Genomic DNA, 142846 nt, shown 5'->3' on the forward strand with positions numbered 1-142846 from the left:
TAAGCCTCGCAACAAAATTTTTCTTTTAGCCACTGAGGTCACCCACTGCAAGCAAACCTCACAGCCCTGGGGACCCAGGCTAGCTGAGACCAGGATGCCCCCAAATTGGAGATAACCCCAGAGATCACTGTTCTGGGATCCAACATCAAATTCCTTGTTTTACATAAGAGGAAGCTGAGCATAAACTGGAGGGGAGGCTTGCCAGGGACACAGTCAGCGGTGGGCAGTGTTGACATTAGAGCCCCGGCCAACCCATGTCCTGTCCCGCAGTTCTCCCTCTACACAGCAACTCGCCCTCCTGCCTCTACACAGCAACTCGCCCTCCTGGGCCCTGGCTCTCTGGAGCCATCAATTTGCTGACTCAAGCAAGGTTCTTGTAGCTTCCTTCTAAGGGGGATCACTTCAAGTCCAGTGATACTTACTGCATGAACATCCCCCCAACGAGACCTATAAAAGCAGAGGCCCTGCCAGCTCTGCGGGTCCCAGAAGATCCCACAATGCCTCTTTATAAGAGCTGACTTTACCTTGACACGGCCTCAGGCTCAGAAGTCCTTCACCTTTCTCTTCAGACTGCATTGATTCACTGATTCTTTCCTTCCCTTCCTGCCCCCCCACCTCGTTCCTGTCACCTTCTTTGCAGGCTATTCCTTGGTGGTGTGCTGAGACAGATGATGCCCCCCACTGCACAACTGTTCTACCACTGGAGAATGTAGGTCCTGCCCAACCAGACCACCACAGTTAACTTACTATTCCACTCTGCCAAGTTGTAAAAGACAGGTATCTGGATGTCTGGGGGTGTATGTAAGGCATCCAGAAGCCAGTTGATTTCCACAGAGGTACGTGAAGTTAGAGTTTCCTGTAAGGTACAGAGAGAAGGGACCATGAAAATCATACAGTCCTACCCTTCTGTTTAAAAAAGGCAGACAACATAATGAAGTTGGTTAAGAGCTCACACTCTGAAGTTAAGTGGTCAGAGTTCAAGTCCTGATTCTACCACTTTCTCCTCAGAGAAACTGATCAAGCAGATTATGTAATTTCCACAGCTTGGTGTTTCTCAACTATAAGAGAATGATAATGACATTCACGTCATTAGTTTTGTGAGGATTAAATAAAATGCTATAAATATATATTTGAGGAAGAACACATAGAACCTATCACTTAGGAAACACTTGGACAAATATGCGATTTTTTAAAACTATAGATTACTAAGTTAAGGCCAGGGAGGTTATGTGACTTGCCCCGTATGACAACATAAAACGAACTGGGATTCCTAGATTCGCTGCTGCACACCTAGCGTTCACCCTGCTCTGCCATTCGCCTTCTTACAAATGTTTTCATCTAGTAAACTTAGCTCTATAAACATTGCTTAGCATTAAGGCAACACTGAGGTGAATGCTACAGTCAAAAAGAGCAAAAGACCCCCACACATACAGACACAACTTGCACCGCATTTTTTAATTGAAGGCACTATTGTAATACTACCCACATTTTCACAGACACTTATGGTGACCGGACGGTCATTGGTGGTGAACTTCCATTGGTGGTTGCTCTCCTTGCCCTGTGAGAACAGTGATCCGTGCTGTCCCTGCTCACAAAAATGGAAATTGGGGAATGGCTCAATCACAGAAACCCATCTCTCTACAAACCTGTAGTTTAATAACCTTCCACAAAGATTTAGCTAGGTATCAACTTCTAGGCAATGTGAATGTTTAGATTCTTATTCTTCCATTTATATGACTAAATGTAAGAAATAAGTTCACTTTTTATGTCATGAAAGACTAAATGAGACCAAACAGATCTTCTAGAATAAATTTGAAACAGAAAGTAATTCCATTATCATCATTTGGTATAGCATGCCCTGGTTTAATAATGTCTTTTTTAATCTTGAGCCTGAAGAACTACAAGTAAGATATATTTGGTTTTAATTTGCGGATGGAAGGAAAAAGGAAGACAAGCTTACCTACACACAGCTTAAAAAAAGGATACTTAAAACCCTTCCTTGACAAGTGCCCAAGGTATTCATTACAGTTGTTTGTACTGTATGAGGTAGAAAGTGGATAGCAACTTAAATACCCAATATATTAATGAGAAAAAGCAGTTATAATAGTAATTTGTCATTATCCCATTTTGATAAAAATCTAAGTGAAAATCATATTTCACATACATGGGAATAGATAGAAATGCAGGTTGGAAGAATATACATCAAAATAATATGGGTTATTTCTGGATAGTAGGATTATAGGGGTTTTTTTTCTTTTCTGTATTTTTGAGATGTTTATCCTAATTTGTCTCACTTCCTAAAAGACGTAATAAATTTTGTAGTGCATCAAAAAGAACTTTATCCAAAAAGGATAATATTAAGAGATTGTTTTCAATTCTGTGGTACATTACTTTCTTCAGCACACTTCATACCAGATAAGTGAGAAATTGCTTTATTTTCCTTCAATCCCTAGATAAACTGAGTTACCAGCTAAAATCAGAGGCAGAACTCAGACTAAAACACAAAGGTTCAGGACTTTAATCTCCATTACTAATGTTCACTTACCCTTTTAGTCCATAAATAGTTGTCACGCAGCTAAGATGTCAGGAACATAAAAATAAATTGTGAATAGAGCTTACTCTCAAAGATTGTAGTTATTGTTGAAAAAAAGGAATCTACTTAAAGTTAAGTCATATGTATGAAAGAAAGGTTTCTTTTTCCTCAGGAAATTCAGGAAGTGCTATGAAATAATAAAAAGAACACAACTGAGACCTGACACTGAAAAGCTGAATTTGTGTGGTTAGATGACGTGCATTTCCTTCGAAAAATGAACTCTGTGTTTACATACACATTTTACATACACAGGCATACACTTCAGAAATCTGTACACTAAAATGTTAATAATACTAACCTCTAGATAGGGGAGTTACAAGTGCTTTTGAGGTTTTGTGACTTTCATCACTTTGCTATCTATCCTGTCCTGTTTTACTATGATGAACCTGAACGGAGTACAGCAAAGGGGCATAAAAGTTGCTCATGGTGACCAAACAGAAGCTTGCACCACGCCATGATCAGTGCCAGACTATGAAGGAGTTAATGTTGCCATGTGATAAACTGTGACCAGCATGCAGGACTCGCCCACTTTTGTGACAGTGCTGGCTCTGATTTTTTTCATCTGAAACCCTGAACAAGAGGCACAAAATTGTTGTCTCTACTTTGGTACAACACTCAGAGAGCAGAGTAGATGCCTAAAGACTGAAAAAGGCACCAAAATAACCAGAACTCTTGAGGGCGTTTGCAATTATATAGTCATGAATAACCAAGGTGACTTCACAAGGAACTTGTCCTGTCTTGGTAATATACAGTCAGCCTCTTACATAGCAAAGTGGCAGGCCTGGTAGGTCACAGAAAATAAATTGATGAAACCTAGCTTGACTTTAGGAAGGCTTTTGATCCTGTCCTATAAGACATGCTGGTAAAATATGACCAGGAGCAGACAACTGTTCATTAGCTAACGACAGCCTGGCTGGGGAGCAATAACTAAAGCATTCAAATTCAGGAGGTCACAAAAGGTGTTCTGTAACATCAAACCAAACAACAGACAGAGATGCCCAAAAATGGGCCACTTAGAAGGTAAAATGACAATTTAAGATGAAATGGTGTAAACCGGAAACAAAATTCAGAATTATACTTAGTATGAAAGTGTGTTCCAAGTATACCTGGATTGTGCGGAACAGTTTGAAATTATTTAGATAGAAGTTTGCCTACCAGTGTGCGTTGCAATAGCAGTTTAAAATACAGTTCTGACCATGGGTCCGGAGTTAAGACTACAGCACACAGGTCACATTCTGCACTACCACACTAGCACTCACCACATTGTATTGCCATTGTTTGCTGGCAAGTCTTGCTCTCCCTCAAGTTTTCGTTTTGTTTTGTTTTGTTTTCTTACTGTAGTTCCAGGACCTAGCAGTCTAGCAAGAGAGGCTTTCCATAAATCCTTGAGAATGAATGAGATCCCCTGGCTGGTGTGACTCAGTTGGTTGGGTGTCATCCAGAAGCCAAAAGGTCTCCAGTTCAATTCCCGGTCAGAGTACACGCCTGGTTATGGGTTTGGTCCCCAGTCAGGGTGCATTCAAGAGGCAGCTGATCAATATTTCTCTCTCGCATCAGTTTTTCTTTCCCTCTCTTTCTCCCTCCCACCCTCTCTGTCTAAAATTAATCAGCATGTCACTGGGAGAGGATTTTTTAAAAAACAAAAAAAGAATGAATGAGATCACCCTCCCGTCTTCCTCAGGACACCCCATTAGAGCACAAAACTCTCCCTTGCAGCTTTGTATTCAAAGGTGGGTGTGAATAATTTGCTGCCCATTCAGGGGAGAATTTAGAAGCTGGGGAGTTGATAAATGAGAATTGGATTATTCGGTTTATACAACTGGATTATTCAATTTACAGAAAAGAAAGCTGGGGTTATATTAGTTACAATACTCAACTTCTAAAGTTATCTTACACAAGTATGTATAGTCTTCCATTAGAAATGTCCCCCAATGGCTGGGTCTGCAGCCTAGATTAGGGAAACAGATCATTAAATATTGTAATGGGTAATAACAACACAGCAACAACAAAACTAAACTACATTTTACTGAATGCCTTCATGAAAGAGCCAGCAACTCAGATCCAGCCATGAAGGTTATAGATAAGCCCCTGTAAATTAAGGAGCTGGCCTCTCAGGGAGCCCCTTCCAGAGCCAAGACCCCATGATTTCATTAAAAAAAATATGAGTAATCAGCCATCATCAGAAGTTTTGCACAATTAAGGTAAAAATGCAAAACTCAATTTTATTTTTATGGTATTTAAAGGTCTATATCAATAGACTACAAAATATACTGTGGATGGATAGGAAGTAAATTTCTTGGAAGTCCTATACTTATTTCTTCATGTATATTTGCAATTAGCTAGTTATTTATTAATTTAGAATGCTTTAGATAAAACCTGATATTAAATACAATATAATTATTTCAGTTTGAAATGCATGACCTTTATACCTAATGTTTAGTATACACAATAATATATAGTATGTAGTAAAAAAAATAGTAAGAAAACACCCCAACTCTTATTGATTCTTCTGATCTAGTTATTGAATATTATATTGTTCTATTCTTTGGCCATTGTTTTTATTTGCAATACATAACCATTCTAATAACCCATTTATCACCATAATGAGCCTTTGGGTTTCTGAGGGTTTTTTTCTTTCCAAATAGCAGTGGAAAGATCCCCAAATTTACTGATTTAGCATTGAATTTAAATAACCCCAGGATCCTCTCACTTTTTACATTGACTAGGACAATGTCAGCGTGGGCACCTTCCAAATGTAAAGGCTTAATTGGACCCATTCTTTCATGACAATAATGTATATTTAAGATAGCCACTAAAAATTGTCAATGCTAATTTAGGAGATCAATTCCATTAAATGCTTTGAACTTTTCACCACTTACTAATCTCATCTATTAAATTGGCTGTTTTTGTTGAAAATCTGAAGCGGTAGCTTAATATCATATTACAACAAGTCTAGCCAGACCTAAGAAAAACTTCCTTATACATAAAATATAACCTTAAAGGGTAAGTTGTGTTAAACTATAAGATCCTAGCCATAAAATTTCCAGCAGCCAAAATATGACAAGTTCTTATCAGTCTACTGGCAATTGATACTATGCTAAGAAGCTGGCAGGTTTTTTTAAAATTTCAGAAATACATGTTTTTTTGTTTCTGAAGCAAAGCTTTAATATTTGTGATTACTGATTATAGACTAAAGTTTGTGTTTCAAATTTTAATATCAAACATTATGTAACTTAGCTAATACATAGTTCAATGCAGATCAATAAATACGTCAAGTTTTTGCTCAACATTTTAAGCAATACAACTCATTAATGTAAAAACAATATATTTATTAATTAGCTAATGAAAAATTTGGGTAGAGGAGACTCCACACCCCTGACAAATATCCACCATGTCTTATTTGTTTGGAACGAGAAGGCTATTTTTGTTCCCTGTGATTTACCACCGGTATCCTCTGGGTGATAGTTGAGGAAACAGATGCTGGGAATCTCTCTGCGCTCAGTTCCTGAGAGGAGGTTTCTGGCTCCCGGGCCTGCCAGCTCCTGGCTTTGTACTCGCACACGCCGAGGGGAGTGGAGGAGAACGCAAATGCCTGCCCAATTTCCAGTCTCTCGTTGCCAGTTTCCTCAAAGTTTCCACTTACGCACTTGACTCCCTTACCAACTTCGTTTGAAGTTCCCATTCCGAAATCCTGAACAGCATGTTCCCAGGATACATTCATTTTTTTTTTAAATAACTCATTCAGTGGGGATTTTCCAGCTGGAATTAAAAAAATAAATTGAAAACTGGGGAGGGGGCATTTTTTTTCTGGGTTTTTCCTTCACTGCGGATTGGCAGCACTGATATCTAAAGAGGGAAGATGCAGAAAAAAATTGTAAAATGTTCCCTTCCACGCTCGAAGCCACACTCTTTTGTGGGGAACCATAAACCTCTCTAGAGTTTCCTGGACTCTGTTATTTCTTGGGAAAGGATTTGGACTAAAAGAGATCTATATCTATTTGGAGATTATAATTAAACTGTTAATAAAAACCAATGTTTGTTCAATGTGCACAAAGTATAGAGCAATATTCTTTCCTAGCGTGTCTAGGCTAACAAGAATGGGCTGGCGGTGGGGGCATCCACGCAGCTTAAATACCTCTTATAATGGAGAAACGCAAGCACCTTATAGATTGAGAATTCCGTTTCACAAGGCAACAGTTTCTATTAAACCTATTATTTTACGGAGAAATTAAGTTCACTAGCTAATCTATACTTTCACAAAGCTTTTTTAAAAACCTACTTTATTTTAAACACTAGAACCTAACGAGGTACTTTTTACAATTTATTTTTACGTAAACCAATGGGATTTCCTGAGCACCACTGAATTGTCTAAATGTTTATTTATTAACTTGTTATTTAATGTGGTTTAATGATAGCCCAGAATAATTAATTTAGGCTATTTTTTAAATTAGGAAAACTTAGTAATTGTTATTATACTTCAAATCAAATGAGTTTAAATCGATAAATTAGGTGCCACAACACAACTGCAACCCCTTCTGTTGGTACATCTACGGGAGAATGAGGAACCAAGTCAGTTTACTAATTTAATGAAAATCTGCCTGCTCTTGGGAGGGGGAAGACAGGTTTGGGTTTATTAGCATGTAGACCGAGCAACCAAGTCACGACTTTCCATCACAGACGCCTGTCCACACTGCGGTTCACCTCTGTGTGTTTCTCTGTGGGAGACCTCACTGGGAGACCGGGCCCAGTGCCTCCTCCCTACCACCAAACAAATATTTTTACCGGCCACAGAAATACATCCATGGACATGTCAAAGTCAGTAACATTGTAACGGAAAATGGGGCACTTTGGGAAAAATTACTCTAGTGAAAAAACTTGGTGAAATGCCCACAGTGAGCAAAGAGCCTGGAAATGCAAGAGACGCTCCAGAGGAAAACCCTTACAGCAGCTACACAACAGGCAAAAAATCAACATAAAAAATGACATTTTAAAAACCCATTTTTCAATAGTATTGTACGAATATTATAAAAACTGTAAGAAAACCAACCAACCACACACACACACACACAGAAGAGAGTATAAATGGTAACGAACTACTTTTGCGACTGTACCGGATAACGGATATCTAACAGTTACACTCTTGGGCTCTCTGTACAAAAACACCAAAGTAATCAAATGATCCCATCAGACATTTGTGCAAAAAATGTCAGTCAGTGGTGCTGTGTGACCTACAGAACTATTTGGCCACCCAGGCAAAAAGGTAAATTCACCGTCACTTACATATAAGTGAAAAAAGACAGGGTTGGCAATGTGCTTATGGTGACACAGGCTGGAGCAGGGGGGAAATTTTAAAGCACACTTCAAGTCTGGCATATAAATCACAAGACTAAAATCCCCCCAATGTACACACTCGAAATTGCCCGATTTAAAGTCCCAGGCAGCACCGTTAGGGGTGTGACATATTTTCATTTTACTGTGTCCCTGATGCCATTGACTGACTTAATTAAGTCAATCCTGTAGCATCTCAAGGGTTAAAGTTCTGTGTTGTGAGTAATTTTTTAAAAGTCTCCCAGTAAGAATCAGGCTTAAGCTAGCTCCGTGAGAGGAACTGTTCTATAATGAGGCTTGGCCTGGACCAGTCCCAGTAGAATTAATTTTGTGCTGTAGGACACCTAGATAAATTAGTTTGGCTTTAAATATTGAGTCCTAAAAGAGTTAAAAGAGGGAGAATATCAATCAATAATTTTTAGATTAACTACTTTGTATATGACAAAACAAAATTAACTTTGGCATTATAACCCATTCTTCTGGCATTTCAGGTGAACCCCAAGTTTAAAATAAATAATTGGAGATTTAAAACCAAGCAAATATGTGCATTTGCTTCTTGGTACAGAATATCAATTCACAGATTGTAAAAAAAGAGTATATATTTTATAAAATTACAAATATGGTCGTTATTTTTACTTATTAAAATAATAACACCTGAGAACTAAGAATGCTGAAAATATATGGAAAGATTTCTGTAGGGTTTTTAATGGAAATATTGAAGTACTTAAGCTTTGAAATTAAGTGAAAAACAATATCTCAGTTAATGTTAGATTCTTAAATTCTATTTTAATTAATTCCCCCAATGTTTACACATTATTTTCCTCTTGTAAAACTGATTTCTACCAAAATATTTGTGCAGAATTAAAATTATGTCTACAAATGACAACAAATTTAAACTAAAACTCGCGTGTGTTTTATCAGCTTTCCCTGGCTAAATGCACACCAAAAAAGGCAAGTACCAGATTCATTTCCACAGGAGATGGACTCAGGCTTTTAACCTGGCCAATCTCCCATATAAACAATCTTCAACATTATTTGGTCATCATTTGGTAATTAAAATGGCAAACCACAACCATACTGAATTTACATTCATGTGCCAAAAAGTTATTTAGCAGATGACTACAGATAGAGGAAATGTCTCTTTAACAGATTCTTTCAAGAATACATCTACAGGAAGCATGGGGCTTTTAAACAGTCGTAAAAAACAAGAAGCAGTTGAACAGTGGCACCCAGAGGTGGAAAGTGTGTTACTGCTGGAGATTTATGTGGTTAGCCAATATCTGCTTTTCAGCTCTTTCTGTCATTTCTGGGTTTTTCCTTCATTATGCACCAGAAATCTTTTTTTTCTTAGTGTGTTTTGAAATACTATATTTCAATAAATACAATAAGTGTTTTATTTTAGAAAAAGCACTACTTCACTTGTGGATTAAATTGTATGCCAATTTTCTTCCTTGAAAACAATAAACAAACCAGCTGAACACCAGAGAAAATTCTGCTCCAGAACTGAATGATGCTCACTCATCTGCTTTGAGGCTATCAAAATTATTAACTGAAACATTTTTAAGAAATGGAATGGTGACTACTACACAGTTTCCATACCCCCCAAATTATGGTTTTTTTTTTTCTCAAAATGTTTAGGTCAAAATACTGTGTAGCTCTGAACTAAATCATAACCTTGGGGAGATTTTCAGAATTTCCTTATTCTGTTATGACAACAGCCGAGGATAGGAATGGGAATAAGAGTACTGTGCAAAGATGAGAAAAGGAAATAAGAATACTGTTTTATTACAGAGACAGTTCAAATAAAATCTGTTTTGACCAAAATGAAAATGAGCCTGATTTTTAATTCAAGGGGCTCCATACCTTTGAACCAGCCAACTAGCAACGGCATTTAGCATTTGGCTGGTGCTGAGTTTCTAAACTAACCTGCAGAAAATCGCCTCCTCCTGGGTCTAATCACCTTCGGGGAGCCTCAAATAAACCTGAGCTTGTGGGGCCAGCATAGGTCAGGTTTTTTAAGAGCCTCAGAAGAACAGTCTTATTTTGCTCCGGAGCCGAAATGCTCACGAGTACTAGGTAGAGTTTTCCGGGCCAGTTATGTCTAATACCTCACTGCCTTTCGTCCCTCACTGAGTTTTCATTACCTTCTGTCAGACGTTTTCTCCGAGATTCCGCTGCTTCTTTTTAATCACCTAAGAAGCAACACTGAGATGACAAGCTCCAGAATACAGCTCATCCTTTTTTCTGCATCTTCAGCCTAACGATGAGAAATGAGCTTCCATAAACTTGAAAAAGGCAGGGAGACGCTGCCAAAGTCATTACCTGCTACTTGGAATTCGAGAGAAAAGATGCCTCTTTTTAGAAGAATATTAACAAAGTTTAAAATAATTTTACAAAGCCATCAGCATTTTATATGCAATATAAAGGAAATGGCCCAATGCTATTCAAAAGAAAAGCAAAACACCTCACTTCCTACTATCTGAATCTACATCAGAATATACTCCTGATTTTGCATATCAATTGTGTGACAGAAATGATAGAGGCTTACGTCTGCGTAAAAGCTAGTGGTAAAATAATCTCTCCTTTTGGGTAGCTTCTTGCCTTTCTTTCCCTTTCCCGTAAGTAGCAGCGTTTTAATCAATCTGTGGCCATGAAAGAGCAGCTTCTAGGTGGCTTCCACGTGGCAAGTCGCTGTTTGCCTGTGAACGTGTGGATGCTTGTGGCTAACTCTCAGAGAGCACAGATGCAGGCTTTCTCGTACTCAAAACCACACCGACGTTGCCCATACGTGGTGATCCCATTACAGTAACAGTTGGAAGGAGCACCAGACTTAACAGCGTGTTGGAGCAGGATCCTAGGGCTGCGGTCCCACACAGACCATATTGAACTCTCCGTCCATTCTTAGAAACCCCACGGCCGTTCCCAGACCTGCACCCAGCGGAGGCGACTCGCAGCTGTGGCTCCGGGCGCCATCTAGTGGATTCTCCCGATGTGGGGGAGTCGGCCGGAGAATGAAGGGGTTATAGGAAGGTTCTGGGAACAATTCCTGAAACCAACCTGCAAAATAAAATTTTCTTCAACCTACAAGCAAAGCAGTAGGGAAGGAGGCTTATATAAAGACAAAGGAAAAGATATATATATATATATATATATATATATATATATATATATACTCAAATGGCTCTTACAGGCATTTCAGAACTGGATTTCCAATATGAATTTGAAGTCTTTGAGACGTCAACGTGCCTCTTTGTTTATATATTTACTATGAAAAATATGAAAAGTTTATTTTACCAAAATATTGCCACTTGTCTATGATCTCCTGGTCGTTTATCTTCACAAATACTACTTCTGTATGATCCAAGCCTCTGCTGCAGCAGCGAAGACTATTAAATATTGAATAAAGAGCTATGACGTAAATAGATGACTATCTCTCTGTTAATAAACGCCCCAGTTATTCTGTGCTTTCGGCGGGCTAAATATATCAACAATAATTAACATTTATTGAGCTTTACTAAAACAGGCCCTGTGCTTTAAGTCCGTACACATTTTCTTATTGGACGCTCCGGGCAGCTCTATGAAATCAGGACTTTCCTAGCTTTGTTGTGTGGCTCAGCAAAGCAGAGCTGAGAGGCTCACCCAGCCGACACAGGCAGCGCCAGAGACAGAGCTAGAACCCGATCTCAGCGCGTCTCAGGGCCTAGGCTGCAAACCACCACAAGACATGGTCCATTCTGTGCTGTTATTAAATGTGTGGTGTTCTTACTGCGGGCTGCGTCAGAGTTCAATGAGTCACTTGACAAAAATTAAATAGTTCTCATTTTATCCCACGCAAAATCAGTTATTTAAGAGAGTTGCTAAAATTATTCAAGTTGTTCGCATTTTTTACCATGTTTGTTCTTCAAAGAATGAGCTTACTCTAATCAAAAGATTTGTACAGAGGAAGGAAAAGAAATTAGCTTGCTGATCAAAGGACTGATGTGTGAAAATATGAGAGCCGACTGCAACAATGCGGTGCAAGAGCTGGGGAAACGGGAGACCCGGTAAGAACTGCTCCTTTGTTTTTTCAGATCACCTGACCTCTTCAGACATTTTAATTTAGAGATGCTCCGCCCACCCGGGCCTCAGGGTGGGCACCACCAGTGAGCAAATCAGGAACCTCGCAGGAACCACCGGTGGGGGCTCATTTCGAGGGAATCGGAGAGTGCCCCAAACTGAAATATTTCAAGATGTTTAAAATTGCCTTCTTAGAGCTTCTTGCCTTTGACTTCATCAGAAGAGGAACACCATTGGTCACAATTGTTCAAAACTGGAACAAATCTGCATATTCCTAAACAGCAAAATAGACAAACAGCATGGTTTATTTGTACAATGAATTTACTATTCAGCATTGAAATACTATTCAGCATTGAAAATAAATGCACTAATGCCACAGACAAAACAAATTATACTTTTGAGCACAAGAAACAAGACACAGAATACACATAATTCCACTTACATAAAATGCCAAGGCAGACAAAAGTAAACTCTGTTGCTTTGGGATGTGTGATTCAGATGGGAAAACTAGAGAGAAATGCAAGGAAATGATGCCACAAAAGTTGGACTCCTGGTTGCCTCTGAGAGGCAAAGAATGGGAGCAGAAAGGAGACAAGGGCCATTCCTGGAGGTTCAGTGATGCTTCATCCAATTGTACCATCCACCTTGTGTTCCCTTTTCTGTATATTTTATTTCACAATAAAAACATCAAATAAGCATATCCAATGATCATTCAAAATGAGTCAGAAAAAAGAACATGTTAAGCTTTATCCATTATTTATGTTTTGGTGAAAACAAGTTTATGAGCTCTATGATTATAAGCAGACCTAGGGGGTGAGGAGAACAGAGAAAGCATGAAGATTAAATTTGAGAAGAGGGTAATGAATGGATTGTAAGCTCTGAAATCAGACAAACTTGGACTTGAACTAGAGGACTGCTACTTGCGAACTGTGGACCGTGGACTGGTGTATGGACCTCCTACCCCCTCCACTCTCTACCTGTAACATGAAGATTAGAGTAGGACCTGCATCGTGGGGCCATTATGAGACTCAGGAAATGTACTGGTCCTCATGAATTGCCCAATAAATGTCTTTTTTCTTCCCTGAGATTGAAAGTCAGGGAGAAAATCACCACCGGCAGTAGTAGAAAAGGTGAAAGCTCAAAGTTTACTCTCACTGCATTTCTTTTCCCCTTATCCCGTGTTACTTGCAGCCCAGCTGGCTTCCTCACGACCCACTCACCTGAGGTGGCTCCAGTGAAGGTCACCAGGGACCTTCTTGTTACTCCACCCAAGGAACATCTTTTCTCTACATCATTCAACACTGTTAACTGTCTTTCCTTTTTAAAAATATTTTACTTATTTATATTTAGATAGATGGGAAGGGAGGGAGGAAGAGAGGGACAGAAACATCAATCAGTTGTCTCTCACATGGGTCCCAGACCAGAGACCAAACACGCAACTCAGGCAAGTTCCCTGACTGGAAATTGAACTGGGGACATTTTGCTTTGCGGGACAACACCCATCCAACCGAGTAACACAATCAGGGCTATCTTTCCTTCTTGAAACTTGTCTTCCCTTGGTTTCTCCAATGCTCTGAGCTGTTCCTTTCTTGCTGAACCCCTAGCACTGTCCATGGTCAAGCCCTTGTCATGTCCCTTCTGTCCTCCAACAGCCTCCCACTGGTCCTCTCCAGTGTGGCTACTCTCCACACTCTAGCCAGAGGGTTTGTCCTAACACGTGAATTTTATCATGCTTCTTCTCCAGAGCCTTCCCGTGAACCTCTGTGATCCTTAGCCTGTCAGTCTTCAGTCTCATCCATTGCCATGCTAACATACCCAAACTCATTCCGGCCTTCCTGCCTTCATATCACCTGCTCCCAAGGGCCCGGAAGGCTCCACCCTCCGCTCACCCTTCACCATGTGGCTTGCCCCACTAACAAATCTTCAAAACTCAGGAAAAATCTGTCTTCTGCCTACCACTCACCCCTCTCCTAAATTATGTGCCCTCCCTTGTAAGCAGTACAATTTTCATCATTCTCAAGCCACTGTATTATTTGTGCAATGTCCTCATAAGACAGTAAACTCCTTAAAGACAGGTGCTGTTTCCTACTCACCTTTGTATACCACCACCCAACACAGTGACCACAAAACATCTAGTTAAGTGACTTAATGAATCAGGCCAATAATCGATGTTCTTTCCACAGTTTTACAGGACTACCATTGCCATCTTTCCTTCTGTAACTCTGCATACACTCCCTCTTCTGAAGGGAAAAAGGGTTACTTATCATATTCTTGTCCTTTAAACCTGCCTTCTAACATTTCTTGGTCTTGTCATAATTACTATATGTTCCACATGACATTTAATCAAGAACTTTACAGAACACTCTGCGTGTGTGGTCGCACCTCCGTGAGTTTAAATCCTAGCTCCACCACTAACTAGCATGTGGCAGATAAGTCACCCCACGCCAACTTTGTTTTCTCACCCGTAAAAGAAGGGTGAAGCACCTAACCCATGGCTTTCTCGTGAGACTCAATGAACTAATGTATGTTAAGCACTTAACACATTGCCTAAGTCAAATAAGTATGCAATAAATATTATCTATTATTAATGCATGATTAAGATAGTTACATTGTAGAAAATAATTTGTTAACCATTCATTACAGGGCTCTCTACTTTTCAAAACTAAGGGTCACCTTTGTTTTAAGATGAAGGCCTCAAGAACTCTCTCACTCTATCTCTATCTCCGTCCAGACAAGTATTTTATAGACAGAGAGATGGATAGGTGGATAGACGGATAGAGACATGGATATATCAAAGAGGGGGAAACCTGAAGTATATGCTTGTATTATATATATTTTAACAGTATAACTATGTTGCTTAGTTTATAACTGAAAAATATCTGAACTAGAATAAATTAAATGAAAATACAGATTCTGCTCAGTAAATGCTGGCATTTTCAAGGTTCAATCAACATATTTTATTAAAAACATACTAAGCATATATGTTCTTCCCTGGAGAAACATGTTTTAAGCACATAACATGAAAATGTAATGCCACAAAACTTAACCTTTGCTCTTCTTATTTTCTCTGCTTAATATTGCAGTTCAAATAATGTTAAATTTAAAATTATTATTGTAAAAGCTGAAATAACAACAAAAAAACAGAATTGGAAAAAACAGAACTGATGAGAAAGAACTATAAGAGGACACTTGTATGGCCTTTGTAAATATGAGGGCAAGACCTGTGGAAGATGTTCCCAATCTTTAATTTGTATTATAGGTATATTATTTATTTGACCCTTTAAAAATCTAAAAGTGAAGGGTCTGTTTATTTCATCTACCAAACTTACTTTCCCTCTCCCATTTGTTCTCCCCACCAAAAAAAAAAAAAAAAACAAATGTGAACCACTTTATTCCAAAAGGAGAGTCTCGTGACAATATTATTATGACGAGCATTTTCCACACTTCATCCTTCATGCCCAGAATGACATTGGTAAGATAAGGCATTTTAAAAGTCCGTAACACTTGTTTTTAAGCTTATACTATCATGTTTTTTTTAAAAAGTCATTTCCTTAAACAGGAAATGTATTAATAATGGCACAAAAGACAGTACAAGTCATACTATAGAATACAGTGTTTCCCTTCAAAAAGAAAATAATACCCTTATCCTCAAAGCGTAGTCATTCTTTACCTTAGTTGTTTAAAGAATAAACACAGGAGAGGGGAAATCTTGGCATCTTTCATGTCATATTTGCATATGTTTTGCAGAGTTATGATTATGTGATTTAACTAAAGATTTAAGTTGAAACTATCTGAAATGTAAAGTTGCAACAAACTTTCTAATTCTCTCCAATCAAGTAAGTTCTCTTTACACATATGACTTTATACCTACATTTTTTATACCCACATCTACAAAACTATATTTTTACAATTCATCCATTCTGTTAAGTATCGTACCTCAAATATCTCTGCAAAGAATGACTTATTGAAATAAGTTTTATAGACTCACAAAGTTTTTAGATTTACTTACAGAACAGGAATTTAAAATTGAAATATTTTTGGCATTGTTTAATTTCTATTTCATTTGTAATTACTTGGGATTGAATAATATGGTCACAGGAGGGGAGTTCTGAGCAATGCAGTTGTGCATGTGTGCAAATTCCTGCAGTGTTATGAGAGTGTGTGTTCATTTCCTATTAGCTAAAACCGTATAACCTTATACCCTGTTCCAAGTCACTGCCTCACCCTATTCACCAATTGGTCTGATTTTCTCATTCTTATCTCATTCTTACATAAATAAAATGCCCTCATTTGATTACAATGCAAAACTTTAGTTTTGGTTTAGCCTAATGGCTGAGGGATATGTGTGTGTGTGTGTGTGTGTGTGTGTGTGAACTATTTCTGTATATTAACAAGCTGATGGTCAGTCAAAGGCATTGTCAAATCCATCCTGACCACACTGTGTCTGCTTACTTGGTAAAATTTATCAAAACACATCAGAAGTAATGAGCTTGGGTAAAATGTTCCAAACTCTTTCCCCAAAGTAGTTAATGAGCAGATTCGCTGGAGCCGGCGCTGCTGGTACAGGGACTCTCTCCGGTGGGTCGAGTCGGTTCCACACGCCAGCAAGCTCGTCGGGAAATGGCTACCTGAAGATTCTGAACCCAGTGGAAGCCCCTTATTTTTCAGGCTTGGGATATAAATTGATCTCTGGAAACAAATGGTTCTTTACTCACTAAAAGTAACTTTCTAAAATGGGACATTTTCAAGTCTCCAAAACTGCTGCTTTACTTTTGAATTAACTCCTTAGGATCCAGGATGCAGATCACTCTCTTGAAAATAACTTTGACTAAAAACTGTTCTGAGGAGTGATTTAGAAATGCTTATTCTTTGCTCATTTTTTAAGACTTTATTTTATTTTTTAGAGAGAATGGAAGAGACGGAGAGAAACAGTGACTGGTTGTTTTTAAGCCAAGGACCTGGCCTACAACCTGGGTATGTGCCCTGACCAGGAATCGAACTCACAACCCTTCAGTTTGCAGGCTGGCGTTCAACCCACTGAGGCGCACCACCAGCCAGGGCTCTTTGCTTAGCAAAGAGGGTCAGTTCTGGCTTTGTGACAGGAACAGCAAAGACGGCATTTTATTTTTCCATAAAGCTACAGGTTGCATAAATACATTAACATGAAAAGGCACATCTTTTAATTACGTGAATTACTCACAAATATTTTAACCAAAACCAAGCAAGAGAAAACATGATGACATCGGATCTACCTTTCTAATAGACTGGGAGCCATCAGAGTGGCACGGAGGGAAGAGCATCACTCCATGAAGTGGATTCCGTGAAAACCAAGAAATACGTCCCTGAGCCCAGCATGGGAGTAGCACGACTCACTGATTCTTGAACTGTTCTGTGGGCAAAGATGCCCGTTACTTTATCAGGTGTGATTTGAAGGGGATTTAAGGAATCCAGAAGTTCCTCGTCTATTCAAAAAGCCAACAAAAAAAGAATTTCTTTTCCATCCCAAAATATCTTCCTGACAAGTGCGTGTGATTTCACCATTGTATGAAAGTAAATAAAAGGACAAGTCCATATTCTGAGGGGACAGAGGCAGTAACTGTCTCACAGTCCTGTCCCCGGGGCAAGATGGGTGCTCCTAGCACAGAGGCCGGTCAATAAATAACTGTGGAATGAACACATTGACTGACATTCTCATGCAAAGGAGGACTGTTCAATGTTGTTTGTTGCTTTTTTTCTCATCAAATCTCTGTCCAATCTATAAATGCTAGAACTTAAAGTATTGAAAAGATAAGAAAGGGGGCATGTCGGGGTGAATAAAGTGTATTTGTGCATTCAGAATAATGGAAATGGGAGCACATCTCTGACTTGTAACAACTTTTGGGGCCAACCTGGCTAAAAGGTAATGAAATGAAGAGAAGCCACTAAGTGTTTGTTTCCAATACAACAATTTGGTTACTTAACAATAGAGTACCTTGTTTTTTATTTTTATTTTTTGTTTTCCTTTTTAGATTTATTTTTATTGTATGTTTTCCCGTTTTATTTTTATTCTTCAAATGAAAGTTTACTTTCAATATTATTTTTGCACTGGTGTCAGGTGTTGAGCGCAGTGGTTAGACAATCACATAGTTTACAGGGTGTTCCCTCGACGTCTCTAGTACCCACCTGGCATCACACACACTTATTACACTGCCATCGCCTGCATTCCCTGCGCTGTACTTTCCATCCCCGTGACTATTTTGTAACTACCCATTTGTACTTCTCAGTCCCTTCACTGGAGTACATCCTTTATCATCAAGATTTTGTGATCCGAAAATCAGTGGGGTGGTAGTGTGTCCTTGTCTTTATACGTTCCTGTAAATCTTAATTCTAATCTTACTTAATTGAGCAGTTGGGATGGGAGTGGCAGGTTGACTGGCAAAAAAAAACAATTTCAGCATGTAAATTTTTACTAGCCCCACCCTATTATTAGATTTCACAGTACCAATTATTGTTGGGATGGGGGATTAATACACAAAAGAGGGACAAATAGCTGATGCTGGAGACGTTTTCATCTTTTTTGGAGAATCCTCCAAAAATAAAGTTTTTACACCCAGCAGCCTATGGTCCTGTGTCAACTCGCACAGTTTGTAACCTAACGTTTGAGAAAGGCATTGAAATAAGTCAAATGAAGAGCTGCGTACTGTGGCATTATGCTATTAGATTACCTTTCAGAGAGGGAGAAAATATATGACAGGTTTCATTCAACACTTGGAAGAAAAAGGCAGTAGGGTTATATTAAATTCAGGAAGGGAAATTGTTTAAGTTGCATCTTTGTTAACAATTTGGAAGCATCCATTGTATTACTTCTGGAATGTTACTGAGCTAGTTTTATTAAGGCAAATTTATAGCAATGTTAGAAATTAATATCATTCTTATTTCCTCCACTGCCTGACTTTATTGAATGCCATGGGGCATATTAATCAGTAAAGCCAAGTAGTGCATGAAATAAAAGAATAAATTAACCTGTAACATGAACGTAAAAGGAGCTTAATAAAATAGAAATAAATAACACTTTAATGATAATCAACCTGCCCTGTCTGAGCCAAGCAAAAATTGTGATAATGCCAAACACAGGGTCTAAAGAGCGCTATATATTTATGTACAGTGAGACAGAAGCAGGCATTGACAGGAAGTCAAAGACGACAATTACGGCCACATAAGCCAGAGATGATGTGTGGCTTGAATGGCGGGCTCTCAGGCCAACAGACAAACACAGGTGCTGCACTGAGAGACTGTGGACATTGAGCAGCTAAATAAATATTCTAAGTGTCCAATTCTTGTCAGGTGGTTTAGAAGAAAATGAGTGTCTTATTGGGCTCCCTCCCCTGGGCACAGTGTATTCTGGTGCTTTCAAAAGGACAGTATATGCCTTGCAAATTTTTTGATATACGATCTATTTTGTTCTAAAACTTTTTTTTAATTGTATTTTATGAAAAATTTCAAAATCTCTCACTATCTGTAGTTAGGACTCTTTTTCACATTACTATACCTCTTTCTTTCTGGGTCAAGTACAATACAGTATTAATATCACTAATAATAGAGTAGGTCTGTCAATCATAACTTTTTTAGAAAAAAGAAAGAACATCACTGAACAACATTTGCTTGTAACTGGAGGACACTCGAACTTATTTCCCTCCAAAGAGTGTTTCCTATGAGTGTATGATCGAACCAATTATGGCACCACAGGGTAAGACCCCTACAAAAGGAAAGTCAAAGCTTATTTAAAACAAGTAACCTTAGAACAGTATTCTCAGCTCTTCACACAAAAACTGACACAGCCACAGACTTCAGTCTAATCTATGAATCTATACTTACATACAAAATCAAAAGATCAGGGCGAAAGGAGAGATGTGTAATACCTGTTACTTTTGTGAAGCATCTGTTAATCTCACTAGGTTGGTGGCAGAACAAAGCAAAATAACATGTTAGCCTTTGTAATAATAAAACACGCTCCTCGAGAACAAGATGTTATTATTAATATTCATGCAAAGAAAATACACACAACTCTCCTTGGACTTTTTATCCTGGATTTTACTAACTGTAAAATCTAACTGTATTTCTGAATACTGTATTTCTAACTGAATACTAACTGTATTCATCAAGGAAGATGATATAAAAACACTTTAAATCATATTCTAAAATTCTATGAACAGTGACTTTAAATTATAATTTTATTTTGCTTTCTAACGCTGATGCTGTCAATTTGATTAAATCTTCAAGGATCCTGTTCCCTGTCACCAAATCAATCTCCTTGCAATATTATTCCCATTACACTCCCTCTATAATCCTCCCTGGCTCCCTCTGCTCCCAGGATAAAGGCCTGCCTGCTCAGCTGCACGTCCAGAATTGACACAGTCCCCACCCTCCTGTAAGCACCCTAAGTTCCTGGTCTATCTAGGCCCCTTCCAACCCCACCCCTTTGTGATCTTCTTTCTGCCTGAAGAATCTTTCCCTCCCACCACAGCTGCAGACTCCAGCCCCGCAGCAGCAGCACCGCCACCACCTCCGCAGAGCCCTTCCCAACCCCCAGGGCTCTGCTCACAGGCTCCTCCTCCTGACGGTGTTCTGATCACAGATGGCACTTCCTTTATTTCAACATGAAGGGAACCATAACTGTAGACTCACAGGACTGTTGATCCAACAAGGAATTTTAAGTCTTCTACTGTTTTGACAAAGGAATAATAATAATAAATTTTTAATTTAAAATAAAATTATATGTGTTATATATGCAATGTCTTTGGCAATGTGAAGTTGATACTTAGCTTTAAGCTATTTCTTTCTTTTTCATTTTTTAAAATTTTATTGTTGTTCAAATACAGCAAGCTATTTCTTTTGAAATTCAAAAATTACTCAATAGAAATAGTTTAATTTTACAAAACCCTTTCTAACATGATTATGAAATTTCACTCACATTGGGAGGTGACTTTTCTGATATTATGGCCAAAATCACCAATGAAGGTGTGTGAATATCACTCTAGAATTCCTTCCCCTCCAACAGAGCAGAATAACATAGGATGAGCTGTAATAAATAAAATGTATGCCCAGAGACATTACAATGGCTTATTTGAAGAGCAAAAAGTCATTCAGATGTTCTGAATTGTCTTACAGGAGTGAACACCTACTGACCCAAAGACCTCATCAAGCGTAAGAAAACAATATCAAAGGCCAAATGTAAACAATATTTACATTTTATTAACTTCAAAACTGAAATTAAGTCTGGGTCACATTACAACACCAAGTGGCTGTGGTGGAACCTCCCCTCACCACCACAGTCTCAAACATACGTCAGGTGGTATATTTTTATTTCTACGCTTTATTTCGGGGGGGGGGGGTGCGGAATTGCCAGAGTACAGCCGCAGAGATTACATAGAGATTTTAGCTGATTTCACCTTTTGTAAAATAACAAAATAAGGAATAGGTTTTTGCCTGTATTTAAACACAGAAGAAAACTCTTACTGCCAAGTTCTTGCCTATCAGTTTTTCTTAGTGGTATCCTAATAATTTCATATAAATTAAAGAATAAAAGTGGACTCTCTCTGACTTAAAATTGTAATAGTCTAGCACATGGTGACTATCTGTATTCTAAATATCTATGTTATAAATATACGCAGATTGTAAACATTTTATTATAAATGTAAAACAATTATAATAATTATTATAATAATAATCCGGCCAGAGAAACTGCACAGCATAAAACAGTATGGGCTCCCCCTGCTGTTCTACTGCTAAACTTGACTAACACTTCCGGTTGCCAGGGCTTGGTGCTCTGATTTTTAAGGCTGATTCATAAACAAAGGGTAAAGAAAACAAAATTAAATGCCATGATGTCAATAAATCAGTGGTCGAGGAAAAGAGGAGAAACGAGACTGTCGGTGCACTTGGTGTAATAAGTGAGCGTGTACACGAAGGTGACCATTGTATGGGATTCCAAAAGCTGCGCTAGTGAGCTTCTGGGAGCATCAGAAGGTTGTTCTGCCACCGCATTCACATGAAGTTTTCCAAGGCAGCCCTGGCTCTCCTGATTGAAGCATCAGTTTTAAGTTTGATTCCCAGTCAGGGCACATACAGTGGTTGAGGGTTTGATCCCCAGTAGGGTCGTGTACAGGAGGCAATCGATTCATGTGCCTCTCTCACATCGATGTTTCTCTCCCTCTCTACTTCCTATATCTCTAAAATCAATAAACATATCCTCAAATGAGATTTTAAAAAGAAGAAGAAGTTTTCCAAGTCATACTTGCTGTGGAACTCTCTGAAATCTGAAAGTTACATAATGCCTATTGGCAAATTGGACACAGTGCCACCATCTCGAATCTGCAAGTGTGACGTGTAGACCAGCCCATGCCCAACAGGGCACACTGAGGGGATTATTTTGGAGAAACCGTAATGACATTGAACAGGAGGCCAGCCTAACATCGTGTCCAAGCGAGCTCCCAGGCCTCCTCCGCCATGGCTGCCGGGTTCTGCGGGCTAATGAAGGGAACCATCTGCGGCACTTGGCCGGCAGATGCGTCCCCCTCACCCTGTGCCAACATCTCCCATCAGGGAAGTGTGTGCAGGGCTCCAGCGTCACTCTGTGAGGGGAGACTGTGCCATTTAGCAACTGTGTAATCTGGAGGCCAGGCACATATTTAATTATTCGTATATATGCATTTTAGTGTGCCTTCTCTTTTCAAATGTGAATGTCAGAAAGATGTGTGAATGTATTTATTTGAAAGTTTGTTTATACATTGTCACTTTCAGAGACATCCACAGTAAAAATGATTCCCTACGTTTATTTCCTTTGTAAAAATTCTATAGACTGTTTAAAATGAAAGTAGGATCTAAATAGAGTAAACTAGTTACTTGCCGATAATACTATTTCAAAGTCATCAGAAAATTTTCTAAAAATATATATACACACTCAGGTGTGTTTCCCTTCCTTCAAATGTGTTCATTTTGCAATATACTGTTAATTTCTAATTTTATAATATCAAAATGTAATAAGAAATTAAACCTAAATGATAAATCTTAAAATCTTTATGAGTAAATTTCAAATTATGATGGAAGGACATTTCAAAGCGTTTACTTGGCAGCATATGGGAAATTGCATAAGGATTATAGTAGGCATCAAAATATTTTAAGGCAACCATTAAACAGTTTTAAAGACAGACCTAATCACAAACTCAGCATTTAAAATAAGTACTTACACACTACAAAGCTATTTTAAAAGAGTATAAATTATTTTATCTTGCTGCAATTCTCAAAATTTTATGGCAATTCAACTCTATCATTCAATCTACTTTCAACTAATCTACCATCACTGAAGGAGCCTTGTTAAAATTAATTTTCTTTTTCCAAAAAAATAATAATATTCCTCTTTAGGTCTTGATTTCAAACTCGTATTCAATTATATAGGCTTGCCTTTCAACTCAGAAAAGAAATAAAAGAGACATGGCAAAGAGCCGATAGCCAATAAACTGAAGATGTTAAGATATTTAACCAGAGCCTTATTATACCCCAAAAGTTGCAAGACACTTAAAACCAAAAAGAAAATGTCTACACCTTAAAATGGTGGGTATCAGATAAATAAATGAATAAAACACACACACACACCAAAAAACAAACAAATAAAAAGAAAATAAAATGGTAGGTAACGAGGTTAGGTGAAATTTTTTTAATGAAATAGGCAGCTTTTAGCAAAAGTTTAAAATAGTAGTTTGAGCAAATTTCACACAGCAGCACCATGACCAGCTGCTTCACCATTCAAAGTTTCACACAGAGATTTGAAACGTATTTACAGTGTAACTCTGTTACAGAGGAGTAACATGATTCAGGATGCCAGGTAAGACTGTGACAATTCTTTCTGCCCTAGACCTCCTCTTAAATTAGATCTGCCTTCTAAAAATATTATTATAAGACATTTCAGCTCAGATTATCTTTTTTCTCTTTAACAGAGATATAGATGCATGAATGACATTTAAAAAGAAACGTTATTTACAAGCTTCAACTTCTTTTCATAATAGATTCTGCCTTGAATATTAATACTAATAATTGATTTTAATGACTAGCAATAGAGTTATAAACAGCTTCCACTATTTAATGAAAGAAATGCCTCAGCTTCTGATTTTATTTATTAGCATTTGAAGTCCCTCCATAACCCTAGTAAGATCAGTTATGACTTAATTAAATGTGAAAAATGGCCTGCCAAAGATTCTTTGTTCTTAAAATAAATACTGTATGTTTTCAGTCTTCCTGCAAATCATCGTAACCAATTTCAATTTGAGGACAGACTGGGCTCTAAGCCTAAATTCACTTCATACATCCCAAATAAAGTGGGCGGGGGAGGTGCCTGAAATTTTAATATATTTTTCATTGTGTACCAGAGGTTTCTTCTGCTTTATTAACCATTTGAGAGTTGTTCATCTTAGGGTTGTACCAGCGACAAGGTACCACAGCCTGTTCGTGGTAGAAATATTTGCTACTTAAAAATGAACACAAATTTAGACTTACAACATGTCTGTCCTCCGTGCTGTGTTTGTGGAGAAGTCCCATAATTATTACATGTCCTAAGTATATGTTCAAATATATCTAAAATGAAAAACGAAAAACTAAACACTCTCTGACAAAAGATTGAGCTGCTCCATCAACATGGCAGGAATATTTCAAGTAAACGATCTCTTCTCAAATCCTTTAGGAAAACGAGCGCATTTGTCTGGCCTTTTCTTTTGTCTCTAATCCCGCCCGCCCCTCTCTAGACACCCTGCAATGATCCCCCCACTACACTGACGCGGGTGGTCGGTGCAGAAGGACCAGGGCTAAATGGAGGCAAGATGCCTGAACCGGTCTGGCTTGAGAGCGACAGTGCGGCTCCCCTGTCCTGCCACTAGCCGGCGCCAGAGCTCTAAAGATGCAGTGACACGTAGGGTCTCGGCGGGCTAATTAACAAAGCTGTTTTCCGACTGACCGTGTCTGTCAGAGGAAAACAGGAAATAATTTTAACTGTGAAGATGCAGTCAAACAGCAGCGCAGACTTTGCCATTCCAGATAAAATTACCTCCATTGTATGCCTCCAAGCTTCTGTCTGAGAGGGAGGGAGGGAGAGGGAGGGAGGGAGGCAGAAACGCAACATGAAAACCTCAAAGAATTCGTGAAGGCTCTTTTTCTCATCCAAATAATAAACCGAGGGGAAATCCTATTTTTCCTCCACGAGGTATTCACCATACATATAAAACTTTAAAATTTCCCAGTTATATAGTGCTCTGTTAACCGAAAGTGCCTTTTTTTATTGTGCCCTTAGAGTAAGACAATCATCTGACACTTCAGGGTCACACACAAAAACCAGCTTTAGCTCCTAATTCACTCTCAGACCCTCCTTCCTTGTAACTAGCTTCAGCTTTTCCCTCTTGGCGTATAGGCTCCAAGACAGCAGCTTCTCTCATCCTGCCCCTGCCTCTTCTTGCGCCAGCAGAACACTGACCTTCCAGACACTTCCACAGCTGCAGATCTGGGGGAGTGGCTGGCCAGCCGTTCTAAGTGCACGTGATTGCTCACTTTAGGGAAAGATGGCCTCTGGGCGAAAGAACAGGTTTGGTTTATGACATCAGTTATCAGTATGCAAGCAAGATATGCTGAGGGTTAGGCCTGGATAGAACAGAACTGTTTGTGGAAAATTCATAGAATATGCTGCCGTAGATAATATTCTTATACACTTGGGAAATGTGCATGTATACAGTACATTTCTTACAATTAGAAAAATGACTGACACTGATTACGTTGGCAAGAGGAGGTGAGTTCAGACAAAACTACAGTGAAATAGCATAATTTTATAAAGAAATGCTTTATAGTTTGACTTGTGATGTTTTTAAATGGCTGCTAATACTCATTCAAATCACGTGGCTTGTTATCCAACCCTCCTCATCCCCAACCCCCCCCTCACAGCCCACACTTCCTCTGGGAAGTGGAGGTGGGGTGCTTGGGAGAAGAGTGGAAGGGGAGGAACTGGTCCCTATGAGCTTTCCTCTGGCTTTCAAGGACAAAAAAAGGTCAAGTGTTCCCTCCCTCGCCCTTACCCTAATGTTTCAAAGGAAAAAGCCAAGCTTTGTCATGGCAACGTTCTTTACCCTATGGTACAAAGGAGATAAACATGTTTTCTGTACTCAAAGCCAGTCTCTCTATGAGCTAAATATAGACATGCGGTACCTCCCAGGGCTGTAGTTCTAAATCCTTCTCTGAGCTGAGTTGGCCCTTACGACAAGGAATCATTGTCCTTAAGTCTCAGATAAAGTCCCAGAAGTGAACCAGGAGACAGTGTGGTCTGTAATACCAATTGATGTTTGTTTGGATGGCTCTATGGTTTTCCAGTTGAAATCTCCAGTAACCTGTGGCAGGCAGTTAGACAGTCAGGAGCAGAGCAAGGACAGCGGGCCAGGTACAGATCTCCGAGGCAGAAAGCAAAACTGGGAAAACAAAGACCTCACCCCCAGGAGAACCTTTCCTCCCCTAGCATATGGCTGACCGTACAGCTCAGACGCTCCTCTAAGCTTTCCTCTCCTTGCATGTTGCTAATTATGCAGGTTAAACCTCCTTAGAGGAGAACGGGAACAGGGAAGAATGGCCCTTAATCATTAAGCACTCAGAACAGCAAGGTTCTGACACATATCAAATGTATCTAGGCCTCAGTTGTGTTTCAGCTACCGGCCCAGAAAAGCAGCAACATCAGACAAGCGAGGTCATGGCTGATGTCAAGACCAGTTGCATTGACGGATGACCACGTGCCCTGGCACTGACCTTATTAGTGGAGACCATGATCCTAAAAGGGCGCACCTGAAAACTGATGCGTACTCTGTTGGGGTCCCTCCCTGCAACCTCCGTATAAATACGAGAGAGAGAGAGAGAGAGAGAGAGAGAGAGAGAGAGAGAGGACCCGGGGCGACTGTCCTTACGCAGCACGGCACCACCTTTCCCCACCAGGCACGTTGTCCTTGTAGCTCTTTCTCCTAAGGTCCGAGGGCCCCTCGTTCTGCCTCTGTAACTTGTTTCCTGAGCCCTTTCTCCTTTTAATCATTTCTTCTACTTCTGCGACTTTCTAAACCACAGATGGCAAACACGAGGCCCTCGGCCAGAATCCAGCCTCCACCTTGTTTCATCCGGCACCTTGTTCCTACCCAGTGGCAGCACCGAGCTCCTCGCCCCTAGTTAAGGAGCAGTTACATTTGTACAGTCCTAAAATTACATTCAGCCCTTTGAAGGCAACCTTGAGGCTGATACGGCCCCACGGGTGAAAATGAGTTTGACATCCCTGTTCTAAATAAACTTTCTCTTGTAGTTCGAGTCTGGACTCTGAATTCTTTCTAAGCCAGGACTCAAGTGCTGAGGTTGTGGAACCAAGTTCCAGTCTGACTCTACCAGTCTAAGCCCTGGTACTGTTTTTGCCACCACCAATAAACTCTTATCTAACGTCACCTGCATGACTTTGACGTAGGTGGGAACATTCAGAAGGTGAAAATGAAATTTGATGAATGTGTCAAAATTTGTGCACAGCAAACAAAACGAGGAGTTCGGAGTGCCTGCAATGTAAGGGAGGGGCAGATTTTATCCTTTGCTCTCAGTCGTAATTTTGCTGGGCCTCTCCTGGAGACATGACAGGGGAACTACATTAACCACAATTTGGAATGCTCGGATCTTCACGCTCACTACAGTTATCCTTTGTTACTTACTGGCCTTGACCTATAGATGGACTGCATCAGCTGCTACCGAAGCCAGCAAGTCCCTCTCCAAAGCCTAGGGCAGGCCTGAGTCCTATACAGAGTTTAATTCATATTCCACTCAACATGCCTGTTTTATTTCCAGCTGAAATTGCTCATTTAATTGCACTGTAAGTTTTATGGGGTATGCCCCAGGCTGTGTTCTTTATGCTAGGCATTTCGGTATTTATGGGCAGAGCTATACCCAAAACTTCAAACATAAAGTAAAACCAGCAAAATATGCTCTCCTCCAGTTCCATAAATACTTTTCACCAATTTCATTATTTTTTCCAATGAAATTAAATGAGTGTGTTAAAGCTATAACATAGACTATTGCTTGGTGTCTCCAGAGTGCTTTTGTCCTTCATATTCATATATGATACAGCTCTGCTTTCCTGCTTGAGAACGAGACTGCGCAAAGGCAAGCGTGGCCCATTCTGTGTGCAGGCCACCTCTCCAGCAACAGAAAGGACTTCCTCTGTCAATAATCTATAGAATTTTATCCATGAGACTAATCCGATTTCCTAATTTTTTTTTAATGAATTGTGTCTGCTTTTAAGTGACACCTACACACAGTAAATAAACACCCTGGCCCTGGCTGGCGTGGCTCAGTGGACTGAGTGCTGGCCTGGGAACCAAATGGTGGCTGGTTCAATTCTCAGTCAGGGCGTGTACCTGGGCTGTGGGCCAGGTCCCCAGTTGGGGGCGCATGAGAGGTTAACAGAAAGATGTTTCGCTTCCTCTCTTTTTCTCTCCCTTTCCCTCTTTCTAAAAATAAATAAATAAAATTTTAAAAAAATAAATAAATACTCCAGATTACAGATCTAACACATGTATTACAGAATAGGGCTGATTTAAAGAAATAAATATCAGGCCCTGGCTGGGTAGCTCAGCTGGTTAGAGCATCTACCCCTACACCAAGATTTGGGGTTTTATCTCCAATCAGGCCACACATACAAGAAGCAATCGATAAATACATCAATAAGTAGAGCAACAAATCAGTGTTTCTCTCTCTCTCACTGTCTCCCTTACTCTCTCTGAAGTCAATAAATAGCCCTGGCTGGCGTGGCTCAGTGAATTGAGTGCTGGCCTGTGAACCAAAGGGTCACCAGTTCTATTCCCAGTCAGGGCACATGCCTGGGTTGCGGGCCAGGTCCCCACTGGGGGCCATGTGAGAGGCAACCACAGATTGACGTTTCTCTCCCTCTTTTTCTCCTTCCCTCCCCTTCTCTCTAAAAATAAATAAATAAAATCTTTTTTTTTTAATTAAGAAAAATAAAGTCAATAAATAAAAATGTTTTAAAAAGAAAAAAATAAGTATCAATGTGAGGCATCCGCCAAAGATGTGTTTGGGGGCAGAGGCAGACAGACATATAAGTTTCCCTACAGCAGATCAGAACACCTTCCTAAACTGCCCAGATGCTAATGAGGTTCCATTGTGTTTCACTAAATCATTTATTGCTTCTATTTGCTACTGTTATCCCACCATGAAATATGTACATAAAAGCATGTTTCCTGGGAATTCTAGAGCTTTAGACAATTGTCTCCGATACAGTAGAGCTTCATGATTCCAGGATGGCTGCAAATGACACAGTGGATGGGGGAGAAAAAGACTGGGAATCTGAAGAAAGATGCGGCTTCTTCCTTTCCGAAGTAACGCCCTGGCAGAAAACGTCCCCTGCAAATCAATCCTGCAGAGTATGAGGGAGCTACTCAGCAGCAACCTGCCTCGTGGGACTTGGTTTAAACCTACTGATCACACAGCACTGATGGGACCATTCCTGTACTGGCTGGGATTCAGTGAAGCAGCAAGTGGCTGAAAACCCAAACTAATTACAATCGCCAAGATCTGGAAGCAGCCCAAGTGTCCATCAGTATATGAGTGAATAAAGAAACTGGCACATTTACACAGTGGAATACAACTCGGCCATAAAGAAGGAGAAGGTTTTTTGGGTTTTTGTTTTGTTTACTCTTTGCAACAGCCTAGATGGACCTGGAGAACAGCACAAATGGACCTGGAAAACACTACGTTAAGTGAAACAAGCCAGTCAGAGAAAGACAAACAGCACGTGATTTCACACAAATGTGGAATCTAATGAACAAACTGAACTAACAAGGAAAATAGAAACAGACTCACAGACAGCAGGCCGACAGCTGTTGTGTGGAGTTGTTGGGGGCTGAGTAGTGGGGAGAGGAATTAAGCAAAAAAGAAAAAGAGTGAGAGAACACTCACGGACATGGACAGCAGTGTGGTAACTGCCTGGGGGAGGTGGGGTGGGGAGGTGGGGGGGATGGAGGGATAAATGGTGGTGAACAGAACTTGACTCGGGAGTGAACGCACAATACAGTGCACAGATGATAGGTTGTGGAACTGTGCGCCTGAAACCTGTATGATTGTGTTAACCAGTGTCACCCCAATAAATCCAGTAAAAAGAGAAAAAACAAAACAAGAGTGGCTTAAACAAGATAGAAATGACAGTCGTTATCGGGACGGTGCACGCATTCTGGTTCTCTTCCCTTCGGAGCACACGGTGGAACTGAACTTCCCCGCCCTCTTTGAGGTTAGGCCTGGTGACTTGCATTAAGCAACAAAGAGACACGTGTCACTTTTATTGGACCTTTAAAGAGCACACAATTCCCTCTATTCCCGTTGCCTGTCTCCTCGATAGTGGAGGCATTGGTTGAGATGGGACACTTCAGCCTGGGTCTCTGAGGACCAGTGATGGACAGAGTGCCCCTACTGACCAGCACAGGACGAACAGTGTGGTCAACAAATAAACTTTTGATTTGTTAATCCATAGATTAAATTTATTTCTTACATAAATTGGGAGGCCTGGCAGAACAGATAGTGATCCGTGGTGTTAGGAACCCATGGTGCTCGGTCTTGCTGTTCAGGTGTACATGACCATGGACTCGTGTTCTAGGATCTTTAGCAGAAGGAAGCAGGAAGCTCCCAGAAGCTGTCGCCCTTCCACATAGACAACCCCCTCCCACCGCGGCCAGGACACAGTCACATGACTAACCCAGAGCTGCAAGGGAAGGGGAATGAATGAAGAGAATGAGGCTCAGCGGAAAACTGTGAACAGTTTCACTACATAAGGGAAGACAGGGTACGGCCACTCTGTTCTTAACTCTCAAAAATTCCTTTTATAAATAGATGAATAGACGCTGATAATATGACTACACTTCCCCCGCACCGCCACCATGACCACTGTTCTTCATGCAAATGCAGAAGTAATTAGAATATTGATTGATGTGGATGATAAGAGATTGAGGCTACCTGAATGTATTTTATTGTGGGGGTGGTAGTTTTTCTTCCCCAGCATCTCTGTTGCTGAGAGCCTAAGACAACAGTCCTCATTATAACCTGCAACAAGATTTGACATGACCCTGTTTGTACTCATTCCATTCACTTGCTCATCTGGCTCCTTTTAAAGAAACACCACACAGATTTATAATATCTGCTGTGATATTCCATTAACAGTCCCAGAAATACAAGATACAAGGATAGTGAGTTTGGCTGCACATTCATAGTTCCTTACAAAGACCAGACTAAAGGAAAGTGGATGGATGTGATCAGTTCTAACTTTAGAAAGTTGTTTTCCCATTGTGTCTGCACTGAAGCTGGCAGCAGGAATTAGTGTAGCCATCCTTAAAGACACACACCACAACTGGTCCCGTCGTCCTTGAACGGACTTGGTGAAACCGGTCGCAGCCGAACTCTGTCACTGCAGAAAGAGCCTTGTTCTTTCAACAATGTACTCAGTTCAAAGCAAAGTTAAAAGCTTTTATGTTTATTTTAGTTTCACATCTAAGTTCATTTTTGATCACCCCTTCTTGGGTAGAAGAGATTTTTTTTTTGTCAAAAGTGTTTTTAAGTATTTTTGATGAGCACTGTACCTAGGCCAGGAAGGAACCTGAGCCACAAAGTATTTATGGTCCAAGATATGGAGAGAAGAAAGACAGACCAGTGGGTGGATGGCGATTTTTGCACCAAATGAACCACCAAATTGCAAATCAAAAATGGACCCAAGGAAGGCCTGTGTTGTAAGTGGGTGTCACTCCCTTCTTTCATTCTCCTTTCTTCGACTTTGCTCTCTTCCTGTTCCCTTACTTTATTTACATAGTAGAAAATCTATTGTCCATTGGTGAAGTTCAAGCACGCCTGGCTATATTTGTCAAACTGGTGGGGCAGGCCTAGCAGGAGGCCAAGGGGCCCCTGCCAACGGACTCACACTGGGGAAGTACTGAAATTCAAACGTATCCAGACAGGTCTAGCAAATTAGGAGAGAGCAGGAAGGAGAACGAGGAATGTGCGAGATGCGCAAGTCTCCCAACAAAAGAACTCATTCTCAGGGAAGACAGAGAGACTGATCGGTGCCACGTGAGGACCGCTTTGTTTTCCCCTCTCAAAATAATTTTCTTTTTAAACTGAGGTTTAATCAACATTTATTATATTAGTTTCAGGTGTACAACGTAATGATTCAATATTTGTATATATTGTGAAATAATCACCATAATAAGTCTAGTTCACAGCCATCACCATGCATTAGTTATACCTGAAGCTAATGTAATATTGTATTTCAACTGTAACTGAAAATTTTTAAACACAAAAAAAGATTCACTCTCTTAGCAACTTTCAATCATATGACACAGTACTGTCAATTACAGTTGCCATGTTGTGCCTCATGCCCCCCTGACATTTATTTTATAACTGGAACTTTCTCTCTTTTTACCCCTTTTATCTACTTTGCCCACCCCCACCGCCCTAGCTGTGGTAAGCACCAATTATGCTAATCTTTTCTTTAAAGGTCCAATTTTAGTATATGAATTGCTGCAGTGAACACTAAAAATAGTTCTTTTGTTTTTTTAGAGAGAGAGAGAGAGAAACATCAATTCCTTGTACCACTTATTTACCCATTCATCGGTTGCCTCTCTTATGTGCCCTGACTGGAGAGGGAATGTGTGACCTTGGCACATCAGGACAATGCTCCAACCAACTGAGCTACCCAGCCAAGGCTCAAAATAATTCTTTTTCTTGAGATTTTATTTATTTATTTATAGAAAGGGGAAGAGAAGGAGAGAAAGATCCGTGTGTGGGAGAAATATCTGTTGCCTCTCACATGGCCCCAACTGGGGACCCGGCCGGCAACCCAGGCATGTGCTCTGACTGGGAATTGAACCTGTGACATTCTGGATTGCAGGCCAGCACTCAGTACACCGAGCCACACCAGCCAGTGCTCAAAATAATTCTTATGATTGTTTTTCAGCCTAATAAATTGGGACACAGGGTCAGAATTTGTGTACCTAACAGAATCATCTCTGTTAGAGGCTTAAGCAGAATTTGCTATCAAATTAAAAAAACGAGCCCGAGGGGTGTCTTTCTATACATTAGAGGAAGATGCCCTCCATCAGAGTCTGGCCAAGGTGGAGGCTGGGGCAGGTGACCTGACTGTAGATAGCCACACATGGCAGCCTCGATGGGAAGGAAGTTCATGCTGTTAAACCGAAGGACCCCAAAGTACCCAACTCCTGTAACTCCTGCGTGGGAGTCGCCTCTCTGCCCCATAGTTCCTGGGAAAGACACTTAAAGGCAATGAGAAACAGAAACTCCAGGAACCAGACGCCTCAAATCCCAGAACAGAGCTCTGTGGTTAACAGGCCAAGAGCATGGTTTAGACTTCACTCGAAATGAGTTCCTTTCCTCCTCCTGAGCCCAGTGCGTGTCTTGGCATCTCCCATGCCTTAAGCCGGCTAGCCTCATGGGATAAGAGACCAAAGTAAAAAATAGCCCAGAGGGCGACCTGAAATCTGACCTAATAAAGCCTGAGGGAGGAACAGGAAGGGGAGTAACAGCAGAGACAGAGTGATCTAATGCTTAAACTGCCAACATTTTATGATACTGGGATTGACCCTAATAGTCTCCAAGTACAATTTTAAGGAGCCTCTACAGCAAGCCAGTGAGGAAAAAAACTGGAGCACCAAAATGTGGAACAAATCAATACAGTTCCCCAACACCACCACCCAAAAGGAACAAAAATGTTAACAAGAACTTAAAGAAGCGTTAACTCTGTTCCCCGGCACATAAAACATACATGAGTGGCATTTTTCCAGAACACATCCATTCCTGTAATTACTTAACTCATTAATGCAGTGAGGGCTGAATTTCCAAAACTCTAAGCTCACAACCAAGGTTTTCGTTTTTTTCTTTTGATACATCTTAAAACATTTTAAGTGCTTTAAACTGACATTTTATGTAGATTTATAAGAAAGATAATGGTATGTCATATAACTGCTATCGTTTTAGTAAATAAAATTGATGTTGTCTCTTAAAACAAATAGTGATGTAAAATAACAAAATGATTCATAGTTCTTCAAATTATAATATTCACTGTGTATTTTACTCAGAAAGAAAGAAAATGTCCGACGGAGGCATGGTTTCCCAAGTACTCCGTGGCCCAGAAAACGTTTTTCAAACGCTGTATTTTGCATAGACATTCTCAGTAAATACGGGTGAAATCAGATGTGCTCCAGGGACATGATGGTAAGTAAATGTTTAACAAGCTCTCCCAGAAAACCTGATCTGGAGGTCTGCTGCTCTCTGTGGTGTAAATGCTCCCACCGCGGCCCTCACTGAACATGGACTTGGGAAGGGATGTGTGTGATCCGCTGTGGTGATCGGCCCACCTGGGGAACCTCGGTGCGCTCCCAGTACTCCTTCCCTTCTCTGCCTTAATGCCTCAGGGGACACAAGTTGAAATTCATAGTAAAATAACCCTGTATAGTGAAATTTGGGGCGATTGTCTCTAAGATTGCAAATTGCTGCTCACCAACACTCAGCAACCTTATTTTTGTAGGCTTATGATTCAGCAATATAACTTTAAAAATACAGAGAAGGAATTTAGTAGCTACTAAATAAACTTCCCTCCACTCATTCAAATAACCTTTTGAGCTTCATCCTATGACAGTCTCAATATATAATTTAATACATTTAGATTCAAATTCAATGTGATATGGAATTTTGTTTAAACAACACTTGATTTCTTTTATTCCACACTTTGGAATTTTTATTCCAAATTTCCCTTCAGCCCTCCCAAATAGTGCTGACCAACTCTCCACGTGACAGGTGTTTGTGCGCGAGCCCCTGGGTCGAGGGGGCGCAGCAAAACATGGGCACTGGCGGGGGTGGGGTCGGGGAAGGGCCGAGGCGCGCTGGCGCTCCAGCAAAGCCAAATCCCATTTCCTCTGGCCACCGGCATCTTTTCCTTGGTACATATTGTGCCACAGGAGTATCCAAAGCTGTTCCCTCACTCACTCCTCAACCCTGGCTTGTCAGCCTTGGAGAAGGTCACCCTATCCATGAAAAAAATGCCTCTTTGAGTTTCTTTTTAAAAATATAGTTGTAGCACCATAGTGATCTGTACTCAAAGGGAAAAAACATCTGGTGTACACTGCCGATCACCAAAACATTAGAGGCACTCGCACATACACACCCCCACCGAACGGGAGTTTTCTCTGCTTTCGTACTTGCTCCGTGCCAGCGGCCCGGCACCCACCTCCTCGGAACCTGTGCCTCTTCAACGGAGCCCGGGTTTCGCTGTCAAGTATGCTTCAGGAAGGTCATCTTACAAAATAAAATAAGATAAAAATTTTAAGAAAAGCAAACAATGTCTTGCCCCTTTAAAGCCTGTTCGTTTACAAACTCCTAGAGAAAATGGTGTAATATTACATGTATTCCTAATACCTCCCCTCTGGATTGACGTGACGTCAGGCCCTGCATGATTACCTGGCCGTCCTGAGTGAGAAGGCATAAACACTGAACGGGAGAGTCAAACCCTTACGGGCCCCTCCATCACTGGCCGCAACTGCAACTCCTCTTGTCCACGTACCGGTCCAGTGAACAATTAGAGGAGAATGCGCAGGAGCTGATGGCCATTCAGATCACCTGAAAAATTTGGCATTTTAATCTGGAGTCCATTTAGTTTAGAAAGGGTAAGAAAAGTAAAGGGCGAGGGCTGGGGGTAGGGTGGGGTTGTTACCAGAATACGAACCACGCAGAGTAGGTCTGCCGAGGGCTGGTCGGCCATGTGTGGGTTCTTCACTTCATGTAGGAAAGATTTTGCAATATGAGTCCAGGTGATTTTGAGAGGGTGTTTATTAAAGCTGGGGACAGTGAAAACAGCGAAGGGCCTTGGGCAGGAGAAGCAGCAGGAGAGACACTAGGCGGGGCTGCTTTCGCTCCCTGAGAAGTCAGAGAAAAGAGGCCTTGGAGAGAGGTTCAGGGGGTTAGCCCAGGACGAGCTGCCTCTGCCCATTGCTCCCTGGTTGCAAGTTTCATAAGGTGCTTTAGGGTTCAGGAGAAGCACACCTGTGGGGGAAGAAGAGGGCAAGGGAAAGGTGTGGGCACACTCCAGGGAGGGAGACCGGGTGCTGCATCCTTCATCAGGAGCAGGGGTGTCCCACCGTGGCCTCTGGGCCACACGCGGCCCAGGATGGCTATGACACAAAATTGTAAATTTACTTAGAACGTTATGAGATTTTTGTGTGTGTGACTACGTGTCACAATGTGACATTTACCGTGTGGCCCAAGACAACTCTACTTCCAGTGTGGCCCGGAGACTCCAAACAGTCGGACTCCCCTGCAAGAGGGTTTTTAAAGGCTGGGAGTTGAGGGAAGGTCTTAGGGGGGGATCTCAATAGAACATTTATCAGCTTTTCCAGAGGTGTCCTTTCAGGGTTGTGGTCTCCACGGATTGGTCAGCACCAGGGCAGGGGGTCCTTCGTTACTGCAGCTGGTCCTGGCATCGCCCACCTGGTTGTGTTGCTTTTCTGGGCCTGGGGCTGAAATACAACTGAGGCCTAATCGTTATCCCTAGGGAGGTGAGCTTCTGTATCTGGCAGTAACTTACTTCACCATCGTGTTCGGCTATCGGTCTCAGTTTCCCCATTCTACTTGACAAGGAACTTTCCTAGCTTCTCACTATCCTTCTTCGGGGTAAAGGAGCAGCAACTATTTCAGCCCCTGAACTGCCCCAAGTTGTTGCTTAGAATTCAGGCTGAAAGAAAAAAAAATCTGACATCTGCCAAAAAAAGTCCCTTCTTCGGATGAGCAGTTAGGTGGATCTCTGTCTGGCATTCCAAGACCTTCATGTTTTCTGTGACGGCTGATGGGGGGTGGGGGGAGCCATAATGTCAAAGGCATCTCCGTGTCAACGCAAGAAACATCCAAACCTATAAGAATTTGTATATGTTTATTTGAGCCAAGCTGACGACAATTGCCAGGGTGCAAAACCTCAACAGACTGAGAAATGGTCTGGAAAATGGCAGTTTGGCACCTTATTTTATACATTACAGTCAAAGGAGGAGGCACAAGAGGGTCATGTGAAATCCACTGGTAATAGATAAGGGAGGCCGGAGAACGCAAAGGTGCGGGGCAGACTTTGGAATTGGATAACAAGGTAAAATGACAGGCACGTACTTCTTTTATGTAGGCGGGTACAGGACAGTTAACAGTCAACAATGAACATGATAACAGTAACAATGGGTGGTTTGTGGTCTCCGCTGTCTTCTGGTGCTTGTGCCCACAGGGTCTGGAAAAAAGGAAGGCCGCTGGGTGGGTGGCCTGGCCAAGGGCACAGCTCCCAGGTAACATACCTGACATTCCAGAGGTAGGTTGTCATAGAAGAAAAAAAGACAATAGGCTCCAGTAAAGCAAAGATTCCCTTTTTATCCCTGAAAATTTTAGCCTAAGGCAATGACTGGCCACTGTGATGTGCTTTTAGACAGTAGGAGTTAACATCAGACCATCTCCGAGTCTGTAAGACTGTCACGCAGGCCTCCCCGTGTCCAGTTTTAGGTGGGCCCTTGTCCTCCCCATCCGGGAGGAACAGCAGGATTGTCAAAGGCAGCAGGGTGTCCTCGGTGTCCCTGCCCAAGTTCGCACCCAGGGATGGCTCGGCCGACTCCTGTACAGCGCCATCTGCCAGTTCTAATGAATTTTCCACTTTGTCGTTGATATCAAGAACACGATCGTGAACACCTATAGTTTTTATACAGGTATTTTGGCTTCATAAAGACTTTGAGCTTTAGACAGGACCTTCTTCCATCATCTGGGATTGCAGAAGAGATGTAGAAATATTTTGAATTCAAATCCTAGGTAAGAGGGCATGAAGCGTTGGAATTTTTCAGAGAGCTTAGTGTTCCATTTGGAGAGTGAGGCCGGTCACATTTCCAGCCTTGAACCCTTTGGAAGCATGGTTGCAGGCACCACGTAGAAGACATAAGGCTCGGTCTTATCCTTCCTGACCGAGTCATCATAATGAAAGCATAAAACGTCCAGGCAGTCCTGAACAGAGACGTCATGTGGTCGCGACCCCTCTGAAATCTAGGGCTGCTGCTGTTCCGGTAGACTGTGCAGCGGTCGGGGACGGCCTCGGAGCCAGGTCCTGGCTCAGCACACAGCCAAAGCACCGGAAACAGCAGCGTCAACATCTTCACAGGCGACATCGTGCCTGGACCGGGGACACACCCCTCCAAGGAGAAAGCAGGGATCTGGAGAGAGAGTGGGAAGGAGAGAGCAGGAATTTATTCGTGTTTGTTTTATTCAAATAAGTATGAAGAGGAATGAGAAAAGAAAGAGGCACACACAAGCAGGGGTGGGGAGGAGAGGCAGTGGAGTGCAGGGGCTAAATACAATCTCGCGCCCCCCGCTGGAGGGTGTAGAAGCAAAAACAGAATACAAGACGGAGAGAAGCACGGGAGTGTGTGGTGGCGGCGGGGCGGGCCGGTAGGGGAGTCCAGCTGCGTCTAGGGTGGCGGCGGCCGCAGGCCTGTCACCGGGGAGAAGGGGGTGCGCCTTCGGCCGCGCCCCCTGCAGTCACCCGCTCGCCGCTCACCACGGCCACGCGGAGGCCTGCACCGGCCAGTCTGCGTTGCTGGCTGCACAGGTCTCCACCGCCCAGGCCTCGCACCGGCCCCACTTCGCACCACGTTGCTTTGACAGCGGGTGGGAAATCTCAGGAGGGCTCGTGTGGATGCGGCACTTGGGGCCCGCGTGGGACGTGGCGCTGCGAGGGGTGGGAGCCCAGAGCCACAGACCCAGCCCCGCCGGCGCGCCCCGGAACCGGCTAAGGTGCTAAGCTGGCGAGGAGCACTCTTGCCTCGCCAACCTCAAAAAAAAAAACAACCAAAGTCTGGCTCCCCGTGTTCTGCAGCAGGTCCCAGGCTGAGTCGGACGGCCGCGCGGAGACCACACCGCCGGCGCTTTTCTGGGCCGGGTGTGGGTGCGCAGAGTGACTGAAGCGCAGGGCCCCAGCCTGCCGGCCAGGCGGACCTGGGACGCCCACACTCGCAGGACGACGCCACACCAACAGCCGGGCAAGAGAGCGGGAGGAGAAACAACCATTTTCGAATGAATCCCTCCACCGCCTGGATGGGCTGAAGTCAGTCTTCTATCGCCTTCCGGGAGCGAGAAGGAGCCCGGAGACGCAACGGGGCCAAGAACCTCCTGCGAGCTCTGAGAAGCGTCCCTGCCGCCCCGCGACTCCGACGGGTTCGGCCCCAAGCCCAGCAACTTGTAGAGATGCATCAATCCATGATACGGAATTCTAAAAAAGGCGCACAAATTCTTTAAAATTTGATCTTAAAATTATAGAAGCCAGAGCACACAGACATTTTCTAACCCCCACTTTCCCTCTCTCTCCTTTTCCTCATCTCTGTCAAATTCTCTTTCATCTTCCCTCCGCCACTCCCTCTCCTTGACTCTCTCTCCAAAAAGTACAGTAAGTTTGGAAACAAGCGGCCTGGTTGAATGAGGAATTTGTACAGAAATGGAGCACACTTTAATCCTCCACCCTCTCAGCCTCAGAACCGAAGGATGTGAGCCTTTCGATTTCGAGGAGTCTAGGCAGAAGGCCAGAAGCAAATTACCTTCTTTCTCATGTTCCTGCATCAGAAAGCCCAGGGAGTCTGCCCAGTCTGAGCGGGCCATGTGACAGACAAGTGCCCGGTTAGAGAGTGCCTCGGGGCGTCTCCCAGCAATAAAAGGACAAAAAAGTGAGAACCAATGAGGAATCCCAGCTTTTGCAACTTCCTAGCGACACCCATGTTTTCTCCCCTCTTTTTATGTGTTTGCTTTCTTGTTCACAAATAATTACTCCATTTAAAAAAAATATTTCTGGATTATGTTGTCAGGGAACAAGAAATAAACATTTCCTCACACATGCTAGGAATCCACAGTGCAAACTCGCAGCTCTCTTCTCCGCAGATCTGGTTAACCAAATGGAAGAAGCAGGTAGGCGCAGGTACGCAGAATTAAGTACAAAGGCAGGGGCCCTAGAAGCTGTTCCTTCCAAGATTGCAGCCTGGCTGAGCCAGTTCGCAAATTCCATACACATTTGTAAAGCAATGACTATGTGCTAAGGGCTTGCTAGGTGTGGAAGCTCTGGAAATCTGTTCTGCTGTCTAAGCGCTCCTGTTTGCCCTCATTTTTGTTGTTTGTTCTGCTAAAGATTTTATTTACTTATTTTTAGAGACAGTGATACAGGGTACAGCCAAGAAGGGGGCCCCAAAAAGGGATTTGGAATGATGTCCAGAACTCGAAGTGTATAGGAATTACTGGAGAGACATATAAGATGTCCTCACCCTTTCCCTCACAGATGTGAGTTGGGGGAAGGGACACATGGAGCAGGAACATGCAGGGCTGTTTTATACAGCCACAGCCTTGCAGCTAATTCATGGCATGGTCATTTAACATATCTATAGCCTTTGGCAGGTCACTTGGATATGTTAAATGGTTGTGGCCAGGCTTGGAAACAGGGGGATGAAGTCACTTCCCCCCAAAATGTAACGGTGGGGCGGTGGGGCGAGGCAGGTCCCCTGAGTTACAGCACCTGCGTGGGAGCTTGGAGAAGATTGGCTCCAGAACATGGGGCCATACCTGCGTAGACTCATGATGGCAGCCCAGTAAACTTGAAATAGTACAGGAACACTGGCAGGAGTAACTGACTGTGGGAGGAGTCAGAAATGGGGGCACAGAGGAAGACTGGCGTGGGGATTTAAACCCAGACCCAGAAGCCATTGAGAGAGAGCCACGCGGTTTTTGGCAGAGTGAGGACCCCTGCAGCTTTGGTAGAGGAGGCCCCCGTGGCTTTGGAGTGCTCCCATGGGCCACATGGCCTAGGAAGCAGGAGAGACTTTGCCTGGGAAAATGGGCGCAAAGAACTCTTGCCAGTGGACCATAAGAAGGTGCCACATGACTTTGGATTAATTGGAGATCCTGCCTGAACAGCGACATAGCTGATGGTACCAGCAGCCTGAAACACAGGCGTGTGCTCTTTTCCTGAGTAACAGTACCCCGAACTAGGGCGGGGGAGGAGGAAGCACTGTGTGTGTGTAGGTGCATATCCTAAAGGACTTTGATATTTTAATGAAGATGTTAGGTTACTACATTAGGTCTATATAGCATTAAATAAACATTTCCGTTCCTTTTCACAAATCTCTGGCATTGAGAGATGTCTTTCCAATTGGTGACGGACAATGGAGCCCAGCAGGTGGTCCGGACCCTATTACTATTCCATCCTCCGGAGTCCAGGCCTCAGTGTGTCTGTTCTTTAACAAGAGGGGAAGGGATGGAGCAAGACAGGCAGATGCGCTGATGTGAGAAACATCAACTGGTTGCTTCTCGCACATGTCGTGACCATTAACGTAGGCATGTGCCCTGACCAGAAGCAAACCACAACCTTTCACACAACCAAATGAGCCATGCCAGTCAGGGCTATTGTTTGTTTTTGTTTTTTGTTTTTTGTTTTTTTGTGGGGGGTAGAAAGATGGGCAGGGGCTTTTTTTCATTTTTTTCAGGCAATGTTTACTTACTTTGCATACACCCGGCAGGGACTTATCTGAGACTCTAAGCAAATGTCCACCGGAATGACTGTGCCATCTGCCTAGAAGGAAGTGCGGAGTGGTGACTTGGGAAAGGAAGCGAGGCAGATGTGTCCTCTAGACAAGGCTAGGCACACTGAGGACCTGGGAGAGGGGCTTCCAGGGTTTCTCCTGAAACCGGAGAAGATCTAGACTGTACTAACTTAGTACAGAGCTTCTGCTCTTTTCCCCTTAGAAGCAAGGGTAGGAGAAGACAGAAAGAGAACCCTTGCTAATGGGAAACCCACTCCAGGGAAACTGATTAGAGCATGAACTTTCATAACAAGGAAATGCCAGGGAGCAATTCCAACGTAGGCGTTGCAACATTCTTTTATGTTTTCATTGAGCACCCATCGTTTCTGCAATTGAAAAAATTCATAAAGGACATATCTTGCTCTGTAGGTATCTGTGTAAATATTTTATTTGGTATTTTGAGGCCTCCAAACATAGAAGTGATTCAAAACACAAATTCTAAATTAACCAAAGCAAATTCTGACTTATCTCAGAAGCTTACTAAACGGGAGGAAACTTTTAAGTGTTCTTTGGTTGTCTCATTACCTGCACCTTCTGCTCCTTTGCTGTCTGCCTGTCCTCCTGTCTTTACCCTTCACCCCCTAATTTCCCTTTTTATAATGATGAGCCTGAGGCTCCATTAGTCACCGCCCGCCACCCCAACGGCTTTATTGCCCCATCTGAGGTTGAACTGTTGCCTGTGCCTAGCCCTAGATGACAGCCCCTTAATCTCTTACAGTCCATGGACTAAGGTTGAGCTCTGTGCCATTGCTAAAGCTTTCTCTAGTCCAGGAGGACTCTGCTGGGTTTGCTGGAGAATTTCTGCTCACTCTCCAAACGCATGAGCTAAGATTCTCTGACCTCTGTTAGCTTGTCCACATGCTTGCAGGACAAAAGGCTAAACAATGTGGGGTGGCAAAACCTAGTGAGAGATTCTTCCCATCGAAGAGGGGAAGCCGTGCACAAAACCTCACAGCTGGCTCAGTGGCTTCATGAGAAGGTACCCCAGACTTTTCAAGTTCTGCATTAGAAGAAAATTCAAAAATGAGTTCAAAAACCTGACGAAAACATTTTTTATTATTATGATAGATTTTTTAAAGTTTTTAAGCAGTATTTCAGCATAGATGAAGTCAATGATGACTTCTCAACACTTTTTAAAAAGATTTTATTTATTTACTTTGGGGAGGGAAGGAGGGAGAAAGAAAGGGAGAGAAATATCAGCACGTGGTTGGTTCTTACGCACCCCCTACTGAGGACCTGGCCCACAACCCAGGCGTGTGCTCTGACCAGGAATTGAACCAGAGACCCTTTGGTTTAGAGGCTGGCACTCAGTCCTCTGAGCTATACCAGCCAACACTTTTTCTTTTACGTTTTTTTAAAAACATTTTATCTATTTTTAGAGAGAGGGGAGGGGAAGGAGAAAGAGAGGGAGAGAAACATCAATGTGTGGTTGCCTTTCACACACCTTTAAAGGGGGACCTGGCCTGCAACCCAGGCATGTGCTCTGACTGGGAATTGAACTGGCAACCCTTTGGTTCATAGCCCACATTCAATCCACTGAGCTACATTAGGGTGATGAACACTTTTTAATTCAGGCTTTGTTGAGGGGCTACAAGACATACTTGAACAACAGGTAAAAAAAAAAATTACAACTTCACTGAGCCACCATGTAAATCCACAATGTAGTAAACTATGCTGAGCCGCTCTCCCAAGCTAGCCCAAAGATACCAAAAAAGAAAGCTACACATGTTGTAAATGCCCAAAGTCAGGCAACCTGAGTGTAATAAGCCCACAATTACAATTGTTGTCTAAATCTGCCTTTCAAGGTCCATAAGCAAACCACCAACCAATGAGGTTTGTATTTATTGCAAAGGCGTTGGAAGAAAGATTGTTTAAAGATCAAAGGGGAATTACAACAGCCCATTAAACTTGCAACTCCTCCTCAAGGAGTCTAACCTCTGTCTTCTCAGCAATAGTGTTGTTCCGAGGATTAGAAGGGGATTTTTCCCGATGCTCCTAATATTTAGGAGAAATAGATCTAGCTATTAGGAAAGAGGTAACCAAAGCCCTGGCAGATACCAGAGCCAACTTAGCGGTCCTTAACCCCACCGGCCTCTGCATTCCCCCTCCTAGGAGTACCGAAACCACGGCAGGAGTTCCCAGGACTGTCCCCAAATCCCCTCATGGTAAGGGATGTAGATTTGTTCAAAATCTAAGAGCCGTAAATAACAGGGTCATACCTCAGCGCCCAGTTGTGCCTAGCCCTCATTCCTAACTCTCAACCATACCGCCAAGAAGTAAATTTGTTTCTGTTTTAGATCTTTGAAGTGTTTTCTTTAGCAGCCCTGTGGATCTTGAAAGCCAATTATTGGCTTTCACATGAAAAGTACTGTGTATTGTCCAAGTAACCCTTGAAGAATAGTGCCTCGGGCTGCACTGAAAGGGCGACTTGCTCTTCCCAAATTTTTAAGATAATTATTGCCCATGCAGAATTCCCTTACCAGTCCACCCTTTTACAGAACGTGGATTACCAACCTCCTCCTCTGCTCAGCCTCTGAGAAGATTCCCTGGAAGATAGCCTCCACTTCCTTGGAGAACTAGCAAAAAAAAAGGATGGAGGTATCTATTTACAGAGAAACTTCAGCTCTGTAAACCTCAAGTTAAATATCTGAGACATTTACTCATAAAGGTCTCCTCTTGGTTTCTAGTAAGATCCGGGGCATTTTAAACTTTTCCATTCCCCAAGACTTAAAAGTCAACCCAGGGGAGTCCTAGGTTTGGCTAGATATTATAGCAATTGGATTCCTCATTTTTCGCTCAGGCCTCAACTTTTCTACCCTCTTCTCAAGGCTGACCAGATAGAGCCACTGAGATGGCCAGAGAAATCCCAGAAGGCCTTCAGTGAAATTAAATGCAGTCTTTGTGATCTGCCTGCTTCAGGGCCTCCTAACTATCAATTGCCCTTGTTCTTTTTGTCCATGAAAGAGAGGAAAATGCCTTAGGTATCTTGGCCCAATAACATGGAAGCCAGCACAGATCCATTGGCTATTATAGTCAACAGTTACACTGGGTGGCCAAAGATCTCCCTACCTCTATGAGAGCTATTGCGGCCCCCACCAATTTACTACAACATTCGAAAGAGATAATAATGAGCTCTCCACTGACTCTCTGTGTGCCTCCTTCAGCAGAAGACTTACTTGACTTTAATCGCTCTCAGCAGCTCTCTGCTGCCAGACTGACCTCCTACAAAGTTCTCTCACTGCATTCATCTGCTGCGGCTATTGCTCATTGTAACACCCTCCCTCTGCCCTCTGCCCTCTGATAAAATCCCTCATGACTGCCTGTCATTAACAGACCAACTACTAACTTCTCAAACTGAGATACAGGAAATACCTCTTGAAAATGCTGAATTAGTTTTGATTACTGATGGTTCTTACCTAAAAGACGAAACAGGCCACTATCAAGGAGGATATGCAATTGCCTCACTAAATGAAATCTTTGAGGTCAGTCCAATGCCTCAGGTAACTTCTGTTGAAAAAGCAGAGCTCTCCGCTGAGGCCTAGGCTAAATGTACCGAGAAAGTTGGAATCGTTGATAAATACGACACCCATCATGGCACCTCCCTCAGGAAAATGGTGAAGAAAATTGAGATCAGCCAGCATGCCAAGTACACTTGCTCCTTTTGTGACGAAACCGAGATGAAGAAGTGAGCTGTGGGGACCTGGGCTGCAGGAAAACAGTCGCTGGTTTTGCCTGGACCTTCAGCATCACTTCTGCTGTCACAGTGAAGTCCGCCATCAGAAGGCTGAAGGGATTAAAAGACCAGCAGAAGCTCCACAGTTTGAAACATTGCTATCCAATAATAAATGGGTTCATCTATGTAACAACAACAGAAAAAGAACAGAGTTCTGCCCTGGCCAGCATGTCTCGGTTGGGCATCGTCCTGCAAAGTGAAACGTCGCTGGTTCAATTCCCGGTCAGGGCATATGCCCTGGGTTGCTAGCCAGGCCCACAGTTGGGGACATTCAAAAGGCAACTGATTGATGCATCTCTCCCTCTCCTTCTCCCACCCTACCCCTCTCTCAAAAAATAAATAAATAAAATCTTTCTAAAAAAATATTTTAAAAAGAAAAGCAGCTGTATGCATTAATTTGACCTGGCAATTTAGCCAAAGATAAAATGGCTAACATTTATACTGATAGCAGGTAAGCCTTTGTTGCTGCCTAGGACTTCGATATGCTCTGGAAACAGAGAGGATTGTTGACTTCTTTCTGACAGTACAAAAAAACAAAAACAAAAACAAAACAGTTCTTACCTTTCAGAACTCTTGGAGGTTATCCAATTACCTAAATCTTCAGCAATCATCAAAATTTCTGGGTATTCAATGGCTAAGGCAGAGGAGAGTAGAGTTAATCATTTGCCTGGTGCTGCTGCTAAATTAGCAGCATTAAAACAATCTCAGCCTCTAATGGAAGCACCTATGGTGCTAGCTGAAGCAATTGGGTATTTAAAAAATTACATGATAGAAGCACAGTATTTAGCTGTTGGGCAAAATAGAAAGAAATGGTTAGAACAAGGCTGTTAATTTGACCCCAAAACAAACTTATGAGTAGTTCCAAATGGCCAACCACTTCTCCCTGATTGCACACAAAATCACATATTACAATTCGTATAAGATTTAACTCAGTGGAACACTGACAAAATGGTTTCATTGGAAAATAATACTACTAGAAACCACCTCCAAAAATAGCTTCACAGGTATACCAAAAAAGCCTAAAGCACAAGCCTAGAGAGCTCATTCATACCTCTGCGGGGCACTTCCCCTTGCCTTTAGGACTCTGAGGTCTGGCGAATGGACTTTATTCAGTTGCCCCTTCTCAAGGGTACAAATATGTGTTCATGATGATTTATGTTTTGTCTTTAGCGGAAGCATTCCCATGCCTCACAGCCACAGTCTCGGTGGTAAATAAAATACTCCTGGAAAAGACCTTTCCACTGGAGGAAGTCATTTCATTGGACAAGTCCTGCAATCTGTAAGATCTGGCAGTTTTGCAACATTTCCATTGTTCTTATCCTCTCCAGCTCTCCAGTCCTGTGGAACCTGACTGCCAGAGTAGTCAAAACTTAATAGGCAAAACGTATGTATTTTTTTCAGATTCAAAGATTTATTGTCATACAAACAAAACATACTACTAATTACATTAGCAAAAGATCAATGATATATATAATCTTTTTGTTTGTCTTTTTAATCCTCACCCAAGGACATGCTAATTGATTTTTTAAATTTTATTTACTTATTTTTAGAGAGAGGGGAAGGGAGAGAGAAAGAAAGGAGAGAGATATTAATGTGTGGTTCCCTCTCACTCAGCCCCCACTAGGAACCTGGCCCGAAACCCAGGCATGTGCCCTGACTGGGAATCAAACCAGCATAAGTGTTGTTCAACCTAAGATCTACTCCCTTTGGCAAACACAGACTGTCTCCATTTGAAATTATTACTGGCAGACCCATGAGATTAGATCAAGGAATGCATGGATAAAATGCACTGATAAAAAGGAAACCTCCCGATTTACTGTAAAGAACTTACAAGGGCCTGTCAAACTAACTCATAACTTGTAGAGCAAACTTTCCACAGCATTGCACCTGGAGACAAAGATCTGCAGCATCACAGTCTTCACCATGGTTACACCCATTGGAGATGCCTCTCCTTGAAGACACCCTTCATAGGGAGCATAGTCAATAATATTGACATAACTCTGTATGGCACGGATGGGTACTAGACTTATTGGGGTGATACTTCACAAGTTATATAAGTTCTAATCACTGTGTTGTATACCTGAAACTAATAAAATATTGTATGTCAACTGTAATTTTAAAATTAGAAAAGATATGCCCTTGGGCCCCAGTGGAAAGGGCCATGCCAGGTGTTTCACTTCTTCAGGCTTCTCTGTGATGCGCAGGCATCCGCCACATCACCCTGCTTGTTGTTCCAATTTCGACCCCGATGCTGCCAGCATCATTTATAGGCTTTCACCCTCCCTGCAACCTGACTGTGTTCTGTTTTCTTAGGTTTAGAAAATTTCAGGTTTCTTCTCCTTTCACCTATTTCCTTTCTCACTTTTGCCCAAACTGTCCCCAAAGGAAATGTTTTTGATTATTGATCTGAGCCTGAGACGTCGCAGCAGGCCAAGTTCACCACTGAGCAGTTTCACTGTGAGTTTACAGGTCACACTCCCTCTCTTTCCCAAGACACGAGGCCCATTAGCAGCCTCATTCAGATTCCCAATGACCTCTTTCTCTTTATATTCTTTCCCATGGTCAGTTAGATGATAGAATCTTAAGGCAAGTTTGAGAACAGAATTGTCCACAACCTCCACAGAATCCAATCTTCCTTAATTTGATCGGACTCTTAACCAGCAGTGTCAGAAGGACACACCTAATGCAAAAGAAATGCAAAAGTTAAAAAAACAAAAAAGAGCCATCTTTATATCAGGAGTGATGCAGTTAGGTCAGAAGTGAAGTTGTGGAAAACTGGATAAATAGTGAAAGAAGAAATTAATCTAAAAGATAATCATGTTTTATATTGTACCTAATAACAACAAGACAAATATTCATGAACATTTTTCTATGTAAAGAAGGCAGAAAAGGTGCCTGGTTAGTGCTGAAGATTTGTCCTGAGATGGAGTGAAGAGGAAGCCACTATGCATATATACATGTATAAAAATACTGTACTGAAATTTCTTTGTTTAGCCTGGAAGACAGGGGCTAATGAACTGTAGGGAATTAACAGGTGGAGAGGACATCCTGTTGCTAGGAGAGCTGGGTGAAGGCTCAAGAGGAAGGGGAGGGCGCTCCAGTTCTGCTCTCTGTCACGTGGGGCACAGCTCGGAAACACTACCTACAGAAATAGGCTATGTTTCTTTCGTGAATAGGTTTTTTATTATTTTACAACTTCTGTGGATTTTGGGGGGGGGCAGGATGCTTTATTCAGATGCTGGCAATGGGTCTTTGGATTTTTTTTTAAATAAAGCAAAAGAGACAAGGAATAAAATGGAAAGCAATAAAAATAAGGAAAACAGGTATTATTTGCAGGGCCTATGGCAAGAGTGCAAATGAAGGCCAGTGCCTGCAGGCTGCCTCCACCTCCTCTTTCTGCCTCCTGCTCGGAGCCACACTAGGAGGAGCCTCTGCCGGATTCTCGTGGACACTGCAGCCCATTCATCTGAGGAGCCCACAGAATGGTGCAACTTAGGAAGGAGAGATCTAGAGGGGGGCTCTGAGGGCTCTGCCGTGTGCTCTGGGCATGTGGGCAAGGGATTCAGGGGCTCCAGGAAGCCAGAGCATGATCTAGAGGGGGTTTATCATAAGAAAATCACAGAAGTGCCTATTTGGTGAAGGTAGTTGAGGGCAGAGAACTGGCTCTGCTCTGTTTAGGCCTTCCCAGGAGTCTCTAAGGGCGGCAGCAGTACTGCCTGTTATCTGCAGATGACATACTGGCATTCGGGGTGAGTGGCTGTGTGTATTTCTTATGGATCAAAGGCTTCGTTTCTTGTACAGCAATTTTTTGGTTTGTTATTCTAGTATGTAATCTAGCCACGGAATTGATTTTGACAGTCAATAGTTTCTATTGCTGAGCTTGTTTTGAGCAGAAAATTGTCGAAACAGAATGGTGTGAAGACGTTAGAAATTATATGGTAAGAGATTACTAGGCGATAATTATAACTTCATTCTAAACTGTGTATTGCAAAACGCTTTGTTTCCCTCCTGGATAAAAGCACAAAGAGGATTTAACCAGTCCCCCAACCTCATTTCCCAGGGAGAGGCCTTGGGAACAATTCATTCTTCTGGCATGAACAGATATCCTGTATTATTTTGATTACAATTTATGCCATTTTGTCCTCGATCTGAGAGATTTATTGTGAGAAAGTAGCTAGTGGCTTATTTTATACCCCTTAACTCACACAACTAATTAGATGAGCAAAACACAATTAGCATCTACCTTTCGCACCCCTTTGGAAAGAAAAATAATCTTTACTAAAAGCCAGTTCTGAGTCTTAAGAAACAGATTGGCAATTAATTGAGAGAATCAAATGGGAAAAAGGTCTGAATGGGCAAAAATGAGCCTGTAGCCACCAGAAGAGGAAGCAACTCTGGTACAGGTGCCCCACGTCACCTTGCATGATGTGCTATACTGACTCTGTATGGCGCATTTTTACTACAAAACTGCTAATAAAAGAAGGAATTCGATATTATATCTTAAGTTTTTTGGCAGGTCGTGGGCTGTAGTTCAGATAATTAAAGCTTCTGTGGAATGGTCCTCGCCTCATCCTGCACAGAGGCCCTGGGCTGCCTGAGCTATTGCTGCTGCCACTGTCAGCCTGCGGGGCCAAGCCCAGGGACACGGTGGCTGCTGTCACAGTGACACACTTAGCTTGCACTGTCTCTGCCTCCTGCCAGGCCTGTCATTTTCTTCCAGTCTTCCTCTTATTAGCTGAACAACTTTAGGCAAAGTACTTAGCTTCTCTGACACATGATGTTCTGTTGTGGACCGCTCTGCATGGTTCCAGGAATTGTAACTCTACCCCCTGTGGCTAAGGATGAGTCAGTGACCTCTGGAATGCGAGCTACAGGAAACAAAGCTTATCTCTGGTAGCAAATGATGCCTCAGTTTCCTCCCTGCCCCCAAAGCATGGTCGGAAATCTTTGACGGGAAAGTCCCCTCAGAGGAGGGGCAACCTAGGCCAGACTCAATCACTTGGGAGGCCATCATAGAAGGACTCGGGCCGTGGGGTGGGGCTGCAACAAAGAGCAATGAACTAATGCCCCTCCCCTCCACCACCCCCATCCCCGGCTTTGACAGAGCCTGAGTCCCCAGGTCCTCTGGGACAAGCGCTTCCTGGCTCTAATCCCCTTAACCCTGAATACCTGATGGGAAGGGTGCAGCTCCTTGCCTTGCTAGAGCGTGCCCTGGGGAAAAATCTGGCACCACAAAGACTTCCTGATAAACCTGTGAAATCTGCTCTGCTAAGAGTGCTTTCATTCATATGGTAAGGGTTCGAGCAGGAAACCCTAAAACTCTTTCTGACATACTCTGACTCGGACTAAGCCCTCAGATTTCTTTGAAATGTTATCTACTGTTTGATCCTTGCTGCCCTGTATTCCTGTGTATTACAACCCAATAAAAGCCCTTGGAGGAAGGGGCTCAACTTGGAGGAAGGGGCTCAACGCCTTTTTCCCCTGAGAAACTGGCCACTGCTCAAGGCCTTTTTCCTCTGGGAAACTGGCCACCTCTCCTCCCCAAGCAGATCATGTCTCAGTCATGTTTACTCTCATCCATGGCACACGGGGCGACTAGCGAGGAAAGTTGCCCCCCACAATGCTCTAATCTCTATACGGCATAATAAACCTACCTATGGCCAATCAAAGGATTAACTGAAACCATGTTTGCAGACACTTTTGGCAACTAGCAGGCCCTTAAACTATGTACATTTCCAGCCACCTTCTACCTTTTAAATATAGGTGAAAAGGAGAAGCCATGCTGTTTCTTCCTTGTTATCTTTATTGCCTGGAAATCCAAGCTCCCAGCCCAGGACCTAACTTTGAAATTGACCGAGAGCCAGGAATGCAGGAGATGGCTGCAGAGTTCTTATCTGAGAGTTATTCAACTCAAGTGAAGCAGAGTCTCACAGGAATGAGCAAGATTTTTTTTTAAATTTAAATATAGATTTTCACAGTGTTTTACTATTCAGAAACTTTACTTTATGAGCACTTTTTAAAAACAATCTTTGCTCCACATATTAAGGAATACTTTAATGACATCTTGGACGTGCCTCATGGCACCATGTAAAAAAAATGTATTGGCCAGAATGTGATATTCTTGGCAACAAAAAATAGCCTGTGTCTCTCCTTGCCATTGCTACGCTGAAAGACTTCTTTCAGTCCTCCAAGGTGTGTGGTCACTAAACCTGAACAAAACTTAAGTGTTTAACCCAGAACTTTAGCTTCAGGACTTCAGAACACATTTTCCTTATAGCTGAGATGGTGCCTTGTTCATTAGAGCCCTGTAAATATTAAGGAATGTATTATAGAAATGAGCTTTCATTATCAAATTGCAAAAGGGTATTCAAAATTTATTGTAAAACTTAAGTAAGCTTCTTTCAATTCATCTACAAAGAAAAATCTCAACATCAATGATATATTTATAGTCTATGTATATTTGAGGCTTTTAGAATATAGGAGAATTCCTATGAGTTGGTTTTATTTCCTACAATAGAAACCATAAACATGGCCATCTTATTTTGTATCTGTAAATACTATGATTCAGGTAATACAAAAACCAAAAATCTATCTTATATAAATATTCAACTAATAACTATGGTGTAAGTGAATAATGTTTCACTGATAAAGATAAAGCCTCGTTTGAGTTTTGTTTTTTCTCCAAAAGTGCTTCATTTTATGTAGCTCCAGATTTTTCATATTCCTTTATAGAACCTCACCAGTATATTACACCAATAATTACAAGAATAAAATATGGCATAAATTAATGAGGAAGTTGGATGGAGTGCATAATTTCTACTATTTCCTCTAGGTCTAATAGCCTAAAGTCTATTCTAATCCAATTCCAGGTCTCCCTCTTGGGAGACTCCCCCTCCCCCACCCCTTCCCCCAGGCATCTTACCTTTGCCTCTCCCTCCCCAAGCTCCAAGGGTCCTTATGCTGTTTCTGTAACTTGTTTCCTTACCTCATTTCTTCTACAGCTCACTTTTACTAACTCTGTAACTTCCTAAATAGACTTTCTCTTACAGTATGAAAAAAATAAAATATCGTAAATAATATAGAGTGAGAGCAGAATAACATCATAGAAACGATGACCTAATTGAAACGCCTGAGGCACAGGCTTCTTTCTGTAATCCAACCAGGCAATTCATTTCTGATGCGCGCAAATACACATAGAACTTCATTATTATAAAGAGAATTATAATAACTCAAAAGAACTGTCCCTGCAGAGTAACCAACACACTCATGGTCACCTGTCGACCTAATGCGAATTTGTTGAAATTATCAAATATGGAGAGAAAAATCTGTAAATAACCTTATTCGATTTTATCTGTCTCTCTTGGTCACTTTGGGCTGCTATAAATAACCAATACCATAGAATGAGTGTCTTAAACAACAAACACTAATTTGTTATAATCCTGGAAACTGGAAAGTGCAAGATCACAGATTCGGTGGCTGGTAAGAACCCTCTTCCTGGATTGCAGATGGCAGCCTTCTACTGTGTCCTCCCATGGCTGAGAAAGACAGGTCACCTCTCTTGTGACTTCTTTTCTAAGAACACTAACCCCATTCATGAGAGCTCTACCCTCGTGAGCTAGTTACCTTCCAAAGCCACACCTCCAAATACCAGCACATTGGGAATTAGGGTTTCGAAATATGAAGGGGGAGGGGCACAAACTTTCAGTCCATAACAGCCTTCTTGAGAGATACACGAATCTAGAAGTGCAGGGATAAAAAGGTAAGTCCAGCTCCACGCCCAGTGACCTGCGTGGCCTTGTACCACTCATGTTCTTTGTATGGGTTCTGAATTGCTCTTCTGTAAAAGTGTGGAATTGAACTAAGTGACCTGTAAATCTTCCAGCTCTAGAATACTGTAATGACCAACCACTATGACGGTTTGGTGCTTTTGATAGTTCTAAATATTTTCTAAAGTTTTGGTTTATCAAATGCCTCCCTAACAGATTTAGGGTTAGAATTAGAAATTTGGTGTTACCTTTGTTTGAATGAAAATAAAATAAAGTACATACATAGAAACATGTACATAGTATAAAAATGTAATAGCCCATTCCCCAACTCCATCCACACTATAAAGCTGCTCCTACGAATTGCTTATTTTAAGCTGTTACCAACTAGCTATCATGAAATCTAGCTATCATACTAAGAAAATGGCAAGGTGTGTTAAAATGTAGTAACCCTTACAATTTTGAAAAGCCATTGATTTTCCTGTTTGTTTTGCTTTTTATATTCCATTTTCTTTGTTTTGTTTTGTTTTTCATTTTCTTTTTTGGTGATGAACAAGATTAATCTTTAACATCTGCGAGAAATGCCACGGGGTTTGACAGGATCTAAGATAGACACCGGCGGCAAAATGAGTCCGTCCCTTGGCCTTCCCGTGTGAAATGATATTCCGCTCCCCACTGCTCCCCGACCCCCCACCTTAGATTTTAAACTTGCACCTAAAGCCTGAAGGTGATTATCCTGAAAGGTCACATGTGGACTTAGAGTCTGTCCGCCAATTTGGGAACGTGCGCATCAGTGTGCTAGCTACACGGGAGAGGAAAATGGAGTAGATGTGCGCGGAGAAAGGAAGAGGAGACACTACTCAGCCCCACTGAGACAGAAAAGGGTAGAATGTAGATTCTTTGGCTCCTGACAGCTTTGCAGTTCACAGCCTTATTTCTATGAAGGCTGACCATATTCGATTTGGTGATCTCCTTTTTATCCCATGTCCCCACCCCTTTTACTTGAACTAATTTGAGTAGCTTTCTGTTTCTTACTCACAAAAAGAGCAGCGTCTAAAACAACTGGGGATACACCCCATGACTGCATGTGGGGCTGGCTTGATCTCCGACAGGCAGAGAATAGAAAACAGCACTTGAAAGGACTTCATAGACCATCTAAACTCTTGGCTTTCAACAAGGCCCTATGTTGCTAGCTTACTGGGAACAATTATTTAAGTGCCCAGCCTGGAATTACTTAACCCAAAGTGGTTCCTGAGAGCAGACCGGAGACCCAGAGAGACTGCTGGGTGGGGAGCGGGGCTCTGAGTCAGCAGAGCAGTGAGCATGCCCACCAGCTGGAGATGTGCTACACCCTGTGACACTGTTTCTTCACCTTTCAGTAAATAGCAACACTCATTAAGGGAGAGCCAGTTTTCTACCTTGTAGAAATTTAGATGAACTAGCTCATACAGTCCTAACTTTAGCAATTACACTGGTATGTGACCAGTTTGTCTTTGTTACTTATTATAAGATCTAGACTGAGGATTGTGTAATTTCAAAATTGAGAAATCAAGGTCATTTTTCTCTTAGCCAAAAGGAGTAAAAACTTAAAATTATTTCAAACAGGGGGAATCAAAGTTTGTGACAATTCTCCTTGAGACACATGGAATCAAGTGTTCTGAACGTTTGAAGGTGCTTAATGCTAAATGATTTTTTTACCAAGCTGCTTGGGCACTGATAGATGTATTTGAAACTTTCTTTTTCCCTCTCCCCCCAAACATTTTTATTGCTTTATTATTTAATAATAATATTTTCTGCTTTTTAAATTGTCTTATACCTAATAGTAATCATTAATGCTTAAGGTAAGTCCAAATTTAAAACAATACTAATGAAATAGCTCTGGTCAGTGTGGCTCAGTGGATTGAGTGCCAGACTGCAAACCAAAAGGTCGCCAGTTCAGTTCCCAGTCAGGGCATACGCCTGGGTTGCTGCCCGGGTCCCCAATGAGGGGCATGTGAGAGGCAACTCAAACACATCAACATTTCTCTCCCTCACTTTCTCCTTCCCTTTCTCTCTCTCTCTCAAAGTAAACAAAATATTTTTAAAAAACACTATTATTGAAGTAATATATAGTTTATTTCCAGAACTCATTAAAACTGCTTTAATTTTAAATCACTATTAGAATACTTATAATTATTCTTTCATATAGTTCATATATTATCATCTGATTTAAGTGACAATTCACCAAAAGGTAATTAACCTGCTGAAAAAAAGTACAGTAAGAATATAATTACATGCAGATAATTAAAATAATAAAAATTAAAGAAATCTAAGATATAAACTAAAAAAATTAATCTGGCTTTACTAATATATCTAATAGATAGTGTTTTAAATATTATAACTACAACTTTCAAAGACTATGGTAGTATTTGGACTGAATAGAATTCATGGTTGGTGTTGTAGCTTAAAGTAAATAAAGTAAGCATATGCTAGTTAGCACACTGTGGGAAGCAGCTACAGGATAACAACAAGAACAGAGATGTATCTTCATTCTAAATCCAACATGGTTAGTCCTACCAAATGGAGATTTCTTGTATCTTACAAAAGAGAAAAAAGGACATTCGGGACTCTGTCTGTACAGCCCCTCATAATGTTTCTACTATTATGTCAGATTTCTGCTAGTGGTCCTTCTTTGTTCTCTCTTATATTTACCCTCGAGAACAATCTGAATTGCACTTTGTTTCCTACTTGCCACTTTTCGATTGTCATAATTGCTGCACAGGACTAGCCAAGAACACAGATCTGTCTTACAGAGATTAGAAAAACATCGTTTGGATTTAATATTGCTCGCCTGTAAAAATAATTCATTAAGTCCTATGGATTTAATGTTATTTCCATTGCATGAACTGATAGCACAACTGAAAGCACATTTATTCATCCACTAACTTGCGAAAGTACAACAGGCTACCACCATCCACATCTGGCTATACCAGCATCACAAAGAATCGACACACACCTGTATTCTGAGCCTAAGTAGACTTCCTAGAGTTCTATTTTTTCAACCATTTTCCCATTTGTTCTAATAATAATAATAATACATACGTACATACATAATAGTTGACTTCTTGAGTTTTTCTATGCTATATTATAATTAATCATATAAGAACCTTATAAAAAACCTTGTAAAAAGGAAAAAAAGGATAATTGACAAGAAATCCGACATAATAGAAAAGACACTATGCACTGTTGTAGACACAAAGTATATAGAATCCCAACGTCTTTGCAAGAGTGTATGTGTGTAAAACACAAACAATATCCACATTGAGTTTTACAATGATACTATATCTCTGGTCTTGTTACATACTGTGGTCACATAGAATGAGGAAGGTACTGGTATTATTATCTCCTTTCACATAGGAGTCATTAAGTAACTGGTCTCAAGTTACAGAGGTAGCAAGGGGTAGTACTGGGGTTCAAATCTGGACAGACTGGCTCCCAGTTACTTGATGTGAATCCCTGTATTATGTGACATCTGTGCCAATGTGGCAAAAATCGAAGGTGGGAGTGAAGCAGAGCCCCGTCAGAAACTGAAGGCCTCAGAGCAGTGCACATACCAAAGTATACACCTTCACCCACGGTTACTCATCAGGGCCAGATCCTTCTTAACAAGCCAGAGGTCCAGGCCCTCTACTAGAGGTTCTCCTTAAGGCCTTTCCTGCTCCCCTCAGCCTGACCTCCAGGCTTTTCAGCCAGCATGGCCAAGAGAAATATTCATCAGGCCCCCTTCCCTCTCAGGACCCATTTCCTGAAAGAAGAAGCCATTTGGTATATAGTAGTTTGTACTGAAGATAGGACAGGACTTGAATCGGCTAAAATTATAAGATAGAAAATATTTCTTTGTCACTCTCTCAGCTAGCAAAGCCCATTTCCCAGCCTCTTGGACTCAGAACTAACCTACTCTTGACTCTCGGTACCCTCGTTGCTGGGTTGCCTTTGGGCTTCCCAGAGGCTGCTAAATGGCCTTCCACTCCACACTGCTTTCCATCTTGAAGTCTCATTCTTCAGGCTACCTCTCTTTTGGTGGCAGCAAATGCTCATTATTCCCTCAATATCTGTGTGTCCCTCTTCCATAATGATAGAGTTCCCATTCTCTGGCTTCCTTGCAGTCTGTTATGACCATGTCACTAAGTTTTGCCCAATGGGATATGAACACACATTGTGTGTGCAATTTATAGGAAATGTCCTGAAAGAAAGGTGATGTATCCTTCTTTCCCCTTTCATCCTGCCTGCTGGCTGTAATATAAATTTAATTTCTACCATGAAACACAGCAGATAGTGGGATAGGAGTCATCTAAGCCTTCAAGTCTCATGGAATGCCTTGCCGAACTAGGACTGACAACTTCATGAACTAAAAATGCTTCTGGAATATGATGTAGAAACAAATTTCCATCTTGTTTATTATTATCTGGAGTATTTTGTTACTAGCAGGCAAACTTAAACATTCCCCTCTTTCTGTTATGGAGCAACAAGATTTGTGGCTTTGATAATATGAAAAGAAAAGTACCCTCTCTATACCACAGAACTTTATGAGCCAGTCCCTCCTAATTCAGCCAGTGAGTATTAAGGGCATTTGGGAAAATACTCTCTTAAAAACTCAGCTTGGGAGGCTGCTAACACGCACACTACTATTTTGCTTTCAGAAGCTGTCATATAGCGTTTTCTTTTTGCAGCCTTTCTATCTCAAATACTAATTGCCCAGGTCCGACAGCTAGATCAACACACCTGCCAAGTAGAGCAAAGGTTGTGTCCTGAGAAAAGCAAGAGATAACGTCACAACAATGGTTTTCAAATACCACCCCATCAAGTTACCTGCAGGAAAAGGGCTCAGTCTTGTTCTTTTGCATTCTTCAAGCCATTTCCCATCCGTATAGCCACCAAAGTTCATCGTTTTAAAAATGACAGACCAACTCATAGAGACAAAAAGTAGAAGTTCCCAGGGCTGGGAGGGGAGGGGATGGGGAGTGATTTCTTACTGGGTACAGACTTCCTGTTTGCAGGAACAGACAAATTTTAGAGATAGCAGTGGGGAGGACACGACACTGTAAATGTAATTGCTGTCACTGAATTGTACACTTAAAAATGGCTGAAGTAGCATATTTTATGTTATATATATATCTTACCATAATAAAAATGAATAAACAAACAAATAAAATGTCAGAAAAAAAGGGTCTATGAAGGAAATAGAGAGAGTGATGCCCTCTGTGAAGCCTTATAATGATCTGTCTCTTTCTACGCCTAGTTCTTTTTATTCTGTTTTCTCGTTTTATTTTTTAAATATTTTATTTAATGATTTTAGAGAGAGAGGAAGAAAAAGAGAAAAACATCGATTTGTTCTTCCACTTATTACACATTCATTGGTTGATGTAGATTCTTGTATGTGCCCTGACCAGGGATTGAACCAGAAACCTTGCCATATTGGAATAATACTCTGACCAACTGAACTACTGGGCTAGGGCTTGTTCTGGTTTTTAATATTTATATACACTTTTGGAAGTTAAAGAAAGTGTCTAAGATATGCTGTGATGGTAACCAGCATATTTTGTTTGCTTAGCTGTATAATTGTAAATAAAAGCACTTTTCTAAGGTGGTTTCCTCTATTTATATTTAATGACGTGGTGGCAGAAGAGCAACTTAGCAGCTCATACAAGACTCCTTCACTGAGACACCTTTATCTGAGCAGAGCTCCGCTGTGGAAGGGCACCCGCGCCGGCGCGGACATTGCTGCCGCTGCTGCACACACCTCGGGAGAGAAGGAGCACGCGAATCACGTTTGAGCCCGTGAAACCTACATCCTCGACAAATTTACAAATTCTCTCTCTTCTAAGTTCATGTATCATTTTATATAGTGTATAGGATTAGTAGAATCTCCTTCATATTTATGTCTTCAAGAACACTTAACTAAATCAAGAAACCGCAAATTTGCTTGTTAGGATATCTGAAGTATAAAAAAAAGTACTTGATGGGAAACAAAATGATACTATGTCCTATGATACTAAGGCAATGATTAGAAGGGCCAGATGAACCAGAAGAAAGGAAAATGCAAGGAAATTAAAATCAACGAATAAAGCGGAAGTATTCTAAAATCCAAGTGGGGAACTAAATAATAGAATGTATATAGGTTGGGGATTATTGGGGAAAAAACTGGCAATCTTAAGTGTCTTTTCCGTTGCTTAAGCCTTTACAGAGCATTATTTAAATTTCCTGTATCACCTATGTCTTGAGCATTGCTATATTCTCAGCAACACGGAGGCCTTTGTCCTTGCTTCTACAAGTAAGGAGATTTCATAATTGCCACTCAGAGTAATTTATTCTTCTCTATCTAATACGTGTTCACAACCATCTAGTGAAAAGATTATAGGGCCAGAAATAGGTAGCAGAATAGGAAGTCACTATTAAGGTGTGACTTGTTGAAAGAGCCTCTAACCCAAATACCCACCCTTTGGAACTGTTCGCTTTTGGTTAAGGTGTTACTGTCATAAGAAATGTTCTTAACAAGTAACTCTCACATAACCGAAAGCCCTGGTATCCATGTCTCAGTGTGAGCCCAGAAGGCCATGAAGGAACAAGGCACCAGACAACTAAATTTTTGTCTGTGGGAGGCCCCCTGGGTCTGCTCTTCTCTGCGACTCAGACAGGAGTCCTTTGCCAATGTACACATTAGCACACTTTCCTCATTTAGTGCCCTATGTTGCCACTGATGAGTATTTCCCTTTAATTATAATTAATTATATTTGTGTCATAGATATCTTCACTCTTCCTACTCTGAGAAGCAGGCGGTTCTACATTTACAAACAAACAAATTATTCATACAGTAATTTTTGGCCTCCTGCCACCAATAAATTCTGGAAAACAATGGAGTTTTTGGTGAATCTGATGGGCAAATATGAAGGAAGAAAAGGCTCCCCGGGTCAAGATGAGCCTAACGGGGCTGATTCCAGGGACAATCTCAACGGCCTACCTCTGTCGAAGCCACTCTCTCCCTCTCTTCATCCCCAAATCTCTTCTGCATGTTCCTTAAAATTCCACCTCGTCCAATTTGTTTTGATTAATGAAATCTAAACATACCTGAGAGAGAATTCAAGCAAACTCTTCAAGACAAATGGGGGCATGACAAAAAGGATATAAAAGTCAAATTAGCACAATTTAACTATCAAAAGGAAAACTTACTGCAACGGATGATAAAACATTTAATAAATTAAAAAGCCACAGAAATGTGATCATATAAGAAAATGTTCCTTTTTTTTAAAATGCAATCTAAAGTATTAAGGGGAAAGCATCATGATGTTTGCAATTCATTTCCACCCAGATATGTAAAGAATGTGTGATGCCCCACCCAGGTAGTTCTGTTGGTTAGAGTGTCGTCTGGATACAGTAAGGTTGCGAGTTCAATACCAGGTCAGGGCACATACAAGAAGCATCCAGTGAATTCATAAATATGTGGAAAAACAAATGAAAGTTCCTGTTTCTCTCTGTCTTTCTCTCTTTTTCAAATCAATTTAAAAAAGGAGTATATGGCAAATTATTATCAATTGTTGAATCTAGTTGATGGGTATAGAGGTGATTTTTGTACAATTCTATCAACTTTTCTGCGTTATTGAAATCACCTGTAATTTTTTTAAATGGGGGAAAGGTAACCCTGAGGGAATTAGAGGTCTGTCAGTCAATATGGATGTTAGTCTCATTTCTTTCAATCAGATTACGTACTTTCTTCCTAACAGTAGCTGCAACCAACTGTACTGTGAACAACTCCATCAGCAAAACTCATTTTATTCACAGTTTACACCTCGTATTATTTTTATTCAGTGTGTGACCTGATCTTTCTTAGCCACAAAGAAACCAGGTTAATGTGTGATATTAAAATTAAAGTAAAAGTAAATCAAAATTAGGGTGATGGGGGTCCTGGTGGTGTTCATGCTGGAGAACCACGGTTGAGAAACGAAGATAAAACCGAGAGCAGGCCAGTGATAGTCACCAAAATACCATAGGAAGAAAAGCCAAATCCGAGTTGTTACGGGGAGCACTCCCATGTGTTTTGAAGTAATCCAGAGCTGGGGAGGTGCCCACCAAACTCAAGTCCCTCCCCTTTCTGGCTCCTCCCTCCTTCCTCTGACTTCACCTCCCGAATATTTGGCTCCCATTTCACACTGATTGCTCTCACACCCATTCCGCACTCCCTCCCTTGCTCCCAGTGTCATCGGAAAGGGACCGGCCTGGGAAAGGTCTGTCTCAGGCCCGCCAGTAGCATGTGGGTTCTTGACCTCATGCAGGAAAGATTTCACAACACGAGTTCAGGTGACTTTGATGGTACATTTATTAAAGCTGAGGGCAGTGAAACAAAGGGATTGGGATGGGAGAAGCAACAGGTGAGAGCCCAGTGGATGCTCTGCCGTTTCTCCCTAGAAATGTTATAGTAAAGAAGGGAGCCAGGGTGGGGCTGCCCTTAGCTCACTGAAACCTCCGAGAAAAGAAAGGGTTGGAAACACGTTCAGGGGACGTTGCCCGATGCCCTCCCTCCCCCCATCGTCAGTCTCCTGGGGACCCTTAGAGTTTAGGAGGGAAAAGTAAAGATGCACACCTGAGAGCAAAGAAAGATGGGCACGCTCCAGAGAGCGGAGCTGGGTCTTTGTCTTGAGGGTTTTTGTTTGCTTTCTGAAGGCAGGAATTTTAGGGGAGGTCTTAGGGGAGGACCTGAAGAGAATATACATCATCACCTTTATGCTGATTTGCTAAAATGAGATTTATTCCCCTGAGTTCACCTGTCCTTGGGCGTGGCTTGCAAAAGTGGCACTAATTGGATTTTTCTTGTCTATCTCCCTGAGTTGAGTGAGTTAAGCTATTTACTCTCTGGTTGGGGAGGAGACATGTAAGTTGTTTACTCTTTTAAAAAAATTCTTGATTTGAGAGGGAGAGAGAAAAAAACATTGACTTGTTGACTTGTTGTTCCACCTATTTCTGCATTCATTGGTTGCTTTTTGTATGTGCCCTGACCAGAGATCAAACCCACAACCTTGGCACATTGGGAGGACAATAACCGAGTGACCCAGCCAGGACTGAACCATTTACTCTTAAGTGTCCTTGGTTAGGGAATATAGGATTTTGTGATTTATTGGACTATAAACTGCTTGGCCTTTTAACTATCTGCCTCAGTTTCCCTACTCCATTTGTCCCGTCTCTGTAGGATTGGAGCTGACAGTTTACCATTGGCTTCTCAGTTCTGAGCCCATCTAGCCCTAGTTCATTTCAGTTCTATCTACCCTTTGTGTCGGGTGGGATATGAACTGCACTGATCAGAGATCAATACCAGCACTCTACTGGCCTGCGGTGTCTTTGAAGGAAGACCCTAGGCTTTCCAAGTCCCTTCCATCCAGTAGAATACCAAGTAGGCACTGTGTTGTGAGTACACTCGTCCATGTTATCTCATTTAACCCTTTACAGAAAATATCGTTATTTTCACAGCTACTACGTATCAAGAGCTGCTTCTGCTGACTCAAAAGTTCATCTTCCACCTTCTTTCAACTACCCAGCATCAAATCCCTTAAAAATTCATCTGACTTTCTCTGTACATTTTATCCCTAGCCATGAAGATGTTTTTCCATTTCCCTGTACTAATTGAGAACGTGGCATACAGCACAGTTTTCTATTCCAAGCCCTATTGTCATCAGAGATAAATCTCATGTGCAGTGTGGCTTACTGGGTCAGGCATCATCCCATAAATCTAAAGGTCACCCTAGTCAGGGCACATGCCTCCGTTGTGGGCCAGGTCCCTCCCTGTCTAGGGATGTGCAAGAGTCAACCAATCGAAGTTTTTCTCCCACATCAATGTTTTTCTCTCTCTCTCTAAAAAATAAATTTAAAAAAATCTTTTAAAAGAAGATCGTAGCTTTAATTCATAGGCTAAAGTGATTAATACCTGTTGTTCGAGGAACTGGAATGCATTACCTTTGTGACTCCAGGAGGTCAACAAGCAATTCAACCCCTGTGTTCCAGAGGAGTCTGCAAGCCGAGGAGATGCTATCTGAGCCATTGTGCTCCAGGGAGGGAACTCCATGACACAGATAAAGAATCCTCGATCATCAGATAAAGTAGTACTAGGAAACTCACTGCGGGACTGCAATTTATTCCATTAACCTTTTTTCCAAACCCCTTACCTGCCCTTTACTTCTCCTTATAAAGAGGTCGGCTTGAGGTGACATGAAAAGACAATTCTGAGGGTATATAACCTGTCTTCTCAGGTCACCAGCATCTGAATAAAGTGCCACAAAGATTCAATCCTTGTCTCTACTTACTGGTTTTGGTAGTGACAGGCAGCACCAACACCCAGTGTCCCAGTTTTACACCCAACCTAACACTCTAGCTTCCCCTTTCCCTGGCCCTCTTTGCCCTGGAGGCACCATCTCCCCTGCGTGTCAGCTGCCCAGTCCCGTGGACCTTGTCATCAGGGAGGACCCCTCCACCTCTGACACCTTATGCTCAATTACCCCACTTGACAGCAACCTTTGATCCTAGCTGTGTCGTCGGGTTATTTTGACACTTCTTTTTCAATAGCTGGGCCCTTGATTGCTCAATTTCCTCCCAGTCCACTATAGTCTTCACTTGGACCAAACTGACTGGCTGACTCATTCACACTTTCAGTCTACAGAGACCTCCTGGAAAAAATTACCTAGCTAAAGAGAGTAAAGCCTCCCAGCGTTTGGTTTCCAGCCCTCAAACTGGGTTTCTGGAGGCCCTAATTATTTATTTCACATCAGCTTTGCAAATGATCACCACCCCTAACTGTCTCAACGGAGAGATAACTTTGTTTCCTACTCATTAAAGAGAACAAAAAAAAAAAAGAGAGAACAGAGGCCAATATGCAATGATGATTGGAGGTCCTACCTTGGTACCATATTCATCCTCGAGTGGGACGACTATCTCCCCAGACTAGAGATAAATCTTTCCCTCTGCACCCAAGAGTCCTTCTGCTCCCACCTCTGTGGAGCAGAAGGACTCCATAGAGGTCTCATGCCACCCATCAATCTTCCTTTTTCTTGCATTTTCAAACTCTTCTTCTCTGCTCCCTCCTCCTGGAAATATGTTCAAGTCTCCAAATGAGATGTAATCCAGGTTTCCTGATGCAGTGGTAAAGCGGTAAATTCTCCCCACACCTATAATTTTATAGTCAATATTTTAGAATCTGTTTTTGGAACCTGACAAGGTGATTCTAAAGTTTATCTGGAAGGATAAATGGGAGGAAATAACTAAGATCTCTTTGAAAATACTCAGAAGCTAAAACTTTTTTATTTCATTGATTTTGTTTTTTAATCATCTATTTTTCCCTTTAAATGACTTTTACTTTGCTTTATTTATTGAGGTTTTTAGCTGTGTTGTTCATGAAAGCCTTGGTAAGAGTTGGTGTAAGTAGAACAGAGGTGGGGAGAGGGCCATTCTTGTAGCCTGTCACCACTGCAGCCGAGCCCCCAGGGGGCTCAGACGTCCCTTCAGAGAGCTGCAGTGCCGTACTGAAGATGTTCCATGGGGGTGGCTGGCAGCAGAGGTGTGTGGAAGTGTTTTGGGGGCTTCAGAGGGGAGGAAGGTCACTGCAGGATATTAAGAAGAGTAGATGTTTAATAATTAGTAGTTTGTCTTGTCATTCAGATAGGTCAAAAAGTTATCTCTGATATCTCTTATGGGCAAGACTTCTAATGTAATTTCTTCCAGGTAGTGAAGTGGGGTGCAGAAGTTTCTCTTGCCCACTGGGTCTCTATTGCCTTTAGCACCAAGTAGTAATCCACATACCACAGAGGCACACCTTGAGGGTGACTTGTTCTGAATCCCTACAGAAATATGTATTTGTTGGATAAAGAAATGAATCTGTAAATAATAAGTCACTTACCCAATCTTGAACCATGTGCTACAGTTATAGAGATACGGTGGTCTAATTAGCCAGGTCTAAGTGAAATGCCGCCTTATGAGCAGGGGCTAGATGAGTTCCCCCTGAAACATGGTCTCAGAATAAAAAAAGGGGGGTTGCATAGAAAAATCAGAGTGCTATTACCAGAAGGGAACTAGATACTTGGCTGGCAAAAACAGAGACATTCGCTTTCAAAAGATGTGGGAAATACAGGGAAGTCAAGACCTAATGCAAAGATTTTAGCCTTTTCAAACATCCAAGCTGGGACCTTTCTGAGAAATAGCAGCCATTGTATATGACTCATCAATACTTCCAGTGCCAGATTAGCTCCTCACCTTCCAAATCGCCTGCCCATTTGGCGTGTGGGTGCATGGGTGTGTGAAGAAGGATGTGGTATCTTCTATCGTCCCAACACACGAATCGGATGGACCACCACCTCAGCCTCCCTGATATAAACGTTCCCTGCGGGTTCTAAGGCATGTAGGTCACTCACACCTTCTCTCCCAGGAGAGCAGTCTCTCCAGGGAGCCATGAGCAATGAGTTCATTTCACCAAGTCCCTTAGAAAGTTCAACCTCAATGTTACAAAGCCTTATGGAAACAGAGGGCAGAGGAAACACAAGAAAGAAGGATCCAGAAGGAAGCAGAGACAACACTGAAGGGGAGAGTCAATTGTCCTTAGTAAAGACAAGGGAGGAGAGAGAACCAAAGTGGACGAGTGGGCAGTAATGTCCATCCCTGGGTTAGGGAGCTGTTATGGACTGCATGTTTGTGTCTCCCCAAAATGCGTATGTTGAAACCCTAATCCCCACTGTGATAGTATCGGCAGATGGGGACTCTAAGAAGGTAATAAGCTCATGAAGGGAGAGCCCCCATGATAGGATTTGTGTCCTTAGAAAGAGGAAGCACAAGAGCCAGCTAGTGCTCTCTCTGTCACGTGAGGTCACCGCAAGTAAACCAGGAAGAGGACTCCCACCAGAAACCAACCACGCTGGCACCCTGGTAGACTTCCCCGTCTGCAGACCTGTGAGGGATAGATGTTTTTCATTCACCCAGGCTGTGGTATTTTGTTAAAGCAGCTCAAACTGACTGAGACAGGAGGATTAAGAGAATAGGAGAATAAATTTGACAGATAATCATTTGTGACTTTGGAGAAAAAATTTCCGTAGCCTGGGGCAGAAACTAGATTTGGAACTTGAGAAATGGGTGACTGATGAGGAAGTGGAGATAAACCATAAAATGGCAAATGAATACATCTCTCAAAAGAGACCGAGAGCCAGCTCCAAGCAGAGAGCTCCTCTAGGCCCCAGGGCCGGCTTCTTGGGCACGCAGCCTTCGCAGTCACACAGGGCAACGCGCTCAGCAGCATCCCGGTGCGGCTTAATGCCCTGACGTCAGTGTCTTGAAATTCTTCGAACAGGGGCCCTGAATTTTCATTTTGCACCAGGCCCACATACTACACAGTAGAACATGCAGGGCACTGCAGGGAACTCCAAACATTTCATTCACCATTCATTCACTCATTTATTCAACAACAAGTACATAAATTGCCTACTACAACCCAGGCACTCTAGCAGTTTCTGCAGACAGGCTGAAAAACGGTAGTGAATATGCAGAGGCATGACAAAAATGTTATAAGTAAGGGCTGTTACTTTCGAGAAGATTAAAATGTAAACATAGCTAGCTATGGCATGCCATTCAGTTTCTTTGTTGTGTGACCTATATGACCTCAGTAAATTTATTCAACTTCCCTAAATTCTAGTTTACTCAAACAAAATGCAATCTAATCTGATTGGCTTTCTAGCAACTGGAAGGGTGCTCCTAGGAGTTGTACCAAATGGAAAGCTTTCAGAGGCAGAAAGAGGTCGGGACTAAGAAGTTAACGGTGGATTATCTCAGGTAAGGACACTTCTTCAAGGAAGGCAGGAGGGTCTCATCAAGCGGATTACCTCACTAGTGGGGATCAGGAAATTCCAGACTGGTTTAAAATTCCACTCCAAGGAGAGGCTGAATCTGCAAATACTTAAGTATTAAATTTAGAGTTGGAATCATGGGCTTTTGGCACAAAGTGACACCATAATGGGCCTGTGGATTTCCCTTTTAATATCACCTAAAAAAAATGAGAATAACAGGACCTACTTCTAAGGTTGTTAGGGGAGTTAAATGATATCAGGAACATGAGGAACACAGAACAGTACAAGACACATATTAAGTTTTTAATAATGTGAGTGACTGATAATTTCCGGTACCCAGCATTGCCAAGCACATAGCAAGAGTTCAATGAATGAATAGTTTATGAAATGAGGGTAAAAAGGAAATTTCAGATCATTCTGGGCAGTTTGATATATTTTTGTATAAATAAAATCAATATGGCTATGTACATATTCATAGGTACTTAAAACATTGATTAGGCCTAGAAGGAGATATAAAAGAATATATACTAAGTTGTTGGCTGTGATCAAACCCATGTAATAGGATATACTCCTTATTTAAAAAAACAAGATTTTAGAAAAATAAAGTTATTGGCATATTCTGAATATAGTGGCAGATAACAAAGTTTATAGCCTATTACAATTTTTCCCTTCTAAAAATTACTGTTCTCCTGTCCAAAATATTTTCATTCAATTTATATTCTTTTTAAAAAAGATTTTATTTATTTATCTTTAGAGGGGAAAGGAAGGAGAGAAGGAGAGAAATATCAATATATGGTTGCCTCTCATGTGTCCCCTGCTAGGAACTGGCCTGCAACCCAGGTATGTGCCGTGACTGGGAATCGAACCCCGTGATCCTTTGGTTCACAGGCCCGCACTCAATCCACTGAGCCACACCAGCCAGGGCCAATTTCTATTCTTTTTCTTCTAGTTCTGAATCTGCCACAATTTGCTATTAATCTTGGAAAAAGTCAGTTCCTTGACTTGCATTACAGCTTTCTCATTCATAAAATGAAGCATATAATCCAGACAGTGCTTCTTAACTAGTGGACTAGGGCATGCTAGTGTCCTGACTATGGGTAAGAAATTGACCCCTCCTGCATTGGGGCAGTTGAGAGGCATCAGGGACAGCCAGAGTCCCCAGGCCAGTAGCAGCCTCATTTAGGGTTCCTCAGGGGTGTCGAGCAGTCTGGGGTGTATGCCAACCACTGTAAACAACAACCAACACTTAACATTCTGTTGTCTGCGCATGGCGGAGGATGCCTGCCGCACGGGCAAGTATCTGCAAAGCCCAGCATGGACCAGACATCCCTGAACCAATGCCCAAGTTTGTGTTCTATGTGCCCAATGGGGACAACACAAAGCTCCAGGAGTAATCTGTCAGGAACTGAGGGAGGAGCCTGGACCGATTGGGGTTCCTGGTGGGCTCAGCTCCAGAGAATGCCCTTAATTATTTGCCTTTACATATTGTGGCTATTTTTATCCCCTTGTGGCAATGCACTCTTTTAATGGCCCTCAGACTAGCTGTTGACAATACACGCATGTTCTCAAAGATACAGTTTCATTGTGGAAATCTTGATATAAAAATGTACTATTGGTTTGGTATCCATTTGCATTATCATATGAAATTGCGACATTACATTTGTCAATAAAAGGAATAGTTGTTATTCCTTAAATGTAATTACAATTGTAAATTTTGAATGATGATAGTCAAAATAATTTAATCATTGAATTAAAACAATATGGCTTTGATTATTTTTTAAAGATTTTATTTATTTATTTTTAGAGAGATGGGAAGGGAGGGAGAAAGAAAGGGAGAGAAACATCAGTGTGTGGTTGCCTCTCATGTGTCCCCCACTGGGGACCCGGCCTGCAACCGAGGCGTGTGCCCTGGCTGGGAATCAAACTGATGACCCTTTGCTTCACAGGCCTGTGCTCAATCCATTGAACTACACCAGCCAGGGCTGGCTTTAATTATTTTATTACCTACTTATGTGGTCAATCCCTCACTGATCATTACTATTCAGAATATGAGTTTATCATTAAAAAGTTGAGATTGGAAACTACATAAAGCCAATCAAACCATAAAACCTAATTATCAAAATATTCATAGGAACAAGTTCAAGATGATCATTAAAAAATGTGGAAAATTTTTATTTGAAAGTTTTATTGAAATGTCATTTTAATATTTTCTCTAATACATTGTATTTTATTTTTAAAAATGCATTGTATTTTATTTTAGCATAATTATCTAATTTAAAGAAAATGTTATGAATTATTTTAACGAACCATCATTTAGATGCTTCCAAATCTTTGTTTATGTAACTTCACGTGCTGCAAAAAAAATTGTTTTCTGTGTGTGCTATGACACGAAAGAAGTTGACAGGCCCCAATATAGGTTATTTATAAAATCTGTCTGCCACTCCATCCCTCCTTAAGATCCTTGTCCCCTGCTCCCCACCCCACATTCTCTCTCTCTCACACACACACATTTTCAAGACAGCCAGGATTACAAGGATAGACAGTAGTTGAGGATCAAGCTTGTGTCCAACAGGGTCAAGAACTCAAGCAGGGATATTTGTATGAAATACTATGTGGCCACAGAACTGGGGATAAACTTAGACAAAAGCATGAACAATAACTAATGTCTAAAAAACCACAGAGAGTCTGGATGAACAATAAATTTGGGTGAACCCAAAGGGAGGAATCTGTATTTTACTCAAGGACAAAAGATATGAATAAATAGACTGACATACCATGTTCCTGGATGGAAGTACTTAGTATCCCATTCCCTGTCATTTCTCAAAGTAATATAAGAATTTAATACAACTCAAAGATGAAAGAATAATAACAGAAGATATAAAAAATAATTCATTAGAAAACACCTACAACATGCCATAAAGTGAAGCCATGTGATCAGTAGTTTTTCATGATCACCCTTGCAGTTTCTCACTGGGTACTTTGGTGTGAATACCATCTTCCTAAGGTCTTTAACTTGTTTCTACATACTCAGAACTAAATCAGAAATCAAGTTATCTATGACTACTACATAGTAATCAAACTCATGAAGCCTTGATGTGTGTGACTTTTTTAAAAAAGATTTTATTTACTATTAGAGAGAGGGGAAGGGAGAGAGAGGGGAAGGGAGAAAGTCAGGGGCAGAAACACGGATCAGTTGCCTCTCTAACTGGGGACCTGGCCCACGACCCACGCATGTGCCCTGACTAGGAAGTGAACAAACGACCTTTCAGTTCACAAGCCGGTGCTCAATCCCTAGAGCCACACCAGCTGGTGGGGGCGGGGACTTAAGCCTTTTTTTTTCTCTCTTCATTGCTTTTAGAGAGTGAGGAAGGGAGGGAGAGAGAAACATCCATTCCAGAGAGAAACATCGGTGGGTTGACCTCTCATTTCTGCCCCAACAGGGGATCAAACCCACAACACCTGCATGTGCCTTGACCCGGAATCAAACCAGAGACCTTCCAGTTTAAGGGACAACAGTTCCAACCCACTGAGCCACAAGGGTCAAGGGTCCAAGCTGTGATAGGCAAATGAGACCCAAAGGGTATAAATTTCCCCAGTCTAGAGTATTGTTTCTGGGTATCAGGAGTGCTTAAAAAGCAGAGTATATAAGTTTGCTTGTGATACGGGAATCAGAGCAACAGGAGGAGGCTAGCTTGGAGGGTTATTTCAACCAAGTTACATTAAGGACTGGTGACTGGTTCTGCCCTGGAACAACGTACCTTTTTGTTCATGTCTGCCAAATAAAACACCTGTTCCACTTGGGCAGTGCTAGATAAAATAAACATTAACAAATTTTATTTTTGTGCTCCCCTTTTCCAAGCTCCAAGCAGACCATTCCCCATTTGTTAACACAAGCTGTTTTAAAAACAATTTACAATATAATTGACTAAATTTCTAATCTTTCCAAGGGAAGACCTGATCAGTTTTAAGACCTTTCTATGGACTGCTACCTTAAAATACAAGGCATTTCTTAGCAGGGAAGGGAGACTTGATGGAACAAAACTGAAGCCCAGTAAGGTCAAATGATTTAAAAATCACTCTAATTGTTAAGTCTCTAATGATCTCATCTATTCCTCTTCACAACACAACTAGTCAATAAGTAGCATACTGGGCGACCCTACTTTTAAAGTCTTGTGTATCATTCAATTCCCTAAATCTCAACCCCCCCCCAAAAAAAAAAAGTTTCTTCAGCTCTTTCTACATTAGGTAGGAAATGTTAAAAAACTAGTGCCAATAGATGAGGTCAGTGAGTACCTAAAGAACTGACCTGGACCAGTCAGTCCTGCCTCAGCTCAAGGGTAAAATTTCAGCATGTCAGCCGCGTTTTGAGGCCTTTCCAATGTGCCCACGATTCGGTATCAAAGGGATTTTTTTCGTAAGGGCCCTCTGAGTGTCCGCCGCAGTGTCAGAAACTGGTTCCCGGCATTCTCGAAACAAGGGAGAAGCAGCCGATGGGCCGTTAAGTGTTTCTAGCAACCTAGACTCCAGGCTAAAACTGAAGTTTTAAGCAAACACTGTTGCTGAAATTAATTCGGATACTCAGACCAAGAAGACTACGTGGGGGAGGGGAAAAAAGCGCGAGGAGAAAAGGAAAGGACTTTTTTTCCGGTGACGCGCGGTCACGCGGAGTTCTTTCGACGTGTGCGCACGCCATTCGCTGAGCACGAGCTGACGTCCCCAAACCCGCCACGGCGCAAAGCACGGTAAGGGCGGCGCCGCAGCACTGGAAGTTGGTGAGGCGCGCGCTCCCGCGGCCTGTCACGCCCCCACGCTCCGCCCGCCAACCCGCTCATCCAGTCCCTCTTCGCGCCTATTTGACCACGCCCCTTTGGTAACTCGCCCCTCCTCCACTAGGCCGGCGGCGCGCGGAAAGCGCGTCACGTGGCGCCTGGCCCCGCCTCTTCCTCTCGGTCCCATATTGAACTCGAGTTGGAAGCGGCGAGTCCGGTCTCAAAATGGAGGTAAAACCGCCGCCCGGTCGCCCCCAGCCCGACTCCGGCCGTCGCCGCCGCCGCCGGGGGGAGGAGGTATTAGGGGGAGAGCGGGGGGGTTGATGGGTAGTGGTCGGCGTAGGGGGCCTGGCTCGGTGGGAGCGGGGAGGCCGGGTGGACTGGTCGGCGGTCCCGCGCTCTGCGTTGAGGCGGGTGGTGGGAGGGGGAGGGGAACGCGCCTCGGAGGCCACCTCGGGGTCCCTCACCCGCCTCGTTTACTCTCTTGGCTGTAAAGGTGGCCCTTCGGAGGTGCGGGGTGGCTGGGGAGAACTCGGGAGGGCAGCCGGCACACCCGCCGTACAACCTCCTATTTGAGGCCGAAGGAAGCATGGCGGGCCTGGGCGGGAGCGGTTGGGAGGAGGAGGTGGGGGAGGGGAGGGGACGAGCAGGCACATCCGGGAGAGCGAGCTGGCGGGCGGCGGCCACATTGACATTGATCCGCTGCCGCGTTACGAAATGGCGCATTGGCCCGCAATGGCCGTCGCCTATCTCTGCCGCTGGGGAAGAGCGCGGGATTGGAAGCAAGAGAAGGAGGTGGCCTGGCAGAAAGTGCCGCAAATGGCCTGGAATCTTAGGGCGCGGTGCTTTTCCTGCAGTTCTGTTCGCGCCTGCGTAGGCTTTGCAGACTTACGACGAGATTTTTTTTTGTCAGCATTCAGTTAAAATAAAAATTTTTAAAAGTTTGCTGCTTTGTAATACTTTCTGATCTGTTCTTGCTGAAGTAATTAGAATTAAACATGTCTTTTCCCCATGGTAAAATGGGAGCTTGAAAAAAATTTTATGGGTTTTAGGAAGAGATCGAATTGTTGCATTTATTTATTCAATTCATTGGTTGAGCCTCATGTGCGTTGGGTCCAGCGATGGAGCCCACAATCGTGTATGTAGGGAGAATGGTCTTACGGAGCATTTGGCATGTAGGGAGAATGCTCTTGAGCTACCTAGCGAATTTTGAATTTTGTTTATTGATTTGAGGAAGAAAAACAACAATTTGTTGTTCTATTTACTGCTGCTTTTATTGGTTGATTGTAGTACGTGCCCTGACCGGTGGTTGAATGTGCAACCTTGGCGTATGGGGAGGTATACTCTAACCAACTGAGTTTCCTGGTCAAGGCTGAAATTTTACCTTGATTTTCCTCATGGGTCTGGCTATAGTTTGTGTGTTTATTTTAGAGTACCTCAACCACAGATGAAGTTTTCATGTGCTCGAGATAATTTTATGTGGGGTATGGTTGGGTATTTTTGTTTTTTGTTCATTTTGTCAATTTGGTGTTCCTGATTAAATGCATTTAACCAGGACTTGAGAAGATAAAAAGTAAGAGAAGTAATGCTTTAGGTTATTCATCTTTTAACACTTTTTTCTAGCAGGGGACAGTCTCTTCATAGTAAGTGCCTTAAGCTCTGTACCTTTAGAAGACACAGGAAGACGTTAGAATGTAAATGTGAGCCCCTTTATGTAAGGACTTTGGATGAATGCTATGTAAATGCGTGTATTAAATGGCAATTTATGTAATTTATTTAAAATCTGGTTAAATTGTTTAACTGTTAAGTCCACATCTAAAAAAAGGTCTAAATTTAGATTCCACATCTAAAATGAAATTCTTTTCACGCATAAATTTTAACTGCAGTTTGCCTTTTTTTGTGACCCTATAAAATGTATGTGGAAATTTTGCTAAGTGATACAAGTGCTGCACGTAATTGGTTAAAAATTGGTTACAGGAAATCATCAAGAACCATGGGTGTTTTTTTTTTTTTTTGTCTGTTTTTGCAGGGGGAGATTAGCTTTTTTTTTTTTCCTTTAATGAAAATACTTACTTTAATATTGTCTTGATTTGCTTGTAACCGTTGGGTTTCTTTAAATTTGCCACTGAAGACTTCTAGCTTGCATCTCACACAGCTTTGTGGTTTAAAGTTAAATGGTGGACAGGAAAAGAAGTGGAATGGATGAAACACTGCTTCTACGGCACTTTGGTTTCTTATAAAGCAGTTTTTCAGCATCATCTGAAATCCATCCTCAGGCACTTTTGTAGCTTGAAATTAAGGGACTTTCGATTCTAGGATTCCCTTGGACCTCATTTTAGTTGAAGTGCTGATATTTGGAAGGCTGGTTATAGGTTTTCTTGGTATTTTGATTCCTTTAATAAACATGAGATTTGTGTGATCCTTTTCCAATTTTTAACTGAACAAAGTATTAATGATACAGCATTTGATAGTTTATATTTGAGTGGAGTAAAGGCTTGTACATCTTAACAATTTACCTACTAAAAGAAATAATTAAAGTACATTGGTTTGTTTTCTTAGGGCCACGATCCAAAGGAACCAGAGCAGTTGAGAAAACTGTTTATTGGTGGCTTGAGCTTTGAAACTACAGATGATAGTTTAAGAGAACATTTTGAGAAATGGGGCACTCTCACAGATTGTGTGGTAAGTTACTAAAGAAACAAAGATTCTAGAAAGGGGTAGAGGACTTGTGGAGGTGTGTGTCAATGCTTTAAATTTTTTATTTTGTAGGTGATGAGAGACCCTCAAACAAAACGTTCCCGGGGCTTTGGTTTTGTCACTTACTCTTGTGTTGAGGAGGTGGATGCAGCCATGTGCGCTCGACCACACAAGGTCGATGGGCGTGTAGTGGAACCAAAGAGAGCTGTTTCTAGAGAGGTATTTTAATTCCATGTTGTGTAACACGTTAAAATGTAAAAAATTGTTTTGTGGGGGGTTTTGTTTGGTTGGCTGGGGTTTTTGTTTTTTCTTTTTTTACTTACATGTTTTGTACTAACAGGATTCTGTTAAGCCTGGTGCCCATCTAACAGTGAAGAAAATTTTTGTTGGTGGTATTAAAGAAGATACAGAAGAGTATAATTTGAGAGACTACTTTGAAAAGTATGGCAAAATTGAAACCATAGAAGTTATGGAAGATAGGCAGAGTGGGAAAAAAAGAGGATTTGCTTTTGTAACTTTTGATGATCATGATACAGTTGATAAAATTGTTGGTAAGTAAGAACTTTAATAAGAAAGTGGAAGAGGCTTTTTCTACTCTAAATTTGCCGTTTCTACTCTAATATTACATTGCATTGTGGCATATAAAGTATGTGATTCAGTTTTCATGAAGTGAGTACACTTTTGTGTAGCCAGCCTGCAGATCAGAAATAAACATTAACATCCTAGAGTACTCCCTCATCCCCACTCAGAAGTCACTACCTTCTTGATACTATTTTAATGGTGCATAATGCTGAAGGATATCATTTATATGTGCTTTTTCAAACATCAAATAACTTTTGTTTGTTTGATTTAAAAAAATTTAGTTCAGAAATACCACACTATTAATGGGCATAATTGTGAAGTGAAAAAGGCCCTTTCTAAACAAGAAATGCAGTCTGCTGGATCGCAAAGAGGTGAGTAGTACCAAATGTACTTAAACAGTAAATGTGAGTGGTGTTTATAATGTTCTTAAAGATTTTCCTTGCCTGTGTTAAAGGCCGTGGAGGTGGATCTGGAAACTTTATGGGTCGTGGAGGAAACTTTGGAGGTGGTGGAGGAAACTTTGGCCGTGGTGGAAACTTTGGTGGAAGAGGTAGGGTGGTTATCTTAGTTTTAAGTGTGTGTCTACCTAAAATTTCTTGTAAGTTGAATGTTACTCTTGTAACTCATACCTTGATTTTCCTCAGGAGGTTATGGTGGAGGTGGCAGCAGAGGTAGTTATGGAGGAGGTGATGGTGGATATAATGGATTTGGAGGTGATGGTAAGTTTTTTAAAAAACTGATACTTTGACTTTGTTTCCTATGCTCTATTGTAAACTAGGTATTTTAATTTTTTAAATTTTAGTCAAAACTTAAATGGCTTAGTGGTTAAAGTATGCCTCTGAGCCAATATAGTAGATGACTTTTTTCCTGTTAAGATTAACATTAGCTAATTATTTTTTGGCTAATTAGGTTTATTATACTAATTAATCGATCTGCCGTTATATCTCAGGAGACTGTTTACTATTTTCTTCAGTGAATTGAAAAAGAATTTAATTTAACATCAAAAGTATAAGCATTTAAATTCTAACTAGCCCAGATTTTTGGTTCTGTTAACCAGGCTTTAAGTGCTAAATCAATTCATGGGCTTGCTCTTCAGTGGCTTAAATGGAATATAAATTATAGTTTAATAAGTTGACTTTCTATACATTTGTGTATATGACCCTCTTTTTCTTTTCTCTCTCTCTCTCTTTTTTTTTTTAAGGTGGCAACTATGGCAGTGGACCTGGTTACAGTAGTAGAGGAGGCTATGGTGGTGGACCAGGATATGGAAACCAAGGTGGTGGATATGGTGGTGGTGGAGGATATGATGGTTACAATGAAGGGGGAAATTTTGGTGGTAAGTTTTCGCTTGTTTATATAGTTATATTACAGGTGTTTAAAAGTGTTAAAATGTAGCATTTGGTGGAATTTCATGTTGTGTAAAATTAGAAAGCTCAGTTGATAGATAGTTGAACTGAATTTCCTTAATGTGCTTGTTATATAGTAAATTGGTAGAACGTATTCAACTATTTGTACTTGGAATGGACGTTTATTGGTGATATACTTATTGCCAGAATTTTACCTAACTTCAAGCACTTCTAAACTGGACAGATGGGAACAGAAAATGGTTAAAATAAATAGGATGTCATCTGGGGTCTAACTGATAAGAGTGCTTTTAATCTGAATGTGTCATACAAATTATAAGGAAGACTGCATCATTACTCTGATACTCAGTGACGAGTTTTGTTACCAATGCACTGAGTTTCAGACTGTATTAATTCAGCAACAGTAGGTTTTTCTTAACAGTTAACTTAGAATACATTCTGTCACTGATTTAAAAGTTATATTGCATCAGAATTAAAGTGAATTAAACTGACAGTTTTGATGTTAGTGGTAAGAAGGAGAGAATACAGAATAGAATGTAGAATCAAACAATTCGACGGCTGTCTAGATAATGCTCTTGGGACCACCTTCCACTCTTTCTTTTCTTACCCATGTCTGAGATTTACTAGAGAACTTCCTCAGATGAGGAGTTCGGTAGCTTTGTAAAATCTCTTTTTAAAGGGTGAATGTAAGTGTTGTAGAGTATGCTGCCATAATTGTTAAGATGGTGTACATATATTAGAAGAAGGAAATAATTATTGTATTAGTTAATCAATTTAAAACTTTGTAATTTCAGGTAACTACGGTGGTGGTGGTGGTGGGAACTATAATGATTTTGGAAATTATAGTGGACAACAGCAGTCAAATTATGGACCCATGAAGGGGGGCAGTTTTGGTGGAAGAAGCTCGGGCAGCCCCTATGGTGGTAAGTGATTTTTTTATCAAAATTCTTTGTAACTCTTAAATTTACAAATTCCTGTATATTTCTTTTAAAATTCTCTACGTGTATATTTCCAGGTGGTTATGGATCTGGTGGTGGAAGTGGTGGATATGGTAGCAGAAGGTTCTAAAAACTCAGCAGAAAAGGGTAGGTATCTTTTAAATTTCTATTATGATGATAAAAACATATGTGGAACTGTTCACTGAGTGTAATAATTTTTTTATCCTGTATTATTCAACAGGCTACAGTTCTTAGCAGGAGAGAGAGCGAGGAGTTGTCAGGAAAGCTGCAGGTTACTTTGAGACAGTCGTCCCAAATGCATTAGAGGAACTGTAAAAATCTGCCACAGAAGGAGCGATGATCCATAGTCAGAAAAGTTACTGCAGCTTAAACAGGAAACCCTTCTTGTTCAGGACTGTCATAGCCACAGTTTGCAAAAAGTGCAGCTATTGATTAATGCAATGTAGTGTCAATTAGATGTACATTCCTGAGGTCTTTTATCTGTTGTAGCTTTGTCTTTTTCTTTTTCTTTTCATTACATCAGGTATATTGCCCTGTAAATTGTGGTAGTGGTACCAGGAATAAAAAATTAAGGAATTTTTAACTTTTCAATATTTGTGTAGTTCAGTTTTTCTACATTTTAGTACAGAAACTTTAACAAAATGCAGTTTTGAAGGTGTTTCCTTGTGAGTTAACAAGTAAAGAAGACCATTGTTAATCACTATTTTGTATGAATTTTGCTAAAGTTAACTGTAAAGAAACACCTGCTGACTTGCAGTTTAAGGGGAATCTATTCTCCCCATTTCCAAACCATGAAATGAATGGGCTCTGACATGTGGAGAGAATAGATATTTGTATGTTTGCATTGTGTGTTTTAGATAAATAGAATTGGGTATTTAAATTAGAATATTTGTGACTTTAATAGCATTAAGATTTACCTTCAAATGAAAAAAATCTCAAAATTCCTATTTGGTTTTGTGCATTTTTTCCCCCCAAAAAATGTAATCATGACTTTAGTGTGTTAGCTTTGCTGAGAGTCCTAGCCGTGTTTAGAACGTCTCCATTCTACATTCACCTTGGTCACATGTGAACTGCTGCCATAGTTTTATTTGGGTGTAAAGAATGTCTACTGCCCTCTTTTAATTCTGCAAAGAGGTAGTGGATGTTTTTCCTTCATTAAAAGTCATTCTTAAAAACTCAAAATACAGGACCACTAAGCCTCTGCTGTATCTGAGCAAATTGGTGGCTACCTTTTTTCTTTTTTAAAGCACAAGAGGCCCATAAATCTTCAGTTACTTTCTTTGGTTTAATATATATTTTTTTGATATAAACTCTCAAAGCAAGAGAATAAAAATCACGCATTGTTGAACCCTTAACTGGCTGGCATGCTTTCCTGTTTGTACCCTCTACGTGTTACTGGATGGAACAAAGGACAGTCTAGATCAAATTGACACACATGACTCAATGTAGAAGTGTAACCACAGTTGCTTTAGTATGAAGTTTCCACTTTCCAAAGACCTGAATTTAAATTTGGATCGTCTTGAGTTCTATTCAAAATCCCAAAGAACACACTGTTATTCTATGTGTATGCTTGAACCTAAACCATGTTGATATAAGATAATTTGTTTGGAAAACCGTGGGAGAGAAGATCTTTAGATGATAAGGTCGTATATATATATACATATATATAAACATCAATGTTTACTGTTTCGCGCCAGCCTAGTGCTTAAAATTTCATTCAAGCCCTCAGTATGTGCCCTGCTGTTATTATTTCTTTGGTAGTTGAACATTGAATTCAAGGTTCTTATTTTTGTTTTAAGAAGTACCAAGCAAAAGAAGCAATAAAAAGGGGAATGGGGCGTGCTAGTGTTTGCATATGCTCTCTTGTTGCTCTAATTCTGTGCCTCTGTGCATTAATATTTGGATGCATGCAATGCCAGCATGGAAATCGGTCTTCACAGATACTACAGTTTTCCAGAAAACACTCACAAACCAATAAATGTAACAGACAACATGCCATTTGTTAATGGACGAATGTGAATAAGCAGCATAGAAAATAGGCAATAATAGAAAATGGTTAAGTCTTTAACAACTGCAAGTGTGGTTATTATATAAATGGACACTGTCAATGTTTATAACTTAAACCTGGGTACCTGGTCAAAATAATGCTTGGGAAAGATTTTATTAAAATTGAGCTGAATTGTCTCAAGTTCTTTTATTCATATAATACAGGTTGAAGGAATGGGGGGGATGTTAACATTTCCTGTTTCTGTGTTTGTGGAATTGTTTGACACAACCTTGACAGTATCCTTGAATGGCATATGAAGTCAATTGTACTGTTAACGAACTTTCTGTGTTCTGGAACTAGTTTAATAGTGAAAATATTTTCAGTAAGTTGATGTTTGCAACCTATAAGCAGGTGAAATTGTGTATGTAACCTGTTTATAAGTTGTATTAGCTTAGTTCTTGTGAACAGTGTGGAAAAGTAAGCCATGAGGAGAGCGATTTAACCAGCTTTAAAGGACCTAAGATGTGCTTTTTAAAGCACAGTGTGGATCAAAGGAGAATTCCCTAAGACAGGACTTCAGCAGCCTTTGAGTATGGACAAGTCAGCATAAATAAAGAATGACAAGGCAGCAGCAGCAAGAGCTTCAACTACAGAGAAGTGAAGGCATAAGATACTATGATGATAGTGAGCAACTTTACAAAAGCTAGTTAAATCTGCTTATTACAACTGAAATATCGAAGAAGGTCTAGCAGGAAGGAGCTCTTCGCCTTTTGGAACATCAATGAGAGATAGTTGCCACAGTCACTAGGTCTAGCATTTAGACCTGCAAGGAAGGGCAATAAGCATTAGGTAAGGCTTGAATTTGAATTTTTTCACTAATTAAAGAGTAATTTTTTGTAAAGCAAGGTAAGAGTAATCTTTTTGATTTGCAGGTTGAATGAGAACCCTACTTGCCTAAATGAGGAATGTCTTTCCTACCATCTTAAATACGAAGGTTTCTGGCTGGGTAAGGTTTGTAGCTCACAGTAAAACCTGATGACACCATTTGTTTCCCTACAAATTTCCATTATACACTTAAAATTGTTAGGTACATTAGCAAAGCTGTTCAGCTCAAACTGCATTTTGGAACCACATCTAAATGTTTTTAAACAGTTCTTAAAATTTTTCCCTGCAATAACCATGAGTGTTCATGTGGAATGAGATGTGGCCCCATGTACAGAATCCATCATTGGTGTCTTTAGGTAGGGTAAAGTCAGTTTTTGATGAGAAAGAAAGGGAGTAACCTCAGATTTTGCAGGATTTTTGTAATGAGCATGACTTAGTTGTAACAAACATGAAGCTGCCAATCCTAGGAAAAACACCTTGGAGTGAACTTTTTAAATTGCCAGATGATGTAAATACCAAAATAGTTTCCATTAAGGGATTTCATATATAAGTTCTCTTGACTATCAAATCAGGGAATTACTTGGACTAAAGAATAAATATTTGGTCTTTTTCTGTTTTATTTTTTAAATGTCATTTAACATGATCAGCAGAAGCAGTGGGGACCTAATTACACTAACACTCATTTTTAAAAGACAACTTCCCAAAGAACAATTAAACTTACTGTTCAAATTATATTCTGATTTCATAAGGTCTGTTGCTGCCCCAAAAAGCCTTGTCAAAAATTGAGATTTGCTGTTAATTCACTTAAAAAACAAAAACACTTGAGGGGTGTTTAAAACTAGTTTTTAAATTATACATAAATGAGATTCTTTCATAAACAGGAGTAAGTTTGCCCAGAGTTTATTCTCACAGAATGACTGGTGGTGTCTGTTTATCTAAATTGGGACTAAATTTCTACATATCACTGTAGAACTGAAGTGTCGAACAAGGTAATTTACTTAACACATTTTCTTTATAACAGTTTTAGTGGAGCAAATTTCCTAAGGAAACATTTTTAAAGGTGGTGTTTTTGGTCCATCTCATTATGAAATAAAGTGATTTGATTTAAATGTAGTTACACTGTCATTTATGAAAAATACAGTTCTTAATGGTACTAGTAAACAATTCACAAGGGAAATAAATGGTCAAGGCAAACTTCACTGGTTTTGTCAAAGCAGCTCACAGATTACTGCCTTCTACCCCCCCCCCTTTTTTTTTAAGCATTTCCCACCTGTCCTAAAGATAATAGAGACCATTTGTTACGGAACTATTAAACAATTGAGATAACCTTGGTTTTAAGAGTCCGGCTATAGAAGTCACAATTTGATGTCATGAAATGGGGAATAAGCATGCTAATGTACAGGGGTAATGTAAGGATTGTTAGCTTATATATAAGTATTCACAGTTTTAAATTTCAATGTTTTCTGATTTTTAAGACGTAAGAGGTGGTCTGTAATGGATTCAAATGTTTCATTTGTAGGATACTGAAATGTTTACAGAAAGATAACTTTTTCATTAAAATATTTTTAGAAATGTGTGTGTTGTTTTGTCACTTCACATTGTTCATCTTACTTAAATGCTGTAGGTGAATATGACATAGTTTACTAGTAAGTAAGAAAACAACGGGAAACTTGGAAGGAAGGAGCCTTTACATGTCAATATTAAAAGTGGGTTCTGTTCAGTAGAAAACAATGGTCTTGGAAATCAGCATGGAAAAGTATCTTTAAAAGCTTACTGCCAATTAAGGATTTAAGCCTTTTAAAAGACTACGATTCTGGGAGAAACATGTAGTTAAGGATAACTGCAATGTCCAATTTTAAAGACAGTCGAGCAAGTGGAAAAACGAAGGATGAAAGGGGATTCCATCCAGATGCTGGAAATACTGGGTTTCTTTAAGGCAGTGAATTTTTTTGTGCTTCTAAGGATGGGTTGGACAACATGCTTTTTAAATAAATGGCAATTAAAATTTGGTAAGTTTGTGAGGTGGGGTTTTGATAAATGAGAAAAACAACATGGATTCTTAGCATTAATGGCTGTTAAGATCATGATAAGTAACAATTTGAACTGCAGCCATGTGGAGACAGGATTGCAACACATGAAGTATTAAAATAGTGCAGGCAGGGATTTCACATATAGCTGTACCTTATAATTCCAGCAATACTTTAATTCCAAACGCTCAGGATTTGACTTACAGCAAAATATTTTTTTCAAATGAAAATACATCGTTACTTGAAACTAAAATATTTGGATAAGGTAAATTAGAATTATACATGTACTCACTGCAGACCAGTTTTTTTTAAGATTACAGTTACTTTTGCAAGAGGGGTCCTGATGAGGTTGACACGTAGAATTGAAAGTGCCAAGGGTTCAGGCAGTAAGGTAATAGTTAAAATATTTGCATGTCAGATTTTCAAATAACAATGGCAAGGGTGTGTTAAGATTTTCACAAGATAAATGGGCACAGTACTGAAAACCAAGTAAAGGGAACTTACCTATATTTGACTTATTGGTAAATAATGGATGTGTAGTGGCTTTAAGTATTTTAAAAGCTGGTTAGATTTCACTTAAGTCATTACAAAGCATACTTAAAGGGCTTATGAGGGATGGGAGATTTTTACAAATGTTAGCCATATCTGAAGCAAAATAGGTAATTTATATAAATACTAGTCTATGCAGTCAGATGTTGAATAAACAATCCTTTACAGGGGTGTCCAACTTTTTGGTGTCTGGCATGTTACATTGCAGTACATGATAACGAAAAATCATAACTGTTAAATACTTGATCTTGGGTGGTGTATTTGAGTTTGATTTGTTACCCCCCTTTATACACCTTCATTTAATAGGTACTGGGGCAGATGCTACTAGGTTTTGCCTAACTGAAAACTTGAGAAGCACAACTTATGTAGTTCTGTGAGCTTGAGCAAGTTATTTGGAGCTTAAAATTTTATTCTATGCCATACTACCCCCCTTGGCAGTTTGATGATGCCAGCTGACCCCCGTAGAAGGTTGATTTTATATGCATTAAGTATGTAGGTAAAAGCATTACACTGAACATCTAAAAATATTTGACTTGGTAAGGTGTGCCTTGAAAGGGGGCCAGCTAGTGGTAAGTCAAATAATTGGGATACATATATGGTATTTTGAGGTGTTTGGCAACAGTAATGTGATTTGATGACAGTCACTAGTGTGATTTGCTACCCATATGGAGAATGTTGAATTTCACTGATGCTACCAAAAGTAATTTTGTCCCTGTCCAATTTCTTGGCCCTAAGTTCTGCCCAGGTTAAAAATATTTCTAACTGTGTGTGTGTAAATAGACATAATACCCATCCCCATTGAGTTTGTTGGGAGTTTGTTGGTTAAATGTAAAAATGGACCAAAGAGCTAAACTTAGTTCCTGGTCCATGGTCTCTGAACATATTTTTGATAATCATGGGTACTGTCTTATGTCCTGAAGCATACATACACAACCTTTTAAAGGGTGACAAAGGTAATTATGCCAGTGTCATCTCCACAAATGATTCAAGTTTTTATGGTCTTTTAAAGTTTTTCCAGTTCTGAAAGTGAAAGCTGAAACAGGTCTGCCAAGTAGCCTTCAGATAGGAAAGAATTGTGTATGCTGGAGGATTAAAAGCAAACGAATGGATATGGGAAGTACTACAGGATACATTTATGCAGCCTTCCCATCCCTTGGAAGCAGACTTGAGAAATCTCAGCAATAGAATGGTTTATATGAAATGCACTATCATTCAATTAAGGTTTCTAATGAAATGCTTGATACACCTCAATGTAAAACGCATGGATACATAATTTTGAATTAGAAACAGTTCAAGTAAGGGTTAGCAATTAGTCAAATTTAATCTGAGGACACAAAGCTCAAATATTTCAAATCAGATTAAGTGGTGAAACCTTTATTTTTTTTTAGTCATGGGTAAATTAGGATTTGTTATACACATGCAGACCTCAAATACTGTGGGTTGGTTCCCCAGCACCCCAGTGAACTGCAATCTTTGGTGGTGGAGGATCTTGCCTTAGATTTGTAAAATATCTGAAGTACAATAAAGCAAAGCATGATAAACAAGGTGTGCCCATTTTTAAGTGGTTTAGTTTCTAATACACAGTATGTCTAGTAGTTAAAAGTATCTTTTAGTTACATAAACTTGACTACATTAACTTGACAGAATATTTTGAAATTTGATTAATTTTTTAAAAAATGCTGTGTTGTGAGCAAAGGAATCTGCTCTCAGGCTAGTGAAGTCTGTTTTGGTCTGTCCAGTGGTGCTCTCCCTTGAAGTAGGTGACAGCCAATTCCAGGTCCTCCAGACAGGGCTGCTGGGAAGGGCCAGCGTCCCCCAACTCCACCCCCTCCCACAATTTTGCTTAGTGTACTTTATTCAAGATTTGAAATTTTTGTCTCAAGATTGGAAAATTCGTCTGCGGGGATCTAGTCACCACCATTACAGGAAGAAACTTCTTATTTTCCTCGTTCTGTTGCTTTGGGGGTGGAAATTCTTAACCAACCAAGGAAAGTCAGCACAATCTTCACATTTGAATGTCTAGAGCCATTACCTTAAGTCACTTGAAGCCTGAGCTTCCCAGTCATCAAAACCAACTTCAATTTAGCTAATTGGACTTCACTTTTTTCACTTGCAACCAGAAAGCATCCTCATACAAGGCTAAAGAAAAGGAGAACACGCTCATTTGTAAAGTGTGTAGGCTCAGTAGTATCCTCTACAGTCCCAGGGGGCCAACCTTTCGGCATCTCTGGGCCACACTGAAAGAAGAGTTTTCTTGGACCACACATTAAATACATTGTGACACAGTCACACAAAATACGTTTTACGTGAATTTACAAATCTGTTGGGCTGCATTCATAGCCACCCCAGGCCATGGGTTGGACATGCCTGCTTACAGATGAGGAAACAAGCCTGACTGCTTTGAGGTTCTGGGGGTCATTCTGGAATGGCAGCAACAAGCCCGGGTCATCTGGCTCTAGAGCCCGTGGACCTCTGCACTTCATTTTTCCTAATGGGTAGATAGCACTCTGAATAGTTTGCACATGGTGCTTATCCTAAACCTGCTTAACCCTCAAACCATTTCTCCACTTGAAAACAAAACCAACCTAAACACATTGGTTTAGGTGAGGAAATAGTCAATGCTGTCAATGGTTTATTTGGCAGCAGAAAGATTTTCAGTTTTGAGGGGGTCTTGATTTTGTACTTGATATTTTTGTTTGCAAGCTGGTGCTGAATCCACTGAGGCAGACCAGCCAGGGTAAGATTAAACATTTTAAATGAGCTGACTTTTCTCACCTAGACCTCCCTGTAACTAGTCTCTATTGCTGGGCAACTCTGTTCTTGAAGATATTCAAGTCTTCGATTCCACTTTCACCCCACATAGAGTGTCAAGAAATCCACCTAGTTAGTTACCTTCGAAATGTAGGATTCAATGCCTTACTATCACCCTGGACCTAGACACCAAATTTCCTATTTTCAACTAAATCTTTCATGTGAGTATTGCAGAGCCTTTCCATTGGTCTCCCTGCTCCTACATTCACCCTCTAGACCAGGGGTGTCAAACTCATTTTCACTGGGGGCTACATCAGTCTCGGTTCTTTCAAAGGGCCAAATGTAATTTGAGGACCGCAAAATGTAACTACCCTTAACAGTTAAGAGCTCAGTGCTGCCGCCAGGTAACAAGGTGGAGAGCCCGATTTATGGGCCCTCAGGCCTTGTGTCTGCTACCTATGTTCTAGACTATTCTCAACACACAAGGCAGATGTTACTTCTATTCGACACCTTTTCTTCTCTATTGTCAGCCATATAGAGAATATTTTTCTCAAGCCTCAGAGACTTTGGACTTGCTGTGTCTTGGGTGAAATACTCTTTTCAGCAAACAGGATGGGTTTCCCACACCTTCAAATACTGCCATCTCAGTAAGGTTTTTCCTATTTACAACCCTATTCTAAGTCACGATGACTTTTTGCTGATCTTCCCAGACCTTTCTGGCATAGTATAGTACATTTGCTGTCTTTGTCCACTAGTTCTAGGAGGACAGGGTTTCCATTTTGTCTTTTTACTTTATTTTTAAGATTTTAGGAGAAGGGAAGGAGGGAGAAGGAGAGAAACAACAATCTGTGGGAGATTATGTTGACTGGTTGCCTCTCACACGCTGCCAAATGGGGACCTGGCCTGCTGGGACTTGAACCTATGACTTTCTGGTTCTCGGGCCAGCACACAACCCACTGAGCCACACCAGCCAGGGCTGTCCTCTGTACTTTAAACAATACCTAGCACATAGTTTTCATGTCAAGATAGACCATTTTCCTTGTTTGAAATGTGCCTACTATTGAAGTAATAAAATATCTTTTTGATATATTTCAGTTTTCTATATCTCTGAGTAAACATTCTGAAAATGCAAAACACCTAAATGTACTAAATGTATTGTCATTTAAAATACTGTGAATAAACTCGAATGAATTACAAGAAATTTTAACAATCATAATATTTATTAGTACAGCTTTTCCACTAAATTTTTTTTTGCCAGAGCTAAACAATTTAATATAAAAAAGGCCATTTCTTTGTTCATATAATATTTATAAAAAAGTACATAGTGGTTAGTTTTGCAACAATTTGCTTTTAGCCAGATGTCAAAACATATAAATCTATGAATGTAACAAATGAGATAAGAACAGTATGACTAAGTTTTTGTAGTATTTACACGCGTACAGAAACTATCTCAAATGGTGCTCTAAGAAATTAAGTTTGCAGTTAAAGTGAAACTGATTTCAGCATACTGATAACATTTAATGCTTTTAAAATTTTATATTCTACTTTAGTTTTGACTATAATTTTGCATAGAATTATAAAGTATTTCTGCATTTCACATCACAGTAGGAGCTTTTAGTATACATAACAGTACACACACACACACACACACACACACAACTAGCTCAGAAAAGGTCAGATCTTCCCATACCTAGTTTTTCTTAACATCTGGCCTCTTGCTCTTGGGAACAAGGAATACATTGCCATCTCTCGTTTGCTGCAGGGAGTATTCACTGGGAGAGTAAGGTTTTCCATCTTCATCTCGGAGCATGCTGAAGACTTCAAGATACAAGGTGCTGAGTTGTTTTTTCAGTAGATGGAGGTTCTTGTCATTTTCTCCTTTTTCTTTGAGCAATTTTTCTTTTTCATCTTTTAAATGATCCAAATCTTGCTCCAGTTCCACTATATTTTCCAGTTTTCTTTTTCTGCAATTCTGAGCAGCCACTTTATTCTTACCCCGCCTACGTATATCTCGAATTAATGCAAGCTGAGCCTCGTTGAATTGCTCCTTGGACATCATTTCATTGAAGTCATCAACAGGAAGGTTAATGATTTTTTCTACAGGGAATGGGATATGGAGAGCTTTTGCCCTTAGCTCATCTCTTGTGAGATGAGCCTCCAAGCGGTTTGAATGTTTGTCTTTTGTGAAAGGGGTTTTGCGATGACCGGGACTTACAGGCAATTCTTTCTTTTGTGTGTTTTCACACTGGGCATCACACGTTGGAGCACTGTGCCCCCGAGATGGTGACAGGGGTTGAACTATATCCCCAGAAGGCTGTACTGGCTGTGTTTTAGGACCACTGTGTTTGACACTCGAGGGGGCACTATCTATCTCTTCCATTTCAGAATCACTGAAACCAAGGGGTGTGTCTCCATAGATAGAAGACTCCACTGAGTGTTCTGGTGATGCCAAGCTGGGGCTGGTGTTCAGTGAAATGCCAGAGTCAGAATCATTGAATTCCGTGCTTTCAGGGTGGTTTTGATTGAAGGCTTTACAAAGTAATAGGTCAGAAACATCAATGGGCCCGTCGAGCAGTTCAGAGAGTGAATGGTTGAAAGTAGCAGAGGCGGACATGCTGTTGCTGTTACTGGGCTCTGCTATGAAGGCAGAATAAAACTCATCACCAAAATCTGTGTTTACTGTGACGTTTGAGTTTAAGGAGTTCACTGCCAACTGACTGGGGTCTTCTGTGGGGAGGACGCTGCTGCTGAAGGAGTCCTCAAAAGCACTGAGAAAATGTGGACCGCAGTTACTTACTTCTTTCTCCAGTGAAGGGGTCAATGAGTAGAAATGGTAACTGTTGTCAGCATCTGCCTGTTTGGTTTCTGGACTTGGAACCGTGCTAGGCTCACCCAGTTTGTCATTTTGAATATTAAGACACTGCATGGAAAAGAAGTTTATACTATGTAAATCAAGGTTACATATTTTCCATAGCTGACAATCTGTACCCGAGTAAAACTCCCCACTCCCATTTCCCTCCAAGCTGCTTTCTTCTCCAGTTCAGAGAGAACTCCGTTTTCAACAGGTATATTTATGCCCAAGCGTCCGCATGATTTTCAGAGTTTCTAGACCAACTGCAAGCCATCTGGCCCCTTTCACAGAATAGCATTTTAGTGAGCAGTGAACTGGTTGGAAAGCACCCTCAAACCCTTCCTATGGATAGGTGACATGTAAATAATAAATGACCAGAATGACTAATTTCGAGGCACTGAATATAAAATAGCATCTTTAGCATTGATTTTATTAAGATCTTAGTTACCTGTAATTCTGGAATGGATAATAATTCCTCCCAGACTTGCTCAGTGTCCTGCTGCATATTATCTAAATCACTGATCAGCTGAAGGATAAGAGGTTCAGGCGACTGATTCTGATTAGGAGCAATAAAGACTGGGTTCTCCGCGTGGCTGGGAACTTCAGGAACAAGTGACTGAAACGCAGCCGAAGAAACCTAAAATTGACAAGGCATTGCTCTGCGTGAGTCTGCCGCCAGCAGTGGGTGAGCGCCCTCCACCGCACGCCCCACCACAGCTCCTGACACTGACCTGGCTGCAGCTCTGCGTTCTTCTACTTTTATTTTTTTAATATTTTATTTATTTATTTTTAGAGAGGGGGAATGGAAGGAGAAAGTGGGAGAGAAACATCAATGTATGGTTGCCTCTCATGTGTCTCCTGCTGGGGACCTGGCCTGCAACCCTGACTGGGAATCGAACCAGCAACCCTTTGCTTCCCAGGCCCATGCTCAGTCCACTGAGCTATACCAGCCAGGGCTGCGTTCTTCTACTTTTGATTACTTACAGCCCCTATGTCTACATAAGGAAACATCTTTTTTTTCTTACCCAACTGACTCAAAATTTACTTCTTACTGTTTTGTTTTATCCTATACATTTCAAGGCAAACTTGAAACGGGTAAGAATAATCTTCAGGATTTAATCCATATCTATTAATAGAATATTAATGGTGCTTCAAACATAACAGGTTCACCAAAATTGTTACTGGAACCAGTTTTGGTGCAGAGCCCCACTCGCTCTACTCATCAGCCACTGCTTGTCGTGCTTCCTGCTCCACAGCAGAAAACATCCTCAGTTTTGTATCATGTTGGCTCTGTGAAGTTACGCTTAGGCCAAGGTTCCATTAACAAATTCCCTCCTAAAATGCTTTCCTTCGTTCTTTCTTAATGGAGAGACATTAAGGGGACACACATAGGATGTATTAGATGGAGCTGTGCAGTTGTTATGAACCAAGTGCAGTACCTCATTGTCGTCCACGAACGGGAATGTCTCTGCCAAGAGCTGCATGCAGTCATCGAAGCACAGGGCGTCTGGTTTGGGAATGTGCGCCGCCTGGGTGAAGGGAAACACAAAAAGGAGAAAAACTGTTTAACATTCCTAAGCTAAAGGTTCATGGATGAGGTTCCTAAAATGTGTACAGTCTTGTTAATCAAACGTTTCTTAGTTCAGAAACTTGTTTAGTGTCATAGTTAAGAGCACAATTGAACCAAACTGGGTACAGATTGGCTCCCCCCATTTCCTGAATGCACTGGGCAAGTTCTTTAACCTCACTGAGCTTCACTTGCTCATCTGTAGGTAAAATTGGGGTAATGACACCTAATTCACATAATCGCTGCCTTGACTGATTGGTCTATGTCGAGCGCCTTAGAACAGTCACAGTGCCTGTCACAGTCAGTACCAACGTAATCCCTGTGACTGGTCCCACTGCTCTGACCACCACTGCTGCCGCCTGATCCTCCCGTGTTGTTTCTATGGCTCACAGAGCCCTTTCTTGTGATTTATGTCCTCCTAATCCTTGTTACCGATGTAGGTCAGTCAGGTATCGAACTCGTCAGGAGGCTGCGGCTGGCAGTGACTGGACATGCTCATGACCCCACAGTAAAAGGCAAAGCTGGAACTCAAATCCAGATGTTCCAGCGCCTGGGTCAATGTTCTTTCCTTCCCAGGAGCTGAGTACTCCGTACCTGGGAGTAGTTGGCAGACCCACTGGTTTCTGACGGGATGTGCTGGGCTGGCTGAATTGGGAGGAATTCACCCGTCTCTTCATCTAGTTGTAACTGAGCGAAAAAGGCTTTCTCTTGCTCCTTTTGCAGTTGTTCTTGTCTTTCCTTTTCAAGTTTCTTCTGCTTTTCAAGCTCATGCTCCTTCTGTCGTTGACTGAAGTCAAACACTTCTCGGCTCACCCCCAGATCGATATCTTGCCTCCAAAGTATGTCAATCAAATCCATATCCTGCGTTCCAAAGAAAAAAGAAGGACAGAGACCACATTAAGATGGTTTTACACTGGCAGATACCACAGAATTCACCTTATGCTGTTGTTGCTGGGGGCGGGATGGGGAGTTATAAACAAAATCCGAATGGGACCCGCTGTTCTGGAAGGGCACAGTTAACCACTCAATGAACCTATTCGTTTAAAAGACAGCAAATAACCTACAAACACAGCCATCCATTCTAACCATTTATTATTTGCATTATTAATGGTGGTAGGGGTCATGACAGAGCAAAGTTAATAGATGTTGCACATTAAAGTCCCTGAATTAAAAGAACCCCCAAACTTGTTTGATGGAATACAAAAATTAGAGCCCTGGCTGGTGTAGCTCAGTGGATTGAGCGCGGGCCTGCAAAACAGAGAATCTCGGTTTGATTCCCAGTCAGGGCACATGCCTGGGTTGCAGGCCAGTTCCCAGCAGGGGACACATGAGAGGCAACCATACATTGATATTTCTCTCCCTCTCTCCTTCCCTTCCCCTCTAAAGATAAATAAATAAACATTTTAAAAAACTAGAGCAAGCACTCCAGGCCAATGGTTCATTATGAGAAATGGGATTTGAAAATCATGATTGAATACGTAGAATTTTTTTCTGAACCTGCTCAGCAAATCCAGTTTACAGAGTAGGGGGAAAAAACCCAAGTTAAACCATCAGTCTAGCAGTTGAGGAAAAGCACCAATTTTCTGGGTTTTCCTACATTGGCTTCTCTTTTCCTCATCAGTTCTTGCTACTCTGTGGCTCACTTACTAAAACAACTTCACCCTGACCTGAGTTTTATCTTCTGAAGCATGAGCAAATCAGTGAAGTCTTAGCTGATGGTCATCTTGTGACATGGGCCAAGTGAGGGGTTGCCTGTTGTCTACCCAAACAACAGGGGAAGGGACAGTGCCCACTGGGTTCGCTCCCCGGAAATCATAAATAGCCCTTAAACATGCACACACGTGGTTCCAGGGAAGGACAAACAGTACTCAGTTTTGAGATACTGGGAGAACCCCACAATGAGTGAATAGTTATTTTGGTTCACTCGTATATAAGGCTAGACCTGCTTTACAACTTGTGCATAGCATCACACTTTGTATTTCAGTTCTGCTGATGGCTGGAAGCACCAGGCTGGCTCAGTAGGTCTAGAGCTCTCCGAATTTCCGCCTTCCAAGGACAAAAATAACATACTTTTGGCTGCAATGAGTAGCCAGGCTATTTTTACCCAACAAAGGAGGAGCAGGCCACCCAGTCTAGAGCAACACAGCCAGCTGGGTGGTAGAGGCCACCCCTCGCTGTGACTGGAAGTTGGTGCAGGAATCTTATGAAAGCTGCCCAGGGGAGGTCATCACCATTCTGGCCCTGAACAGTGCGTTGCATGGTACAAAGTACACAGGGTAGGCAGAGTTAAAGCGGCACCTGGAGCTCTTCAGAACTGGCTAGGGTAAACCTGTGTTGAAACCAACGCCTATTAAGAGCTTTCTATATGGCAGGCATTGTTCAAAATACTCTGCATGTACAAACTAATCCTCGAAACAACCATATAAAGATCACATATATCCCTACTTTACATGTAAAAACAATGAGGGTTAGAGAGAAGGAAGACCACTAGGAAGGAAGTGGCTGGTCATGGACATGGACCTGGGCAGCCTCAGCCAGGGACTGACTCAAGCTTTTTTAACCACGAGCACACACTAAACATGTAAAATCTGATCATTGACCCCTGTTTCCTAAGTCAGGCAGGAAGTAAAATCAATCCACTCTCCCGGATACCTTGCCTTGACATGGTGGTGGTGTGGTATGAAGTAGCCAGTTTACAGAAGGCTGGATTAAGCACGTCACCTGGGTCATTTGCCTGGCCACGAGCAACAAAACAAGCAATGAAGCAGCATTCACGACTATCTTTTGGGGGGTGCCTCATTAAAATAAATTAAGAAAATAACTTCCATTTTTAAACGATTTGTTTCCATTGTAATGGGCATGTTTACGCAAAGGTGATGTGAAAGACAAAGGCCCAGGTATAAAGAAATCTACTTCAACATTGAGATTAGGTCGGGCCATATCTTCTTGGTGAATGTAGATGCAGCACAGTATCTTTCCTAGACATTTTTCCAAACTGGAGCTATCTGACCAAGGCATTAAGGAGGCAGGTGTTCAGTATACTCACATCTATCAAATGCTAGCACTAAAAATCAAAGGAATGAGTGCTGTCGCCATCTCAGCTGAACTCTAGTCCCTGTAAAACAGGCAGTACCTCTCCTATTCATCTCAACGACTAATGCACAACATGCACTGAGCTATTCAGAAGATCAATAAAGAGAAACCCAAATACTTGTCCCAGACCCTGGGGACCACTCTGACACATGCCTCCCCCGACCCCAGAATGCCTAAGGCCTGGGGCTTCTCCTGGTTAAGAGACTCCAGGATTGATGTCCAGTTTTGACTTTTTCATACTGAAACAGCACTGAAGGAGTTTACGCTGGAAACAACTGCTCACAAATCCAACCATTCCAGAGTATCCCTAGAGTGGTCGGAGGGAAATTTTGAATGTAGTTTACTCTAAAATTATCTGTGGCAATCACACCAAGAGTTAATATAACTGGGGTTTTCCCCCCTCCTTTTCCTCCTCACCAGATGAGATGCCTTGAGTGGGTTCAGATGGTTTAGCTGTAAGTTTAATATATTATTCCAACCTACCCCTAATCATACAGATGTTGGTGGATCTAAAGAGACACGTGAAAGAACTCTATAAAGGTAAAGTGTGTGCAAACACGGTTACGCATGTTGACAGTGGCACATCCTACTAATACCTGTAAGAGACCAAACTGCAGGCCACTGAATAACAATGAAGTCACGGACCTCACTGAGGTGGGAGCTTGAAATAAGGCAATGAAGCTATTTGGTTCTTTAGGGATGGTCTGAAATCAACTACAAGGCACGTGCAACATGTCCTGTTAAAAATAAATAACATGCACTTTTCTGTACACACACGGACAGATACCCATTCAATTGCTACTCAATTCCTGACATGACTACCCTTCAATGCACAGCTCCAAACCAATTCAATTTTTAAAAGTTTCCTGTAACATTGTCAGAAAAAGACATCTTGATGAATCCTTATCAATGCACAGGGAAGAGAAACCATGTAGTAGCATATGGGTTAGCTCTTGAGCTGAATACCCGATTATCTTATTATCTGATCTGAAACAATGGGGGACCTTCGCGACAGAGCACTCCTGCAGCCCTAGCTTCCTGTCTCCACCAAGAATGCCACCAAAAGATTTCCAAGTGCCATCGAACTGGGCAGCCCTCCCTGAGGTCGTAATGGGCCCAAACAGGCTTCCACGTGTTCTCAGAGGCCTCCCTCCGTGTCTCTGCTTGTTTTTCGGAATGTTTATTCTTGCTCTGAGAAGTCTCTGAAAGAAAACTTCGGCTTTAAAACTTTTTTTAAACAGTTGTTTTGATCAGATTCAGATTGCAGCAACAATGGGTTTTCTTGACACAGCCTTAATAAATAATACTCTGTTACTGAAATTTTCACCTAAGTTTCAAAAGAAAAAACCTGCAGGGATTTGATACTGTATAAAACACTCAAAACTTTATGTGGAAAATTAGGACAGTTTCACCTGACCAGTAGGGTCAGTTGGCTGGGTGTCGTCCCACAAAATGAAAGGTTGCTGGTTCAGATCCCAGTCAGGGCACATGCCTAGGATGCAGGTTCGATCCCTGGTCAGGATGCATATAAAGGGCAACCCATCGATGTGTCTCCTACATCAGTGTTTCTCTCCCTCCCTTCCCCTTTCTCTAAAAATAAATATATAAAATTAAAAAGAAAGCAAGGACAGTTTGTCCCACCCAAGACTCAGAGCTGGGAAGCCCCACAGGCTCAGGGCTGCGTCTGTCCTGTACTAACCTAACACTAGCGGACAGTGAGTGTTTCCTGTCAGGAGCCCTGTGACTGGGCGCATGACTTGTTCCACAGATGACCCATCCCTGCAAAGCTGAGCACCAGCTAGGAGGAAACAGTCCGGGTGGAGTGCCCAGCAAACACCACGACAGTGGTCAGCAGGGAGAGGAAGTGCGTAAGGAAGAACTCAAACTGCGCTGCTGCGCACAAATCCCAGGCGGTGAGGAAGCGCAGCCGCCCCCGCCCGGGCGCCCCCTCCGAGGCCCCAGGGAGGAAAGCTGCTCTGCACACTGGCAAGTGAGGCTGTGGGGAGAGGGAAGGGGGGGGGGCGGGATGGGACGGGGAGGGGAGGGGCGGGGCGGGCGGGTTCAGTTTGCACAGCACCCTGGTGGGTATTTCTTTAAGATGTGAAAGTTTTCGGAGGGCAAGGCGGGCGCTGGCTGGGAGCCTTCACATGCCACGTGGAGCAAATGCCCTGGCGACTTAGTCTCTGAGTCCTTATTGTTGTCCCTTAGTGATTCCTTGACTATGTTTCAAATTATGTTACTGGCTTGGCTTAGACAAAAGACAATTTAATAAGAAATATAAATGTTGGACAATTTGCATTAAATCGCCATCTGGCCCAAAGGAAATACTCATATTTAAAATGTATGTATCATCATTTGCCATCTGGGTAATCTGTTAACATGTTTCATGGGAACTCAGAATTTGGACAAACCATTTTGAAACAAACACCTTTGTTCCAGGATAAACAAAGAAGAAAAGCCTTGCACACAGAATCCCGTACTAAATATATTTTCTTGCAAGCTAATTTCAGTGCCTAAACAAAACAGCATTATCATACTCAGAAAATAAAAAAACAGAACATACAAAGCAAAAGTGAAAATACCAGACATCACAATCCTTTCCTAAATTAAAGCAACTCAGTAAACTGAGGCTCTGGCAAAGTATGTGAAATGAAAAAGAAAATGGCTACTGTCATAAATGCCCACGTGTGAATGAGGACTGCACCCTGCAGTTCCCTGCCCCCCTCCCCTCCCTCGCCCGTCCTCTGCTTTGTCCAAAGAATGGCAGGAAGGTGGTGGGAGGTTTCCTTCTGAAAGTCATTTCACCAATAAACTGCTAGAAAAAAATAAACTGCAGATTACTAACTCTGTAAACAGAATGAGAACTGATCTTCACTTCTAGTTTAACAGTATAAGAATTCAGACAATATCTCAAGTTATTCCTGCTTAAAATCAAGTATTTTCATTAAGCAAATAAATCTTGAAATTTACTCCTCTGAGATTTTTGCCATCTAAATGTTAATTAACTAGCATTGAGTCTAAGTTACACTTGGGTAACGTTTTTCTTTTACACGTTTCAGTCTTTATATTATGCCCAGGTGATTTTATATTACTTACCTAAAAAGTTAAATCTGATTGAATATTTTTTTCCCATAGAAGCTGCTCAAATATTTTTGAGCGGTCCTGACCGGCATGGCTGAGTTGGTTGGGCGTTATCTTGCAAAGCGAAAGGTCGCGGGTTCGATTCCCGGTCACAGCACATGCCTGGGCTGGGGCGCATACAAGAGGCGACCAATAGATGGTTTCCTCTGGCAGTGATGTTTCCTCCCTCTCTTCTCCCCCTTCCCCTCTCTCCAAAAAAAGTAAGATATATAAAAATATATTTTTAAGCAAAACCAGAAGGAACGTGAATCACATCCTACCTACCATGTCAGGGTATAAACCAAACAAAGAGCAACAGACGACAGAAGTGACTGAGGTGCGCCTGAATTCTGAAGTGACAAGACAAGGAAAAGGGTCTCTTGGATCCACAAGGCTGGTCCTTACAGTTACAATCCTTACTGAAAAGTGAAGTACAATGACACCAAGCAAGTGTGTTTTTAAAGTACGTCCCACTTATGGCCATTATGTTTCCTAAATATTTATCAGCTGGTTACTTGTCTTTGCATCTCCCCTGCTTCTTCATTACAAGAGAGTCAACACGATGCCTGTTGTTTTCTCAGTGAGAAGGCAGACGACAGGTTGTCATTCTTTACAGTTTTCCCACGTTCACATACGTTTGGTTCTACTGAAGTGATCTGCTAATTTTGCATACATTCCACCATAACTGGGAAGTGGGTGATTAAAAACAAAGACATGATGGGGAGGAGGGTATAAGGGAGATGAGTGCTGACGGAAGGAGACTTGACTTGGGGCGGTGAGCACACAATACAGTGTACAGATGGGTTGTGGAACTGTGCACCTGAAACCTATATGATTGTTCACCAGTGTCATCCCAATAAATTAAAAATAACAACAAAGATATCCCCTCAAGACCAATATATAGAATCATAAAATGTTACTGATGGTTAAGGGCCTTCCAGCCATCTAGGCCACATGTAAATGGCATGGGGTTCATCTCTGTGTAACAACAGCTCCATTTTGAAAATAACTGCCCTGTGCTGTGAATGGTGTGGCTCAGTGGATTGAGCAACAGCCTGTAAAGCGAAGGCCTGCCAGTGGGATTCCCTGTCTGGGCACGTGCCTGGGTTGTGGGCTAGGTCCCCACTAGGGGGTCCCTCTCTTTCTCCTCCCTCCTCACTCAAAATAAATAAAGAACTGGCCTGGCAACTAAGTTATACATGTCAGCAGAAACTCCTAAAGGTAGTAACAGTTACCACTAATCCAAGTTTTCCTTCTAGAAAAATCTAGATTACTTCCCTAATCTTCAACAAGCAGTGATTTTAAACAGCATAAAAATAGTCAAACACACACCAAAAGAGGAATTAAGCGAAAACCCTAGACGACAGATTTGCTATTCCCTGTCTGTAGAACCATCCTTCGGCCCTTTTGTTTCTCGGCGAGAAAGTGGTCCCGTTTCCTCAGGCTGACATGTTCCTTCGTACAGACACTTTCGTGGGCTGCTTCCTGTTCACAAACAAGTTTCTTAGCAATGACTCAATCTAAGAAATATGATCCCACCAGCTTACTGGAACTCACGCATTACGCTAGTCTGCAAACTGCAAAGCATGATGCAAAGATAAAGCAAGACTGGAAAGTGACCAGAACAGGAACTTGGATTTTTTATTTTCACAAGAGACACATAGGTATTGGGCAAAAAGGAAATCAGAAAGTTACTTTCCAAAATAGTTGGTAATCCCACTCACTACCAGAAGTTCAGGGATCCGACTTCTCCATGAAAGGGTTCACACCTGGCTCCCAACCAAGCAGCGATTTGCAATGTCTTTCATCTCATGGCACACATAAACCGATTATTAAAATTATACAGCACATTGAAAAATAGACTTTTTGCCAATCTGACATAAAAATAAGTAAAATTTGATTTACTCATACCGGACAGCTACTGTTGTGTTGGCTGTTGTCATTTTTTAAATTTGACAATCTAAGGGGAAAGAGCCCAGCGCCCTGCATGTTTTAAACATTCTGGCAGCACACCAGTTGAAAGTGCTGCAATGCAGTTATTTCTTGGTGGTCTGTGTCCGTCTCGGCAGGACGCTGCTGCTGGCCCTCAAGGGATTTGTGTGAGGGACATCGCTGCTCTGCCAGGAGAACGGCTGGGTTTAATAAGCAAACAGTCATTTTTCTGATGTTTTCTCCATGTCCGAACAAGCCATGTATGTGTGCAGTTCTAGGTGCTTTCGTCCATATATGACAGGAATTTCTCACCCTTGTGAGTCAGTCTTCTATCACTGTGAGAATTGACTCCACAGGGAAGCACACACACAGGCTCGCACCATCATTAGCAACAGAACCTTCGGGAGCATTGGATCTCACTCCCTAACCTGCTTTACCTTGTGTGAACCTAAAATCACTGGGTGGACTGACGAGGTGGCTCAGATATCCACGTGAAAGAGCCCCACCTACCCACCCTCCTGAACCCCACTCCCACGGGGCACCCAGGGAGGGAGGGCAGGGCTCCGGCACTCGCAGACACTCCTGAACTCCCTGAGTGATCCTTTCCCCACTTTGGGTCCTGCACTTGTAAAAAGCAGTTATTTATTTCAATCTTAAAGGTCATTTTTCAGATTTAACTGCCTAGAATTAGCTTTCAAAGGTAAAGAACAGGACGGTCATCCAGGTAGGGGGCCAGGTAAGCCCCACGCGCTGTCTGCTGCTGTCAGCCGAAGACCTCTGCGCCCGTGGTGGTGGCGGGCACTGGCAATGATGATGATTGTTAGGTCAGAATGTCATACACACTGTGGATGTAGAGAGAGCCTATTTAAAGTACATAGCTTCCTTTTTTTTTTTAAATTTTTAAATTGCAGTTCCCGTTAAAATATATCCCAAGGGATCTGTTTAATTTTCTTAGGGTGAACTTTTTTAAGTATGAGTTACTTTTTAAAATAATAAGCTACCAATGGTTATAACTTAATTTTTCCAGAATGGCGGTAGTTACAATAAAGATGGTGGTCAAGATCAGCAAGATTAGTGTGCATACCACCCTAAAGGGACCATTAGTCCACCCTCCCGTCTAATGTACCTATCACCTCTCACGTGCCATGGGCTGTGCCAGGTGCCAGGGACACAAAGACAAAAAACAGTCTCTGATCTTAGTCTTGACATGCGATCAGAAACATGTAGGGGCTCAGGCATCACTAAACTGCAGAGGAAGACTTCACACAGGAGCAACAACTGACATAAAGTACAGTCACAACTATATGAGCACCCTACCCGGGAAACCAAGGGTTAAACCTGGTTTCCCAACGCACAGGAGAACACAAAACAATGAGTACTGTCCACTCCGTGCATTCCTAGTCTCCCCTCCCAGTGGGGGCAGGGTTTTCCCCACAGAGGCTCAGATGTCCAGTGTGAGGAAAATTCTCAGAGGCAAAGAGACCTCCTCCCATTTGAACTTTTTGGTCGGTATGACTCATCCCCACCGGGATGGGAATTACTGCTAATGCAACACTGTCACGGAACGCTACAGCTGGAGGGGTCACGAGACTGACACTGAGAGCCCCTTTCATTTTTCAAACAGGGAGACAAGTCTGGAGGATGAAATGAGTTGCCCCAAGAGGTCTGAGGTCAGGGACTTCAATAGTAGCTTCGGCCTACTTTTCTACTTTTACATCTCTTGGCCAAGTTCTTTGGAAGAGGGAAAAAGATTTTGCTTCACTTTAATTTCTGTATTAGCATCTGTTGCTCCCACTTGCCAGCCTCTAGGCACCTGACAGCTTTATGATGGCTGGCGTCTGCATGGCTTACAGTGTGCCTCGGCAGTCCCTGGCTCCTCTGAGTCTCACGGCAGTGGCACAAGGGAAGGTGCTTCATCATTATTGATGGGTGAACACATATAGGCTCTGGGCATGGAGCAACCCTGCCCCAAACCACATGCCCAGCTACCAGCAGAGCCAGGACCCGAACCCAGAACTGTGTCTGAGCCTGGCAGGCCTTTCCCACGCTGTGGTGCTGCTCCTTGGTATCCATCCACACAACAGCACGAGGTCTGGACATTGCTTTGGTGCCAGTGCCCTCTCCCCAGGCAGGACCCGAAGACTTAGCAGGCACTCAGACCTGCCTGCCCTGAAGACTCATGGGTAAATCAGGCCAACGCAACTGCACAAGGAGAGCTTAGCACTGACACTAGTCCTTTCACAAAGACAGTGTTTTAACCTTTGCATGTCTTAAGTATTCCACACTCACTCCTCCTTATTTACTGTATTTTAGAGGTTGTTCTACTTCAGGGCAAAGTCATCCCGCTATTTTTAATGGCTGAGGAGTATTTCATTATAAAAAGGTCCATAATACTATTACTTAATAATATAAATATGTAATCAGCCTCTTGTTGGATTTTAAGTTATTTTGAATCTCTGGTATTACAAATAATGCTACAGTAAGTGTCCTGTACATAAACCATTTCCTCAGTGTGTGAGGATACCTATAGGATAAAAATGTAGAAGTGGAATTGCTGCGTCAAAGAGTGTATGTCTTTTTAATTCTGACAGTCGCTGCCAAGCAGTCCGCCCAGGGGCTGCACCTTTCCCACTCCACCAGCCATGGGTGAGGGTGCCCACTTCCCTGCTCTCTTCCCAACTTATGTGTCCTTCACACCTCGCATCGTATTGGTACACACAGTGCCCACCCAAAAAATACATATTAACTATTTGTACAAGGTCTCCTACATGAATTCCAGAATCATTTCAAAATCGGCCCTTCCCACTAGCTTTTCACAATAAAATTAAGGCTGATGAAGAGAAAAAACTTCACATACAGAAAGGTCAATCGGCCAGAGAACAGCATCACTGCTTTCACCGCCACTTGAGGCCCAGCCTCGCTCCAGCGAAGCTAAGCTTGGTTGGTGCCTGGGGAGCAGGTAGAACGGTGGCGAGGGCAAGGCATGTAGAGGCCATAGTACACGCAGATAGGACACCGCTGGGCAAAGTCTCAGTGAGTGAAACACTACATCAGCAACTCAGCCTTTCTAACAGATAAGGTAAACTTCAAAGGAAAAGCAAGTTCAGCCAGGCTGACCTATTGACCAATTCCTTAAAGAGACATTCTTTCTAGGGATGTGTCTCCCAGGAACAGATGTGTGTCAGCCATTAAATTGCATTTAGAAGACACAACTGACTAAGCAGAGCTAATAGTGATCTTGGAGATCACAGTTCAAACCCCAGGCTGGTAAGTGGGGATCCTGAGGTGCAGAGATGCGAAATGGAAACTAGCCCTAGGCCTCATCTGACTGAGCAGAACCCAGGAGGGGTCACCTGGTCAATGCCTACAAATTAGATTTTAAACCAGACTTTCCTGTTGCGATTTCTATTACTTAAAAATTCATGAACTATTAGAAATTACTTTGAAAACAGACTTCTACAAAACTGCATCCTATTCAACAGCCAAATTAATGGCCCATGAAACTGTTATTAGGAGAAAAGTAACCAATGCACTTTTCTGCAGAAAACTTTCCTTCCCCCACGCCAAGCTCCATGCAGTCTGACTAAGAGCCTTCTGGTTCCGAGCCCCTTCAGGCAGATTGTTTCTGCTACCAAGAGCGAACGTGGCTCAAAGTTAACGCGGAGCTCTAAGAACTCCCAAGTCATGGGGTTAAGGCCGTGTACCCACTAAGTGCACATTCCAAACTGACTCATCCAAAGGCTCACAAAGACAAGTGCAACCCAAGAAATAGTTCTACATCTCCTCGGAGAAAGACGGCCCTTGGAGCCACGGGCCCTGACATTTCTAGCGCCGTGAGAACACAGAACACTTGCGCCTGCATCGTGATGTGGCGTCTGCAGCAGAAGCAGCCCTCCTCTACCTCTGATGGACAAACTCATGAATCAGTCACCATTTACTGAGTTGTCACGCCCCCCTTTCCTCCTCCACTCCTCAAAATGTAAGTGCGATTCTGCTTTGCTCTAAGGGTGTTCACTGTAGTTGCTGGTGGCTGTTTCCTTTAAATCAGTTTTGATACACTCCTAAGAAAACAAGAGAATAAAACAGGCCTAAACTTTTACCACATGTTCCCAGACAACCTGACTGAACAATAAACACATGAAGGCAAGCTTGTAGTCTTCTCAAGAACAAAAGCTGTGGGTCTGTCTGCTTTAAAGTCTAAAGCTTAAGAGGAAAAAAGGCCTGAGGTTAAAATCTGAAAGCTGTATGGCGTTTTCTAGAGCCAGTGCCCACACAAAGTGTGGGGATTTTTACCTTGTTTCCTATTCCCCGTGAAGGCACCATCACGCCACCCAACAAAAACACACGGGAGACACATAATTGGTCACACTGTCCACTGGGTGGCACAGCACAAAACGTTTTCACTTACCATCTAAAATAATGTTTCTGGTCTGTATCTGGGCGGGTTTACGTTCTTTGCAGCCCTGACACCCACCACATTTCTAATGCCAAGTAAACCTGGGACAAAGAGCAACAGCCTAGAAAGAACACTGGGTCCCAGTCCCCGTCTGGGGCGAGGTCATGACAGACAGTTAGCCTAGGTTTCTTCATCTGCCAAAGGACAGGGTTGGGTTAGGTGACCCCGAAGATCCTTTCCTCGAAGTGTCTCTGACTCTACGAAGTCCAAAATGTAAGTTTGAAAACTAATTCTGAAGTTAAAACAGGCTAATTTCAGCCACCTATAACAGGTGCTCTGCAGTGTGCTGTACAACAGAAATGTAATGCACGCCACTGTAATATAAAAACTAGTAGTAGCCTTACTTCAAAAGAATTAATTCTAACAATATATTTAACTCAATATATGAACATTGTTTTAACATATATCCAAAATTCAAACTCATTAATGAGATTAGAAATGATGAACACATTCAACATATGCTACAACAAATCTCACCCGACACCCGGAAATGCCGTGCTACCAACACAAAAGTTACACTTAACAGAAAAATCTCTCACACTGCTGTTTTTACACTTAGATCAAAATTCACTACATTTAAAATTTTCAGTTCCTCAGCTGCACTGAGGCTAGCTGACTATGTGGCTGGACAGAACATGTCTGCCTGAGCCTGTGTAGAGTGAACCCTCCACACTCCGTGGAGGGGGCGGAATTTATTGAATCAACTCTCCTGTCCTGCAAACTACTTCCTGAGGATACACTGGGAGCCTTAACCCTCCCAAACTGCACTAGGTAGTATTTATCCTTTCAGCAGCTATTTGTAAAAAGCTACATCAATGACCTGAAAGTGCTGCTATGAGTCTGAGTTACTAAGAGGATGCAGAATGACTAAATGGGTCATCCTGACATTATGCAGCCAAGTTACCATCCAGATGCCACAGAATCACCACGGTCGTTGCAAAAGCCGTCTGAAGAAATGGGTAGAAATAAGGGGCCTCAGGTGATGGGAAAGTGTCATCTCTCCCAACTAAGAACATGAGTAATCCTTACTTGGGAAATACTTCAGCTGCTTTCAGATGTCCACATTTGAAAACGCACAGTGCCCACTATTGTTGCCAATTGGCCAGCATCAATTTGGACCTCTTAAAAAAGGAAATTATAATTAGTGTATATATCCTATCACATTCTCTTCAAATCAGTATAGGAATCTTTTTTGCCTTCATGGAAATCTTTTCAAGGAACCTACTAAATAAATATGTAAGGACAGTGGTCACTACCTGGGGAGCCCTGACACGAAGATTTGAGAATGGAAGACCATAGCGCCGATCTTCGCAGTCCAGATCAAAGGCAGGCATGGCACAATCTCGGTTATAGTAATGGCCACCACTCATCCTGTACTTTCTACACACTCACCACTTGTGCTCCTTACCCGTTTTTGCTCACAGCATTCTACGCAAGGTGGGTGGTAGTATCACCACTCCTTGGAAGCAAGGGAACCAAAGAATGGAGAGGTTACGTAATTTTGCCTGAAGACCTCTATATAATAAATGGTAAAAAGAGTTCCGACCAGGATTATATTACAGGAGCACTCGAATAACACAGGCTCTTATTTCAGAATAACCCAGGCCTCTTCAAGGGAGGCTGCTCAGAGCACACTGCGAGGCGCCAGTCAGGGCTCCGCCGCCAGCCGGGGGTGTGGGGTGGCTGCGGCCTAGCCCCCCAACCTCACTGTGCTGCTCCTGTGAGCGAAATTCCAGGCAGAACACCCATCCTTGCAGGATCCTTTTTCATGCGAAAAAACAGTATGTGAACGCCCCTATGAAATACAGGACAACTCAGGGGTGCGGTATTAATGCTCTTAATAAACTCGACTCCTATTGCACATGTCAGATGAACAGGAGAAGCAGCTAATTTCTGGCTTCTGAGTCTAACCACCGCACAGAAAACAGAAGGCAGTTCCTAAGCTGCCGGTGTCGGGATCAGACATCTGCATGGCAACAACAGACAGAGGGTGGCAAACGGGAAACGTTCTCCCATGTCATCTCCCGAGGGTATTAGAAGGTTCTTTTGTCTACGGCCATACCACCCTGAACGCGCCCGATCTAGTCTGATCTCGGAAGTTAAGCAGGGTTGGGCCTGGTTAGTACTTGGATAGAAAGTTCTTTTCCTTTGCCACTCTTGTCTTTTTATTTTTTCAAGGCCAGTTACTTTTAGGTAGTATCACTACAGAAATATTTTCTTCTTTAAAGACTAAAAGGAGGATGTGGGCTTTGGAAGAAGACAAGGCCACAGGAGTCAGCTAGTCATGTTTGGATTTGGCCTTGCACTAACGCACTCCCATTCCCCAAGCTCCCTCTGTTCCTCTGGACACAGCTCGTGTCCAGGCCCAGAGCCCCAGAGGAAGAGAGTCTGCCACAAACAAAGGAGTGCATCGGGGAAGGAGTGTAGTGAGGTGGCTGACCAGGCCACAGACGTACAGGGGATCCAGCAGACAGGCCCGGGGGTCCCACAGAGAAGCTGGGCAGGCCACGGCCTCTGCTGTCCTAGGGAACAGCACGCATTAAGGCCTCGCTGTGGATCAGTTTTCAGTCCCAGGAAGCGTCAGTCATCACAACCATCAGGCCCTTACACATGACCAGGGACACACACGAAGACCACAGGAGAGTGAGCCCGCAACCAGTGACAACGAGAGGCCTGGCGTCTATGCTGCGACACAGCTGGAATGCAAGGTGATTTTCGAGCAGGCAGTGGACATCTCAGATCCCCACACACTCACACATCCCTGACAAATAACAGATCAGTGTGATCATAACCACAGCCACCACTTGCTGAATGCGTACTGCGCGCTCCACCTTGTGCTCAGTTCTTTTCTTAACTTAGGAGCACTGTGATGTGGGCATCGGCCATGTCTAGAAGAGGATGAACAGGAGGCACCACCAGCCTCTCAGGGCCTATGTGACGGGGACGATGTCCCTCACCTCAGAGGGCAGGACAGGAGTGCACGTGGCAAAGCCGGCTCCTTTGGGCACTTAGCACCAGCCCAGACTTGGGAAGAGCCTGAGGGCCAGCAGCTGCCAACACCAGCATTACCCAATGCCCACCTCTGTGAGCTGCGACCCACAGGACAAGAGAAGATACTGCCTGTTTTTTTTCTTGTCTTGAGTGAATGCTGCCAATCACTGAGACTGGCAGTCTAGAATGGGCCTGATCCAGGTGACTGAATATAGTCAGAGTAAATCGATCTTAGAAAAGGAGAGAAACTCCTCTTGTCCCATCTTGAAGAAAACAATCCATCCTTACAGCTAGACAGTAGCTTCTGGCTCACTTTCCTCTCCTGATATAAATGGAATTAATACATTGGCAGATGAGTTCTATTAAAACACTGGAATAACAGGGCATGCAAACTTAAGCACAAATGGTTGCATCATGGGGCCAAAATTAGGAGAAAGTCTACCCATCTCCAAACTAAAAAAAATTCTTTTGAAACAGTTAACAAAGGTACAGTTTAGAGTTACAACTACAGATCCCCAATACACATGCTGATGCCAAGCCAACTCCGTCACACTCACGCTCACACACACAGATGGGCCCCCTCACCGGCTCTCTGCCTCCAACAGTCTGACCTCCCATTCACAGGCCAGAGTAACTTCCTGTCCACACCCACCTTGTGTATCTTGCCCTCTCCAAACCCTTCCATGATTTCCAGCTGCCTTGTAGACTTGCAGTGCCACACACAGGCATGTGAAGGCATGCCAGAGTCCCCAAATCAATCTTATCAGCCCTCAGAACCCAATGTGCAGCCCAGGTCCAACCAGCTCTTGCCTGTACCTTCCCTTAAGCTTCCAGCTACAGCCTGAGCCAAATGAAACCCATGGTTTAAGAAAGTGTCTAGTTAAAATGCTACCTCTCCTCTGTACTGTCACGGAGCTATGATGTACCACAGAGGAGCTTATATAAACACCAAGCTCCTGGAGCAGTAACAGACTCATTATCATGTTTATTGAGCAACTCCTATTAAGTAAGTACCAGGCACGGTGCCACATCATAGTTACAAAATGCATAAAAGACAGTCCCTATCCTAGAGGAAGTCTTACTTCAAGCAGAAGGAATAAACATGTAAACTCATTTATACTCATTATGATATGAATCATGCTGTGATGCAGGTGTACAAAGAGCAAAGGGACCAATTAATTAGAAGGGGCAATTTAAAAAGCAAACGTCCTCCAACCAGGACAGCACAGCTGCTGCATTCTCTTCAAAGAGAAAGTCACTTCACGCCCTGCAAGTCCCCCAGACTGTGTAAATGCCTAGTAAATATTTGTGAGATGAGTAAGTGTACATTTACGCCCAGAATTCAGTACTTTCACTGTATACCTAAGATATCTGGGATTAAAGAGTTCTAATTACCGAAGTGATAGAGATACCACGTTTAATATCATTTATGAACCAACTATTAGTCATAGGAAAATTCTTTAACTTCATTCACAGAGATGATACTTCTAATATTCTTTGGGTATTCTACTCAAAACAAAGTATTTTATCTCAAGAACTATAAATGCGCACTCCAAGTTAACAATAAAATTGATTTCTTGAGAGAACAAACATGATGATATCACCAAATATCCATTAAAAAATTTTGCAATTTGGATAGTAGAACAATCAATGCAAATGTTGATTAAGTGTTCTTTCTTAGAGAAGAGTAATTATTTCCCTAACAAAAAAAGATAAGAAATGAGCAACCTCTAGACTTTTGTCCGAAAGCATCAAAGTATTACCACATCTCAACCTCTTTAGCCGTTCTGCCATTTCGTACTTTCTCACCTCAGTTCTCGGACATCTTCAGAAAGCACCCAGTAGAAAAGGCAGTAAGGACCCACAGAGATATGGCATATGATTTTTAACTTCACCTTGAAAATTAAAAATAATGTTTATCTGTTTCAGAACAATTCCTCCCAGCTGCAGGCCAAGAAATGGTAAATCATGGTAATGACTACCATCAAATAACATTGCTCTCTGTTAAGGAAACTGGAGTAGACACACTACCTGAATGGATGAAACGTACTTGGTCCCTCTGGTTTCTGTGACCTCTCACATTACCCCCTTTCAGACTAGAATATAAGGGTCCGCAGGCTGCCATCTGAGGAGATGGTGACCTCTCTAAAAAGACCAAGAAAGTAATAGCCTGGAATTTCCTGAGAGCAAGCAGTCATATGCTAGAAGTCAGTGCACCACTGTCATTCCACTGGACTATAATAGCCACCCTGGAATGTTTGGAATTGTGTGGGGGCAGACAGGTCCATCTCTGGTTGTCCCAAAATATCCTGTAATGTCGGATTGTCCTCCACCCCAAAGAAAAGTCCACCCAGTCCACTGCTGGCAGCACCCCGATTAACACACAGTGAGCTCCCACAGAGGTTGGGACACTGTCTTAATTCTTGCAAAGGAGCCCCTTATTCTTTAGCATCTAACAAAACTCTCGTAGTCATTAGACAAAGAAAGACGACAGGGAAGGAGAAGAACAGGGAAGGGAGAGCAGGGATTATGGACGGACATCTCAGTCCCCAGTCTGCCACCGTGAGTGGCATGGCACTAGGCAAGTTACTTTACTTCTTCGAGTAGGTTTTCTTGTCTGTAAAGTGGAGGTAGTAGCCCCCCACCACATAGATGTATTGTCCAGATCAAGTGAGAGAACATGTCTAGGACCTACTACAGTACAGGCAGGTGTTCAGTAAATGTCAGTCTCCTGCCCTTTTCCTCCCTGTGAAATTCACCATTGTCACTATTCAGATGTAACAATGAAAGGCTGGTTCTCTCCTCAACTTGGCTTTGAACGAAGTGAACTGGTGACGTGAAGCAAAATGAAGAGACTAACTTGTTTCCCCCGTCTCTATTATTTTCTTTGTCAGTGCACACAGTTGCTGAAGCTTTGCAGCACAGCTGGACTCTGAGCAAGTGAACTTTGGGAACCTGTTGCACGGGGCAGGAGATGTGTACTCCCCGAGACCCAGACCTCCGTGGGTCAGGGACAGTAGGAAGGGAGACCAGTGAATTTCTGTTTAGCGGAGTCATTTCTACCCACATCTCTGTAGGGAGAAAAGACTGCGTGTGATGTTCCCTCAGCTCTTCTTACAATGCTTTACATCCTTTCTGAACATGCCGCCCTAGTTCAGGAGCCAGGGGCCAACACCCAAAATATCCACACATAATCAATCCTGTTCTGGCATCCCAGGGGCACCTCAAGGTGGGTAGGGCACAGAACCTACCAGCAATGGAAACATTTTTCTAAATTGTGAATTCTTACAGAGCCTTCATCTGCACTCCTTAGGAGAATTCCTGAGATTACATCATTACTGAATTACTCTGCGGTCACATACATGCACTCCATGAACTGGAGGGGAATATGGAAGTATAAAATGTTCCATGGAAGTCAGAATAAAATGGGTATTGGGTCTTACTCTCCCTGCAAATGGAGAAACATGAATCCCATTCGGTGTGAGATTTCCATGTCTTCACCCACAAGAACAAGGGTGCCCCTGCTCTCTTCCCAGGCTCCCTTGCAACTGGCTTCTGACTACACTGCACTAAGGATTTGGCGGGGAGGGGAACACTGGAGAGATGCTGGGGGTGGGGAAAGGGCACCTCTCTGCGGTCCCAACCCCTGAGGCCACAAATTCCAGATCCTGGTACTCTGCCGCCTCCCTCAGCCCCTCCAGCCCCAGTGGCTTCCTGAGGTTGCTAATCTCTCGGCTGTCTGGCTTCTCAGCATTTCCATCACCTGGGTAATTAATTTCCTATATTATATTTCCTCTGTTAGAAATATCTTGCATGGTTCCTGGTGTTCTAAACAGAACTCTGGATTATTTCTTAACCATCCCAAAGTTTTTTCAATAGATACAAGACCTACCAACAGGGTGGTTAAAAGAACTAAAAGCCCTGGCTGGTATGTCTCGGTGTCCCATACACTGAAAGGTGGTGGAGTTCGATTCCCGGTCCGGGCAGACGCCTTGGCCGAGGGTTCAGGGCCCCACTGGGGAGCCTGTGAGAGGCAGCCAATCAGTGTTTCTCTCTCACATCAATGCTTCTCTCATGCGCTCTCTCCCTCCCCTCCCCTCTAAAATCAGTGAGCATGTCCTTGGGTAAGAATGAAAAAAAAATCTGTAAAAAAAAGTACAGATAGCAAGTGTAAAAACAGTACAAGTAAATAAATACTCGAAAATGCTTTCCCTTTTGTCACATGGAGAACGTAAGTGGAAGAGCAAATTAAGTATTATAGATTTAGATCTTCAGGTAAAAACTCTAGATCAACCTGAGGCTTCTCTCAGGAAGCGTCCAAAAAGGCTGCATTCCTTCGAGGTTCACTGAATAGAATCCTGTAAGCCAGTTTTCTTCTTATCTCAGGCTCTGTCCTTCTAATTGCAGGCCCCATTTTCCAAGTGCAATGCAACCTGGAATCTCACGTTTTGGAGTTGCCATCCTCACCTCAGTCCACTGGCCCAAGGATTCTGCCAAACATGCAGCCTGGTAAAGAAATTTCTAGCAGAGGGTGAGCCTCTGCCTCTGGGGGGGTAGAAAGAACCGGAACCCACGGGACACCTGGCCTGCTCTCACTTGGGCACCAGTGGACGGAGAGCACACAGGCCGGGGGGTGCGGGGAGGACCCACCCAGCACAAAGCGGAGCAGCCCTGTCCTCCGGGGTTGGTGTCTCGATGTCCATTTTGTAGGTCTTCATGTTTGGCTGAGAATGACCACAAACAGAAACAACTTCTTGCATCATTTTTTTTTCCTACTGCAAGTAAAAAAGATCGTTTTAATTTTTGGTGGTTTTCATTACCAACAGTTTAACATTTAAAAAATTTTTTTGTTTTTTTTTGCTAGGTCAGAACACTTGATGGTCCCTCAACACTCTCTCTACACAGCAGCAAGACGTGCAGGTGCTTGGCCCTCGTGCTCAAGCAGCAGTGCCGTTCCCTGTGCCGTACCTCTGCCCTGTTCTGGTCACAGAAGGCAACAAAGCAGGGTGATCATTTTTCCCTTTACTTTACCCCCATAGAGGGGGCACAGACTGGGTTCTGCACCCACGTGTGACAGTGTGACTTCGTGCTGAAGCAGACAGACAAAAGACTGTCAAAACCGGAAGGAAGCAAAATTCCACACTTTTCTATCAGCAGGCCACCCACGCACCGAGCCAGGATCCACAGCCCTGCCTCTCACACAGACTCTGCACAGTCAGAGGGGAGATGACACTAACCCACCCTGCATGTTGGCTACCTTCCTGCAGGAAAGGGGGAGGGCTTTTCCTGGGGGGAATGGTTCATTAAAACGTAAGTACGCATTGCACAGAACCTAAATGTTGTCACTGAAATCCTTCTGTTTTGCCGTGAACATGTATCATGTACATTTTTTAGCACAAAATTCATAAGAGTAAGTGAAAAAACAGAATACTGTTTTTTAAATCTTGAAGCAACAGGAAAAGATGGGTTAACAGAATTCCAAACTACTGGTGACTAGTTAGAAGAGCAGGCAGCTTCCCAGGGGGAGACTAAATATACCCCCTCCAATGGCAGGATGGTGGGGGGCAAGGCTGGCGTGGGGCCTTACGAGCTCTGCCTGGCAACACTGGAGAGAGTCCTGGCTGGCACAGGGGTGTGCCGCTCCCTTCTGGGCCTGTTCCCACAGTGTCAGCAAGGTGGGGCTCAGCCAGCTTCAGAGAGCACAGAACCACACCCTCAGTTCTCTCTCGTGGGACTGCTGCCGTGCTGTACATCTCCCCTCCCTCCCTGCCTCCTTTCCTTCCTCTCCTCGCTTTCTCCCTCCTTCTCTCTCAAAAGTAATTCAGAAGTTAGCCTCAGTTCCCGAATGTGTAAACCAGAAAGCCATTCGGGTAAGTACAAATGGCAGCGATTGTGGTCACAATATAAAGTCGACTTTGCCAGGCAGATAGAGAGAATAAAAAAATTAAGTCGCTGCCCTGGCTGGTGTGGCTCAGTGGATTGAGCACCAGCTTGAAAACCAAAGGGTCACTGGTCCGATTCCCAGTCAGGGCACATGCCAGGGTTGCAGGCCAGGTCCCCAAAAAGGGGCGCATGAAAGGCAACCACACATTGATGTTTCTCTCCCTTTCTTTCGCCCTCCCTTCCCCTCTCTAAAATAAATAAATAAAATCTTAAAAAAATTGAGTTGCTAAAACATGCCTTGTAGATTTAAGGATTTTTTTTTAAATGGGAGAAGACAATGAGGCTCAGAAATACAGAGCACAGAGCTTCCTACAGTAAGACCAAGTTCATCCTGGCTTCCAGAGTCTTATACCACCCATTCCACCCCCCTGTCCTCACTGCCTTTTCTATGCTATTCCCAAATAATTAGGGCGCAGGTTATCACTGGCCACATTCCTGACAAAACAGGAAAAAATTCTGACTCACTTAGGGCAAATCTTATAATAAAAAAAATTATCACCCAAATCTCCAGGAGGTATTAAAGAGCTCAAGCTATATTTACTGAATGTCAAACATTGACCAGGCACTTAAAACACAGTTCTCAGATTTAGGTGTTGATCTTAAGGCTGTGAAGGTCATCCAACAAATACAACAACACTTCCTTTCATGATTTAAGTTAGACATCATCCTAACCAGATTTTCTAAGTCACTAGTTATCAATGGCTACCAAGCACTGAGCTCGGTTCTCTAGAACAGGGGTCCCCAACCCCCCAGGGCCATGGCCAACCCAGAACCAAGGCCTGTTAGCAACCGGGCCACACAGCAGGTAGTGAGCAGTGGGCCAGGGGAATGAAGCTTTGCTCCCATTACCGCCTGAGCTTTGCCTCCCAACCCCACAGTCCATGGAAAAATTGTCTTTCACAAAACTGGTCCCTGGTGACAGCCACAAAGATTGGGGAGCACTGCTCTAGGGCACTGGTTCTCAAACCTGAGTGCATAATGGAATCCCTTCAGAAACTCAAAAAAATTACTGTGGCCCAGGTTCCACCCCCAGTGTTTGATTTAATGAGAAATAGGGCTTTGGCAGCAGTATTTTTAAATACTGATGGTGACTCTGATAGACAGCAAACCACAGCTATAGGGAAAAAGGAAAAGAAATATATACAGTGGAAACAACCCAAATATCCATCAACTAATGAATGGATAAATAAATTTCTGTGTCTCTGCACAACAAAAGAGCATTCGGCAACAAAAGGGAATGGAGTCCTGACACATGCCTCAGCACGGCCAGACATCAGACACACTGCGTTAAGGGAAAGAACCCAGTCACATACAACCACACGTGGTACAATCCCATTACATGAAATATTCAGAATGGACAACTTCATAGCGATAGAAAATACACGAGTGGTTAGCAGGGACTAGGGAAGCTGAGAGAGGGCTGTGGAATGACTGCAGTGGGCACGAGCTCTTTTCAGGGTCACGAAAATGCTCTAAAATCGAGTGTGGTGATGGACACACAGCTCTGACTGTGCTAAGTCACTGAACTGTCCACTGCAATGGGGTGGACTGTATGGTATTTGAATGGTATCTCCAAAAGTTGTTAAAAAATAGAGAGAAACCTAAATTCTATGCCCAGCTCTCAAAGGACTTACAATTTAGTTGTAGCGAGAGAAAAAAAAGATAAACAGACGAGACGAACATTAAGAGAATTTAAAAGACCATTAAAGAGAATTGCCTAATGCAGAAAATAAATACTCAAATTCGGAAGGAGGCTTCAATGTCAAAATAATCTGAGATTTTTCTTCTCTAATTTGAAAAAAAAAAGGAGCTTGGGTCTCTGGAGCACACGGCCGACAATGCAGGTGCCCAAGTCTCAATTTCCAAACTTGTGAGAGAGGAATGGCTGCTTAGAATTGCCAGCATGTATATGTTCAATATTTCAGAACACAGGCTGTTGAAGGATTATGATGGCTCTCAAGAGTCAGTGATCAACAAAGGCTTCTGTTGACAGTACCCCCCACATGTGGTAATTCCACTCAAGGCTTTATTTGCTCTCACTCTCTGGAAGGAGGTCCACCTCCCCCCTCACATACTCAGCAACTAGAATTTCTTGACAAGTGGAAAAGGTTAATCTTTTTAATTCCTGCCTCTTCTTTCCCCAGTTTTTCTTAAAAGTGTGAGCTTTTCCTCCTTTTCAAAGCTTAACTCATCCTGGTCCAGTTTGAAACCAGTGATTAAGAACTATGCGAGTCGGACTACTTAGATTTGAATCCCACCCATACTGTTCAATAGTTGGATCACTTTTAAACGGAACTTTGGCCTCTCTATGCCTTTTTTCTCACCTGGAAACTGGTGATAATAGTATTTCCTATGGGGTTACTGTGAAATTATGCATGTGAAGCAATTATTGCACTGCCTGGCCCGCAAGGAAGTGGCCAACAACTCATCCATTATTATCTCAGGGCTAAATTCTCCTGCATCCAAGTCTGTACTGAACATTTAATCCCAGATCGAACAAAAATTAAAGAGGAAATATTATGCATGCAAAACTCCTTCAAATAATTGCCTTTGGCCAGTAGACAAGACACTCCAAGGGGAAAAATGTTCTTACAGTTTATAGAGGGTTCCTTTTCCTCGGAATGTGCCATTCTGTAAATATAATTCATCCTGAATAAAAAGTAAATATTAAGGAAAATAATGTATTTGGCTCCCAACTCTTACTGGTAACCCTAAAGGCAGACAGCATTTTGTTTCCTCCAACAATGTTTATACAAACCCAAGTTAACAAAAAAGAGACTTCCAAATGGCCCAAGTTATTCTTAATGCACAAACACTGATACGAGCTATGCATTTATTCTCCTACACACTGTTTCCACAATCTCTCAAGAGACTTTTCTCATCTAAAAAGTCAAGCTGTTCTCTGGTTAACATTCATTAAGGAGATGAGAGGCCTGTCATATTTTTCTCTTAAAAATAATCTTATCGGTCTTGTCCAAGATCATTTTCACCCCTCACCTGCAAAAGTACTTTATCTCTCTAAGACACCCTTGAAAACAGTAACAGATGGTTCCTTCCACCTATTGGAGATAAAGAATCTATAAGGCTCCCCTTAGCAACCTGTTCATCAACCACCCCTCTGCACAGAGGACGAAAAGCCATATTCTAACACCACATTGTTCCTTGAGTTTGATGAAAGGTCACAATCCACTTTGACTTTCTGTTCAAATCTTCAACTACAACAATGACTTCATATATGAATCCATTGAATTTCAATGACATGAAATTGATTCTAAATTTTACTTCACTTTCTTTTTTCAGTTTTTAAATATGCTAATTGGTATCTGATTACAAAGGTGGAAAAGGAATTACCTTATCAAACATAACTAGAAAAGTCACATTTAAATGGGAAAGCAGTATTAAGCTTTATGCACTTCTATATAGAGAATGTTAAATTACACACTAAGGAAAGAGAAAAATAAAAGACTGAAGGGTTCCAGGCCACAATTCCTGAATTTAGGAAAACTAAATTCAAACAGCAGCTAAATCTGAAAGCATACTTTTTCATACCAGTGGGAACCAAGAGAATACAATCCCAACCATTAATGGGGGGAAGTTCAAGTCGAACAATTTTAAAGAAAAAAAAGCATTACAATACATGGTCAATAACTTATAACTGTACTTAAGACCATCAGGATCAGTCTAAAACATTAGGTTTTAAGAGCATAAGCATACTGTACTTAAGTTACACATTTCCTTGAACCATTTTTTCCCCTAAGTACCCAGTTACAAAAAAGAAAAAGAAAAAAATATATATATACTCCTTTATAAGTCCCTACAAAGTATGAACAAGAAAGTTCACTTATTAAACAATTTACAGAACTTTATAGCAAAGCATTACGAAACAAAGGTGACCCCTCCTCAGACCTTACAAAAGCAACAGCATGCTAAGAAATTGACGCAAATCCTCAAACAGAAAAAGAAAACTATATAAAACACCCAAGAGAAAAATAATATACGAAAGCCAAAAATTTAGCAACAGCCTAAAAGCAACAGAAATTCTAATCTACACTCGCAACTCTTACCCTTGACAGCACAAAACAGAATATCCTGCCTTACACATTTTGGAATTGCAAGTCTGAAACGCTAAATCCAAAGACAAAGCCGCCCTGGGGAAAAATAACAATTGCGCAACAGATCAACTGCTCCAACTTGTCCCTTGGCCCCAGCACGGCAAGGCTTGCACGCTACAAAGCAGGAAAGGGCCAACCAAGGGCCGCTGTGACAGCCAACCAGCCACTGTCACTGATGCAGAGGCCAAGGCTACGCACTGGGTGTGAGCCACCAGCAAACACCACGGCAGAATGGAGAAGGTTGGGGCGCTGCCGACTTCAATTGCAAAGACCCCGCCCCGCCCGCTCTTCTCCTTGGGTCCCGAGCGATCAGGGGTCTTCCAGTTGAAACTTTCCCACTGTGTGAGGCCTGGTTTAGGGGCCGCACAAGGGGGCATCCTAGCACACAGGGCACCTGGGTACCTCTTCTTCCCTCCACCTGCGGGCTGGGCTTTCTGGCCAAGCTCCCTGAAGGATGAATCCCATTGATGGACTTAGCCTCTAACAGTGAAATGCTTCCACTCTCCACTGATGGCCTTCAGCCTAACAGCTCCAGCTACAAACATAATTAACTAGAGGAATTCTGCTTGAGGAACCCCTTTATCAGCAGAAGAGGTGGGGAAATATGCACAAAATAATGACTTCAGAACTAGACTCAGATTAATTAGCAGGGGTACACCAGGTAGATAGGGATATAGAAATTTTGCCCTCTTCCTTGGACACCTTTGATGCCTACCTGTATACGCCACCCCCTCACCTCGTCCCTCCTCCCTTCCCTTGACAGAGAAAGATGCCTGAAAGAATTTGAGAATTAGTTCTCCCATCTTCACAAGCTGGACCTACTCATCAATAAGCCTTTCCTTACTCCAAAACTCTGATGTACTTTCTTTTGAAGCTTGGTGCACACGAATCTTTTCTGGCCCAGTGGGATGAGCAAACTACTCGTGCAATTGTGGGGAGGAGAACAGTGCTGACACGAAAGGGGTTTCTGGTCCCAGCGCGGAGGAGACCTCAGCTCCCCCACGAGTGGCCCCGTGACTAGGCACATTCTTGCCGGCTCCCAGGCGGGGAACCGCTCTGCCCCGGAAGTGCCGGCCCGCGCCGGCTCAGACCGCCGGCGTCTGCCCCCTCCGCCCCGTAGCCTTGGGAGCGGCTCAAACACAGGGGGCTGGATGGGGTTTCTGCGTTCCAACCTGGCCGCCCGGGACGCAACGAGAGATGCACCACTCGCCCCACACATGCGAGTGTATTCTGCAAACCCCCAGCCAGTCTTCCTCTGGGACGGCAGGCACCTTGACGATGGGACCACCCAGGAATGCCCCCACTACCCTCACGGCCCCTTGGGTTCCTGCTCCTCCATCCCTCCCCGCCCCGCGGCTCCAGTACGCAGCGGCAGCCGCTGCAGTCCAGGCTCCGGCCACAGACGGTGAGATGCCAGTGGCTGCTGTCCCTCCTGGACTACAGCTCCCTCGTGCCCCTGCCCCCGTCTTGGTACTACAATGGGACCGAGAGGGCTGGGGCAGCACCTGCTGGGATGGCAGTCCCGGTGGCGGCAGCTCCAAGTCCATCATGCTGAGCTGGGGATGGTGCTCTGAGGCTCTCCGACGGCAGTCCTGTCTCAGCTGCCCAAGCACGGTGTGGACCAGGAGGCGCTGACGGCGGCGACTCGTACCGGCTCCCCAGCACTCTTTCCTTGGCTACAAGGCCCTAATCGCCTACTGGGCTCCAGCCCCGCCACGCCTCCTGCCCTCCGCCCCTGGAGGGCGGGGCAAAAGCCCTGGCCTGTCCTTCTCAGACTGGCCTCTCGGGGAGGGCTGCCGAAAATACCCCGCCCACGCTCGACCTGATGCGAGGAGTTCACGGTCCCGGGGCTGGAAAGGGTCTTGGCTGGGATCCCAAGTGGGCGGTGGTGGACGCCCGCGGACAGGCGGAGTACCCGGAGGAGGGCTGCCCGAGCCACCAGGTCCCCGCGCTCAATTTGCCCTCGTCGCAAATAAAACTAACGCTCTCCGCCCGAGAGATTAGGAATTGTTTGCCGAAGGTGTCTTGGGTTCAAGCGCTTTGAAACACTTTAAACACTTGGAACAAACACGGCTGGAGACCCGGCAAAGGCGCCTGTATCGGAGCTGCGCCTCCCGGTTTGGAGTTGCAGAACCTTGCCCTGCTTTATCTCACCCACCATCTGAGAGTGGCGCCAGCTCTGGGGCGGGGGGTAATGTCTCGGACCGGCTGTGCGCACCGCAAACTGCCCTCTTGCCCTCGGTCCCCTCACCGGTTGGGGCCAGTGGGACTTGCCCAGGGGAAGTGTGGACCGCGCGGGGAGCTCGTGCTTGTAATCACTCTAAATGCCCTCCACCTACTCCCACACGCTTTCACTTTGGATAGGCTAGGCTCAGGACGCCAAGGGCAAACGAAGAAGTCTCTTGGTTGCACGGTAGTCACTACAGCCCACTGAGACCTTTCTTTTCCTGCCAAAGCGCACATACAGTACTAGAGATGGCGTCCTTTAACACTGTGAAGTACTACGACATGCCATAATCTTTAAAAGTTTCTTTTCACGTACTTGCGGTATGCTTTTAAAAATAAAAATGAGAAAAGCCAAGTTATAAAATAGTTTATATAGCACGGATCCGTTCCGTAAAAACATGTGCCCAGGGAAAAAAATTGAATGTTGTTCACCAAATATTAATAGTTGTAGGATCATAAGTAATTTTTATCTTTCTGTTGATTTAAGCATCTTTTTCAATTTACAATGAATATACATTATGTTTTACATTAAAAACAAGTACTTAAAATTAATCATTGCTCACAGAAAACATCAAATTCTTGAAAACAGGAATATTGTGAAATCAAAGATTTTTTTACATACATATTTTTTAAAATTTTATTTAGTTATTTTTCAAGTACAGTTTTTTGTCTATTTTTCCCATCCCAGCCTCCCCCGCCCCTGAATCATAAAGATTTTTAAAAGAATAGATAAATTTGGTTTTTTTCTCTTATGTTTTGACAGTCTAACTCTTGAGCAAGCCTGGTTTGAAATTATGAAAAAACAGGGGATGTAGTGCCTGCAGTGGTTTTACTATTATTTCATTCAAAAAAAATCTCTTTTCTCACACACCTGATTATAGCAGATCAACACCCAAAGAACTCAGACTTTCCCTTGGTTGCATAATTTGACACTCCCAGGATTTATCTGTAAATTTAAACGTTCAAGTATTCCTTGAGGTAAATGAAGCCTAAGTTAATCACTTGCGTTTGAAGCAAGTTTCTTCAATTTGAATTAAACCCTTTCAGCTGTTATGTGAAAAGCCTGTAAAATGATCTGCAGACTGAAAAAGAAGCCTTAGGAGATATTATTTACAATGACCTGACAGGAACATTCAAAGAAGGGCAGAGAGTATATTGTTAACAATTCGAGTTACTTATTACACCTACTACATCTGAGAAGGCAGACAATGAGTCCAGGAGGGAGGAAATAGCAAAGTTGTGTATGAAATAGCCAGCTGTCCTCAAGGAGTTTGTAAAATGTTTGGGATTTCCTTGTTAAGCAACAGATATCCACTGAGTTTAGACTGAATGAAATAACCTTTACTTTGACAAAACTGTAGTTGCTGGGAGTATATTATTTCAGGCACCTGCAGAGTACATATTTTCAAAGGGAGTAGAACAATATCATAACAGTCTGAACATGTTTAAGAAAAATAAACACTAAGGAAAAAACTGTTTGGCATTGAATGGTAGTTCAGCACAAAAAAAGAGGCGGGTGGTGGGGAACCCTGGTCTCAGACCACTCATGGCAAGCAGACTTCCAGTCTTTGCAGACACTGAAATGAGATTATCTTCACGTGGGAACTTAGGCCTTGTACTCCAAACTTACACAGTGTGCTGTGCAGGCATGGCCACTGCGCGCTGAGAAGCTCCAAAGGAACAGGGAAGATGGTGCTGGTTTACCTCCCTTGTTCTGGTGCCCTGGGCATCCTTTTTACTGCCAGGCCCTCCCAGCTACTATCCCCCGCCCACATTGTTTCACATGCTACTAATCTTCTAAGTTTCCATTGATGTCTGAATTCTTGGCTGTGTTTGGAAAGACAATCCACCATATATGCTTGAAATGTGTCAGAACTGAAATATTTGCTCTAGAGTTATCATAAAAAATAGCCATCATGAAGTAAGCCTTCTGAGCACACAGAGTTTGGATAATGGTAATGCAATGACCTGTTTATTTCACCTTCTTGTCTGTGATCTAAGCTGCCAAGTTTGCAAGGCCAAAGAAATACCCACATTTCAAAACTCTTTATCACCTCGAGGTTTCTTTTCTCTTCTCTTCACTTCCCCTTAATTGTACTCTGTGTTTGAGCCAGAAAATATCCAGACTCTGTTGGAATTATAGTTGAAATTCTTAATGTGTCCAGTTTGGTCAGTTGGAGCATATCGGATAGCTATTTTCAGAGATGGCACCCAGTGAATCACCCCTTCCCTGATAGTTATGTACTTCCCTGACACTGAACCAGCGGTGGCCCTGTGCCTTGCTTTCACTCATGAATGGAGGCTGGAAGTGACACAACATCTGGTCTCCACCTTGAAAAGGTATGACTGCATTTAATTTTATGCTCTTAGAAGTCAGCCATCATGTAAGAAGTCGGAAATCTTCGTGAGAGGAGAGGGCATGCAAGGTAGCCCTGGGGGATGAGACTCCAAGGGGAGAGAGGAGCTATGTGAACAGTCACCAGACGTGTGAGTGAAGAAACCATCTTGGACCTTCCAGCATACCTAGTCATGCCCCCGACGACCCCAGGCCCAGATGCTGTCTGACTGCAACCAGATGTGGAGGAGACTCCAAGCAAGACCTGCCTGGCTGGGCCTAGTCAGCATAAAGAATTGTGAGAGATCAGAATAAATTGTTTTTAGCCTCTAAGTTTTGGTGTGGATAACCAATACAGCATACTGGTTATCAGTTGATAACCAAAACACCATATATGGAATATCAAGGGTAAAATTTCTCCAGGCTGCTTTTTGTTCGTTAACCATCATTGGGAATACATACAGGGATGGTACCTTGCAATTTAATAGAGTCTCAAACCCTCAGGAGCAAATTGACCTCCCTGTGAATAAGGATGTTATCTTCCCTATAATATACGCTTGTTGCTACAAAGTAAATTACCTCATCACAGCATGCAACAGTCTCATACCATTACATGAATGATGAGGAGACAGTCTCCTTATCAAATACCTTTAAGGAATTCAGGCATTTCATCAATTAAGTAGGTGGAGGTATAGAAATGCATACAGAGATTCTGCACCTAACATGACCTAATTTAGACCAGTTATGTAAGATACTTTTTGAATATCTGTTGAGGAATTTGAACTTCAAGAGCAGCATGCCCAGTGGATAAACTGAACTCCAGGATAGCAGTGTTCAGAATAATTGGTGTGTTAATTTCAAAACACACCCATAACCTTGGTTCCTTGGTGTGCACACCTCACTATGCCAACTACGGATACAAAGCTGTAAATCTCCAAAGCCAGTTTTAACTCGTAATTTCCTGCTTGTAATACAAACAGCAGTCTGTAAGAACTGCAATGCAGTGCACAAAGAGAAAAATCCAGAAGTTTAAAAGAGTGGTTTGAATAACATGTGTTGACACCTATATAAATATGCATGCACAGGGAAAAAAAAGACTGAACAGATATGATCAAAACATTAACCATAATTATTCCAATTAGTGGTGGTTTTATTTTTCTCATTTTGCCTGTCTGTATTGTCCTAAATAAACACATATGCCTTTTATAATAAGCAAAAAATGTGGGAGTGTGGTACATGGGGATATGGGAGGAACGCTGGCTTTTGTACAAGCTGCAGGGTCAACTTCATTTTCAAATTGAATTTTCATTACAAGCTTTGCACATCTTTCCATTCTGTATCTACTAGAATGAAACCTGGAGAATTTGGCCACATCTTTAAGTGTGGTTTTGGTAAGGGTCTAAAAATCCTTTGCCGTTTCAATCTACTCCTACATTTGTAAAGTTTCACTCGGCAGAATCGGAGTCCCCAGCAAAGATGGAAGTTTATGAGGACATTGAGTAAAACAAGAACTGTGGCTTTGGAGTGATATGCAAAGTTGCCCATACATAGCATTGCCGTATGGGGAAAATAAACAGAGTACAGAAAAACACTTATACCTAGAGCTGTGTCTGCAAGGCCGGTTACCAAATATTAATAAGGGGCATCAAATATCAGGTCATTTTCACTTTCCTCTTTGTACTTTACTTCATTGCTCAGATTTTTACAGCAAGCATTTTTAGAATTGGGGAGAAATCAGTTAAATTTCATTCATTTTGGACAAATAAAAAGCAAGATGTACTGATGGAAGAACGGAGAATCCCCACAGACAAGTCATGGTAAATGTATGAATTCATTTGCAAACTCACAGGCCTTCTTTAACATTTTTAGAGGCTGGAATGTGAAAAAGGGAAGTAAGATTTGCCGGGATATTTGTTTTCCAGCATTTGACATACCATGTACTCTCACTCTGGCCTTCGAGTAACAGTAAAATTAAAATGACCCTTCAAGGCGTTCTTGCTCAAAGATAGCAGGGAGGTTTTCCTTTGACAGCCAACTCCAGTTGATGGGTAGTGGCTGCCCATGATACTTTGCTGAGAAGAATTCAGAAGCAGTTTCCTAACTCAGTAGAAAATTTTCGGTCATTCACGATGGCTGCCATGGGCACAGAGTGATAGGAGTTGGTGGCACATATCAGGTATTCCTTCCCCTGATCTGGTCTGACTCTAACACTTGAGGAAGCTGAGCGGTGAACTGGTTCCCAAGGATCACAGAGCTAGCTATTGGCAGAGCCAGGAGTAGAATATTTCCTGACTCCTGATATGATATTCTTCCCATACAACAAACTGACTTGGCCTCTTGAAGGCAAATCTAGGACTGGGTCAGACCTCAAGGGCCAGGTATAAGTTTTGTTTACATGTCAGCACCTTATTTTTGGAGATTAATAATCCAGTTTATTACTGATAATCATTGTTTCATGTATTTTACAAAAATTCCCCACAAATCACGGAAATGTGAGTAGGCCAAGTGTTCTAAATCAGAAGGCTACAAAACAATTGAGTTGCTCGAAGCTCAAGAAAGTTGTTACCTGAAACTGGCTGGTTCTAAAACCCAAGCTCAGTCCAGTCCAGGTGAGGTCTCTGTAGGCTCCCTCGTCTGTGCAATATTTACCGAGAGTGCTCCGAGAAGAGCTCCCTAAAGATTAGATTTTTCCACATTCTGTTTAATTAACTCCCCAGGGACAGAATGATAAAGTATTTTTCACTAGGCAGAAAACTTGCAAACAAACATAAGAACAGGATTCTGCATGGAAGAACCTCAAAATAAAGAGTAGGGAGAAACTAAATGGCTAGTTTGCACCTTCAGCCTCTTTGCCTAATGGCAGGGTGTTTATCTTTCTATTTTGATGAAGAAGTCTTAAGAACAAGGTATGAAATGTACTGATAAGACTGTAAGTTATTGTAACCCTTGCACTTCTTCCAATAATTAAAATCCTCTGGCTATCTGCTCCTAAAAGGCCTAAGATATACAAGGAACTTTAATGCTGGTTTAGACCTATCTCTTCTTGTAAGTTTCAATCACCTGTTCATCTTATTTTCTTTCTCCTGATTCGAGACGAAGTATTTCCGTCTTTGGGGTTCATAAACTGTCAAAAGTTTGTGATGGTAAATGTATGAATTTCCATGCCTTTTGAAAATTGAGTTTTGACTATGGACCATGCACTTTATATGGATTATTTCATTTGGTCTTCTCAAAAAACCAATGACATAAGTATATTATTACCCCTATAGACACGAGGAAACTGAAGCTTGGAGAGGCTAGCTCATTCTATCTGTGGCCAGGCAATGAGTAAGTAGCTAAGCGGGTCACTCTGGCTTTATAGTTCTTAAGCAGGAAGATTTGCTGCCTCCCATGGATGTTAAAAAAACAAAAGAAAAGAAAATGGTGAGGGTTAGTTAGGGAATTCAAATAGAAATGTTTTGCCAAAAGTTATCCAGGTGGTTTATTCACTTAAAAAACAACAGTTGACGAGGGATACCATGCTGGGGAAAGACCAAGATGGATTTGATTCTCAGGGTCCTTATGGTCCAGTAATGACACATCACAGTGGCCCACATCCAAGGCCTGGTGAAAGCCACTGAGGAGCCCTTGACCTGCCCAATCTAATAGCAGAGGGGCCAGAGCGGTCTCTTCATTCTTATGAAAACTTGGTACAACATTTTTTTCAAACAGCCTTATTGAGGTATAACTGACATTCCTTGATAACGGCACATGGTTTTAATTTGCCTTTAATTTTCATTTCCCTAATGACTAAAGATGACTATCTTTTCATGGCACAGTGAAGAGGGGGTGCAGTAAGAAAATATTGTTAACTGTTGATTTAAGTGGCACATGTTTAAAGTATACAATTTGATAAATTTTGATATATATGTGTGAAGCCATCAAGGCAATTGAGGTAACGAACATATCCATCGCTCCCAAAAGTTTGCTTCTGCTGATTTTAATCCTGCTTCTCCCCATCCCCCATTCCATCCCCAGGCAACCACTGATCTACTTTCTGTAACTATGAATTAATATGCATGTTCTAGGATATTAGAAATAGAATCACATGCTATACACTCTGTTAAAATCTGGCTTCTTTCATTCTGCATAATTGAGATTCATCTATTTGCTTGGATAGATCAATAGTTAATTCCTTTTTATTGTTGAGTACTATGCACTGTGTGGATATACCACAACTTGTTTATCTATTCACATACTGATAGACATTGTATTGTCTCCAGTTTTTAGCTATTACAAATAAAGCTTCCGGACATTCACATATAGGCCTTGTACAGATATGCATTTCATTTCTTTTGGATAAATACCTAGGAGCAGAGTGCCTGGGACATATGATAGGAGTATGTTTAACTTTATAAGAATCATGCCCTGGCTCATGTGTGGCTCAGTGGATTGAGAGCCAGCCTGTGAACCAAAGGGTTGCCTGTTCAATTCCCAGTCAGGGCACATGCCTGGGGTGTGGGCCAGGTCCCCAGTAGGGGGCATGTGAGAGGCAACCACACATTGCTGTTTCCCTCTCTTTCTCTCACCTTTCTCCTCTGTCTAAAAATAAATAAAATCTTTAAAAAAAAAGAATCAGCTAGACCTTTTCCCAGTGGTTATACCATTTACACTGCCACCAGCAATCTATCAGAGCTCCAATTCCTCTACATCCTTGCCAGAATGACTTGGTATATCATTCTAAAAAAATATATGTATATACAAAAATATATAAATATGTATATATGCACATATATAGACACATACACATATATGCTCATACACACCCTACTGTGGTTTTAATTTGCATTTAATTTTCATTTCCCTGATGACTAAAGATACCTATCTTTTTGTGGCACAGCAAAGAGGGGGTACAGTGAGAAAGTATCATTAACTATTGATCTAAAAAACATAAAAAGTCCAGAAAATATAAACATGCACCTTCATGTATATTTGAGGTCTGAACAAAAGAAACTAAGCCTTTACTTCTCATGGATGCCTCAGAATTTCTTCTATACATCACGCTTTAATGGACCCACTCCTGCTTCCTGAACTGCTCCGAGAAGCAAAAACTATGACCTGTTTTGCTCTCCTTGATTCCTCTTCCTTTGAAGTTCTAGTTATTACTATAAGCAATTTTAATCAACTTGGTTAAAATTACTTATTAACTACCCTGACAAGGTCACTGCCATTTAATTTTTTAAACTCTATAAACACTGAATAAATAGATATTTTGCAATAAAGTGGTTTCTAAGCCAGAGGAAGTTTTTATTGTACACTATAGACTTCTCCATTATGGAGACATTTCTTGCTAAAGTTTACTTATCCTAGTCTCTTGAGGAAGTAAGCACTGTACTATCGGCAGCAAGAAATGCAACCTTTGGATTTCAACTGTCCCCTCCAGGAAAAAAGTTGTATAATACTAACATTTAATTTGCTTATCATCAATTTAATTGAATAGAAAAGTCATTGTGTGCACTGTGTGTAGTGCACACAACGCACTACCCTTGACACTTGAGTTTATTGAGAACCCACCATGTGTGAGGCTTTACTTCCAAACACATTATATGTGTTATTACTAATCCTCACAATAACCAGTTTACAGGTAATAAAGCTGAGTTCAGTCTGGTCCAGTAACTTGGCCAAGGTCACACAGCTCCATGATTCAATACGTTGCCTAAGATTTCAAGGCAGAGTTCACATGAAATCATCGGTTTAACTAATTCCAAAACCTTTGCTCTATTCTCTGTGGCAAGCTAAGTCCCAAGATACCAGTCAATGCTTTGTGAATAATTAAATAATATAGGAACTATAATCAACACTTAAATTTTTGCTATGGACCTTATTTAAGTGAATGACAATCTTTTTTTTAATTATTTTTATTTATTTTAAAAAATATATTTTATTAATTATGCCATTACGGTTGTTCTATTCCCCCCTTCATTCCCCTCCACCCTGCACACCCCTCCCCCACCATTCTCCCCTTTAGTTTATGACCACATGTCTCAAGTTCTTTAGATTCTATATTTCCCATACTATTCTTGCCCTCCCCCTATTTTCTACCTACCATCTATGCTACTTATTTTCTGTACCTTCTCCCCCCTTCTCCTTCTCCCACTCCCCTGTTGCTAACCCTCTATGTGATCTTCATTTCTATGGTTCTGCTCCTGATCTAGCTGTCCTCTTAGTTTGCTTTTGTTTTAGGTGTGGTTCTTAATAACTGTGAGTTTGCTGTCCTTTCACTGTTCATCTTTTTTATCTTCTTTTTCTTAGGTAAGTCCCTTTAACATTTTATATAAAAGGGCTTGGTGATGATGAACTTCTTGAATCTGATCTTATCTGAGAAGCACTTTATCTGTCCTTCCATTCTAAATGAAAGCTTTGCTGGATAGAGCAATCTTGGATGTAGGTCTTTGGATTTCATGACTTGGAATACTTCTTTCCAGCCCCTTGCTGCCTGTAAGGTCTCTTTTGAGAAATCTGCTGATAGTCTGATGGGAACTCCTTTGTAGGTGACTGTCCCCTTATCTCTTGCTACTTCTAGGATTCTCTCCTTCATTTTAATCTTGGCTAATATAATTATGATGTGCCTTGGTGTGTTTCTTCTTGGGTCCAACTTCTTTGGGACTCTCTGAGCTTCCTGGATTTCCTGGAAGTCTTTATTTCCTTTGCCAGATTGGGGAAGTTCTCCTTCATTATTTGCTCAAATAAGTTTTCCACTTGTGGCTCTTCCTCTTCCCCTTCTGGTACCCCTATAATTCGGATCTTGGGTCGTTTAAAGATGTCCTGGAGGTTCCTAAGCCTCTCCTCATTTTTTTTGAATTCTTGTTTTTTCATCCTTTTCTGTTTGGTCATTTTTTTCCTCCTTCTGGTCCACTCCTTTGATTTGAGTCCCAGTTTCCTTTCCATTACTACTGGTTTCCTGTGTATTTCCATTCATTTCAATTAGTTTCGCCTTCACATGTTCCTCTAATTTGTGACTAAAATCAACCAGTTCTGTGAGCATCCTGATCACCAGTGTTTCGAACTGTGCATCTGAAAGTTTGGCTATTTCTTCATTGCTTAGATTTATTGGCTCCAGGGCTCTGAGTTGTTCTTGAGCCATGTTTTGATCTGTTCGTGCCTGTTACATATGAGGAGCGGAGCCTTAGTTGTTCACCAGGGTGGGGCCACCCAGGTTGCTGATTTGTGACGCTGTATGTGGGGGTGGGGTCAGAGGAGGACAATGGCGTTCTCTCTCCTGCTTCCTGCCGCTGGGGCCTGGGAAGTGTGTCTCTTTGCTAGGTCCTTCACCAGTTTATCTGTGTGCGAATGTGACCGCGATCAGCCCTCAGTGGGTCCGCCTGCTTCTCCACACCTGGGATCCGCCCACGGCTGCTGGCGCACCTGGATCACACACCCGGGTTGGTCTGGTGGATCTTTCCTGCCAGACCCTGCTCTGCTGCTGGCTCTGCCCCTCTTACTGGTTTGGCTGAAGGGTTCATTATCGTCAGACTTCCGTGTAGTTCAATTTTCTGTGGTTTGGCTGCGTTTTTGTTGCTAAAACTTTGTTGTTTTTAAACTTAGTTGTGCGAGAAGGTACAGTGCTTCCACCTACACCTCCATCTTGGCGGAAGTCCAAATGACAATCTTTTAAAAGAAATTTATTTCTTTATCTTTACAGGGTAAGGGAGAGAAATATTAATGTATGGTTGCCTCTCATGCATCCCCCACTGGGAACTGGCCTGCAACCCAGGCATGTGCCCTGACTGGGAATCGAACCTCGATCCTTTGGTTCACAGGCCTGCACTCAATCCACTGAGCTACACCAGCCAGGGCCTTGAATGACAATCTTTGAGGACTGAAGCAACATAAACTGTGCCATAATTTTCATGTTGAAATTCAATTTAAGATTTCCATATACTTGCTTTTTTTTGATCATTGCTTACCAACCCTCTACTATTGCTTCAAATATATAACTACTTAGAAAGAAATTATAATGGCTCCTAGAAACCTGTATCTGATTGCTGGTAGCTCCTGAGTAAGTTTGAAGATTATCACTCTAAGGAACATGATTCAGATTTTACAATATGATTGCGTGGTCCATGGTCTTAAACGCTAATTGCCAATCAGTGCCAGACTTTATTATGGGACTTTACCCAAATTACCTCCTTTATTACATATAGATCACTTCCATGGTTGAAATAATCTACACCCTGCTCTGAGTGAGCTATGTACTGATAATTCACTGTACACACTGTACAGTAAGTGTCTCGTAAGTAGAAGAGTATGTGTGTTAGGAGGAGATTTGCACCAACATGGCTAAAAAGAAAAAAAATCAGGTACCTCTTTAAAAAACAATAATAATAATACAATATAAAAATATTGTAGTATCTTTATGATATGGTAGCCTTGGTATGGATATTCAAAAACTGTACAGCAAAAGAGCTCAAATGAACAAAAGATAAGGCTATTGAAAAGTTCAAAGATTATATAATCTCACCTTTAACAGAAACCTAATCAACAAAACGAACAAGCAAGCAAAATACAACCAAAGACACTGAAATAGAGAACAGGCTGACAGTGTTCAGAGGGGGCGAGGGGAGGAAATTTCAGGGGAAAAGGGGAAGGGTTTGCAGGAACAAGTATAAAGGCCACATACACGAAAGCAAGGCCGGGGGAGGGGGGAAATGGGGGGGAGGAGGGGCAGGCTGGGGGGGGTCGGCTGGGATGGGGGTAAAAGGCAGAAAACTGTACTTGAACAACAATTAAAATAGAAAAAATACTATAAAAAAAGAAAAGTTCAAAGATTAAAAGGTAAAGGAATATTAGGGGGGAAAAATAGTGACTTCATTTATACACTGATCATCTTAATGCAGAGTATTCTAATAATGGAAAGTAACAATACCCAGTATCATTCCATGGCCTTCATGAGCTAGCATTAAGGTACTCAGAAATACATTGCACTTACAGCTCTAGAGTACTTTTCTTCCAGAAATTCTTTGTGAAGCAGAAGATTTAACCGTCAAAGGACAATCATGTACTCTTAAAGTATTCATACAAATTACAATTTCTGCAGCCTACATTTCGGCAAATCCCTCTGGTACTATTGCAGAGAGGATGTCAGCACTGGAAACAGGCAGGTCTGTGTGTTTCTGGGAAAGCCGATTAATCTCACTGACATCAGTTTCCCCATCTGTGACGTGGAGGTTGTTGGGAAGCTAACTGGCATAACATATAGAAAGTCACTCGGGAAGATGAAGAGCAGTTAGATCTTTTGAAATAGTAACTCAAAACTAAAAGATTACTATGTGAAAAACACTGAAGTAAAAATAGACCACTGCCAATCCATAAACATATCCTATTTAGATCTTTTCATAAATGCTTAATAGTTGGCATTATGAAAGCAAGTACTAGTCTGAACTTGACAGACCTAGAGAATCTTAAAATGAATGAATAAATGAATGAATGAATGAATGAGCGAATGGGTTGGCTTAGATTTAAGCTTCTTAAGGGCCAGGGACTGTGTTATTCATTTTATCCCATTGCTTTTTACTTTACACAATATGTGGAGACACTCAAAAAATATTTGTTAAACGAATGAATAATTGCTTCAGTAGACTTGTTGATTTCTAAGACTTTCCAAAATTAACACTGCTTCTAAAGAAGATGACAGGAAAGAGACTGCATTTTATAAACACCTTTGTTGTGTTGTATTAGGGCACATATTAAAAATATCAGCTGCTAGTTTGGCCACAGACATTGGTGTTTGTGTTCAAATAAGGAGGTAGTATAATATGATTTTATACAAGGCTTTGTTAATAGATTATAACAATTATTTTCTACTCATCAAGGAATTATTCTGAGTCAAGGGAACATGATCTTGAAGGGGTCTTTGTAATGTGATGTTTGTTTTATTGCACTAGTAGAATGTCAAACTTCTATTAGAAATTATTTTTATTAATTTAAAATAATGGCAGTGGAAAATAAGGAATAATTGTTAGTGTTCTTTGTAGCCTTTTATGTTTGTAACTTAGAAGCCCCTGCTGACTGAATTCTGTGGTACTACTGCCGGGAATTCGCAGACTGCAAAACATTTTCATTTGCTGAAATGCTAACGTCTTAATTTCAAATCCACGTGCTACTTAGTACATTAGAGCTGATGACCTCTGCCATCCGCTTTTACGATGCGACTTAATTCGGAATTATTTTCCAGTTTCACTTTTACTTATACCCGAACTCACATAGGATTGTGTGTGCTATGTAAGCCCACTGCCTCACCGTGAGCCTTCAGAAGGGGATCGATATTTATTTCAACTGCTTATCTTCGGTGTAAGCCAGTAGTCTTTAACCGGTGTGCTGCAGCACAAAATTTTTAAAACATGAAATACATAACTATTTAGTCAGGGGCGCTGACCTCTTTTCCTTTAGATTGTCAAATTAAAAAATGACAACAGCCAACACAGCAATAGCTGTCTGGTGTGGATGAATCAAAATTATACCTACTTTTTGTCAGATCGGCGAAAAGTGTATTTTTTGGCATGCCACAAAAATTTAAATAATTAGTACATGTGTGCCATGAGATGAAAAAGTTTGAAAATTTCTGTTCCAGGCAAATTCGGCATTGCCACAACACAATTTCAGGAACTTGGAAAACAGGGCATTCCTTGTCTGATATATAACTTTTAAGTCTCCTATTGTTTTTAATGCAGCAGGAAAGCAGACAACCCAGATACAAGGACTGATGATCATGGACTTTCTCTCTGAAGACAGAATCAGCGACCAATCACATGTAGCTAGAGCACCTCAGTGTATCAGCACCAACAGGAATTTTTTCTTCTTTTCATGCAATTGATTATTCCTTTTCATTTGATCATGAAATGAACTTCACCCTATAATTGAGACTCTTTTTGTTTCCACCTAAATGTGTATACCCCAAATTGCAATTCTTTGATCCCAAATAAAGGCTTGGCCTCCAATTAGGTTCTTGGTTTTTAGGTTGACAATGAGAAACACATATTTGTTCTTTGCCCCTTGCTGGCACAGAGCTCCTAAAATCGTTGGAATTTCTTAAATGAGGAAAGCAGTAAAAGTGTCTTTTGTTATGTTAATGAGGTGGATTTTGGAAGGCACTCAGGATTGGGGGCTGGTTGACAGAAGAGCCAACTGTGTGATTAGAAGTTAGAACTTCCAGTCCCACTCCCAACCTCCTGGGAGGGGACAGGAATTTGAGCATTGAGTTCGGCCCATGATTAATCAATTATGCCCCTGTAGTGAGGCCTCCTTAAAACCCAAAAGCAGAGGGTTCAGAGGACTTCTGGTTAGCGGACAGGTGGAGACTCAGGGAGAGTAATGCACCTGGAGAAGCCATAGAAACTCTGAGATCTCTCACTGTACCTTGTCCCATGCGTTTCTTCCATTTGGTTTTCCCTGAGTTATGTTCTTTTATAATAAACTGTTAATCTAGTAAGTGAAATGTTTCTCTGAGTTCTGTGAGCCACTCTAGCAAATTAATCAAACCCAAGGAGGGGGCTATTGGAACTTCTGAGGCATGGCTCCTGATTAGAAGCACAGGAGACAGCCTGGACTCATGAATGGCATCTGAGGTGGAGGGCGGGCAGGCTTGTAGGACTGAACCCTCAACCTGTGGGATCTGACACCTTCTTGGGTGGATGTCTGCACTGAGTTGGGTTGTAGGCCACCCAACTGGTGTCTGGGGATTTGTTGTAGAAAAACTGCCACGCCCACACCTTAGAATTGGTATTGGAACACTTTAATCATTTATTCATTTCCATTGACATTTTTAAAATTGCATTGTCAATTTTCTTTGTCTTATTTATCTCTAGTAGTACTTAGTATGGGGTATTAATACTTTGTAATATTAGTTGAAAATACTTTTTCCCAGTTTGCCATTTTAAAATTACAGTTGACCTGGCTGGTGTAGTTCAGTGGATTGAGCGCGGGCCTGCAAACCAGACGATCATAATTCAATTCCCAGTCAGGGTACATGCCTGGGTTGCAGGCCAGTTCCCAGCGGGGGACACGTGAGAGGCAACCATACATTGATATTTCTCTCCCTCTCTCCTTCCCCTCTAAAAAATAAATGAATAAAATCTTTATATTAAAAAATATTTAAAATATAAAAAATTACAGTTGACATTCAATTGTATTTTATATTAGTTTTAAGCCATTTGTTTTTTATTATTTTAATTTTAAAAATATTTTTATTTATTTATCTTTTAAAGGGAAAGGAGAGAGGGAGAGAAATATCAATGTATTGTTGCCTCTCATGTGTCCCCCACTGGGAACTGGCCTGCAATCCAGGCATGTGCCCTGACTGGGAATTGAACCTCCATCCTTTGGTTCACAGGCCCATGCTCAATCCACTGAGCTGCTACCCCAGCCAGGGCAAGCCATTTGTTTTTTAACTTATGGTGATCTTTTTTTGCTACACAGAATTGAAATTTGTTTTACATAATTGAGTTTATCAATTTTCAAATGGCTTCTGGATTTTGAGTCCTCATCAAGCAGAATGCTGGCTTTTGGGATAATATCGATATATTTTATCATGTTAAAGAAGTACTCATCTCTTCATAATTTTGAGTGCTTTTTATAAGACTGTTGACACCATAAGCACTTTAATAATCCCCAACCACAATAAAATTATTCTTTTGACCTATTTGTCCTCCTAACCTGCAATCTCTTGCTGAAGTCTCCCATTGGTGTGAGCTAGCTAGAAGGCAGAGAAGAAGGGAGTCCTCAGGATCAGCTTCCAGAGTGCAGAGCGGGACAGAGAAGGGCAGAGGACAGGTCTGGAAGAGCAGACCTGGTACATCCAAGGCAGAAGACAATGGCAGATGACAAAACAGCCTTTCTCTTCATTAGTTGAAAACAAAAAGATTATTATAGGTGGCATAAGTAATTTTCTTGAAGCTAGTAGTATCACCTTTGCTTATAAAAAAAAGATAAAAAGTGAAAAAAATGCCTTGGCTGGGGACTCTGTTGGTTGGAACATTGTCCTGTACACCAGAAGGTTGCAGGTTGTCCCTGGTCAGGGCACATACCTAAGTGGAAGGTTTGATCCCCGGTCAGGGTATGTATGGGAGGCAACCAATCAATGTTTCTCACATTGATGTTTCTCTCTCTCTCTCTCTCTCCCCAACTCCCCTGCCCCATCTCTCCTCTCTCTCTAAAATCAGTAAACGTATCCTTAGGTCAAGACTTTTTTTTCAAGTGAAAAAAAGTGTGGGGCCTCAGTCTTAGGAATTTTTACACGCAAAGCTGCTGGTACTAACCTTTTCTACGTGTAATGCTAGTGGGCCCATGGATTGCATTTCCTGGTCAGAATTGAGCTTCTTGAATGTAGTTTACCCCTGTATCTAGTACCTTATTTTTAAAAAATTGCCACTGCTTCCTCAGATCTAAAAATAATGTTCCAGTGTGATGGATATCAGACGGGTCAGTTGTCAGCACCGGAACCAGACACTGAGTCGTTGGGGAAGGATCCAGCAGAACACGCCCTCGTTACTGGCACCTGGGCCAGTCTCCAGGGCTGTCCTGTTTGGGCCCACCTCAGATGCCCCACACCTCAGCAGGCCTGGCTCTGAGGACGGAGATTTCACGTGACTGTACCACGATACCCTCTTGGACAGGCAGGCTCCCCTCTGCCAAACATTCGGAAGCTGTTCCGAACTGCTCAGCAGCACTATCCTTCTACCGCACAGGCGGTGTGCTTGGGAGACATTTTACTAATGGGGTTGCCAGACAAAATACAGGACACACAGTTAAACCTGGATTTTGGATAAGCACTGCATAATTTTTTATATTATTATTTCATAAATATTGCAAGGGGCATCCTTAATACCAAAAAATTATTCATTGTTTAAGTGAAATTCAAATTCAACTGGTCATCCTCTATTTTTCTTTGCTAAATGTGGTAGCCCTCCTTATAGGGCTCTGCCCAGAACAATCCATCACTGTGCCTCCTGCCCCTCCCCCAATTTCAAAATCCCTCCACTGGAGTTAGGTTTGTTCAAGTGTTAAGACAACCTAGCAGGAGTGTCACCTAGCCAGGTCACAGTTAAGCTTCATTTATCTAATCAGTAAATTGATTTGGGCCCTAAGAAGAGCATTTCAGTGGTGTTTGAAAACAGGGGCGGATCATGAAAAATTTAAATTCTAGCAGGTGTGCGTGTGTAGGCAGAGGGGAATCTTGTACTATCTGGCAGTTCTATTCCATCCCCTCTTCCCCCTTTCCTTCCCTTCCTTTTCAGCAGGTACTCATCCCCAGGAGCAGAGTGTGAACTAGAGGCTGCGTCTCAGCAGAAGAGAAAGCAGAAGGCCTAGTAGAGGAAACAACTGCCAAGCAACCAAGGGCTGGGGGCAGAATAATCCAAGAGGAGAAATAAAACCAAGACATATTTACAAATTAGGTGCTTGACATTTAAGTAAAAAAGCCCAAAGTTAGCCAATAATGACTGCCTATTGCAAGAGTCAAAACCTCTAAATGACACAACTTCTGAAAAAGGAAGTGATTAGCACGCGGCATCCTGCTGACCCTTCTCCCTGCCTGACTACTTCTCTTTGCAACCATAGGGAGCAGAGACAAGCTGCAGCAGCCCTTCCTTGAAGGCTCTGAGCCACATGCTGTGGCTGACACAGTGGCCCTGTCTCAGTGAAATGAATACACCAGACCACAGACTTACTTCCTGAAACTGACTGCATCTAACCAACTTTCCCAAATGCTGTGGCCCAAGAGTCTGAGTTCCGCCAGTCATGAGGCAGGCAAAGCTTTACATCACGTAGCTTCCGCGTGGCGTGCAGTTCATGCCTGGAGACTGACCGATCAGGGGAGCCAGGTGTGGTTAAACTGTGAGGTGTAAATTTGTGTTTGCTGTCATTTCCCCGCCTAGAGTTTTGTCCACCCTGTGAAGGGAAACAGAAGAGTTTGGGGCTTCCATCAAGCAAGTGGCCAACTCACCCTGGTTTGTCCAGGACTTTCCCAGTTTTGGCCCTGAAAGTCCACACCCAGGAGCTACTCTGTCCTAGGCAAACTGAGGTGACTGGTCGACCTAAAATTAAGACGCCAAGGCTGTGGCACCCGAATATCAGTTTCCTCTGCTGCACAACACTGGGATTGGCCAATACAGCTCCCCGCGTTGCTGCTGCATCTAACAGTCCATGCTTTATCGGCCTCATGCTCCTGCGCTTACCCATCAGCTCCCAGATAAAATTCACTTGATCCAAGTCCTGAGCTCACTTAACCTGATGATAAACAAATCCTTGGTGTGCTAACAGGAAAGGTTGATAGGGTTCACAGAGGAATTTTAACGATGGCTCTGGGAGGAAGGCATGTGGCCATAGCTGAGTGGCTCTAATGGGGAGAGTTTGGCTGGGGAGCTGGTGTATATGGCTCTGTGCCAGCCTGGGGGGAAGATATTTCTGGGCAAAGGGGTTCTGCGACAGCCAGCCTGAGAAAGCGGGTGTGATGGGCTGGCTTCAGCACGGCAGTCTTGTCTGACTGAAAGCCAATTTTCACACTATGACATGAATAAAGTTAGTAGTGAAACCATAGGCCATGGAAAAAAAGGAAGTAGTCTGCTGATAGCATTGTTTATTTATTTCAAATGCATTTGCTCCAAGTTCTGGTCTGTCGTCTGAAGATACAGATGCACAGTTATCATTCTGGGATAGTTGAGAGTTCAAACTGTGGAATCAGCACCTACGAACTCTGTGATATTGGGCAAGTATTAGGTGGAATCACATGCACTTACTGATATTAGACCTTTTTTGATCTGCAAAAGCAGGAATGTCTCATGGTTAAGCTTGATAACTTACTCTCTCTTTTTCCTGAAATGCAGATCGGCACCAACTGTGGGAGGACAGAGAGAAGACAGTGAAGACCGGTGTCTCCCCGCCAACAACCCCTGCTCAGTGGTGTCCATTATATCATTGCTGTCTCCTCTGCAACCGTAGGCAAAGGAGCACACAGGGCCCAGAGACTCTGTCATCGAAACATGGGAGGCCAGACTGTTTCCGGAGTTTGGGGCACCGACAAACCAAGGCAGATTGGTCATCTTAGCTGAATGTAGAACTTCCTTTTAATACAGGGTTAGGAAAGGAGAATAAGGTACATACCACCGATTTTTCAGGTTGTTCTGAGAAGTGAAGATTTTGTGTTTCCTCCCAGTACAGAATAATCCATTCCAAAGCATAGCAGAGGGCTTTTATGATGGAGTTGTGCTCCAACAAAACTGGGCCCCATCGTTAGCCGTACACCTGTGTTTGCAGCGACCACACACTTCGGCTGTCTTATTCAATCTAATTACGTAGACACACACACACACACATCGAGAAGCACATACAGAACAAATTAGATAACCTCATTATGATAGAGTACAAAAAAGTTACACTGGATTTCTTCTCTCAATAATGAACAGGAAGCAATAAAAAGAGAAGAAATATAAAACATTTTTGCTTTGCGGTATTATCACAATAATTCAATAAAATTTATTAACTTAAGCAAATGCACTTAGCTTTTTATATCTCAAGGAATCTAGGAAATAGCTTTCTTACAAATAATGAGGAAGTGCATCTTTAAGTCTCTTCATTTGTTTCTTCCTTATAACACTCCTGGGCCTTGTCTGTTCTTCCCCAGTTCATTTCCTTGGTGCAAAAGCAATCTGTTCACAGCAGAGCTCGGAACACTGCAATCCTTAGGTCAAATGATAGGTGGGGGAGTCTTCGGGCTCCAAGGCCAGTGTGCCCCTACTGTGCAGACAGTAGGGCATAATGTCAGAAAGCTAAGGAAGAAAACAGAAGAGAAGAAAGGAGAAAAGGAAACAACCTTGAAACTGGCTTGGTTCAGATTCTCTCTCAAGCTGGCCTCTTTCAAATGTGAGAAAGTTCAGCTCTCAACGTGTATTAACAAAAGGTGTTTACAACAGAAATGCCTGGTTGTGCCTAATAATGGCTTTGCTCTTTGAATTAATTCCTTCCTGGTGACAAAGGCTGAGCTCACAAACTACTGGGTATGGCTAGGCAGGGCATTTTTGTTTGGCTTGGCTCTCTTAAATGAGTAGAAAAGGCTTGGTTAGGCACCTGGTATTTTGTGGCCGGTAATTATACTACGATTGTTACTGTGCATTACCGAAACTTCATATTTTGACCCAAAGCCAACTACACTCTTTAAAACAAATGTCTTTAAAGATCAGTGTGCTTGGAAATGATTTTAAAATTACTTTGCAATTGACTGTGGGAACAGGGGTGGGGGGGCTGGGGAGAGCAATGCTGGAAATTGGGACCACTGTAATACAACAAGAACAAAAAAATAAAACTCCCTTTGCAAATGGGATTTGGTACAAGTCAGATTTTTGTAAGCGTAGTTTGCTTTAATGCACCAACTCTTCGCCTGTCATTTGATCTGAGTTCCTTCAGCTCTTACAAGCAGTATGTGATCTCCCCACCCAAGCTGTCTTAATGCTCCCTTTTCTCTTCATCGCTGTGGCTGTGCAACAACGTGTCCCCCTGAAACAGATTTACTCTGGGGTGGGGGTGCCCATAACTGAGGTGGGGGAAGCGATAAACACTTAAAACACCCAAAGAAACAAATCCCCTTTTTCGTACTTGGAAGACAAGTACATCATCTATGGTCAGACCTTCACAGCTGTGGGTCTTCCTCTGAGAAGACCAGGTCCCCAGTTCTTCAGTGAGAACTTCATCACCAAGATTGTAAGATGAAGCCGCTGGGGGTGGAGCCATAGAGCGTGAGGTGGGGGAGGGGAAATCGTACCTTTAAATACCCCAAGGGCAGGCGGAGCCTTCATCTACTAGTTCCCAAAGGTAAAAACTCCCATCAGTGCCTCTTCCCCTCACTGTTAGTTTCAGGAAAAGGACAGACTTCACCTCACAAGGACCTGAGGAGTTAAATGGGATGGATACACATGTGATGGAGAAGTGGGTTTTTTCTCAGTATTCCCCTTTCCCAGCTCCATACATGGACAGCAGGCTTTTGTCCCGTCCCCTCAGGTGGGGAGTGACGTGGCAGGATAGGAAGCAAAATGAGAACAAAAAACGTTGTGTTGTGTTTTGTGTTATGAAAGCTCTCAGAGGACTGGAGAGGGCTTAGAGGGTAGCCAGGGTGTTCGGTTTGAGGAGAGGGGGCTGCCCTGGGAGACCAGAACCACTGGCCTCCACCAGAGTCAGAGGACAAGTGGATAAAAATTTAAACTAAGGGCGCAGGTGGGTCCTTTCCTCTTACCATACGCCTCTACCTCAGGAGGCAGCAGGTCTGGGGAGAAGGATGGCTGTGTGGTGTGGGCCTACAGAACCTTCCAGACCCTGGACTGGCCCTGAAGTAGCAGGGAGCTGCTGGACCCGAAGGGGCCATGTGAACAGGAGGGAGGCACAGACGTATCAGTATTGGTAAAGGAAGATCAGAAGGAACTGTAGACATCTTGGTTGGGGCCTTCTCAAAGAGTGGATGAAAAACCAGTGGATCTCCCAGTACCTTGGCACTCTCCTTGCACCCCACCTAGTCCCATCCCAAACTGAGACGCACCCTCAAAGGTGGGGACCAAAATAATGGAAATCATTGCTGACATCTTTCAACACAGAGCCACAGTGTAAAAGACAAATTAGTTGACTTATAGTGGGTTAAAGATATACATCTTCGTATACTGAGATCTGTGCCTAATTTGGTGTGAATTTGTGGGGAAGACAGCTCCACTATAATGGAGAGACCACTAGTCTGAAAGAATGTTGTTGCTTAATAGTGTGTGATTCTGGACAAGTCACATGGCTACACAGGGCCCCAGGGTCCTTGATCTGTGAAATGTGTGTAATAACACCCATCCTGACAACTCATAATGCTGTTGTGAGAACTGGGGTGCTGCGTGTGGATGTCAGAGAACACGGTGCAAGGCGAGGAGGCAGACTAAATTGTATCAAACACAAAACATAATTAGAAGAAAAATACTACAGCATAACTCCAGCTGTATGCACTTGGAGGAAGGGCTGGTTAGATACCCATTAATTTCACACTGTGTTCCTGACACACAAAAGGCACCACTTCCCTGCCCCACCCCCTGAAGTTAGGATGGGGCCATCTGATCAGATTCTGCCTGGGAGGCGGCAGAAGTCATGGGCAGTGCGTATAGACCTAGCCACAGATCCTGCGGTGTGTCCTTGTATGTGCTGTGCTCTCTTCGCCCTCTGTGGCAACTGTTAAGGCCAAATGTTGACACTGAGGGCATTTCAAAATGAAAGGAGCCTCTTGGAGGAGTTGCTCAGGAGAGCCCCCTGCCTACAGTGAATTGTGAAGTGAGATGTAAACTTTGGTCATATTAGGCCATTAATATTTTGGTGTTAATGTGTTATCTAGTCCATCCTGACTGGCAGAGTAGGATAACATTATTATAACATTATATATATATATATATATATATATATATATATATATATATATATATAGAGAGAGAGAGAGAGAGAGAGAGAGAGATAGGTATACCATATTTTTGGATTATAAGACGCACCCCCAAAAATTGTGGAGAAAAATGGGGGTGCATCTTATAGCCTGAATGTAGCTTGCCTGGCTCACTGGGGGCAGGGGCAGTGGCGGTGGAGCGGGGTCACAGGCTATTAAATATTTTATTATATTTTTGCCTCAAAATTGTTTTTCCTATTTTTCTCCTCTAAAACCTAGGTGTGTCTTATGGTCCGGTGCGTCTTACAGTCCTAAAAATATGGTATCTTATGAGATGTCACAAGGCATGAAGAAGTGGCTCAGTTTGTATCTTTCTTTCTAGAGTGTGAAGAACATAAATGTTCAATTTGTATTGTTCTTGGGCAAAGATGTCACAAGCACAAGTTAGGATGACGTTCAAGTCTATGGCTTGCTCTGTGGAGGATATTTACCCATAAGCCTGAGAGAAATCTCTCGCCTGGATAGGCCCCAGGCCCTCTGCACTCACTACCTCAAGGCAGCTGCTGAGGTTTGGCCTTGCATGAGGTTTGGCCTTGGTCTTAGCTGGGAACCAGGCCCTCCCTCCTCCACTCACACTCTCCCAGGACATTCAGCCTTCTAACAGAGAGGACCCAGGGGATGCTCTTGAATCTAGGCAATGAGGAAACCCACACTGTAGGGAGCACTGCTATGACAAAACTTCTCAAAGCAATACATTTTGCAGGTTTGCTTACAGTTATTCCCATTCCCCAAACAGATCAACATGCACACGTTTGCAGCTTACCTTCTAGTGAAGATACCAGAGCAGCTGGTACTAGTGACTGTACTCAGAGACCAAAACATCCCTGCAGCCTGGGAGGCCGTCCAACTGCAGACAGCAGGACAGCGAGGTTTTCCCCAGAAACCACACTTTCTTTGTCGAGGGCTGCGGCAAAAGCCCTATTATCTTCAAGGTCCTGGGCTTCATATTTCCTCCGTGGCATGCTGGGTCACCACCCCCTCTGTGCACAAGGCCTTATTCTAATGCCTTTGGACCCGAGGGAAGGATCCCTAGGGCGTGCTGATCATTCTTTTCTTAAGAAGAACTACCTCCTTTGGACCAGTTAGCTGGCCTTGGCCTTGATCCATGGTGGAGAATCCTGCTCATTGCACATGCAGACTTGAGCTGCTGGTCACACAGTGCAAAGGAAGAACCATGAATGCAATGGGAAATCTGCCAGCAACATTGAGTAAAATTTAAAGCTTCCATCCTACTGATGAAGACCGGTAGGTGCAACTGAACTTTGAATAAACGGTACTGACCTTCAGAAAAAGATATGATTCTGAGAATCGGCAACCTGGAGAATAAAGATACTTTAACTCTTTCTAAGTGTCACTTTCTAAAATAAGTGTTTTAAAAATAACATTACCACTACATGTTTACTGTAGTCAACTTGCCAAATACAGACAGGCATATAAAATGTTTTACTGAATTTGCCAGCTTCTGCCTTGTGATAGAGTTAGCCATATGCCTGTCTCTCTCTCCTCTGCACACTGTGTTGCTTGAGGAAAGAAGTCACAGCATCTTTTTATCTTTGTGTATCTCATAACACGCAGACACAGAGCCTTTAACACACCAGAGCACAATAAATGTTTGTGAAATGAATGTCATTCAATTTAGAAAGGTCATATTTTCACCTCTCTTTGTGGAGCAAAATCTCCAAGGTTGAAAACGAAATGAAAAAAGATGTCTGCAATAAGGATTACCTATACCTGGTTGAATGGTGCCTGACTCTGGACTGTGTGGGGTGGACGCAGGCAGGTCATTTCCATGCTCCAAGTCTCCATGGGAGGTGGGGACCTGCTTCAAATCGCCTTCACTCCTGGGTCCAAGCTGGTGGAAACATCGCTACCTGAAGTGTTGATACCTGCAACTGTCCCAACTTTAGCACTGAAAATTGTACACCTTGGGAACCTCCTCCATCTCGGGCAAGCCAGGAGTGCTGGTCACCCTCCAGAGAAGTGGGACAAATCACGCACTGGCTCTTAAAGCATCTGTTTGGAAGCCAAACACAACACTTCTTGCTTCAACAACTCAAGCACGTCACATGGCCACAGAGAGCTCCAAGGAACGGGGATGCATCTTCCCAACTGCGTCTGAGGGAAGGGACTAGGAAACATGTGGTTGCCAGCTCTGATAATACTGTACCTGCTTCCCCCTCCTGCCCCATCTGGGTTTCTGGTCCCTCAGGTAGCATTCGACTCTGGCACCTGACCCTAGCACATTTATTGTCGGCAGACTTTCATTTCCCCCCCTCCACTCTAAGAGCAACATTGGAAGTCAGCTGTAAAAAGTGGATGCTAATGACAGAATCAGCTTCTCCTTCAATGATATCCACTCATTCATTTGTTGATTAGAGAATTCATTTATTAGACAAATGCTGACTGAACCCCCGTTGTGCCAGAGATGTGCTATGTGATATGATGTCATCTTCAATACACAATATGTAAGCCCAAGAAATAGCTGGTAATAGTGAGCTTTTACTATGCCATTTATACATGTCATTTTCTCTACTAAATTATTTACTGTTTTCTCCCCTGCCTCTTCTCAACATTTCCTAAGACTGAATTGGGAGGCTTAAAGTAAGTAATGTGAGTAAAGTGCTCAAACTAACAAGCTCATGCCTGCTTAGCGGCATAGCAACACCCGCCATGGCTCTGCCTCCGGGGTGAGATGCTGGGTGTGAGGAAGGGGACAGGACCCTAGACTGGGAAGCTGTGGTGCTCCTGCGTATCTGCCCGCCCTTGCAGTTCGGTTTTATGCCATAGTATGCCATTAGCCATTCCCAGATGTGAGGGGCCGCTTCCAAGGTCTCGGTCACAATGGTCTCAATCATCTGTGGAACATCAGAAAACCCACCCTGGGGCCACATCCTGAGACAATTAAATTAGAATCTCTGGGGTAGGGTGAGACTCAGGCATCATTTCTTAATGTTTCCCAAGCGAAGCTGTTGGCCTAGGCCTGTGGCTCTCACATTTTAAGATGCATCGGAACCATGTGCAGGGCTTGTGAAAACACAGATCTCCGGGTTCCACCCCAAGAGTTTGCGATTCAGTGGGTCTGGGATAGGGCCTGAGACTGTGTGTTTCTAATAAGATCTCAGAAGAGCATGTTGCTGCTGGT

At 42.2% G+C, this 142846-nt stretch overlaps 2 protein-coding genes, 1 long non-coding RNA gene and 1 pseudogene across 9 annotated transcripts; 1 reads left to right on the forward strand and 3 right to left on the reverse strand.

Moving 5' to 3' along the window:
• Positions 1-37057: 37057 nt before the first annotated feature.
• LOC119037768 (ephrin-A5-like) lies at positions 37058-71652 on the reverse strand (annotated as a pseudogene).
• A 286-nt stretch (positions 71653-71938) lies between these two features.
• Positions 71939-81847, forward strand: HNRNPA3 (heterogeneous nuclear ribonucleoprotein A3). Of its 3 annotated transcripts, none has more exons than XM_037130016.2 (11): positions 71939-72028; positions 74357-74479; positions 74567-74713; positions 74835-75045; positions 75358-75447; positions 75531-75626; positions 75721-75795; positions 76278-76412; positions 77235-77363; positions 77456-77525; positions 77620-79583. In XM_037130016.2, exons 1-10 carry the CDS (start codon positions 72023-72025, stop codon positions 77506-77508), a joined length of 1065 nt encoding a protein of 354 aa, XP_036985911.1. In that variant the 5' UTR covers positions 71939-72022; the 3' UTR covers positions 77509-77525; positions 77620-79583. The 3 variants fall into 3 exon arrangements, with proteins under 3 accessions (XP_036985911.1, XP_036985910.1, XP_036985909.1); XM_037130015.2 differs by lacking the exon at positions 77620-79583 and adding an exon at positions 80319-81847 and having other exon boundaries at positions 71957-72094; XM_037130014.2 differs by having other exon boundaries at positions 71958-72094.
• A 2353-nt stretch (positions 81848-84200) lies between these two features.
• On the reverse strand, positions 84201-117367 carry NFE2L2 (NFE2 like bZIP transcription factor 2). 5 transcript variants are annotated; one of them, XM_037130024.2, is made up of 5 exons: positions 117169-117367; positions 90611-90877; positions 89889-89978; positions 88898-89086; positions 84201-88518 (listed from the first exon to the last, which is right to left on the reverse strand). In XM_037130024.2, the coding sequence occupies exons 1-5, from the start codon at positions 117211-117213 to the stop codon at positions 87289-87291; spliced, it is 1821 nt and encodes a 606-aa protein (XP_036985919.2). In that variant the 5' UTR covers positions 117214-117367; the 3' UTR covers positions 84201-87288. The 5 variants fall into 5 exon arrangements, with proteins under 5 accessions (XP_036985919.2, XP_053520998.1, XP_036985920.2 ...); XM_053665023.1 differs by lacking the exon at positions 117169-117367 and adding an exon at positions 115650-115735; XM_037130025.2 differs by lacking the exon at positions 117169-117367 and adding an exon at positions 115616-115719.
• An 18497-nt stretch (positions 117368-135864) lies between these two features.
• Positions 135865-137089, reverse strand: LOC128627398 (uncharacterized). The gene is made up of 3 exons (XR_008391589.1): positions 136797-137089; positions 136359-136541; positions 135865-136092 (listed from the first exon to the last, which is right to left on the reverse strand). It is a non-coding gene; the product is annotated as an uncharacterized LOC128627398 (long non-coding RNA).
• Positions 137090-142846: the final 5757 nt, after the last annotated feature.

The sequence above is a fragment of the Artibeus jamaicensis genome, unplaced genomic scaffold, assembly GCF_021234435.1.
Source record: "Artibeus jamaicensis isolate MK-2021 breed Jamaican fruit bat unplaced genomic scaffold, CSHL_Jam_final contig_391, whole genome shotgun sequence".
Lineage (NCBI taxonomy): Eukaryota > Metazoa > Chordata > Mammalia > Chiroptera > Phyllostomidae > Artibeus > Artibeus jamaicensis.

Bases quoted from the DNA above. Each gene is read 5' to 3' on its own strand.
- HNRNPA3 (XM_037130015.2), top strand. From the start codon at position 72,023: ATGGAGGTAAAACCGCCGCCCGGTCGCCCCCAGCCCGACTCCGGCCGT. The intron at 74,480-74,566 runs GTAAGTTACTAA...TTTATTTTGTAG, and splicing joins GCACTCTCACAGATTGTGTG to GTGATGAGAGACCCTCAAAC. The intron at 75,046-75,357 runs GTAAGTAAGAAC...AAAAAAATTTAG, and splicing joins TACAGTTGATAAAATTGTTG to TTCAGAAATACCACACTATT.
- NFE2L2 (XM_037130024.2), bottom strand. From the start codon at position 117,213: ATGATGGACTTGGAGCTGCCGCCACCGGGACTGCCATCCCAGCAG. The intron at 90,878-117,168 runs GTGCTGCCCCAG...TTTGGAACGCAG, and splicing joins CGGGACTGCCATCCCAGCAG to GATATGGATTTGATTGACAT. The intron at 88,519-88,897 runs GTAACTAAGATC...TTTTCCATGCAG, and splicing joins TATCCATTCCAGAATTACAG to TGTCTTAATATTCAAAATGA.